The sequence below is a fragment of the Python bivittatus genome, unplaced genomic scaffold (genome assembly GCF_059951505.1).
Source record: "Python bivittatus isolate LINGU-HERP-01145 unplaced genomic scaffold, Pbiv_v1 ctg000590_np1212, whole genome shotgun sequence".
In the NCBI taxonomy this organism is placed as follows: Eukaryota; Metazoa; Chordata; class Lepidosauria; order Squamata; family Pythonidae; genus Python; species Python bivittatus.
This window is the reverse complement of record NW_028277086.1, coordinates 13784103-13928281: the sequence shown is the minus strand read 5'-3', so window position 1 is coordinate 13928281 and position 144179 is coordinate 13784103. Positions and strand designations below refer to the sequence as shown.

Below are 144179 nucleotides of genomic sequence, written 5' to 3'. Positions count from 1 at the left end.
TATACCATGTAGGCTCCTGAAAAAAGGTGCGATAGAACACAAATGGATTAATAAAATGAAAACATTCAGACACTGAAATATACTAATCCAGGGTTTTTAAACTATGGGTCAAAAATTCAGGAAGAGTCTGGTAGCATCTTCCCTGACTAATAAATTTTATTAACAGGCATCAGCTTTCATGAGATGCAGCTCACTTCATCAGATGCTCACAAAAGCTGATGCCTGTTAATAAAACTTGTTAGTCACAAAAGGTGCTATCAGATTCCTCCTGATTTTTTGCCACCCCAGATTAACACAGCTTTCTCCTGCAACAAACTATGGGTTGGGATCTCCTGGGAGGTCACAAGCAACTTAGCAAGGAAGTCACAATTCTTTTTCAACTGAGTCAGCCTTGCACAGGCAAAGTGGCGGTGCTATCAAAACTATACGTTAAAAAACAATTGTCAATGCTGGGGAGAATTTCTGTGATAAAATGAATGTTTTGCCAAAGATTATGTTTCTGTTTCAAACAATACCTATTCTGACAACTGATGGATCATTTAAACAATGACAGAAAGGTATAACTAAGTTTGTATGGCAAGAGAAAAAAACAAGAGTTAAATATAAAATACTTCAAGATGCAAAGGAATGAGGAGGATTGGGACTTTGAAATTGTATTTTGTAGCCTGCAGCTTAGTCTGGATGAAAGAGTGGGTTCTGCTGAGAAACAAGAGAATTTTAGAATTAGAAGAACACAGTCTGAGGTTCGGATGGCATGGTTTTCTAACGGTATAATAAAGTTAAGGTTAATGAAGATTTTAAGAACCATTATATTTAGAAGTGCTATATTGAGAATATGGAACAGATATAAACCCAGACTGTGCCCGAAAATGCCTTTATGGGTCTCAGCACAAGAAGCATTTTACAGGAAGGAAACAGCAGGTAAAGAGAAATGGTTAACCTATGTATAACCTTTGTATAATGCATAATGATACAAAGAATTTTAAAGATCAACGTTCAATGAAGCCAGAACTTTTCTTCTGAGATTAATGGACATCCAATTAGAAAAGAGCCATGGAAGATTATTTTTATATATGATTACTGCTGTGAGACTATTATATGTGCAAAAATGGAAAGGCTCTGAAATACCCACAATGGAGGAATGGTTGGTGAAGATGACAGAACTAGCAGAGATGGCAAAATTGACTTGTTTGGTTAGAGAAAGATCGGCAACTACATTTATCAGTAACTGGAAACCTTTATGGGCTTTTTGCTGAAAAAAGAGAAAAATGAATATGTGATTTATGGGTTTGAACATTAGGGTAGCTTATGGAAAGCAGGAAATTATGACGTTACTTTAGAGAGAAAGGACAAAATATAAATGTATCCGTAACCACTATCAAGAAGACCGGAAGCCGGTTCTTTATCATTTTTCTTTTCTTTTCTTTTCCTTTTCTATTTCTTTTTCTATTTCCTTTTTTCACTATTAACTATTTTTCTTTATTATCTTTATTTTCTTTTATGGTTTATACGTTGTTAAAAATGTCTTCAATAAAATTTATTTGAAAAACCCTGTATGTTAAGAAACTTCCTTTTTAAACAAATATATTTATAGAGACGCCACTTAAAAAGCTTAAAAAGAGAAAATTCGGACACATTCTAAAAACACATTGCTCCTGTCCATTTTTTTTTGCAATGCCAATTTCTTACCTAGAAGAATATTCAAGAAAGGTGACCTTTAAGTAAAGTGTACAATCCACCCTGAGACCCCCAGCACTTGCCATCTCATTCAGTTACCCTTCACATGAAATCCTACAGACTCATCTTCTGGGCAGGCTTCCTTCTCAAACCATGAATATGGTCCCAGTTTGGCTTCTGCTGGAAGGTTTTATAGCACAGAGACCTTCTTATTTCGTGGAGGCAACACAAGACAGAAGCCAGAGGTTTTTTCTCAACATCTTCCTGCTACCACAAAAGCCATGCGAGCAGCAGAATGGGAATTGCCAACTGATGTTGATAACTATAAGAACGGAAGCAAAGGTGGCATTCAATCTGGATTGAGCTGCAAGAAAACGGGATGGATTACCTTGTGTATAAACTGATATAATTTTGGGAGTGCCTAGTGATACCATCTGGAAATAAAGAGTTGAATTTTTATTATGAAAAGTCTTGTACAGGCAATACGTCAGTATCATTTGCAGTCTCAGGTACACGCTAGAAGAGGCCAACAATTAAGGTCTTGCCCATCACAACCTCAACAAGTTTAGCCAGTTATATTTACTTAGAATTATAGTTGATTGCCCTGCCATTTATCTGACTTTTTAAATCCCCCTTTAGGAAATAATTAAAGTAGAAAAAAACAAATTAGCCAAGTACATTCAAGCTTCGCGTGTGGCTCAAAACAACTATCATTTATTTATGTTTCAATGTGTTGTGCAAACTCAGGAAATTGGATTGCACCATGGTGTGTTGTTTAAAGACAGCAGAACTTATGCTACACAATTGTAAGCAATCAGCTGCCCTCCACTTCCAAACAGGTGTATTCATACAACATCCCAAATCAGGTTATGTAAAGACCTAACAGTTAGTTGCATTCATACAACATGCTCAACTTGGTTAGTTTTAACCTTGTAGCTGTTTTGGTAAATTCAATGTGTTCTATAATCCAGAAAATGAGTTAATTTAGGAACTAGCTTAACTAGGTCACATGAACACAGCCAGTTTTTCGCTTTTGGCTCCAGGAGTTGAAGTCCAAAACATCTGGAGCTCTCTCTCACTTAAAAATAGGGCTTAAAGTAACATCTCCCTCAAGTTGAGCTTGTCTGCTGCTGATTCCAGAGCCAGTTTTCCATGGTACGAAATGCAAATGGTCTGTTACTGCCTTCATTTGGTAAAGTTTAATTGAGAACTTTGGGATCACCTGGTGGTCTCCCAGCTAAGTACTACTCAGATCCAATAATGCCCAGCTTTTTGATACCAACCAAGTTTGCGGGGGGGGGGGGAGGGTGTTCTCTACCTGGGCAGAAATAGGGCAGAGTTTGCCAGCCGTTAACCCCAAAAGCATTCCCTCCCTATCCTCCTTTAGCAAGTGAAGTCGTGGAAACAGAGTTAAATTTCTGCCAGGATTACGTCTATTCCGTCAACACTCTGAACTGGCCGAGTGCACGTTGTGCGAACCCAGCCGGGGGAGGACCCCAGTTCCGGGGCTGTACATGCCCAGTTTCACATCGCCCCCAGTCCCGAATAAACCAAATGAGCTTTGCACAACGCGCGAAGTCACAAAGAAGTCTTCCCGAGGTTAAACTCAAGCGCGCTGAGCTCGCTCTGCCCACGTAGCCGCCGGCCGCTGCAGAACCCCGGATCACGTCAGCCGCCTCCTGCTCAGGTAAACACGGGCGAGCGCGTCGTGCGAACAGGCCGGGTCCCTTTCCGGCGGCTGCTGGCAATTAACCTGGGATAACCTCCTCCTGGCTGGGGAGGGGCGGGCAGGCAGGAATTTGGCGGCGGAGCCTCGACTAAGCGCTCCCCCGTCACGTGCGGGTCACCTTACCCAGCGCCGGGCAGCATTTTGTGCTCCCAATCGCCCTGCCGTTGTTGTCGTCGTCGTTGGGCAACAGCGGCGGCCGTGAGAAAGGCTGCAGGGGAGGCGGCTGGCAGTCCGGAACTCGAAGGCGCAGGAAGGTGGGCGCGCAGGCCGCCCCGCGAGCTGGGAAGGGGCGGGCGGCGGGCGGCGCCCGACCAGCGCACCCGCCTCTCCCCCTTCCCGCCCTGCCGCCACCTGCAGCTTCGGCTTCCTCCGCCTGGCGTAACTCTCGCCTTACCTGGCGAGGCCACGTCAGGGGCTCGGGCTCCGCTCCCGCCGCGGCCAGACGCTCGGCTCCCTCCGCACCATGATCTCTGCCCGGGGCGGAGGCTCCATGCCTCCGCCGCCCAACGCCACTGCCTACTACCCCCCGCCTCGCGTGAATCTGCCCTGCGGCGTGGAGATCCTTCGCACTTACTCGGGGGCCTTCATCTGCCTGGAGATCGTGAGTGCCGGGGGCGGGAGGAGGGAGCGGGGGGAACCGCGGGCGGCAACAGGTGGCGGAGTTTCTTCCCGGCCAGGCAGCTCCCGCGCCTCGGCCGCCTCTTTAGCGGGATGTGGGAGGGGAGGGTCCTCTCTTCCCAAGGCTCGCGTCTAGGACAGCCCTCGCTTGTTTGCCTTTTTTGGCCGAGTCCCCCTAAAAACAATCAAAGCAATCAGCTGGTTGAAGGACCGGATCTGGTAGGTAGCTGGGCAGATCGGGCAGAGTTGACTTCCGTGCTGGCAGAAAAGCTGAGTAGACACAGGTCGGTCTGCGAGCCCGATGCTGGGAGGCAAATACACCTGTTGGATTCTGCGGCTTGCATACAGCTGTCAGGTTCAGGAGAAGGAAGGAGCCCCTGTCCCTTAGTCCCAACTTCTGGCCACATCTTTCCCAAGCACTAGGTTCCTCAGTTCCTGTTTAAGGTGCATATTTTTCACCAAGGCCTTTACAATACTCCGTTTTTCCCCCTGTTATTTTTCTGGCAGCAATTGCATTTCCCGAAGTAAAGTAGGTTGTAAGTGTAGACCTTATTACAACCAGGATTGCATAACAGGTTAGGCTAAGCTAAAATAGGGTGGTTCTGGTCTAGCATGTTGTAGGTACCCAAATTTTCCTCAGCATGTGGTGTGAACATTAAGCCCTAACACAGTTCATTGATTTGATCATGGCATGTTATGTGAACACAGGAATTGAACACAGTTTTAGAGTTTAGATTAATGTGCGAATCCCCTTCATTGGCTTCTCCTTTGTTATTTGTTTGTCCATTAGAGCCTCAGCTTCCCCTTTGGTTCCTCCTTATCCAAAGCCTTAGTTAAAAGCTTCCCACCCTTTCATTTAATTATGCATTTCCTTTGCCTCTCAATTTGAAGAGATTGGGTAATTTAGTCTAGTTGTATATAACTAGCTTTCTAGACTCTCAAGCAGAGTTCCCTGCCTGCCTCTGTCCCTGAGGAACTTTAGCTCCAGAAGCCGAGATGAGACAACGTACACACAGAGCATCTTCTCTTCAGTTCAGTTTTATGACTCTTCCCTTAGCAGCTAGTTTGTACTTCTTATTCAGCTTTTTCTACAGCACCACACCCTTTCTTTTCAAGATCAGCTGGTTTTGTTTCCAAACCAGGCACAAAAAGTGTTGTGGTGATGACAGCCGATCATGTGCCACTAAAGCCAAAAGTCAGTTCAGGGGGAGAGTTGTCATCATTTCTCTCCAATAAGGTTCCTAAAATTCCTGTGACACCGGTACGATGTGCAGAAATCTCAGAATACGTGATTTCCTCATCAGGGAGAGGACTGTGTTTAAAGAAAGATCACTTGCTGGATTTCAAGCTCCTGGGCTGCCAGTGAACCAGAAGATCCTTGCTGGGAACCAAGCTGGCAATATTTTCCTGTATTCTAATCTCTGTATTTCTCCTACACCTTTCTCAAGCACGCCTATGTTGCTGAAACTGCTCTGTTATTACTCCTCCAACCGCTTCCTGCCTGCCTGCCTGCTCGCTCCTATCTGAATGGCATTCTTCCTGCTGCTCTTTGCAGAGACAGGATCGGGGTGCACTAAGGATAAGCTTGGCAAAAGATAACAGAGAAATCCCAAGAGTCATCTGAATACCTCATAGCAGCCCAATTGGCAAAGAGAAAAGTCCCATCGTCACCCCACCTGTGGGACTGGCCACAGCCTCTGCTGACTTTGTCTTCACTGGCAGGTGACCTTAAGGCTGTGTTGTCCAAACTTGGCCACTTTAAGATGACTGGACTTCAACTCCCAGAATTCCCCAGCCAGCCATGCTGGAGGGAATTCTGGAGTTGAAGTCCACTCATCTTAATGTGGCCAAGTTTGGACAACACTGCCTTAAGGGAACGTGCAACCTTAAGGGAATGTCATAATGCCTAGCTCCCCTCTTATATGATGCCATGATTTGTTTAACCATGATTTAGTACAGGAATGATCAACATGGTCTTCACACAGCCCCCTGCATCTGGAGATGGTGTCGCATAGGTTCAACAGCAGAGTGGCCAAATTACTCCTCCTCTCCTAAAAAAAAAAAAAAAAAATTGTCATAAAAGTGAAAAAGATGTCTTCAGGCTGTTTTAAAAGTAGCTTGCCTCCTGCTCTTCAAGGCCTCCAGAGAAACCCTACAACAGTTGGTCCCAACCCTTCCCATGACATCGCAGCATGAATGGGTTGCTTTCTGCAGCCATCTGGAAGTTGCAGAGACTCCCAACCAGAGTCTTTTGCCAACGTGTTGAACAAGAGGCTCTCCAGTCACAGACGATAGGTGGGGAGGACAAAGCACCAAAGTTTTTTATTTGGTGGTCTGGAAAACAGACATCCTGTTTCTCTCAGTTGCTTTTTCCTGGAACCAAGTTAGTGGAGGAAAGTGAGAATGATTTATGCTGCTAGGTAACCGTGTGCAAGCCTGTCCTCTCACAGGTCTTCCTCAAACATTTTCCTACCTGTCATTGCTTACATAAGATAGAACTGCGGCTCTTGAAACATCTTCATTAGCTCCTCCACCCTGGAGGCACAACCGAACTGCTGGGAGTGATTCCTTCCTTGGTGCCCCTTTCCACATTGTCTCATCACCCTGCACGATCACAGTGTTAAATATTATTAAACTTTTTTTTTTTTTTAAAACAAGGAGCTCTGATAAACTCCCCAAGAGGATTCTGCAAGCCTCCTCTAGCACAACCCTGCTACTGATCCCACGGAGTTGGGCCCCTTGGCCTTCCCTCCAGATGTTATTTTATAGAATAAACCACAACTAGCTGGCTTTGTACAACATCCTGAGCGAAAACCGAACAAGACACATTTGGATTTGCACAGTTTGCTCAGCAGCTGGGTTCACGCAACCCTCTAAGCTATTATTACTACTACTACTATTACCACTATTATTATTATTTTATTAAATTTAGACGCCACCCTAGCTGCAAGGGACTGTGGACATCTTACCCTTTGAAAAGTAAAGACAATAAAATAAAGAGAGGAAATCATGTCATATGGAAAAAAAAAAAAACACCATAACAGACCAAAAAATAACTAACAGAGGCTCAACATTCACCCTTCCCTAAAATCAGTGAAACCAGTTAGGTTTTCAGGGACCTTCAGAATATCCATCAGGGTGGGAGCCCCATGGATCTCTGGGGGAATACTGTTCCGGAGGGCAGGCACCGTGACCGAGAAGGCCTACTTCCTAGATGCTGATAAATGAAGGAATGTGGAGTGCATCCACTATGCCAGATCTTACAGAAACTATCGGAGTTAGGCAATCCTTCAAATAAGCAGGTCTAATGCCATAAGGAGCTTTATATGTGATATGCCAGCATTTTGAATTGCATCCTGGAAGCCAGTTAGTGACCAGTGCAGCTCACAGAGCAGTGGTGACAAATGCGCATATCATATCCTGCCCATCGTTGCCTGCATTGCTGCATTCTGGACCAGCTGTAACTTCCAAATGGTCTTCAAGGACAGCCCTGTTGAGAGGGTATTGCAATACAGGTAGTCCTTGACTTATGACCATTTGTTCAGTGACAGTTCAAAGGTATGAATATGCTGAAAAAAGTGACTTACGACTGGTACCTGAAGTTACGCTGTTGCAGCACCCCTGCATCACATGATCAAAATTCAGGCACTTGGCAGTCTATCCACACAGGGATGGATGAAACGGCCACAGGGGCGCTTCAACTCCCCCCACCCACCTATCTCTCTTCCATCTATGCACTTTGCCCCCCTGCTGCCCTGTGTTCTGCTGCCCCAGCTAACCTTCACTGTCTTCTTGCTCTCGCTGCTGACGAGGGATGCCTGGCCTTTGGTTTTGGTTTTGATTTGGTTTTGAAGCACGAAGCAAAAGCCAAAAGCCCAGCCCAGCCCCTGTCAGTGAGGGTGATGGAGTGCAGGGTGGTGAGGGCGACTATGGCTGGGACTGGGCTGGGGCAGCTGCGTCTTCCTGGGGTGTGGCAAGCAGCCCCAGAGCCACACAGATCTGGGGCTGGTTGCCGCCCCCAAGGAAGGTTGCAGGACACCCAAAAGAGCAGAGTTGTGGGGGAGCTGGAGCTGAACCTTACTGAGGCTGAGGGCTGGAAAAGCTCGGAATGGCTTGGATTGGGGTGGGCACTCGCTTAATGATCCATGATGCTCAATTAATGACGGCAGTGGGGAGTGCTGGGATTGCAGTCTCTAAGTGGTGCGGTCACGTGATGTCTTGCTTTACAACTGCATTGCTTAGCGGCAGAAATTCTGGTCCCAAGTGTGGTCGTAAGTCGAGGACTACTTGTTTGTTTGTTTGTGAGTTAAACTAGGGTCTATATTCTAATGATATGCTAAAGTTGATTAGTTTTGATTTGTTGGATTTTTAATGGCTTGGTTGGAAAAACCCATCCCATTTAATTAGCTTATCATTCAGAGTATTGTGCAAACCCAGAAAATGAATTAGCTCAGTAACCAAGTTAAGGATATTATGCAAACCCAAGTCTCTTAACTAAATGGATAGTATATATTGCTGCTATCATTTGTGTCTGTTTGCTATTAAAATATGCTATTTTATTGCAGGACAGATTCATTTAGTTGATTATTGGGGAAGGGGGATTAATGTGAAGAGAGGGATAACAAGAACCCATTTAAAACAATTTTTTTTTTTTTATTCTTCCAACCTAATAGAATGTGGAAATAAATTATGTAAATAGGCTTGGGACTTTCTTTGTCCACCTGTCAACAAAATAACTCTCTAAAATAGAACAGAATGGGGCTGAAGTTGATATGGTCGGAAAAGCCTTCAAAAGAAAAAAAGAGTCTGAAAATGAACTGGAACAGGCTAAAGGCTATAGGGAAAAAAAATCAGAAAATGTTTCCCCAGTGGCAGAAGTAATTTGCCAGTTTTATTTTTATTTATTTTTTTAAAATTTATTTCTACAGTTTATAGGCTGCCTGGCTGCCCATGACTCTGGACAGCTTACATTAATTTAAAAAAAAAAGTACAGAGGCACCAAAAAAAAATCATGAACAGCCCTAGAAGCAACCTAAAGCCAAAGGAAGTACATCCAACAGAGCTTGGGAGAATAACCAGGTCTTCGCTAGCTTCTGGAGCGTCATCAGGGTAGGAAACATCTGGATCTCCGGGAGGGATGTCATTCCAGAGGGCAGGCAGCGCCACAGAGAAGGCAGTAGCTAGTAATGTTGATGACTTCTCCATTCTAAGCCTCCCTCCCGCCTCCTTCCTGGTCACATGACACAGAGCAGCATATATATATATATATATATATATATATATAATCTGATCCATGCTTCCCAGCACACACATACATGCCCATACAGTAGTAACACTATAGGAGAACAGGAACACACACACGCAGAGGCGTAACACGTTGCTTTGTTATGTAGAATATAATAACTACCCATGGCCACTTCTCGTAAAGGGATTTGAAATAATTATAAGAAATAATGTTCCTTATCTTTTGATGGTGGTTTTGTTTCCTTTTGTTTTTTAACCAAGCAAAACCAATGATGGTTACTGCAGTGTGTGATCCCAGTCACTGGTTTAGGAGTAAATCACCTATTTATACAATATCGATATAATTTGTATCTTGCTTTGGATGCTACAGTGTTTTAATTTCTTAGACACAAAGACAGTGAATTGGCATGAAGAAGTGAAATTAAGTGGCTTCTGTGTATTCCTCTCTGTTTACCTGCAAGATTACCCAGTGACATCTTCTGGTGTAAAAGTAAGGCTACAGAAGCAATGCAGCTGGGAATTACTCTTTTGAATACAATGGGGCTTAGGAAATAAGGATGAAATGTTGCTGGCTATACCCAGAAATTTTTCAGAATCAGTGCATTAAGAGCAATGCAACACTCCTCCCAGGAATCAAAAGTAAATTTCCTTCTTATTCGGCTTGCAGGGCAGTAAATATGAGTAAATTATAGTTAGAGGGGGGGAAATGCATGTAATATATGATCATGTAAGTCAGGAGATGATCCAGATGCTGGAGAGGACTTCTTAAATTCCAGATTGGATGGCCAGAAGCAAACCACAAAGGCTCCTATCTCTTTAACCATTCTCTGAAAGAGTTAAATTCAGCCAATGGGACATTTATCACCACTTCAAAACTTTTAAAGAGGCAGGACTTCTGCCCTGGTTTGTTAATGGCATAGATCTTTCTTTAATAGAGGGCTGGGCAAAAGAGGGTTGAAAGCCCCTTTCCCTCTGTTGGAGCTCTGTAGAGGATGGACTCAGAATGAAAATTCGCGGACACTTTCATTGTATCTCTAATGGCCTATTTTTTTTTCCTCCCCAAGCAGTGAGCTGAAGGGAGGGAATAGATAGCTCTTATTAGAGATCTGGTTTTCTCTCTCTGGGTGAGAGTAGCACAAAGAGTCAGGGTTGCCAATGCCTACCTTAATGTACGATTTCATGAGGGTTACCATATCTGGGCTGCAAAAATCCAAATAACCACTAAATGGCAGCAAAGGGTTAGTTTTCGGTACCTCTTTGCTGCTTTAGATAATCAAAAAATATAACAGTTCCCTGTTAGGACCTCCTTCTTGATGTCCAACCAAAATTGACTTCTTGGAATTCAAAACCATTGTTTCTTGTCCTGTTTTCTGGAACAACCCTGAACATTTCTGCCCTGTTTTCTATCTGGCAGTTCTTCAAATATTTGAAGATACCATGTCTCCCTGAAGTCTTGTCTCCTGCAGGCTAAACATACCCAACACCTCCAATTGTCCCTCTTTAAGTTTTTCCTTGTAGTCTCTTATCATCTTAATGCTTGTTTGTTATCAATACACTGTACTCCTAAATACAGGCTTGGATTACTTCTGCTTTTTTTGCACCTGCATCACAAGCCTTGCAGGGCTTGACATACACTCATTTTCATTTTTTCACTTTGTTTTTTCTTCCATGTCCACTTTTTCTCAAAATCCACTAACAGAAAATGGCCTGTCCTACATTCAAAAACTCTCATCTCCCTTGTATCCTTCATTAACTTTTTTCGTTTTTCATCAAAACAATCAGATCAATCATGCCTTTAGATTTATATTCATTCCTTTGTCCTATGTACATATGAATATATTAAACCATATATTTGAAATGACCTTTTTCTAAACAGATATTTGCCATTCTCTATACTCATTCATTCTTATATTCTCCAAATGATCCAATCATCTTCTGTATTCTCTTGTCTCGTTCCCACACACCCATTCATGTCACCTAACAAAATACTTTTCCCCCTGAATTCAGTTCATTCAGAAGGCCGCCCAGAGAACTCATTTCTGGTTCTTCCATTATCATCCTTCACTGGAGCATAAAATGCAACTGTCACCAACTTGTGGATTCCTACTTTCATACAAACCTACAACAAAGTGTCCCTTTTTGTGAGATGGGTGGTATCTAAATTTGAAAAATAAATAAATAAATATGTTACATATACTCGGATATATACTTGAGTTCTTTCATTCATAATTAAAGTTACATCTTCACTTCCCTGCATGTATTCATCAAATCCACTCCACAGAATTAGACCACTTCTATATCCTTCCCTTCTATCTTAGTTTTACAGACACACATCCATCTTCCTTTCCTTTCGTCTCCTCTCATCTCATCTCCTCTCCTCTTCTGATCCATGATCTTTAGTATTTACTCTCCTTGCCCTGCAAGTGACAGTCTTCCATATGCTGTGGTCATCACCAGTTGAGTCCATAGATCATGAATTCTGCCATCCATCACAGCTTTGGGCAATTAAGGCTTTTACGTAATGCTTTTTATTAAGATAGGGAAGGTGTAGACAAGGTTCCTAGTCCTCGGGATTATTATCATTATCATCCAAAGAGTGAGAAAATTGTTAAAGGCAAAATTGAACACTGGAAGCACCTTCAAAGCCATCAATATCTGGGCCGTGCCTGTTATACGAGACACTGCTGGAGTTATTAACTGGACACAAGCTGAACTGGACAGTTTGGACCAAAAAACAAGAAAACTCTTGACTATTCACTATGCATTACGTCCCCGTAGTGATATTGACAGATTATACTGCCCTGCAGAAATGGAGACAGAAGTTTACTTCAAGTCAAAGAAACTGTCAAAGAAACAAAGCATGCATTGGCTGATTATGTAAAAGACAGCCAAGAACAAGCACTGATGCAAGTTAAAAATTGGAACTTACTGAATGTACAGGAAACAAGGCATGAATATCGAAATAATGTAATAAAAACATGAACAGAATGCTGGCAAGGAAAAGCATTACGTGGTCAATTTCTACTAAAGATTGAGGGGAAGGTGGATAAAGATAAAACCTGGCAATGGCTTACAACATTAAAAAAAGAAACAAAAGGCTTGATTTTGGCCGCTCAAGAGCAAGCTATTTCAAACTAATGCAGTCAAGGCCAGAATTGAAAAATCATCAAATGATTCAAAGTGCAGATTGTGCAAAGAAGCAGAAGAAACAGTAGGTCATATACTCAGCTCATGCAAGATTGCACAAACTGATTATAAACAACAACATAACACAGTCACCAAAATGATTCACTGGAACATCTGTAAAAATTATCATGTGCCAGTAATGAAAAATTGGTCGGAAAACATAGTTGAAAAAGCAGCTGAAAATGAGCAGGTTAAAATATTGTGGGATTTCCAAATACAAACTGATTAAGTCTTGGTGCATAACACACCAAATTTAACTGGGGTTGAAAAGAAGAAAGTGTGGATAATTGATGTGGCAATACCAGGGGATAGTAGAACAGAAGTCAAAGAATTGGAGAAGATCATAAAGTATCAAGATCTGAAAATTGAAGTTGGAAGGTTATGGCATGTAATCAAAAGAGTGTTGACTGGCAGGGCCCAGAAGTAGAGCCTTCTCTGCCGTTGCCCCTGCCCTATGGAATACTTCCCCCAGAGGTGAGATGGGCCCCTATTCTCCCGACCTTCTGGAAAGGAGTGAAGACCTGGCTCTGCCAACTCCTGTTGGGGGAGAAGTGGGGCAAGCAACCCTGGGGGTGGCTGGCACCTTGAAGATGCTCCCGTAACCTTTATTTACCATCACTATCTCAGAATACATTATTTATGTATGAACATGGGTTTTTTTATTGTATTTTAATTAATATTTACTGTATTCTTGTTTTACTGTAAGCCACCCAGAGTCGCTCTTGAGAGATGGGCGGTGACTAAATTTGAAATATAAAAATAAATAAATAAAGCATCAGCGGTGGTCCCAGTGGTTATCGGCACACTGGTGCTATTTCAAAAAACCTTGGACGGCACTTAGAAAATCTGCGCGTTGACAGAATTTCCCTCTGTAAATTTTAAAAGGCCACACTGCTTGGATCTGCACATATAGTATACTACACCGATGCATTATGACATCCTAGGTTCTTGGGAAGAACTTGATGCAAATGAAGAACAACACCAGCTAAACCACTGGCAACATGTGATTTCATGCTGATGTGTTATTTATTTATTTATTTATTTATTTATTTATTTAAATTATATGCAGCCCTCTTGCTTTGGCACTGAGAAGGTCTGCTTACTGGTCATTGAAGACATCTTTACAATCTCAAGGCCAAATAGATCCTGCAGGAAAGTAGTGCTTTCTGCTGAAAAGTGTTGTAAATCCTCTATGTAAATGTTCTGTTTGTCATAGAAGAGGAGCCTGTGGGAGGTCAGTGACCTGCTGGGCTCCAGTTTGTCCACTGCAGAACTGCTCTCTCCTATCTACCATGGGTCTCAGTGCCTCGGCGCAACCATTTCTCCTTTAGCTGCTGGAAAGAGCAGTGTTTCCCCTGCAGCCAAAATTGTTGTCTCCTCCTCCTCCTCCTCTACTCAGAATACTGACTGTTCGGTATTCCTACAGGTAATATCTGGTGCCTCCATCCATGATGATCCCTGCCTTTCCCTCTGTGCTTGCTAGAAAATGCTGTTGCTGCCCTCTCCTCATATTCATAGGGGTGGCAACAGTGCTCTCCAGCAGTGAGGAAGGGTAGAGATCACCATAGAGAGATGCAAAAAGATGTCTGTGCTTGGGGGGAGAGAGAGCCAGTAGTGAAGAAGAGTTCCCTCATCTGTTCCTGGCTGCCCGCACAGCAGCAGAAACCATTGACCCAGTCCTTGTATGAGACCAGCAACTTTGCTACCCTTGTATTCCTTTTGAGTACAGGAAGAAGGCCCATCACCAGAAGACTGGGGAAGAGACTTAGTCACATGTGTGCCAGCATTTACAGTAGGAAAGTACTGGTCAGTTTAGGCCCATTTTGGCCAGGATGCCACAAGTGCAACAACAGCCCTATTTTACACAAAGCGTGCTCACTGTGTTCTATGCAAGCTCCACTTTCTAATCTAGATACAACCTTGCCTATGTCCCACCAAGTGAGATATATGTAGTGTCCTAACTCACATGTATAGTGGGACTGCATTTGAAAGGGGGTCTTAAGAGACACAATCTCTTCCGCTACACCCACCTCCACATTAGAGTGGTTTCTTTGGGGCTTCCACATTCAGCCACTCCACTGTCCCTTCTGTTCTGCTCCCTCAACTACATTTCCTCCATGTAATCCCAATGAATCAGGGATCACCAAAGTCCTCTTCAGATTATAAAAAGAGAAAATAATAAAATACAGGACAGCAGACATGCAGGTTCAGATACTTCCACGGCCTTCACATTCCATCAAACAAGCTTAAAGCTTTCCATGGGAATGCCATCCTGCACAATCAGGTCTCCCATATCTGTAGGAGATTGTGAGCATGTTCCACCAAATACACTTACAGCCTCCTTGTAGACTTTCATTATCCAGAAAGGGAGGTGAGAGCTGTTGTGGTTGGCAGCAGAGCTGGGGGGGGGGGGGGGGTTGTGTGTTTTAAATGCCTGCACCAGATTTTAGTGAATGGCTCCATAGTGTTGGGATGTTATCCATGTGATTTGGCAGCATTGCCTTAGCACAGGCAACACACCCTAACAAAGCTGTACTGCCATAGCTGAGAGACGCGAAGGACACATCCCAGTGGCTGAATCAACCGAAACTAAGTTCTCTTGCTTGTAGTGATTGGCACTGCAGCAGGAACTGGAATCATTGCTTATGTTGTCTTGGCAACTGGAATATGAATCATTACATGGACACAGAGGCATAGCTGTAAAAAATAACAGCAACGACTCTTCCATTTTGATGTAGCCCTCCAAAGTATTTCTATGTTTCTCTATTATATGTACTAACAGAGATGAGATGGATTACTTTCAGTCATTGCCTTTAGACCTCTGGTCCATTATGTACAGATGTCAGAGACTGAAGCTGAGTTCATCTGCATATGACATCTGTGCTGTAACATGATTTCTACTTCCATAAAATCTTTTTGTTTTCCCGTCAAAAAGACAGTCCTTCTACCTAGACAAACGTAATTAGGAAGAAATTCCATTGAATACAATGAGACTTGGAATATGTGGCTAATTTAAACATGGTTATTTGGCAAAAATAATTATTTAAGGTAGCATAGCAGTGGTTGGAGATAAATGTATGCTTCAAGTTGAAGGGATTTGTATTGTTGGATGACACGCAAGTTCTATGGAGAAGAAGCAACAGCAACAGTGGTTCCGTTTTGTATTTTCATTTTTAACCCATTTTTATTTTCATGGCCCAGCTAGGTGGGAACCCCTAGCCAAACTTTACTGATCTTCAAAAAACAATCTGGGATCAAACCAAGTTAGTATCTGGATGGGAGACCATCAGGAAGTCTTTGAGATGTAGGCTGCATTGGAGATTTGAAAAATCATCCCAAAAGTTGTTAATGGCAAACCACCTCTGTATTGTTGCCAAGACGACTACCTGAACATGTCCATGAGGTTACTAGAAGATGAGTTTGATTATATGTTATTTCATTGCCTTCCCTCAGTCTTGTGCTTATAACTTCATGTATACTTGCTTTCTCATCAACTGCTTCCCACAGCTCTGATTTGGTATCAGTTGTGATAAAATGTATGCATGTATGCTTAAAAATAAATCCCACTGGATATAATGGGATTTACTTCCCAGAAAAGGGGTATATGATACAGTCTTAAACTTCCAAAAGACCAAATCGTCCTGAATATTGATTCCAAATTTTGACCTAACTACTGCTTACGTGATGTTGACAGGTATGTTGACAGTTCTCCCTCATGCTGGAAGTGACCTTATGTGGAATTTAGGACAAATACACAACATACTCATATGCTTTTTGGGGTATTTTGTTGAAACAGACCAGTTTTATTGTGTTTTCATATTTTGGGGTAGTGCATTGCCAAAGCAGACACTAGGCCTTTAAAGAAGCACAAGTAGATTGATCCATACTGTTCTGTGACTGCCATGACAATAGAATGAAATGTGTTTAATGACCTGGAAGAATTATTAGCTGCTTCTCAAATAGCTGAATAATATAAGAAATTGAAATACATTCCTGTGCAAGTCTAAAATAGTCCCATTATGACCAGTGGAATCTTATTCCCAGATAAATGGGTATCACATTGCAGCAGGGGAAGACATTCTCCCATGGGGATAAAATCATACTTAAAGTATATCCGATTAATTTCTCCATGACAGGGTAAAGAAGGACCAGTATAAAATTGACCTTTTTACCTAGGAGCAATGCCATTTTATTTTTAATTTCTTTTTTTCTGCCAGGCCATGTGGTGCTTTTAACACCTTGGTTAAAAAAAAAGAAAAAGAAATTCAATTGAGCATTCCTTTCCTGCCAAGTGACAGGAAAGGATTTACTACTGAATTACTCGCAGTCATTCTGCAATTAAAGATATGCAAACTCTGGAACCCACAAGATTATGTGCATATAATTACTTGCTGAGTAGTATTTGGTTTGGGGTTTTTTTTGGGGGGGGAGGGTTGCATGTATTTACCAAAAGACACATAGGTAGTCCTTGTTTAGTGACTGGCTCAGACAGTGACCATTCGCAGTTATGACAGTGATTAAAAAGTAACTTTGCAACCAGTCCTTGCGTTTATAACCTTTCCAGGTATATAAAGCAAAGGAAAGCTGAAGCAAGCACATTGGCAGTTTCATGTAGCAACCACTTCACTTAATGACTGAATTGCTGGTCCCAATTGTGGTCACTAAATGAGGACTACCTGTATTCACCAGAGCCCTGCTCAGTATGAGCATTTTTGTTATATTAAAAGAACTGACCAGCAACAACCCAATGAATTAGAGCCACTTTATTTCTATCACAACACTCTACAATCGAGTACCCTCCAGATGTGTTGAACTTCAACTCCCATAATTCCTAGCCAATATGGTCATTGGCCCCGCTGGCTACAGAGTGAGCTGAACACTCTGAAAAGATAACAGATTGCTGAAGGCATTCTGGCAAATGATAGCATTCTTAATGTCCAGATTTTGGGGGGGGGGGTGTAAATAGTGCAAGTCCTATTCAGGTATTCAAAAATCTGGAGCACTCCTGTTAAGACTGCAGGAGAGAAGCCAATGCTTTGATATGAGATACAACTTTGTCTCATTGGGAGTTGGGCAGCATATAAATTTGATGATGATGATGATTAACCTTCATAATGGCTTAGTTGGAAAACATTGATATAAATGTTCCCTCAGAAGTTTCTCACATGGAGATATCAGATGGGGCTTACAGGAAGTGCTCCAATTTATGATCATAGACCAAAGAAAGGAAGTAAAATACAGTAAAGCGTTAAATAAAAGGGATTCATACAAGAAAAAGAACAAATAAATATAAGCTGTAAGGCCAGATTCACACCCAGGTCTTCCAGTGCTGATTGCAGTTGAACAGAATTCAGCTTTTTATGAAGTTATCACTGAACTGATCCAATAAGTAACCCCAAATTTAACATCATCTGAACAGTGCTAGCAGGGGATACCACATGATGAATGCCCTGGATTTAAGAATGTGCACGTAGAACTCTTAAGAGCCTATGTTTCAGCCTTAAATTTTAAAAGTGCTTCATTATGAATGGATTGAGAGGAAGAGGAAAAGCAAGAAAGTCATGGCTGGACAACGTTGATGAGTCCCTGAAAAACAGAGAGATGAGGAATTTAAAGAATGAAAGATAAATGTATGAAGAGGTATGTGCATGTGATGAAAGCAAGGATGCGCTGCACGTATGGAGAGAATGAACGGTGTCAGTGTAGATGATGTTAATTCCTTTTTTTCCCTCTCTTGTCTTTATTTTTTAGCTTAGCATTTTTCCCGTATACTCTGCCTAACTTTGCCTGTCACAGAAAGGAATCGTGTGTATGTATGCTTCCTTACTTTTCCTTATATGTTGTATTTTACAGCTTTTTGGAGCATTTGTATGGATACTGGTTGCTGCTACAAAAGTTCCTTTGCCGCTGCTGCAGGGCTGGGTGATGTTTGTATCTGTGACGGCCTGTTTCACCTCCATCTCCTTCCTTTCGGTCTTTCTCTTCAGTTATCGAGAGAGAATTGCCATCGATTGGAACCGTCTGGTAAGCATTTAAAAGGCTGCAAGTTAAAAGCTGGGAAACGAATGTGCCAGTCCAGTGGCATTTCCAGGACTGGATTGGCACATTTCACAAAACTGCAGGGGGGTTGGTTTGGTTTTGGCATGCTGTGTTGTTTAACATATCCACTGTGTTCTGCAAACCATGGTTTATGGCTTAATGTGATGTTCGAATTCAACAGTTGCAGATTAGTAACCCAAACCATAATTAAATCTAACTATGGCTTGGGGCAATGTGTGGAGTCAATCAGTGTTTAAAAACGTGTCACAACTTCAACCTGATCCTCATATGTCAATCTTCTCCAACTGGGTATGCTGCAAGTATATTAGACCTAAGGAGTCTCAGGCATTCATCATGGAATGCTCCTTCCCCACAACTAGCTGGTCCAAGTATCCTGGGAGTTATGCAGTCTTGAAAAGTATTATGACCAGGATGCGTAAAATACTCCAGAAGAGTTGAAACATATAGTATATTTTGAGATAGAGCCATTTGTGGAACATTCCGAATGGTCCATTCTGAGAGTTTGCAACCAGACATCCCATGGTAGAACATTTGGCATACTCCTAGTTAAAATGACAATTCTCTGTCATAAATTGCAGTCCCAGGTCTCCTGGAGGATGCTGTCAGCCATTCAAGGTAGACCAGACTAGGAAACCAAAGTTATGAATGCTAATACTATTTTCATTATAAGGTTACAGTAACAGAATCTTGCAAGTCTGAATATACTTTCCCCCTTCCTCCCTTTATCTTCATGAGAACTAGGGAGAGTCATGTCTGAGACGTGTTCTCAAATTACATTTCTGCCTTGGATTCAGAATTCTTTTATCTGACCATTATCTTAGCTCTTCCTCCTATTCCCCAAAGTTCTTCCTTCTTCTCATTACAGATGCCAAGTTAGAGAAGATTCATATTTAGTCTTAGGCCGAACAATCAACGTACATGCTGAAACAGTGCTTTTGAAAATACTGTGTTAGTCTTGGATCTAGTACAGTGAATCAATGGGATTAACAGAGCAGATCCTCCTACTCTTAATAAAAGACAGCTGTTTTTTGTTTTTTAAAAAAAAACGTAGCTAGAAATGGTTTGTCACTGCCCAGTGTGTTGCTGTTAAGTATTGCAAATGAAAAAATCTACATGGCTGATGTAATAAGAATGGCTTACTAACGCATGTTCTGCACATACGTTTTACCTGTAGTGAAAGTTTTCTTGAATTACTGTTTTTGTGGGTATTGGGGAGACCACAGAAAGGACTGAAGGAAGCTGAGGCTACTTTTAAAAATGGCAGTTATAAGGAACTACTCAGGAAATTGCTGAGTATACAGGCCCAAATCCAAAAGAATTAACCATGCTATAAATCCAGAGGATGAGCAATTCCATTAATGTCATTGTGGCTTATTGATGTGTAATTGTTAACGTTGGTGCAAGCATTTGAACTTGTAAAGACGGAATTCGGGATGATTTACTTCTGTGTTCTTTTAATGCCATTGTTGTAGCTTCGGTTTTGTTTGTTTATTCTTGTTTGGGTTGAGTGGAAGCATTGCAAGAGCACCTTTGCTCTGGAAAGCTGTAAGCTCACAAGATAATTTAACCTTAATTCTGCCTTTGTTTGCACAGCAAACAAGGAAAGACCAATGCTCAGTATTAAAGTGAACAATGAAATTTAAAATGCCCCTGGTAAGGTCTGCTGTGTCATGAGCCTTTCAACGCTGGTTTGCCGAATTTTTGTTTTAAAAAATCCACATGAAAATCCATATGTATTGGCAGGTATATCGCTCCTGACATAATTTTCCCCCTATTTTGCAACTGTACCAAATGTTGGTATCAGTTTTCTTCTGTTGTCATGCATTCTTGTACATAATGGTATCCAAAGGATACCCTGATCCGTAGATTCCACTAATAGATGTTCAAGTTTGAGGAAAGAACTGCATTGGAAAAGGTAAAGATGTGGAAATTCTTAAGGCTAGCTTGGCTTTGGTTCCCATCTGTGGATCAGGAAATGCAAATTAGATAGACTTGTATTAAACTGAACAAATGTTTCTTCCTCTTCCTGGGCTTCATACAAAACATCCCTGTCTGCTGTAGGGTTTGTTGTGTTCAGAGATGAGACAGGAACTGTTTTGAGGGATACAACTGAAGTCAACATTCTGTTCACAATCATCCTCAGGCATTTACAGAACAACCAGTGAACCTCTACAGGACGCTCACCACTAGTTTTACTCATGATCTCTGGTATAAGCACATTTTGATCACCTTCTGGAAAAATCAATAGGTTGTGGGCCATCTAAACTCTCCATTTTTTCCTACTCTTTGCTTTCGGTTTTTTAAACCAGTTAGCAGTCAATGAAAAGACAGATCTTCTTCTTCTATGACGATAGGTTTACCCAAGATAAGAGAAAGTTCCTTATCAAGGGCTTTTTGAAACTCTAAGTCAGTGTTGTCCAAACTTGGCCACTTTAAGATGAGTGGACTTCAACTCTCAGAATTCCCCAGCCAGCTGGCTGGCTGGGGAATTCTGGGAGTTGAAGTCCACTCATCTTAAAGTGGCCAAGTTTGGACAACACTGTTCTAAGTATACAGGTCTGGGAAGTTTTATAGGCCTGGATAGGGATGTTCTGCAGCAGAATGTGTTCATATAATACATATAAGGAAGCCAGTTCACTGCAAAGGGGTTGCCATGCATTTGGGAGTATGTATGTATATGTAATATTTATGTGCATGTTCATGGATCAATGAAGGTCAAAGGAGATTGTGCTTCACGGTAGCCCAAGCACTGTGCATTAGGCCTTTCATAAGGTATTGAAGACCTAAATGTTCCCTCAGGCATTTGCGCTGGGAGATTAAATGAGCCATGATGGTAGATTTGTTGTTTTGGTCTTCACTGATTGAAAATAGAATGTTTTTAGACCCAATGGTATGTTTTATTGTTTTTGTTGTTTTGGATTATTATTTTCTGTATTATTTCTTGGCTTTGGGATTTCAATCCTCTGTGCACTGCCTAGAGTCTCTCTTGTGAGATGGGAAGCTCTATAAATTGTTTAAATAAATAAAATACATTTTTATTGATGTATTTTTATTGATTGATTGATTGATTGATTGATTTTTATTGATAGGGGCCTATCCTGTCATTCAAAATAGGGAGAACTGATCACTTAAATAAAGTGCTAGTTTGGTGTAGTAGTTAAAGGCACAGGTCTAGAAACCAGGAGGCCATGAGATCTACTCCTGCTTTAGACACAAAGCCAGCTGGGTGACTTTGGGCCAGTCACTCTCTCTTAGCCTTAGAAAGAAGAAGGAAATAGCAACCCACTTCTGAAAAGGTTGCCAGAAAACTACAGTGGGTTGTCCAGGCAGTCTCCAGGAGTCAAGACTGGACATGCACACAAACCCCAGTTAAATAGGGATGTGGGCAGCAGCTGTTCTTCTGTGGGAGATGTTAGATGGGAAGAAGTTAGATGGGTAGACTTAAGGACCTCTTGTTATTAAGAACATGGCATCTGCTCTAAGCTTGCCTCAACAGTGTGTCATGTTTCCTTGATTCAGCCTTTGGGAACCACAGGCAGAAGGGAGAACAGCAGGGTCACTCTGAGAGTGATAATATTACATCATGCATTCCTTTTAATAGAAAGCATGTCTCAGCAGGTCACTACTAATGCCCATCTTTGGCCCCTAAAGCTAAGCATGGTCATGCCTGGTTAGTAGTTGCATGGCAGGACCTCAGAAATGACAGAGCTATAGACCAGAAGATCAGAACAACATCCTGGAAGAAATCAATACCATCTGAACTGTCTATATTAAATATTCAATACCATCTGAACTGTCTATATTAAACATTGTGAGATGAATGGGGTTTCAAAATAAGGAAAAGCATTGGATACAGGAATAGTACTATGGATACGGAAGGATGTTTTAATTTTTATCCTAAGAAAGTCTTCTACAACCATCAACCCTGTGGATATGTTGGACTACAATTTCCATCATCCCTAGCTATCACAGCAATGTCTCTGGCTGAGAAAGGAATGTGTGTCCGAGGGAGGAGCGCCATGTTGGGGGTATAAAATGTCATACAAGCTCTAGTGTAGTATGATACCATCAGTCATGTGTGCTGATTTTTCTTTTATGCTTTTTCTTTTGTTTTGTTTTCTAATGTATTGTACATGGATTAAAATACAGAGGAATTAGGAAGAAATAAGTTCACATGAGTTTCTTTTTCAGACTCCTATGTAACCCTGTCCATCTTTGTAGTACTAGCCTCGAGGCAAAAAATTCTGCAAATTAATTCTGACTTTTATACATATAAGAGTGTTATGTGGAATATAATCCATTTTGCACAGCAAGTCATTTGATCCCTGCAAATGTTCAGTCTTCTCAATTTTTACTTTTACATTTTTGCTCCTCCAGGATTTCCTTTACCACGCAGCTGTCTTTGTCTTCTACTTTGGGACCTTCTTACTGCAAACTGCCACAACATCTTTGCACAGTCACCCCCTTAAGGTCACCTCCAATCTTGCCTCCAACATCACCACCTCTGGAGCGCTTCTAAATGACCATGAATATAATTTGAGCATAGCAGCTGCGGTAAGTATCATTTGGGGATGCTCTGGGGGTCAGCCAGGTTCGTAACAAATCTGACCATGTCTATGCTGAGAGCCTTTTCTCTTCCCGTTTCCTTTGTCTGTCTTCCTGGCATGGACTGACACGGAACTGGAACCTGTTGGTCCAGTCATCAGGTGGCTTTGACAGTAGAGTTAGATGGGAGGGCAGGTCCTTAGAGAGCAGCAAAACAGATTAATTGGCTCCCCAAAATCAGAAGTGCAGCCCTCCGAGCCCCTAAATTATTAACACATTCACTGTCTCTGATTTTATTTAAATTATATTTCCATTTAAATAAAATGAAGACCTGTCTTGACTTACTTTTGGGAATGTAACCCTGGGCATAAGACTTAGTGACCAAGAGTAGCCTTTGTCCTGTCAAATTTGTAAACCCCTGGCTGTGAAGGAGTCAAGATACTACAGAATATCTAGATCAGGGTTTCTCAACCTTGGCAACCTTAAGACATATGTAACCCAGAATTCCCCAGCCAGCAAAGAGTTCTAGTTGGGAGGAATCTGACTTGATTCAGCACCATTGCAGCTCATGATGCTAAATATCCTGATAGAACCAGTTCTTTCTTCTCCTCTGTGTCCAGATGTTATCTGCTCCTCAGCCTTGGAGTAAGCCCAACTTGGGTTCTGCTTAGACCATCCTCTCCCTCTTCAATATTGCTATTGCCTCAGCCCCTTGAACTTTGGCAACAAACCAGTAAGCTCAGACCACGTCAGGTGGACTGTCCACCTTTACCCAGGTGTCAATTCTGATTCACAGCATCTCTCCTGAGTTCCTCACTGCTTGCTGCCAGGAATCAGGAAAGATCAGAGAGATGGAATTTGAGGATGTCAATAAAATTAGACACCAGAGAATGCAGGGACCTTGTATGGAAGCCAGATTTGTCATCACCAATTCAGGTTCTCTCTCCAGAATGTTAAGTTGGTAGCTCCTCAATGGAAACAGATTGTCAAGAGACAATATATTGGTAAGCAGGTCTTGTAGTGTAGTGTCATAGGGTGATGAGCTTCTGTTCCTAGTTCCAGCCAGGCTAGCTTTTTTTCCACCCTCATTTAGGATTTCCAGAGATCTAGAGGTACCTCCTTTGATCCCCACTGGGCTCTAGGCTCCAACTGACTTTTTACATTTAAAAAAGCTTCTTTAAAAAAAATGGAACCTTGGCATGCTGCAAAGCTAAATTGCAGAATATCTTGGAGCCCAAACTGGATCTAAAGCCTTTCTTGGAAATTAGGAACGATGGGCAGATACAGCTTGGTGCTTAATTTGCAGGTGTTCCTGCTTGCCCAGAAAAAAGGATGAAGGTGAGCAGGGCTTGTAAGGAGCATCTTGTGGGAAGAGGAACTAGGAGAGGTGGGTGCCTTTCTCAGAAATTGGCACTTTGAAAGAGCTGTGTAATCCCCATAGGTTGAAGCTCAAGGAAGAAAATCTTCACTCATGCAGCAGTTCCACCCACAGAGTTCAGGCCTGGTATAGATCTAGATACGGTATATGCCTGCTTCTCCAATATCTGCCTGTTAAGTTTTTTTCTTAATATGGTACAGATGAAGACACAAAGACTGCATTTGTTTTCCCACAAAAACTGTTTTATTGTATAAAAATTAAACTATTCCTTACTTCTAAACTGAGTGCTAATTCTTTGCTTGTTTCTATTTTCTTATCTATCTTATTCTATTGTCTTCCTATTACTAGAAGTTTACAACTATTTCTATTTTATTTAATGTATGCATTTCTATCTCTGTGTCTATTCCTATGTTTGTAGCACTGTTTCTTAGCTCTTTAAAGCTTTCCTTTTCCCCCAGGACTTCAGCTCTTGTAGCCAGTCTCTCTCTGTTTGCATGTGAAAACCCTTTTCAGTCCTCTATAGACTTGCAAATGGGCTTTTCTCTCTCTCCCCCCCCACACACACATCCCAGGACTCACAGTGCCCTGTTTCTGGAGCTGGTTTCTGGAGCTCTGCACCTGGGCTGCATGCAGTGGCCTTGCTTGGGTTTGCAGACTCTGGCTCTTTCCCTCCCCTGACTTTGCAGAATTGCAGTTTTCTTTCACTGCCTGAAAGACTGCTGAAGTTGCTTGCATTTGGGTTGGAAGTTTCTCTTTCCCCCATCTCTGCTGCCTTTCTGGTTTAACTCCCTACCTGACACACCCACACCCATGCTTGCTTTCGGTTCCCTTGTATGAGACAAACTCTCCAATGAAGGAGAGGGTGGGGCTGTTTTAACCCTCCTTTCCAGGCAGCACCAAAATGCTGGATCCCGGGAGGGGAAAAAATGCCTGCTCACTCTGGTGGTGAGTTCACTCTTGCACGCTGCCCATTACCCTACCCAATCTTTGTGGAGCTCAGTAGGTGATAGCAGCACTACCAGACAGGAGGAAAGCACATCAGTAAGGCTAGGTGGTGGCTAGAAGTATTTCTTACCAGTTTGTTTCTGAGCCAGGATCAAAGAGACAACAGGCAATTGCATGAACTTAAGGTCCTTCACCCTTGAGCAAAAGGGTGTTCTTCACCCAAGAGCAAAAGCAGTGACAGCAAGCTGTTAGGTGGGCAGCCGCGCTTGACCTCCTCCTCTTGGCACAATATATACATTTCATTCAGCTCCTCCTTTAGAATACCACCCCTTATTCATTCACCCATTTCCAACCTCGAAATCATTCCATATTAGGAACTAACTTACTTCCTTCCTTCCTTCCTTCCTTCCTTCCTTCCTTCCTTCCTTCCTTCCTTCCTTCCTTCCTTCCTTGGGCCCTTGACTATTAACTAAACACCTTTTCCTTAGGAAAAACTGTCTTTGGAATGTACACCTTATCTTGCCTCTATGGGGACAGCTTTTTATCTATCAATATTAGAAAGGCCTCCAAGCTTACAGACTTAAAGAAGGAAACAGGACACAGAAATCCTTGATGAAAGTCCTAATGTTTCAATACTAAATATAAGTGTGTGTGTGTGTGTGTGTGTGTAAATACGAAATATGAAATGTATGTGAATGTAATTATATAAAATCTTCTATCATGGTGATCCCTCTGGCTGCCATGGAGTAGCCATCCTCCTCCCCGCTGCCATTTTGCAGAAGTGCCCACAACCTGTTCTCCACATTCTCTTCATCGGCACCCAAAGGCTGGGGAGTTCTGCTCTAACCATTGCATTGCAGCCTCCCTCTCTTAAGTATCCATGGTCTTCTGGGTTCCAAAGTAAACAAGTAGGTCTTTAGTGTTGGTTTTTTGCCCACCATGTGTATACTTGGAAGTAAAACTTTGTGACAAAAGATCACACCTCTCCTGTGCGCGCATGCTCTCTCCCCATGAAGTAAGCCAAATACAGACATTAACCTTAGGAAACATTGAAGGCTTCAAGAAGTGACGAACATGCACAATAGTAATTAGGGAACAAGCATTAAAAGCCAGCGCAACAGCCCATCTTGGATACAGATCTCATGTTTATTTCTCGTTCCATGCCTCCTTTTCTGTTGCAGATTTTTTCCTTTGTAACAACAGTGTGTTACGGATGCAGCACCACCCTTGCTTTAAGAAGATGGAAACTATAGCATCGGAAAGAGGCCGACAGCTCCGCTACATCCTAGCTGATGTTGGTACCTGTTCAAAGATCAAACAGAGTACAACTTCTCCATCAAAAGGATGTTTTGGAATACATCTGTAGTTTTTTTTTAAAACACTGAGAGATACACACCCAACCATGCCATAATTGTATACTCTCAGGGGTGGTGGTGGGGAAATCTGTGTTTATGTTGAGATTGTATCGAAGCTGCTATCTCAGTTCAGCAGCACCATTCACATGTCACAAAAGTGGGAGTAGTGTTTAGAACCAAGGTCTTGAAAACAGAAGGGATTATTATCAGTTTTGGGTGCCAGAAGATTCCTAGCTTGACAAGAAGTAGAAATAGCAATAGTGGCCTTTGCGTATACATTCATTCTTCAGTGAAAATAAGATACACATTTCTGTAAAAAAAACAAACACTCGTTTTCAGATGAAATCTTTTATTTTCTTCCCCACACAGTGCTTCAGAAATAACCCTCTGTCAACAGCAGGGTGGGTGACCAGGGCCCCAAGATACCAACCATCTTGTCAGGATTTTCTCATGTCCTACATTTTTCTCCTTCCTTTTTTCCCCAGGTTCTGTCCCCGTTGTAATATTTTAAATATGTCGGCTGTGCATGAGAAATAATATGCTGACAGTCTCAGCGCAGCTTAAGTTTTTACGTTGGTTTTCAGTTGCTGAGTTGATCTTCCCAAGAACATTGTGCTCTATAACTTACAGCCCCACTCATCCCACAGTATTATCATGCTGCCATTAGCAGACAATTGAATGTCGGTGCTCTGATGCTTATAGGAGAAATAAAAGGTCTTAGCAAACGTGTAATAAATCACATACACACAATCAAGAAAAATGTCTATAGGCATAATTAATAATGCAGTGCTTTTGGCTAAAACTTGCTTTATAGTCCACCATGCCCAACTCTCAGTAATTTCAGCAGGATTGACGTGAGTTGCCAAATTTCAGGATTTAATCATCCGTTCTTAGAGACAGAAGATAGTCTAGTTCTCAGAGTCATTCACTAGCTTCAGCTTGCAACTTTTGAGTCTTCAGCTAGGCAGTTGTATAATAGTATTATTTTAAAGTGCAAGGAATATATTCACTCCGCATTCTTAAATTTTAAAAAATGTGCATGATTTTTTTTAAGTTTCCTAATTCAGAAAAAAAAAATAGAATGTTTTTCCTGGATTTTTCATTTTTCTTTACAATTTTGGCTTTACCCCTTCCCCCTGAAAATATGTCTCTCATCTCTGCCTATCGTATTTTTATCTTTCAAGAATTGCAGCCTGGTGAATTGATGTTGGGGGTTTACCAGAGTTCTGGTAATCCAAAATGGGTTTCCTATCTGGGTTGTTAAGCCTTAGTAGCTTCGGGCGATGGATTAAGGCTTCTGTTCGTTTTATGCTGATGCTCATAGATAAGCTGGGCCATGTTGATCCTAAACTACCAACAAAAATGGAACTTTTCAGAAATACTGTATCTCCATCTTGAAAGAGTAATTTATAGCAGGAGAAAATATTTCATGTGTTTATGTTCTATCTAACCAGAATCTAGTTGTACCATTGTTAGGAAAAGATGTTTTCAGAAAATATTGTTGTGGCTTATACAAAAAAAAAAAAAATCTGGGAGCATGTCCATTAGCGAAATGACAAACTAATGTCATAATTCGTTTTCTCTTGGTGCAGTAAATCTGAGAAATGTTCAGGTAATGTGTTTAAAGTTTATGTGCTTATTCAAGGGAAACATGTCTTATTCAGAAGCTAGTTTTTACCTAAAAATTTGCTAGTGTGTTAAGTTCAGAAAATAGATGGATTGCCCATCCTATATGTAGTTCATTGATACAGGTTTTGCTTGTACAAATATTAAGAATCTGAAGTCCCTTTTTCTATCTGGCAAGTAAGAGAAAGCCTGCCTGCCTCCCTCCCTCCCTCCCTCCCCCAAACTTTTACTCTAAACTCACATTTTCTAATTTATCTTATAGACTCTTTTATTTATCATATTTAGATATAGAAGCCAAAGGCTTCTTGTTTTTATCTTAGCAAACCGACTAATATTACAGAATGCCTCTAATGCATTTGTGTTCCACTTAAGAAAATGTTTATGCTGAATTGTTCTGGAGATTTCTTGGCTTCCTCTGAACCTCAGTGCTTTTGCTATTTTATATCTGAGGTTATATGTTCTGTTTCATTTTTCAGAATGCAGGTTCTGGGGAACGATCATATAATTAGGTTATTGTTTGATACCTCCAATATAATGCGTTATTTTGTGGTGTGTTACTGTAAGTTGCTATCAGGGGCAGAAACCAAACTTGAGCTAGGAAAGAGCACTTAATAGCAGATCAGATCTTTTAATAGGATGCATATTGCTTGCAGTCTGGTTATGGAAGATCGATCCAAACTCAAGTCAGAAAGTGGCTTTATGTGCTGTTTTTCCTATTGCAAATATGAGTGATATTAAAGGGACCAAAATACATTTGGCAGTTGAAACTATTGTGTAATTCATGTCCAATGTCAAAAGAAGGCTTTGTCAGCAAAGCAAAATAAAACCTGTTTAGTTAAAAACAGGTTAGAACTGCTAGATGGGCAGTTTTGCCAGATAACACTTCAGCAGGCCTTAATACAGATGTTGTTACTACAACAAAGGTGGTATACTATAGTTCAAAATCTCTTAAACCTCAGCTCAGTTGTTTTACATTCCCTTTATGCTTTTACTGGAATCTGTCCCCAAACTGACCAAGCACCCTAGCAGGACATGCATCCTAGGTCCCATCAGATGGTGGTGTTTAGTTGTGGGACAGGCAGAGATAATTGGAGACAAGCAAATCCACAAATGACCAGACCCTCTGCCATGAAGAGCTTTATAGGTGACAACCAGCACCTTGAATTGCATCCAAAAACCTATTGGGAGACCGTGGTTCACAAGGAGTAGCGATACATGGGTGTATCAAGCTGTGCCCATAACTCTCCATGCTAACCCATTCTACACCAGCTGCAGCTTCCAATTAACATTTTAGGTGTGGACAATTTATCATATCAAAACTGGAAAGGCAGAAAAAGATTGGACATTTATATCATTAAAAGAACAGCAAAAAAGTTGACCAGATTGCCTGAAAATTCATTTCCTAGCTCCAATTTTTAATAGGAAAGTAGATGGAACCATGTACAGCCCATGATGCTCTGATGGGACCGGCTGGGATACAGAATACGAGGATTGTGAGAACCACCACCATCCATAAATATTGCTGTGAAGCCCAGAACCTGCTTCTCCACCATCAAACAAAAGATGGAGCTCTAACATTATCTGACAGTTTATTATCCTTATTCCATGTAATAGAAAGAGGGGGAGGGGAGGAACAGCTAGCATGTGGCCATCTTTGGCTGGTCTCAGAAGTTAAACAGAGTCAGTCCTGTTTAGCGTTTGGATAGGAATTCCAGGGCTTTGGCTAGACTGGAAAGTCATTTTTAAAAAGCCACCCTTCCCAGAAGACAGCAGTAGCATACCATTTCCATATTACTGCCAAGAAAACAGCATGGATTCAATAACCACTAGTCAGGATAGACTTGAAGTTATCTTATCTTTACTTTTTATAGAGCACCGGGGCCAAGGAGGTGAACTTTCATAGAGCTGTGCAACACTTTGAATTCAATCTCCCAAAGAGGCTTCTGTGGGCATGGAAGTACACAGGCAGACAAACATTTGTTTTTGAAGACTGAATTCAAAGCAGTGCACAGCCCTAAAAGCTCTAAAGAGTGTAAAGATTCACACTTGAGGAAGAGATAACCAAGGCCAAGCATGGCTAAAGCATAAGTTCTCTTTCCTCATTCAGTTCCTTAAGAATGACTCACCAATGAAAACACAAGACTTGAAAGCATTGGTCTTTCTACTCCCATACAGTTGCTCTCTGGCAGCTGAAGGAACGAAGTGGAACACAGTTGGCTGAAGACTATTCTGCCTTTCAGGAAAGCCTTTGACAGCCAGAAATAAACACCATTGTACTTCATGTCCCTTACCTCCAAATGTTGTCACTCTTCGCTGTTCTTCCTGAATCCCGTAGCTTTTCCCATCTGTAACAGGAGGCAGGAGGCAAGTTGAGTATGCCATAAAACCAGTCCTGGTCCACACTAAATTTCACTTACTGCCTCAAATGTGTGGCTTAGGGAGCGAGGCAGAATCTTCCTGAGGAGCTCACAAGCAGATGAATGATTGATTTAATCAATATATATGGCTTCCATCTCACAAATGTGACTCTGGGCTGCTAACAACACATTAAAACAATATTAGCAGAATAAAAAACCAGCAGTGGTCACCAAGAATGAACCCAATGGGGCAACAGACAGAAATCTCTCAATGGGCCATCTGACTGCCTGACCCACAGGCCCTTGAGCACATCCAGGTCCTCAGCACTTGCAGAAGGCCAGTAAAGCTGGGGCCCATTTGATTTCAGGGAGTATGATGCTCCAAAGGGTAGGTGCTGTGACAAGAAAAGACACACTGCTGAGGTCCCGTAAGATGACATTTTTTATTTGAAGGAACCCGGAGCATGCTCCTCCTGTTGGACCTACTTCCCTGAGTCCTATTTATGCTTGCAAACCAGAGGTTCCCAGCTTAGGTTAAAATTGCATAAATTAGGGCTATTCAATATATAGCAGATGATTGCTATATGGTAAGAGTTAGAGATTTCTGTACCTTTCCTGTTACTAAGTGGCCATCTGAATTTTTACAACCCACATTTGGTTGTGCTACATGAAATGCTAATCTTGCTGAAGTTTAGCAGGTCTGGAACTGCCTGGACGAAAAAAAATCGCATTCAATTCTGAGTTCAAAGAAATAATACTGGATTATAAATAAAACTCCAAGCCTTATCAGATTTCCAGGTTACTCTTCATATATCATCTCTTGTGGACGGAGTCTTATCATCTCTGTCCTTAAAACATCTGGAGCCAGATACATGCTTATGTTATCCTTTTATGGAACCAATCATAAAGTTTGGCTTGATGTCATGTGGAACATGGGTTATCTTGGTGCAACATTTTGACTCGGGTGCTGCCAAGTTATAAAACATCCCACCCAGTAATAGATCCAACTGCTGTTTTCAGACTAGTGGGGGGTGAACCCAAAATGCTCTTGATGATATCAGTGCTTCAGGTAGGTTCTGATCTTGATCCAGCTTCTCAGACCCTGGCTTTGAATGCTGATGAATAAATAGCGTGTTCTTATGAGCTGAACTTAGTTGCGATTACAACCATAGATAGCTGGCAGCAGATGGAAGAAAGGTGGAGTGTTTTGAAGAAACCATCCAGGGAAGTCATATAGCAAGAATTAAAATATTTCCTATTGCTAGGATCTGAAAAAATATTGACTGTTCCAAAGACTCAAATGTTTTAGGGCGACCCTTGTGGTTTTCTCCACAGCATCTCTCCAACTATTTCTTTTGATGTGTTGCCTGTAGCATCATCAAGTTTTGCAAAAGTGGGGGCGGGCGGGCGGGGGAAACACACAGAACCCTAACCAGCTAGTCTCTTAGACAGCTAAAAATAAATGGAATGAGAGCACGGATCAAAAGGATGCATTTATGATACATAGAGTATTGTGATCCACTGGTGAGTGGTGTTAGGATTTAGGGGAAACTACCCCAACATATGCCACTATGAAAATTGGAAGACCCCAGATATGCTGCTGTAGTTCTGTATGAGCAGAGCTGTTCCACCAGTGAAGATTCTCTCCCTGGAATTGAACTCCACTTCTGGTCGTGACATTGACGTGGACATGTAGCTTTCTGGGCAGCCATAAGGAAGTGATTTGTCACTGCTGTTTTCTGGGATTTTTTCCCAGTCTAGCCTAAAGTCCTGAGATGTCCTAGTAGTCTTCCATATACGAACTAATTCCCCATCCTTAGTCCAGCCCTGCTTAACCTTTTCATTTATTGCATTTATTTGGTAAATTTATATAGCTGCCCATCTCACATTTGTGATTCTGAGTGGCGTACAAAATTCACAAAACAATACAACAGAATAACCAAAAGATAACCACAAGAATCATTAAAAAAAAAACAATTAAAACCATAAACCCCCCCCCCCAATAATCTGTGGGAAGTACACTCATTTTCCCTATTAATACAGCCATTTTACAGGCTCCATACCCATGTTCCCAAATGCCCAGGCAAAGCCATGTCTTCAGGCCCTTCAGAAGGCCAGCAAGGTTGGGACCAATCTGACCTCAGAATGATGTTCCAAAGGGCAGGTGCTGCGACAGAAAAGGCTGTCCTCCTGGGTCCTGTCAGATGACATACTTTGTGGATGGGACCTGCAACATGACCTTCCTGCCGGATCTGATGGCGTGGGTAGACGTGATTGGGAAGAAGCGGTCCCTCAAATAACCTGGCCCTATGCCATGTAGGACTTCATAGGTCACTAGCAGCACCTTGAATTGAACCCAGAAGCTAACTGGTAACCAATGTAGCTCGCAGAGCAGAGGTATAATGTGCACTGATCTAGGTGTGCACATAACTGCCATGCTGCTGCATTTTGCACCAGCTGAAGCATCTGGATGCTCTTCAAGGACAGTCTCATGTAGAGCATGTTACAGTAATCTATGTGGGAGCTGACCAGATGTAAGTGACTGAGTGTAGGGCCTCCTGGTTCAGGAATGGGTGCACAACCCAAAGTTGCACAAAGGCCCTCCTAGCCATGACTGCCACCTGTTCATCAAGCAAGAGTCATGAGTCCAGAAGGACTCTCAGATTGCACACCAGGTCTGCGCACCAGGTCTAGGGCAGTGCCACCCCATCCATCTTTTTTGGATCAGCCAGGGCAGTTAGTGCTGCCACCCGCTACAGACTAAGGACTGTTAAATAACTCCTTATGATTACAGGGACATATCTATGTAGTTTTCTTTCATAACAATATCAAAATTGTTTGCCATTGCCATATTCCAGGATTTTTTTTTCAAGTTTCTAGTCTAACCAACTACCTAGGCTGGTAGTTCACGCTGCTCGCCTATCAGTGTATTAACTCCTACCCCATGATCCTGCTTCACTTTTCAGCTGCTGCCTTCTGCTGAGTCTAGTGAAAATTAGTTCAGCTCAGATGTGGTACATTCATGGGCAGGGATGGGCAGATGCTCATATACTGTATCTATATCCTTTCAACCCATACCACAGTGATGGCATACAAGTCAGGCTTCTCTAGTAGTACCCTGAATTGGAAGTGGTTAATCCCAAGAACAAGTCTCTCAGAGCTCTGATTAGTAAGATTGATTAGGAAATAGCTTCAAGTTTAAATACAAAAATTCCAGCCAGTATTCTACTTTCAAATGAGACATCTATATATAGACAAATATATAGGACTTTTGCCCTAGGTATCTCACCACAGGACTACTGCAATGCACTGTACACGGGGCTGCCCTTGAAGACCACCCAGAAGCTACAGCTGGCCCAAAATGCAGCAGTGTAGGTTGTAATGGGCATACCTTGGTACGCCCGTGTGTTTTCACTGCTCCACAAGCTACATTGGTGGCCATTTGACTTCTGGGTGCAATTCAAGGTGCTGGTTGTCACCTATAAAGCCCATCATATAAAGCTTATATCTTGTTTATCCAAGAAATCATGGTTAATGTCAGCTCTATTAGGTAGATCAGACCAAGGAACAGACATCATGCTGACCTAAAGCTACTTTTATTAGAACAGCTATAAGGATCAGCTTCTGCAGACTCACAGTATGTATGAAATATTCTTTGAATCGATAGGGAGGGGTCACCAGTAGAGGCCCACAGGAGTGATCATGCTTTATATACAGTATAATCCATGTTTGGATTGGAACGTCTTTTCTTAGTTCAATAGTTATTGAACTAAGTTTCTAGTTATTGTGTGGCTCTGCAGAACATCAAAATATTTTCATTGAAGAGCCTGAGGCATATTCCTTTGTTGACTTTGCATCCCCAACATTTAGGAACTTAGTAGGCACAACTGCAAATCAGTTCTACTGGAATAGCCAGAGAAGAGAAGGGAAGGGGAAGAGATAGGATTGGATAGGAGATATAGAGATGAATTATTCCATGCGTAGCCAATGTTTTGGCATCTTACCAGGGCCCTGCCTCATCCATCATACATGGGATTGTCTCTTTCAGTCCTCCACCCTAGCCCAGCTGCAACAGCCCTGGCCTATGCTGACTGTTGCCACAGCCATTGTGAGAACCAAGTCTAAAGGGGAACATTAAAACCAGCATCATTGCTGTAAGGACCGGAAAAAGAAGACAGCTGTGGAAGAGGAACAAGAAAAAAAAGGGGGGGGCAGCCATGCTGGGAAGCGTGCTTGGAGCAGAAGCAGCCTGAAATCTTCAGTGGAGGCAGAATAATTGTTGCTCTACGCAGCCCAGTTAGTGGGGGATCAGCAACTCCCTTTTACTCTCCTGGGCTGAGAGGGTCTTGGGACAGGAAGTAGAAAGCAGCTGGGAAGGGAAGACTGGAAGTTTCAAGCAGCCATATTGGGAGTGGCGAGCGAACGAGAGGCCACGCAGCTTGACTTCCATGCAGGCTTTGCAGGGTTGCCCACAAGAAATAGGACAACTTGAATATGTTGGTAGAAGAAGCAGCTGCTTCATCACTCCTGAAGCAAATGGTCCCTAGAGTGATTTGCCACCCTACTGGCTGTCCTACGAGGGTTTTCAGAGCAAACACGGGGCTGGGGGTGGTTTACACAGGCAGTTGCTACAGCCATATCACAGTGTGTTGGATGTCTCTTTTTGCAGAAAAAGATATCCAATTCTTTTTTCTCCACCCGTTTTCTTCACTCTGATCAAAGAGAAAAGTTTTGAAATTATTTCAAAGAGAAGAATTTCACAGAAATGTGCATAGTTTGAATCCAGGGTTCTTACAGCTGTTTAGTGATGCCCTGGAGGTTTCTGCTATTGACAGTATTATGTGGAAGTCCTGCCCTTGAGAAATTGATTAGGACATGTCTCTTCCCCTCCCTCCCTCCCTTCTTCCCTTCAATACTTTTAAATCTTTGTTGTACAACCTTCTTTGATTGTGCAATTTCTGTTGCATTATCACTTTTACTATTTATTATACTTTGGTTGTTATATTTCACCATTAAAAATTACTAAAAATAAAATTATACCGGGGGGGGAGGGACTGGGCTTAATTTTTAAAAAGCAGCCACGCTCCAAAGACTCAAACAGACCACAAATGGCAACTGCATGAGCTGGCAAGGATAGCTATGATAGCTAGCCAACAGGTGGTCTTATGGTTGTACTGTACCTACCTTTATGGTTTGCCTCCTTGAATTTCCCCCTTTTATGGCAGGGGTGGGCAATTTAATTACTTAAGCCTTCAAGAGTCACGCTGATGATGCAGTCGTGCCTCTGAGTAGACAAGGCTAAATGTTTGGCCTTTTTTTATTTTCAGCAGATTAAAAACAAAACATTGCAATGTTAAGCACAGCAGGATATTAGCAATTTATTTTAGCTATTTTGGAAGCACACACGAACATACCCCCACCCTTGCATAGATATAAATCATGCTTCCTAAAATTGCCATTTTGTTGTGATTTTGGTAATGTAACTGGGAAGGGGCTTAGGGTTGCAAAAGGTGTCTGGAGGCCGCTCAAATCCTGAAAAGGAGATGACTTCTGAACTTCAGTAACCATGTAGACAGAAGAAATGGCAGGCAGGGTACACCTGATACCCTACTGAAACCTGCCTTTTAGTTTCCTGAGGTCTTCTTCCCCTCCAAAAGGGTCTTCAGTCTTGATCCCTCATTCTCAGGCATTTTCAAATTTCTTTAGAATGGCTGTATTGATTGGGGATTTGAAGAGCTAAATTCTGACACATCCTGAAGACGCCAGATTGGGGAAGGCTGAATTAGCACACACATTGCTTATTTCAAACAACATGGTTCACAATTGCTAGCATTTTACAACTACTGCACTCAGTGGGGACAGAAAGTCTATTCTGTTCACCATCCTATCTGTCTCCAGCAACCAGGGTGTTGTCATCATTGTCCAGGCAAAACCCTTGGCTCTTTATTGGAGTTTCTGATTTATGATTGACTGAGAATACAGCCAAGTTGTATCAACAATCAGCCGAGGAGTGTGCTTTTCTTTTCATTTTTGAAATCAAAAGACTGTTTTCCTTTGCATGAGCTATTTATCATGGCAGCTGGTGCTAAGTCCTATCCTTATGAAATGATAGCAGTGGCACTCTTCTGCTCCCATCAAAGATATTGGAACTAATGGAATCTCTGCACCCTTAAGTCCAGCCCTGTGTTATATGGCAGGAATTTATAGACTTAAATCTTCTTTGTTTCACACAGTTCTCGTTTGGAACAAGGTTGTTCAGTGTTCCTGCCTCATGGTCTATACTCATTCTAGAAATGGCTAATAGCAGGCTTCACAAATCTTGTTGAATCAGTTTGATACAATGCATCAGACTGGATTGAATGATCTCATTCAATCCAGTTATGCAGAAGCAGAAGCCTTTTTGTTTGAACCGAATCAGACTTTGGAATCAATCCAATATGAACATTTAAACTGACAGAGCAACCTGATCTGGACTTTTGAATTGATCTGAAAATTCAGAAAGGTTTGGGCTCAGTTTTGCATGGAGGTAAGCAACCTTTTACCCTATTGGTGGTACTGGACATACCCAGGTCCACATAATGCCTATCTTTGCACACATGCATAATGTTGCCACCTGCTAGGGCAGGAAGAATAACCGCGTTTGCATCCTAGCATGAGAAGGCTTAAGGAATGTAGAGGGAGTGGGTTAAACCAACTCAGTTCACTGTTTGCCTACTGTAGCTTTTGCCAATGGAGACCCAGTGTTTTGGGCTGAATCAAGATCCTGGGGGAGGGATTAAATCCTCTTTTCCCATCAAACGGAAGAGATCACTGTTTCTTAGCACTAATCAGCCATGGTAAACAGCAATCTTAATTGGGATTACTTATGGAATTAGGAGTTTTAACTTCTCTAACTAACAATCTTCATGAAAAAGCCATGATATGCTTGCCTCTTGCCCAGGAAAACCACCTCCTGCTTGGCTTTTTCCCCAACACATTCAGGGCAGCCAGAGCAACCCACTGATTCCCTGGGGTTTATTTGCAAATATACTTACAAAGGATTGCACTGTTAGACCTAACCTCCACACCTACCAATATGGAATTAATTAATCCCCTATATTATCCGCTAGCTCCCAATTAAGAGACAATAAATGCCATAGCTTTTTCATTTTTAATTAGGGTTTAGTTCTGCTGGAAAGAAGTCATAGGAGAAAGGCAGTGTTTTTCTGATACTGGAAAAATTGTTTTTCACTTCTGTTTTTGCTCTACAAATTTATTTATTTATTCGGTTTCTACAGCTGCCCAATTCAAAATTACTCTGGGCATCTTACAAGACATTTAAAACCAGATAAAACATTAAACCTCAAATCCTCAAAACAAAAAGATCTGCAACTGTCTTCATGGCTGTGAACCCTGCAGAACAGAGGAAAGGAGGAAAAGTCATTGCCCCATTCTAAACTGCTATAGGTCCTTCAACAAGAACAACAACAACAAAATGTTTATCTCCACATTATTAAAGGACAGCAAAATAAATTAGTTGTGCGTCCTCATCTGCCTCCTTACTTCATGGTGAGTTTGGGTAACTACAAAAAAATCCCCAAAATTGCAATTGGGATGAGAAGTTGAAAAGCTGTCAGACCCTCAAGCTGTTTTTCCCCTTAAAAGACCTTCTACAGCCCAGGGACTGGAGGCAACAAACAGTGAGAGTTTCCACAAATGGGGTAATGGCCCATCCATTTTGAACTGCACCATCTCAAAAAATAAACCAGCTTTAAGTACACAGTCACTGAACTGGAAAAGAAAGCCAGCTCAGCCACTGAACAGGGACAACCTTGTGTGATCACAGAAGAATGAAATCAGTCCCATCATGGCACAGACACCAAATTTTTAGATACATGTGTAAGGTTAATATATGGGCCCATGGTATTACATGAGGGGAATCTGTGCTGTGGGACTAGTTCATGAAGTATCTTTTGTTCACTCTAGCTTTACTTCAGTCTTTCAACATATTTTATGGATCTCTTTCACCATAGATTCAGTCCTATATCCAAATTCTAACAAGTTCCATTCTTAAATGTCAATACTGGGGCCAAATTTTCACCAAAGGGAGAGTAAAGAAGGTTTGTGGGAACCTGTTCTTATGCCACATCAGATGCACTTAATTTTCTTGAAATATCTCCTGCTTAAGGTGTTAAACAGGTGGCACTACCATTTTAGGCCTGAAAATGCTGGTCATTTCCTTTCAATCTTTCATCATCTGATACAACATGCCACATGCATATTTTGTGGGGAGAAATAGTTACTGAACACTTCTGTATTTTTTTTTTAAGCCAAACTCCTGTTATTTATATTTTATATATCCCAAATTTAATACATATTTATTTCCATGGGAACAGGCCAGTAACAAAACACAAAGGCTACAATCCTGCATCTAGTCAAAAATGCTAAATAAAATAAACAGGCCCATAGACTCCCTATTAGCAATTTATTTCCAAGCACATTCAGTCCTTGTGACTCAAGGTTGCTACCAAGTATTTCATCCACTAAAGCTCAACACGTTGAGCTGTGGAATTCAGTGCATTTTTTCCATTGACTTTGATCCATTTAGCCATTCCTATGCCAAATTTGTCACACTCAACCATAAATTCAATAAAACCACCAAGTTCTATCCTGGGCTTAGACTCATAGAATTCGAGAATTGGAAGGGGCCATTGAATCAGGAACCAGTCTAAAGCATCAGAAACAGATGGAAGTCTAACCTCTACTGTTGATCCAGGGTAAGGAAACTTGCCACCTCTCTGCATCATTGGTCCCCCTGTCAAATTTACCCTTGTTATGTCATAATAAGACATCACTATGACACTTGGAACAGCTAAAGTTGAAATGGACATGGGGGACGTAAGTAGACTACTTTCTCTCTGCTCTGTTCCAAGAAGAGACTAGAACCTACAGTATTTTTAATAGCTTATCTTTCTCCCATTATGATTCTAGTTCTATGAACAGTGTTTGTAGCTCCATGATGTTGTATTATTTCGTATGGTTATTATTTATGGATTTGGCCTTGTATGTTATGGATCTAAGCATATTTTTATAATTGCTAGATTTTAATGCTAATATTGTCTTCTCAAATGCCCACAGCTGATTTTATCTGGAACAGAGCAGTTCTAAATATGACAAATATATAAACTATGGCACATTGTATAAGCAGATATAGAAACTGCAACTGTACAAAACTGGTCCCGGGAGAGTTGCTTAGGCAGGGTAATAGATGTGGTGCTCCTGCACGAATCCTCAGAGCTAATAAAAATCTCAGTTACGGACTGGGAATGAAATGAAGACAACATCATGAGGACTTGCCAGAAAAGAGCAGTTACCAGGGCATCTTTGTGTCATAATTAGAGGCACATGAGAGACAGCCCTGATATTAATAAGGAAGGTGATTTACACAGGAACTCTATTATGTCACTTATTGTGCTATGAAAGCACTCTCTGAATTTATACATTGCAGTAAGCCATGATTTGCTCACCCTGTTGAATTAGCCACAGTAAGTTGGGTTCATGCATTATGCCAAGAACAAAAAAGCCATAATATGGATTGGCATTAGGTGAACCTGGTCTGTTTGTCCATCCAAGCTAGCATTCTCTACCATGGCAATCATCCTGCAAAATCCCAATCAGAGACATTTTCAATGTTTTGGTTCCTATCTACTGGGCAATGATCTTGGAACTTTCTCTATGAAGTTGTACAATTACAAAAATGTTGGTTTGTCCTTAATGGTGTTCTGGTCAATCTTTTCCTCTGCGTGTAAGAGAGTGAGAGACAGAGGAAGCAAGAAAAAAAAAAAAACAGAGAATGGCTCAGAGTTTTTCTTATGAGAAATTCTGTACCTATGTGATCATTTTTACTGTTAAGCTAGTGATTTAAATAACTAAGAAGGGTGGGGAAGAGATAATAAGAGACTTTAATTCAGTATGACATTATGTGCTTATCCCTTTGGTATGTGGAAGGAATATTTATTTAAAGGGGCAACCCCTAAATACAAGAGCAGAATACAACATCTGGGCCCAACGTGGCTGTACATACCAGGAACAAAACATCTCCTGGCATGTATTTAAGGGGAAAAGAGAACATTTTTGATAAGCAATATATTATTTGCCTTGTCAGTCACCTTTGATCTTTCTGTGGAAGCCAACATGGAAGAAACTGCTTCTGTGAAGAAGGATTGGGTACATGTAGCACAAACAGTAAACCAATGGCTGTATTCGAGGGGACATTTTGTGTTTTGATTCCAGTCCATGAGCAGGATTATGTAACCATAGCCCAGCCGTCCTCATCCTGGGGACCTCCAGATGTGTGGTCTTCCATTTCCAGAAACTGCTCCCATAGTTCCCCTTCCTACACAACTCAAAGTGTGAATACTGCCTTTGAAGACTCTAAATGGCTTCTGCATTCAGTATCTGGTCAATCAATTCGTTAGAATCCTTTAAAAGTATCTTGCAGCAGAAGCTTGGAAGTGACTGGTTGAAGTTCTGAGTTGCTTACGATCTTACCCATGAGCTGGCTGCTCATAGTTACAATGGAAAAATCTAACCTTCCTCTCCAGAAAAAAAATAACAGCAACAATATGGCAATCACTCTCTATATTCAAGGTCCCCAATCTCTTGGAGCAAAGATAGGTGAATTTTCAAAGGATTGCTTTTTCCTGGACTGTGAGACACATTTCCAATGTTCCCATCTTCCATACAGGGCATTTTTATTTCCTAAGGATGCCTTCAGGCCCTTTAGGAGCCCAGAGATATTTTTAAAAATTAAGAGGATGCTGGGAGCTGGTGCTTTGTTTTGTAAGATGTCTACTTCCCATTTTTTAAAAAAGAGTTACAGAATTTAAAGAGTTGTTTTAAAAGTATTATGCATGCCTTTTCCAGTACAAACCCTAACTCTTACTTGCATTGATCTATTATTTTTAGGATTTCTATCCCAAGCATACTTCCTTGGTAGTAAACCCCACTGAAATAACTAACATTTATATCTAAGGGGGAATTTCCAGATGAGATTTGTGTGGTGCGATTGTTCCACTCAACCACTGAATGTGATGGACAGTCAGGCAAAAAATTCTTTGATTTTTTAAAAACTCCTTTTTCTTTTCCTACCAGTTCTCCTTCACTTGGAAGAAAAATAATTTGCTTTAGCAATTCCTATCAAAGAAAATGTGAATGTTGGTGAAATTCTTAGGGATGAGGTAGCAAGTCCTCGTACTTATATAACAGTGAGGCAGCCAAAGGGTGCCCATGAATTTTCTTGGGTTTCTGTTCTGCAGTAGTCTCCAGCCCTCTGCCATCTTACTTTAATAATAATAATAATAATAATAATAATAATAATAATAATAATAATAATAATAATTTATTAAACTTATATGCTGCTCAACTCCCAATGACTCTGGGTGGCTCACAACAATCAAACAAAGAAATTACAATAAAATCAACAAAAGATAAAAGATGGCAAGCTCAACAGAGCAGATGGAATGAAGCGAGGGGTTTCACTCTCCCTCACCAAAGGCCTGGATGAAGAGCTAGGTCTTTGCCACTCTTCTAAACAACAGCAGTGTGGGGGCCATCCATTAAATTCTATTAAATCCATCCATTAGATTCCATTAAATCCTAATGAAAGACCTCATGAAGGAAACTTGTGAGAATGGAATGGAATAACAGAAAACAATGTCAACAGCAGTTCAGGCCACCACCTCCAAACATTAAGGAAGCTCAAAAACACCACGAAAAGAAAGTTGAAAGAAATTCTCAAGCCAAATTAGCAAGAATGAAATTACCTCTTTTCAGTAAAACAGGTTCCTGAAATACACAAAGCTTGGGGATGGATTTTTGCAAGGAGGGACTATGAGCACTTCACACTGGGTACATTGTGCTCAAAGAAAACAAATGTTTGGGAGTTTAAATGGAGATGCAACTGAAAGGATATCAAAGGGAAAATAAATAAAAGGAAAACAAGCACATTCACATACCAATCCTTACCCTGCTTGAAGTTACAGAATTGTTTGAAGTTATACAGTCACTTCAGCAGCAAGTGACTGGAGAAAGAGAGAGAAAATTCAATGCACATTGACTGCATGCGCTACATTGTCTTGCACATCACTCTGATACTGCCAGATTGAAATAAGATGCTGCTGATTCTCCAGAACAGAAGAAATAAAATAGCATTTCATTGCTGCTTAGATAATGGAACAATCTGTCCCTCTCTAGAGATGTCAGTGCTGTTACTCTGGGAGCTTTCTTCACATTCCAAAGTGGGTGACTGAAGTGTGCGTTACTATGAGGAAGGCTTTTCGATTTAGCAATGGGTGCAACTGTTGCACAAGGTGAACCTCCACAAACATCCTCTTAGAGTAGGAGCTGCAAGTCTAGGAGGACCTCCCACATTGTGCACCAACTCTTTCTGGGGGCATGCAACCTCATTCAGAGATAAAAGATGGGAAATTTCCAGTTTGGGAGGGTCTCAGAACCTACAGTCACTTAATCGTAGCAGGGCTGAGTTGGAGCTGGTTCTTCCCGATCCATAACAACAGTTGTTGTTCAGTCATTAAGTCATGTCCGACTCTTCATGACCCCATGAACCATATCGTGCCAGGCCTTCCTGTCCTTCGCTGCCTCCAAAGCAGCTTCCAAATCCACTCCCAGAGATGGCAGATTGAAATCCCCCAGACCAGCCATGGACTTAAGCAGCATTCCCTCATCTTCAATCATTTAAAAGAAAAATCCAACGCCCTTCTCTCTCTTTTAGGAAGGAACATACAGTATTTCTAAAAGAAAGCCACACAAATAAGATGATCATTCCTCCCTATTCACCTGTCTTTCTGTTAAGAATGTGCCTTGCACAAAACAAACCCACCACATTCTCCTAATTCATAGGATATTGTTTACAGCATAAAATGTAAAATGGCATCCACAGTTACACTCCAAATTAAGCATGTGAGGTTCAACTGAAATATGCAGCAAGCTATTTTTAATGAGATCTGTTGGTCTTGGCATAACAATGCATTCCCGAAATAGTCCTTTGTTCCTATCAACGCCAAGGCAATTCCACTGCCTGCTTGCTTTCTTTTCAATCTCTTCTTTTCCTTCATACTTCTGCCCAAATGTGGTTGTTCACATAGCCTTGATCTACAATCAACAAGTGTTAGGTAAAAACCAAGCAGAAGAGTGCCAGGATGACTTCTTGCAAATCATCACGATTTTTATTAAAAGTTGGGGGATGCAGGGCCAGCTCCAATTCCACATTCAACTGAACCAAATTTTGGCTAGTGGAAACCACATTCTTTCTAAATGATAAGCATTCCTCTTTTTCCTTACCAACAATTCGTAACTGTCCCATCTCTAGAAAACTCCCAGAATTCTTGACCGATTTGAGAAACCTGCACTTGAACTTTTGGGGACAATACAAAGGAAAACGTATACTTAACTGAAGTGTGTGGAGGAATCTAGAGAGGAAAGGATGGTGAGATGACCACTGGCAAGGACTTCCAACAACAAAAATCTCTCCAAACTTCAGAACAAGGGTGGGCAATCCCTGCTTCACAGGCCACATACAAGCCCCTCCGATCCTATTTGTGACTCCAAAGCACACCAAGGTCACATCCCAACATTCAGTAGCAAAATGGTTCATTTTCAACAGTGAAATCCAGCCCGATGGGCTTGCTGATCTCCTGCAAGACAGAATATACCCAAGCCTCCTTCCAAATTCCTGAAAATGAGCCAAAATCACACAGTGGAAAATTGAGCAGCACGATGACCAAATTTTGACAGTGTGATTTCTGGTCCCAAATCACAAAATACCTTTGGAATGGGTGCACTAAACCTCAAGAAGCAAAACGCTCATTTCCATCCTGCCTTAGACCACTCCCTCCAGTTAAAAAGAGGAAAAAAATATTCAGAATTTAAGGTCTAAATGGAATTTTAAACTGATCTTGCAAAGCATTTTTTAAAGATTAAATATGGCATTTTGGAATAAAAATCAACCTTCCTTCGTGTCTGTGTCTCTCTCCCTCTCTCTCTTTCTCAAAATTCATTACATTCAATAAAAAGGTTTGAAAAGTGCTGAAATATTTATTTTGGGCACAAAGCAAAACATTTCAGAGTTCAAGAAATTTCCTAAACCAAGATACAGACATTTTGCTCTGTAATCCTTTGGCACAGCTTGATTCATCTCCACAAGTTCACAAGCTATGGATGGAAACAGGATAAGGAAGCAACTATTCACTTCTGGATCTAAGTTAGCTTCAAGTTAGTTTCAGAACTTACCAAGAATCTCATCCACTACTTTGGGGTTTCTATTTTTTTTTCCCAACAGTAAGAATCTTTTAAGAAGAGCAGGAAATGAAAAGCATTTTGCAAGTCCTCAGCAGTTGGTGCCTGGTACCTTTTTATTATGAGAAGAAAGCAGGTATTGAAGGATATTTGTTCTTCTGATGTTTGCAATCATCATGAAATCTTGCAAGATCGTTTTAGCTGTGGGGGATGAAAGGGGGGAAATGAATTGGCAATTGAAATTCTGTTGGAATGCCTACGCAATTTTGTTTAAAGATTATAGCAGCATCCACTTTATCTCCAATGTTCTCAAGTTAGAAACCAAAATGAGGGAGGGAGGGAAGCATGTTTCATGCTAAATCACAAACTGTAATCATACAATAAGCCATTTTATGATAAATAGATCCATGGTTTACTGAATAAATCCAGCTGTCTTGGTTTGCAGGCCAGTCACCAAGCAGCCACATTTTACTCCAGCATGTTGTACAAACCCAGATACAAACAGGTTCACATTTTGCACAATACCATTGCTTTCTTAACCATAATTAGTTGAATAAGTCATAATTGGCCAGACTCACACATGCCTCTAAGCCATAAATCATGGCTTACAAGCCAGAGCAGCTAGGTTCACCCTTCATGCTAAGTCATAATATGGCTTCTTTGATTTTAGCTTAGCATGCCATGTCAACCCAGCCATAATATGATGCATCTGACTGAAGCTTAGCACAAGCATTCTCAAACTTCATGGTGTCAGAAACTCCTAAAATAGTGTATGAATTTGTGTGATACCCTTCTCCCATTAATAAAATTAATAATATCATTGGAGTTAGCGATGAGCAAGTAATGAATATATCACTTCCTTTTATTAATCATTTTTAAAATCTATATCAAATAAAATGGTTACAAAACCTGCCAACTTCATAAGGAAATCCTGTTCATTGGAAATAAGCAACAATCAAATTTAAAGCCGTATTTTTGATGGAAAGGGTAAGTTAGTTCAGTTTTATATAATTCTTGAAATATGAGTTTTACTTTTTAAGACAGCCATTTTTATTTCTCATTCCAAATTTATTTTGGATCAATATGTGCTTTTTATAGGAAGAACTGTAGAAAATCCTGACCCCACGGCTGGCTTGTCTAGGCAGAGGACTACATTCTGACAGTGATCCAGCTTTGCACGTAGAAGCCATCAATACTCACTACAGGCTTTGCATGGAAAAGCCAGATGCCATCAGCCTGATGTATACACAGCCAAAACCCTGTCAAACCTCACTCCCACTCTGCCTGGACAAGCTGCCTGCTAGCTCATCCAGGCAGAACAGGAATGAGTTCTAACAGCGGTCCAGCTTTGAATGCAGAAGACACTAGGCTTCTTTCAGACCATGCTTGGAACTTCTTCTCCACTGTGTTTGGACAAGCCAATAGCCAGTTTGTCCAGTCAGAGCAGGTGTGAGTTAAGATAGCATCCAGCTATGTGCCCAAACCCCAGAAGTTGCACCACCCTCCTCAAATTTTCTCCCACTTAGTTTGAGATCTCCTGGCTTGGCATGAAGCGTGAACCCAACCATCACACATCCACATTGCTCCCTCTTTCTTTTCCTACAGGCCTGGTATTTGAGCTGCTGAATATTGAGGAATTGCTTCCAGCCTTTCGCTTCCCTCCACAGGATCCATTCCATCCTGTATCCTATGCAGATCATGAGAGGCGCTCCTTGTGGAGAGTTAAGCTCCTTGTTCTGGATGTTATAACAGGAAACTGAATATCTTTCTTTCTGCTTATCCAGTCTACTGGGTAGATGCTCAGCCATGTGCCCTCACCTATAGCCCCAATGAGGCATTCCAGAATTATCACCCTGTGGCTAATTTCATCCTAATTCCAAAGCACGTCTGCAAGAGATCCATTTTGCTTATTATATTTGTTTATTTACCAGGCTTATAGGCTGCTCCAATCTATCAGCTGAGGGGTAACCTCTGTTAAAAGCAATCTCTCCAGCTAAGTGGCTGCACTTAGCCAATCTTGATTTGTTTGACTGAAGCAGAATCAATCAATCAATCAATCAATCAATCAATCAATCAATCTCAGCCAATCTTAAAAAGCTATTCAGGATCAGACCTGGTTTTAACCTTGGATGGGATTAGGTGCTGCTGCCAATTAGCAGCTCCCTTTGACCACTGCTGAAAATTGATGGCACAATTTCTCCTCATTTTGAGGCAGGAAACATATTAATATGACAGTGCAAATCCTCCATTGGTTTAACAGTTGGCTTAAGAGCATCCTTAAAGCTGTTTAAAACCAAGGAAATAGTAAAGGTAGTCCTCACTTAACGACCACTCGTTCAGTGACCGTTTGAAGTTACACTGGCACTGAACAAGCGGGACTTATGACCAATCCTTGAAGTTCCCGCCATCACCAGGAGATGGTGTGTTCTAGTCCTCTTTTGGGCATGGCATGAAAGTCAGCTGGGAGACTTTGGGCTGCTCACTCTTTTTTACCCCACCCCATCCCACAGGGTGATGGTTGTGTGGAAAATGGTAGGTGTGAGCATGATGTACATGACCTTAAGTTGCACAAATCAAGGTGGGATGTACATCTAATAGTCAGTGAACCCAGGGGGCCTCTGTGCTATCTTCCAAGAGGTCAAGTCGATTTAGCATCAGCTTCATATCTTAGGTACAGTTACCATGTTTGTGCTACAAAAATCCATATAACTATTGGAAGGCAGAGAAAAGTTGACTTCTGTATCCCCAAGATTCTATCTCATGATCAGCTGGATTTTTGCAGCCCAGCTATGGTCCCACATTTTATGCCAGTTTCTGCACTGGAATAAATGTATCAGTCCTTCCATAAATCCTGAAGTTTCACATGATGTTGAGCCATCCTTTCAGAAACCGTGGTTGGTTGACAGAATGTACTAAGCGAAAGCTAAACAAACTTAGTTTGGCTTAGAGTTATATATCAGTCCAGGCTTACATTAAACATACATTAGCTGTGTAAAGCCTCAAAGAGTTTGCATGGGGACCCTAGATTGCTACAGGTCTCAGATGCCTAACCTGAAGCCTACACCTGTGAAGTTTTAAGTACAACCTCCAGAACTAAATCCTTTTTTTTATTTATTTAAATCAACTAAACTTTACACTAGATATACCCGCTTTTATAATCAGGCCCACACTTTTCAGAATAGTCCCAGTTTGGATGCTAAGGGCAAAGACAAGTGTCTATCTTTCCTGTATCCCTTCTCCCATTTCTTGAGCAAAGAGAATGATTGGAGTGTGATTTTTTTGTATTTATAACCTTCTTTTCTTTTCTTTCTCCACAACATGCTTAGCTAGTCCTAGTGAAATCATGAATATGTTGGCTTAATGTTAACCCTGCGTAGTGTTTACAGTTTAACGTGTTGAGCTCTTGGTATAACTTATGATTTAATGCCTTGTGCTGGCCCAGATCATGATTTAATTCAGGCACCAGGTTAAATATGTCGTGTGAATACAGCCATTCTACGTCTTCTGGCATAGAAAAAAGATTAAGCAACCCGAATTAAAAAAGGAGGGGAATAACGGCGACTGAACACCGCTCTGTCGTGAATTAATCCAACACCCCGAGCCATCAGTTAGCCAGCCAGAGATGAGCAAAGCCGCGCGTCTGCCGGTTTGTAATTTGCGGGCATCAGGTCACCATCTCCCTCCCTGCAGCTATGAGGAGAAGAGGGCGCTCCCACCCAGCCTCCCCCAGGACGACTCCCCAAAGGACCACCTTTCACCGCGGCCACCTGTTCCGCCCGGCGCCGAACACGACACCGCGGGCTGCGATTGGCTCCGGCCCACCCGCTGCCCATCCAACTGGCGGAGGCGGATCGCGGAGGCGCCGGGTATAAACGGGCTCCCGAGGGCGCGCGCGGCGAGGCGAGGCGCACCCAGCGCGATGGGGAAGGCGCCGGGCGAGGCTGTCCGGGAGCGCTTGCCCAGGATGTGGGTTGGCTGTCGCCCCGGGTCCCAGGCGCTGAGTGCCTTCCTCCTCCTCTTCTTCCTCCTCCTGTGGACGATGACTGAGGTTTGCCTTTGCGCGTCGGAGCGGCGCGGCTGGGAAAAGGGGGCTCGGCTGACGCCGCCTCTCGCTTTTGCTCTTTCCAGGCACGCAGCGAAGAGCGCCGGTGCCGCCTGCCCTGCGAGTGCCCCGCGGACCCGCCTGCCTGCGCGCCTGGCGTGCCGCCCGTGTTGGACGGCTGCTCCTGCTGCCTGACCTGCGCCCGGCAGCGCGGGGAGAGCTGCTCCGAAGCGACGCCCTGCGACGAGAGCGCCGGCCTGTACTGCGACCGCGGGGCAGGAACGGAGGCCGGCCTCGGCGTCTGTATGGGTAACTGGCTCCAGGGGGCTCTCCTCCTGCAGGCGGGGTCGGCCTCTTGGACTGTCCTGCCGCTCCCAGCCCGAGAGCCGCTGTCCGGCTGGAGAGGAGCGAAGGGACCTTCCGGGTGGGGAACGAGCGCGTCACCTTCCTAGGCTGTCTTAGCTGCGCCTCTCCAGGGGACTTGGGAAGGACGGCGCCCGGTCTGGGAGAAGAGAAGGCTGGGATCCACAAGATTCCCCAAGGCAGCGATCTGGAGAACACCTGCTTATGCTACCCAGCCGTGTTAAATTTCAGCTCCTGAAAATCAGAAGTGGCCTGTTCTTCCTCTATAGCGGTGTTTCTCAACCATGGCGACTTGAAGATGTCTGGACTTCAACTCCCAGAATTCCCCAACCAGCCATGCTGGCTGGGGAATTCTGGGAGTTGAAGTCCAGACATCTTCAAGTCGCCAAGGTTGAGAAACACTGCTGCTTGAAAGATCTCTAACAAGGATAAACTATTGGCAACCCCTGGCCTGCACATGGCCCTTGAAATCATCAGCTGTGTCCCCCCCCCCCTTGTAATCTTTAATGTGGCAGAAGAGAAAAACTAATATATGTTAACTGTGGAGTCCTTGGGGTTCTTGCAAATGTTTCATTATCTGGATAGGTAACATGTTACCTAGCCGGGAAATGAAATGTTTGTAAGAAAAGAACCAAGCTCAGAGAACCCCAAGGACTCCACAGCTCAACCCTGAGCTAGACATATTCATCTCTATTGATATGTTAATATCATAAATTTGAATTAAACCACATTTTGGTTTGGCTATAAATGGGAGCTAATTCAGTAGTTGAATTTAGCCATTATTTTATCCTGGCTCTATCTATGTGTTGGTGGGTAGTTAGTTGTGCTGTCTCTTGCCTAATAAAGGTTAGGCATTTTTGCTGTCTTAAAGCAAAAACAAAAACCTGAAGAAACTTGGCTGGACGGAGAAGCTGAGTAGGGTAAGGCCTGGTTACTTTTTGGATGGGAGACTGTCACGAATTCTGGGGCAAATTGAGAAATCCAAATAACGAAGAAGGCAGTGACCACCCACGTCCACAGTGGTACCAAGAAAGCTATATGGATGTGCATGAAGTCACCAGGAGTTTTAAGATCAGCTTAAAGGTGTCTTGATTTTTTTGCCAGATTTAATCAGTATAGTCCTTAAAGATTCTTATACCTAACCCAATAGTTGGGCTAGCCCAAAAGCTATCTTTGATTTGACATCATTTATATTTTCCCTGAATTAAAATTAAATGTAGTTAGCATGATGGAAACTCCTGGCTTTATGAATATGGTCATATCACTGAGAGAGAGAATCACACTGATTCAAAGGTATCAATACAGTACTAGATAGCCTGGAATACCTTTCAAATTTCTTTTTCTGAAGATAGATACATGATAGTGGCACTCGTGTGCTATTTTAGGATTTTTTTTGCAGGTGAGCAGGAAGAATTTTTTCATACTATTTTTCTTCCCTTGTCTTGAAGTAGATATGAGCTGAGTATCCCAACAGGCTAGGTTCACACACAGCTTTTTTTTTTTCTGCTTCAGACCTTGAAGGAGACAACTGTGTCTTTGATGGAATTATTTATCGAAGTGGTGAGACATTCCAGCCCAACTGTAAATACCACTGTACCTGCAGGGATGGACAGATCAGCTGCGTGCCCCTCTGCAATGTTGATTTGTTGCTTCCTGGCCCTGAATGCCCCTTCCCCAGGAAGATTGAAGTTCCCAAGGAATGCTGTGAGCAATGGTCATGTGACCCTAAAGAAGATGACACTGGAGGCTTTACAATGGCAGGTGTGTAAAGGCTCTATAGTAAGATCTTTGCTTCTGTGGGTATCTACTGGGCTAGTGTGACTCTTCAAGACCAATTATCACTCACCAACATTAGTCGTGGAAGAGGTGAATTCTTGAGAATTTAGTGATGCCAGAGATCCACTGGCACACCAGAAATGTGTTTTTTTGGGGGGGGGTACATACAAAGGTTGAACCAGCATAGTGTACTGGTTCAAACATTGGCCATAGAAAACTCATGTTCATGCCAGCCACTGATCGCATCATCTAATGATTTAGGGCCAGTAACTCTCTCTTAGTTCAACCATGCATGGTGGTTGTGGGAATAAAATTTTGGGGAGATTCCAGGTAAGCCATCCAGAGCTCTCAAAAGGAAGGTCAGCTGATGTAATGGTGTGTGGGAATGACCTTGGGCATTGGGGGAAGAGCCGCAGCCAGGGCAACAGTCAGATAAGAGGCAACCTAGCTCACAGAAGGGATGGGGGCATGGCAAATGTCTCAGAAGGGACCCTTCCTAGTTTCTTGAATTGTAAAAGCAAGGGGGGAGGAGATGTACTTTCAGACTTGCAAGATTTTTTTTTAACCTTACAGTAACATGAGAGCTATACTGGGTGTGCTTCTTGTCTGAGCTACCTGGCAAGGCTGACAGCTATAAATAGAAAAATTTTAAATGTAGTAATTAACCATAAATGACCTCTAACTTTCCTATTTTCATTTGCACATGTGCTGTAAATCTGAGAATATGACAGGAAAGTGTATTGTAATCAACCAGATGTAAGCGGAACTCCTTGTTCTTGAGAAAGAGACTGGGCTCACAGTGCAGAATGGCTGCAAGTTACATATAGTAGCGATTTTATTTGCATGTCCTGCTTGAGATAAGCCTTCTCCGAACAGGCAGCCAGCATCAGGGGAAGAGAGTTTCAACCTTAACCTGCCACTCTGTTAGATTTCTTCAGATAGAAAGCTTTTACGGTAGATCATAAGAACATACATTTCTGTCTCGGTACATTTGATTTTGCTTCATGTAGTCAGTGTTTCTCAACCTTGGCAGCTTGAAGATGTATGGACTTCAGCTCCCAGAATTCCCCAGCCAGCATGGCTGGCTGGGGGAATTCTGGAAGCTGAAGTCCACACACCTTCAAGCTAACAAGGTTGAGAAATACTGCATGTAATGTTACAGTTCTCATTCTTCTTTCCACAGAACAAATTATGAGTGGGAGACCTTAATTCCTTGCAGGAAGTTGATCAAAAAGAGTAGAATGGGTGTTGAGGCCCTAGGACCTCTTCAAAAATTGCTTCTAATTCTAATTTTTAAGGTGATAAAAAAGACATTCCTTATTAATCACATTACTTGCATTTAATATCCATCCCATTCTGCAGCTTTTCTTCTGGTGTCTCCCATTTCTTTGTCCTGGCCCTAAGTTCTTTTTAGAGTACCCTTCTTAGCACATTAGTCAAAGACCAAGTGAGGCCTTCAGCCTTAAAATGGTCATGCCTATCTGAACTATGTTGGAAAGGACACTATGCTTGTATGAGAGCATTAGGAAATCTTGTTTATGTTGGCTTCCTTCTCAGTGTTGCCAAACAACTCTAAATCAAACATTCCCAGCTCTTCAGATGGCCCTAAGGCTAAATATAATGCTTAAAAGCTATGTAGAGTTAGCTGTCCAAGTGTGTCCAAGGTTCACTTTTAGTTTCGTGCTACCAGACTCTGCCACTCGAAAAACTTCGATCAAGTTTAAATCTTATAGTGTAAGCATCCGTGTGAAATCAGCGTGATTGTGTTAAAAACTTCTAGTATCTTGGGAAGCCTTAACTTTTTGAGGCAAAAACTTTCTTTGCCAAAAAAGAAAAATGTCCAGTAATAAGAAATTAGCATTAGGTCCAGTTTGGTGTAGTGGTTAAGGCACCAGGCTAAAAACCATGTGAGTGCTATTCCCGCCTTAGGCATGAAGCCAGCTGGGGGGTATCTCTACACAGTGAATATCCTGTGTGGTGTTTTCAATTACATTGACCACTAGGAGGCACTGTGTGACCAGATTCATTCCTATGGAACTCTTCAGATGTGGGTAGCCTGAAGAATAATAGTCTGAAGAGTCCCAGGAAGGATGAAACTGGTCATGTGGGGCCTCCTGGATAGCTCTTAAACTTAAAATGGTGTATATACTCATGTATACATATGCTCATGTATAGTGCTAAGGTTTGTGAGTTCAATTCCTGGTAGAGGGTTTGAACCCCATCAATAACATTGGCTACCTGCCTCTGAAGAGTCCCAATAAGGACAAAACTGGTCACATCCTAGTGGTCAGTGTAACTTGCATCAGTTGGTGCCTCATTTCCACTTTTACTGTAAAATATTTGCAGTAGAGTTATAGAGAAATTGAAATCTGAAAAAAGTAAAATCATACAAGTTATCTTCTTCCAAGGGACTGACAAAACAGGGTAAGATACGGTTGTTACGAATGTCCATATAGATACTACAGTAAAATAAGACATGTTGGATTGCCTTCCCCATGTGCAAACATGTTTCTCATATGGGATCTTAGAATATCTTCCCTGAAATAATGCCACGGGTAAAATACCTAGCCTGGAAAAAAAGCATTTCTTAACTTGGGGAATGTAAGTATGGAGAAATAGCAATCAGACATTATAGTGGATAAACCATTTTAAAAATGACCTCAAAGTAATTTTTTTATTTAGCATGCATTCATAACTAAGTAAGGAAGCATTGCATATAACTACATCTGCTGAAGTTTGCATGTTGGCACTTGCAGGCTGCATAGTTGCCATGCTTAGAAAAAGAAATTGTGTGTGTGGGTGTGTAAGTAGAGTGCATATATATGTAAGAAATAGTGGTATGTTCTACTGTTTCAATTTTCCCCAGCCTGGTGATTTCTGGATGTATTGAAACCACACCTCCACTATTCCCAGCCAGTTGGCCCTGGAAACTCTGGGTCCAAGCCTTCTAGAGTAGCCTTTCCCAACCTTTTCACCCTGGAGGAACCCTTGAAATAAGCTTCAGGTCTCGGGGACCCCCTGCATAAAAATAGCAAAAAATATAAAAGCTTCACAATACAGTTCGCTTCTAACCTGCACAATCCACGTTTTACAATGTTTACAACAACAGCAGAGCAGCAGGCTCGCAGCTGAGTCATTGTGCATGAAAATTTCCACCGCTGTGAGCACTAGCGTTGCACAGCATGCAAAGTTAAAAAAAAAAAAAAATCCAATCACAATCTCTCACAGAATCCCGAGCAACCTCTTGCACAACCCTAGGATTCCATAGAACCCCACTGAGAAAGACTGATCTAAAGGTGGCTGGGTATCTTTTGACAACTCAAGTCGAACAGACAAAAGACATTTATTGCACATGAAGACCGGTGCCTTGAATTTACTTCAACCAAGTTTCTCATTCTTAAGGTTGTGAGGAGAAACTGGAAGACCAACATAGTGAATCTGTGGAACCTGGAGGAACCCGCCTTGGGCCATATTTCAAAAAGTGGGTGGAGCCAGGGCCCATCAATTGGTTGAAATGTAATTTAAGGTTATGTTCAGTGTGGTTGCTCCCCAAAAATTCCTCTTTCTGTGTCATTAAGCATTGCGCTTTCGTGGTAGATTTTGAAGGGACTCCGAGAACAATGCTCAAGCTTTGGAGGCCCAGTTATAGCCCCCAAATCTAAAGTTATTTCTTTTCCCAGCTAAGAAAACAGTGACCAGAGAACAGTCTAGCTGTTGTATTCTACCACATAAGGTCTTCCCTAAGATCTTTGGCAACAGACAAAGACATTTTTATCCTCCCAGAACGTTGAATAACAATACTGCTATGAATTTTAACTTTCTGCTGCTGCTGCTACTTTGTTACATTGCTGCTTGTTTTGTCCCGTATGTTTTATATAATGTTTTAATGTGTATTTTTATTATTTTAAATTTTTTTAATTGCTGGCTTTTATTATAAATTGCTATGAGATTATGTAAATAGCAAAGGTTATATATAAATTAAGCTTAGCCTATTAGAGAAATGCAGCCCCTAAATCCACAGTGTCTGTATCTGACTGCAGATCTGCTTTGGGTGTAGATCCAAAGCCTCAGTCTAGATCAGTGTTTCTCAACCTTGACAACTTGAAGATGTGTGGACTTCAACTCCCAGAATTCCCCAGCCAGTGTTGCTGGCTGGGGAATTCTGGGAGTTGAAGTCAACACATCTTCAAGTTGTCAAGATTGAGAAACACTTCTGGGTGATCCTTCTTATACATATCTTTTTGAAAACCATTTTTAAAATTACAGTTTACTCAAATGAAAATATCTGTAGAATTCCCCTTGGTCATAAGATACCAAGAGAGCATATGAAACAAATATTAAATCAATGTAGTACACAAAAAAGACAATAAAAAACCTTGAGAAAAAAAATAGCTGTCCACTCTTACCTCAATAAACATTCAGAAGAAGAATAACATACCAGCTGGAAACTAGATCAAGAAAACAGCAAGCTTAACCTTTCTATTTCCATTATTAGGTTCTTCTCTGCAGCAAATTCTTATTTTATAATCTTTACCCATCTAATGTATTTTGATGGTGAATTATGTAATAAGTTCTCAAATGGAGGTCATAAGCTATGGACAGGGCCATGTGGAAGAAGATGTCATTTCAGATAGCTTAGAGCTTTATAAACAACAGTAACTTAAATTGGGCCCAGAAATAGACTGGAACTAATGCAGGACCAGTATAATATATTTCCTGGTGTGTCCCTCATGGCTGAATTTGTTTGCAGTTTTTTGCACCAGTTGCAGTTTGTAAAGTCTTTTGTAGCCTACAGGACATGACTGAACCACGCATTTATGGCCAAATGCATCCTTTCCAATTCTGAGCTAGTATCTTAATATTTTACTGTTTGAGGACCTCTGGGCAACAGGGCTGTTCAGTGCTATAAATCTTGTCTTCAGCATTCAGACAGGAAGCTACCTTGGGGATTGAAGCATCTGACTCAAGTTCTAACTGCATCGAGCAGACAACAGAATGGAGTGCGTGTTCTACCAGTTGTGGAATGGGTGCCTCCACCAGAGTCACTAACAAGAACCCAATGTGCGAGATGGTGAAAGAGATCAGGCTATGTGAAGTGCGGCCCTGTGAAAAGAGTCAACTACCTGATAAGGTATGTGTAATGGATGGCGTGAGCAAGGAGGATACTGGAATGGAGGATCAAAGTTATCAGGAAGGAGGGGGGACATTCCAGAGCAAGCGCTTTCTCAGTCCACAGCAGGAACGTGAGAAGACAAAGAAGATGAGGACAGCCCCTCCCTAGAGTCTCACAGGGTATATCCACTAGTTGCTTTAGCATAGGTTTAGTCTGGCGAGATTCTGTCTATTAGGAGCGAGCTAATAAAGGAACTATATTGGACTGGACTGTCTCGTCGTTGTTCTTGGGCTGGCCCTGACAGTATGGCTTACATTCAAGTGATTGTACTAACCTGTACTAATTTTAGAGAATAGCACATAGAACCTTGGCTTGGAGGTGAAGGTTGAGCTGATTGTCCATTAAGTCCTTCATTTAAATTATTTCTTTACACCTGTTTGTGAGTGTCCTGGATATCTTGGGTTGGACCACAGTGGGAAATATGTTGGACTAGATGGATGTCAGCCTGATCCAGCAGGTCTTTTTTAATACATTTATCTCCAGAAATGGTTTCTAAAATGAGTTGCCTTGTGAGGAAATAGATTTTGGTAGGCTTCCATCACACATAGAATACAAGTGCACCCAGAGCAAGAAGGGCCTGGCGTGGGGCTACTGCAGAAGCAGGCAGCTAGCCAGTGTCTCAGAAGATGGTATATGATCTCTCAAGCCATTTGTTAATTCTATAATTCTACTCACAAAACTGATTCCATAGAGAGGACGAAGGACGTTCCTTTAGCCAGAACAGCCAGACTGGCAAACTTCGTATGGGTTGGGATGCAGCTCCTGGAATTCCATGATTATCGTGTTGACTAGGAATTGGGAAAATTGCAGTCCCAGCAAAGCCAGACGGGACAAGCTGAGCAGAGTTCCCTTAGTGGGAGCCCAGTACAACAGTGGCCTGATGAGAATCTACGCTTGTGACACATCTCTTCGGGAGCCATCTTATATAGCTTCTTTATGTGGGTGCTACCATCAGTAGTAACAGCTGGGTCCAAATAATAGCTTAGGGTACTACTGGATGCCAAAATAAGGCCATCTAGGTAATGCCTTAAATGGGAGACCTTTTCAGCTCTTAACACTCTGAAGTAGCAGTAGATGTACTAATGGAAGCACACGCCATGCAATAATACGGCCATGTTTCAACTATCCCATTTGGAGAATTGAATCCAGCTCTACCCAGAGCTTCCATATTTCTTTAGCAAATAATGGGTTGGTGTAGGTTAATAATTGGGATCTGCCTCCAAGGATATTTCCAAGAGTTTGAGCTGTGTCAAGCTGCCTGCTTCAGACTTCCCATTATACTATAAGGCTGTTCTGGGAACCTTTTCTCTAAGAGGAAAGAAATTTGGGGGTGGGGGGCGCTTCTAATGCACATTTATCACCTTTTATGGCAGATGAGATTTTTCCCCCAGAGAAAGGAATGTAGTACCCGAAGGTAAACATTCACAGGTTCAAAGAAAGCTGCCTGTTCTTGCAGCCACTCTTGTAGTCGTGGTTGCCATTAAGAGCATCGCTGCTTTGCACATTTCCATGTAACATGCAGGAAAAGTTAATTAGCTTTTCATCCTGCCTCCAACATCCAGTCCTGCCACTTTTGCAATTTAACCCAAGTGTTTCTCCTGGCTTCCTAGACTTGTGACCTACCCATTTTGAGGTACAAAGCATATGAAAATTGCTATGGCTGTGCGAAGCCTCAATTTGGAGATTCAGTTGAAAGTTGACTTTGCAAACTCCAAATGGATTTGCAATTCAGAAAGGTGTTTGGGTAAATCCAAAAGTCTTTTCTGTGAAACATGCCTGACGTGCCAGTCTAACTCCCTACACCAAGTGGCTAGCCTTGTGATCAAGGGTCTGAGACCATGCTATGCTGATATCACTGAAAAGGAGTCCGAGATAAACACGTTCTGCTGATATCATGTCCAAAAAAGTGAAGCATAAGAAATGAGGCTCATCTTAACCCACCAACTGTTGATTTACAGCTTGTAGGCACCTATTATGTAAAAAGGGAAACCATGTATATAAGAAAAGGGGTGTCTTCCAGTAATTCCACACCACCTTCTGCAATTTCACTATCACCATGCGACTTTGAAATTGCCAGACTCGCCTAAGGGGAAAATTTTCCGTGCACCGTTTTCCTGCACAGATCGCTTGTTTTGCATCCTTGCCCACACACTCTGGCTTTCATCCCAAGCAAAAAAGCATTACAAGTGGCCTCCCGCCATTGAAATGACATCCATTTCATCCTAATGCATCATAGTTGTGTGGCGTTAACTTGGATTTGGGTGTCCACCTAATTAACGTTCTGCCCTTTCTCTTAGAAGGGGAAGAAATGTCTCCGAACTATAAAGGCTCGCACAGCTGTCCATCTGGAGTACAAGAATTGCACCAGCATCCAGATGTATAAACCCCGTTACTGTGGCATCTGCAACGATGGACGGTGCTGCACTCCACACACAACGAGAACAATCCAGGTGGAATTCCGTTGTCCTGAAGGCAACCCTATCGAGCATCCTGTGATGTCCATCGCTACGTGTGTGTGTCACAGCAACTGTCCTCAGAATAGCAACACTTTTGTTCGAAAGCTCAGTTGAATGAGCCACTCAAAAATCAGACTAGTCTTGTAATATTTTAACAACATTTATCTTCTTTTTTGGGAGGGAGGCAAAATCACATGCTCTGCTTCCCCATACAATCTGTCCATCATTTGATTTCTAGATAACCCAGTTCGGTTCCTGTGGAATTTTTTGAATTCATGCTTGCCTCAAACAATGTTGCCTCATTAAAATACTGTCACTTGGGGGTATGTAGCTTTTATTTCTTAGCAGCTTCTCTTTTCTTGGCTACATGTACTAGCATGCCACAGGTCGTATTTCTGCATTGTTCTCCCTGGACCAGCTGTTTAAACTTGATGAGCAAGATGCTTGTATTCTAGTGTGCTTTATTGTCTTGACATTCACTACAGCCAGGAGTTGGGCACATCAGAGTTGAAATCCTGACGACCAGCAAGGAATGTGGTTTTTGTGTCAGCAACAAAACCAGTTCACACTAAGGACAAAATCCTTTGCTCATTTTTCTCCCACAAAATAAAACACGCTTCCCTAGTTTTTGTCCTGCTTTTGCACATCTCTTCCCGAACCTTGTGTTTTCTTCTTTGTCTTGTCTTGAGCAGATGCTAAGTCTTGATTTTGGCAAAAGGTCCCAGAACAGACCTCCCCAACCCGGTGCCCACAAATGTGTGGACTTTCACTCCCAGAATGCTCAGCAAATCCACAAATATGGCAGCGTCCATGTGGGAAAAAATTTCTCAGCAACTGGGAATGTTTTCCAACCCCTGGTAGACTTTAAGACCAGGGTGGGTAATGCTATACATTTGTTTCGTAGCTCCACAGAACGCACCAATATTTTTTATTTAAATACTGCACAGAACTCTATTTACGGATGTTTCTACACACCCAAAAAAGGATCTCTAAAATTTTAGAGTCACTACAAAGACAACATACTGAACTTGCGTTGTGCAATCGTGAAGGTAAGATTGTAAACATGGAAACCACCGGGAGGTCATTGGAAGTTTGAGTTTTATAGACCCTGTCCAAGATCATTTCTCTTGCCTTGGAATGCCAACACTCAATTTTCTACAATCCAACTTAATATTCAGTTTGTGTACCAGTCTACCACAGACCAGCTGGCTTTTTTGCTAAGGGAGAAAGCAAACACTGTAAATAACTCAAGAAGGTCTGTGCTTTATAGAAATGGCAAATGTAAATAGAAAGCCTACATTGTATAATCTTTATTTTATTTTTGTGAATGTTGATATTACAAAATAAAACTTCTCAACATGGGATATAAAGCAACTGGCACTGGAAAGTTCCACACTTCATTTTGGAGCTAGAAAACAGGTTAAAAGCCATATTTCAACCTTCCCTTCTATTGGAGCCATATTTTAGCTTGGGTTATATGTTGCAAATAAAGTCAGGAATGAATCCTATAATTACTCTATTAAATCCAGCATCTTCTACCTAACTCTAATGGCAAACTGGTCTACAAACTTTTCTGGTAGTAAGTGTGGTTATGCAACCTTGCAAAAGATAAGTGGAATTTTAAAAAGTCCCAAATCCTGGGAGTTATATGTGAGAAGGCAGCCAAATTCCACAATTTCATCTTCAGATGAAAAATAGATTTATTTATTTATTTATTTACACACACAAGTGCACACTGCTTTTTTCATTTTGGAGGTCAGTGAGTGCCATCTAGTGGTGGCATGGCTGCTATGTTGCCAATCCTTGATCTAACCCAGTGTTTTTCAACCTCGGTGACTTAAAGACATGTGGACATCAATTCCCACAAATCCCCAGCCAGTATATGCTGGCTGGGGAATTCTGGGAGTTGAAGTCCACATGTCTTAAAGTCACCAAGGTTGAGAAACATTGATCTAACCTATCAAGAAAAGGTATTTCCCAGCTGCTGCCGTTTGACAGACTTTAATTAGAGATAATAGAAATTGGACCAAAGATCTTCAACAAAGAAGTGCCTGCTGTATATTCCTTGGCCTTTGAGTGACATCCTTGAATCATACACCAAATAGATGAAGCCAAGATAAAGAAGCAAGCAGGGCAAGTACAGAAACTGTATCCAAGTTGAATCAATTTAACATGATTACTTTCCATGCATTGAATAATTTTCCTTTTAATCACAAAAGAAAAGGTCAATTTTTGAAGAGCCTTTGGGGTGGTATTTTGAACTTTGGCATCTTTCCCAATAGCTCTTGAGTAGCTTATGATCCATTCTTCCAATCTATGCTAGCATTTATAGCAGGGAAGTCTCCTTTATCTCAGCAGATGGCAGCACCTGACAGACCTTGTCCAGACTTGAAAAGTAGGGTCAGGCCTGCTTAGTGCTTGGGTGGGAGACCTCCATGGACTATCTGAGCTGGATGCCAGACTGGAAAATAAGAAAAAAATCAGGAAGAAGATGATTGCAGGTGATCTCTGTACTGTTGGAAGTCTCTGAAGTGAGTTCTACTTGGGTTGACCTCATGGACATGTCTAGATTTCTCAGCAACAATACAGAAGCTTCTGGATGGTTTTTGTTATTCAGTTTTCCAATCTAGCCTTCAGTCCTAATATTCCTGAATGATTTCCCATCCAAGTGCCAACCAGGTATGAACCTGCCTAGTTTTCAGATCTAGACAAGGTTGGCCGGATGCTTCAAGCTGCTGAGGGTGGAGGATTATAGGATGCTTAACAGCCAATCCGACAGGAGGGCTATGTTCCAGATACCATTAGCTAAGAAATGTCAGCTGATGGGGCCCAGAAGGAGAGCCTTTTCTGCAATGGTGCCCTCCCTTTGGAAGATCATCCCCCCTCCCCGAGATTAGATTGGCCCTATCCCTGTTGGCCTTGCATAAGGCTTTGAAAACTTGGTTTTGTGCCCGGGCCTGGGGCCCTGGGCAGAACATAAAGCCTGTCTCCTGGTTATGTGGATAATTGGTTGTATAATGCCTGGCTGGTACGTGTTTTATTTTTATTTTTTATATTGTGTATTTTATGTATTTTATTGTAAGCCACCTAAAATCACATAAAAGCAAGATGGACAGCTATATAAACCGAATAAATAAAAGCTTAGCAGCAATCTGCAGTAGGGCTACTTCCTAGTAAAAATCACAGGCTTTTCCTCTTTTAAAATCAGGTGGCATGGACCAAAGATTTATCTTTTGTAACATTTAGGCCAGTGTTGTCCAAACTTGGCCACTTTAAGATGAGTGGACTTCAACTCCCAGAATTCCCCAGCCAGCATGGCTGGCTAGGGAATTCTGGGAGTTGAAGTCCACTCATCTTAAAGTGGCCAAGTTTGGACAACACTGATTTAGGCAGATCAGATTGTGACAGGGGGACCCTCCACTTGACAAAATACAACCTATCAAATATACAGCAGATGGTTCAAAACAGAAAATACTATAGCATTCCAAAGTGCAGCAGGTTAGATCCAGATTAAGTTAAGTGTCATCCACCCTACTAATGATTAACTGGCTGAAGCTCCATTATTTTAGCCAAATGGATGAACCAGCCACAGAAGAGGGTTGGAAAATCCATCCCTAGGCCGTGGTCATGCCCTTGTAGGCAGCAAACCTAATACGAGCCTCAAGTTGAGAGAAAAAAAAAATTGATCCCACCCAGGTTGCTCCAACTGAATGTAACCCCTGCAGACATTTTGAGTTTTACTCCAGCCAGCATGACCAATGGCAAAAGTGGAAGTGACAACTCATAATATTTGGAGGCATCAGTGAATGTGCTCACCACAATCTATGTAAGTTCCCATGGTTTCAGTCATGGTCTGCACTGACCAGGAGAAAGAAAGTTTAGTCCAAAGGGACCCTTATTTTGGGCAATGAGTTGAGTAGCTTTGTAGCATCTCCCTCCTTTCAGTCTTGATTCCCTCTTAATTGAAAGCTTGGCACTTAGAATCCTGCACATGATCTACTGTGTAAGATTCTGTGTCTGAGATTCTGAACATGGTGCCTCTGGGCACCAGAGCATCGGTTGATCATTTCCTTGATGTCCACAGCTTCCTGTTCCACTGAATTTTATTGTTTATGGTTTTTAAATAGGGGAGCTGTCTTAACTTCAAAGCAAAATGCCAGTCTGTAGAGTTATTTCTATGTCCAAGAATACCTTCATCCTCTTTCTTCAGCTGAAGTCTGGCTATTCATTGCTCCATCTTTGACTTTTTCTAAAAGCTTGAACTTGCTTGCAAATATATGCTAGGTTGTTCTTTAGGAGGAACACAAACATGTCACAAGCAATGCAGGTCACTTCTGCAGAGTTCTGTCTATTCAGCTTTACTTTTGTTTCTTAAGGTACCATTACTAAGGCCTTTGTTTATTTTTCTTTTCTCAATCTTAGGTTAGTTAAGTGTGTGTATGTATACACACACACACACACTTACAGGGAAAATTCTTACCAAACTATCCTGGCAAATTCCTGTTTGTGTTTGCTGTTTTTCTTACTCAGCAATCCTGATCCTGGCTGCCTTATGTTGCTCCTACAGACTCTGCTTGCTCAGGAAGAAGTAGGCACTCAACCATGGTTGGCAATCAGCAGCTTCTCAAAGAGATTATGTTTTCACATATGAGGACACAGCCTCATGGAAGACATTCATTGTCCTCTCCCACTTTTTTCTTCCCTTGATTAATTCATTCCACCCTCCTGTTACTCTCTTTGTTCGCTTGCTCAGTGAACCTGGGACCTTCTACATAGCAAACTGAGTGTTTGGCAGATAAGCTATGGCCTTTTCCCTGAGATTTTCCTGTGCCAAAACTGAGAACTGCAGTTGCATGTTAGTTGCAGAGTGCTGTTCTACTTTAATGCAAGATTAACCAATATTTTATTAGCAAAGGACTGTGCCTGGACTTGTTTTTCTGTCCACGGACTACAAAGAATGGGTGGATCTGTGATGCAAAAGTAGCTAAGGCTGGATCATTCCCAACAGCTGTGATGGCGCTAGGTGACTGAAGGGAATCTAAGTGAACACTTTTGTCTAGAAGCAGTGACAGACTATGCTGCTCAGATTCAGTGAGTGGAAAGACTGCACATAGAAGGTGGCAGAATGCTCTCTTCTCCAAATCATTTTCAAAGCATAGTGAGCCCTGTAATAAAGCTCAGCTTCTCCCCTATTAAACATTACAATTTGATAGCGACTTTTGCAAATCCCTGGGCACTGCACCCAGGACATATGGTTATAGGATTTCAGGTTGTGAACGTCTGCCCTGTGTAAGAGGAAAAACAAAACTGTCTAGGGATTAAATGGCAGATGTCCCATATATGCTGTGACTTGGCTAAGAGCATAAATATGGAACCTGGTATCCGAAGATTCACGCAGCAGATATTGGAAGGAACTACCCATCTGACTGCTTCAAGAAGATTAATGCATTGCTCCAGAACTGTCCTCACTATCTCTTTCGTCCAAGTGGAAACAGCAATAAAGTTCTGCAGAAGTCTTCCAGCAGCTCTTTCATCTTAAATCCCATGGTAGGAATCCTTTCCTCTCCTCCTGCCGCCTTCAGCCTCTTCTGAGCGACGGATTAATACATTCAACCTACCACCTGTGAACAGTTAGGCCATGAGAAGAAAACCATTGTCCAGCCAGCAGAGCCAAACTGCAGCAACATACCATTATTTTTCCAGATGGCCCATGTACAAAAGACACATAATTGATGTCTGTTCCGTGAAGGGAAAGTCTGAGACTTATTTCTGAAGATCAAAAGCCGTTTTCAGACCTATGCAGGCTGCTTCTGGAAAATCCATCAGCATTATTTTTAGAGCCGGCTTAGACATGGTAGTGGGTGAGCAAGCGACTGGAGGCTCTGCCAAGAACATGGAGAGACAGACAGGCTTTGAAAACTGGAATCTGTGCTAGTCTTCAAAGGCAAAGTGGAGCATAGCTGCTGCTGGCACCCTTGGGCACTTCAAGTGCTGTTTGCGAGCATGAACTCCCTGACCACTTGAACAGTGGCCAGCCAAGACATCTCCTTTAATAAGGCTTAGACAGTCCACTGGACCTCCTCAGGAATTGAGAATATTTGCACTAGCAACCTATAAAATAATGGAAGAAGCCGATAATATAACCGTAGACTTCCCTAATGAACCCAAAGAGGGGACGGGCCATGATGACTGTCGGATCAGAAGTCATATGCTCTCAAAAACCAGTTGCTGGGACTATTATAACTTCTAGGAGAAAAATTTGTAATTCTGTAACTCTAAACTTCATAAGCTAAGGTGTTGGGTTAGACTAGAAGAAATAAAATTAAGGCCTGGCAAAGTTAAGAGATTTCAGTGCACTCAGGAGAGCAAGTTGAATAAATAAGTACATTTATTCATGCATTTGGGACATGTATACTAGACTACTGTAAAGCACTACAGATGCCAGACTGTCCTTGAACATGGTCTGAATACTACAACTGGCACAGCATATGGGTGCTTGAAAGGGTAGGGCAGTGTTGTCCAAACTTGGCCACTTTAAGATGAGTGGACTTCAACTCCCAGAATTCCCCAGCCAGCCATGCTGGCTGGGGAATTCTGGGAGTTGAAGTCCACTCATCTTAAAGTGGCCAGGTTTGGACAACACTGGGGTAGGGGGTGTAGTGGGTTTTGTATTTGGGGTTTTTATTCTTGTAAGCCGCCCAGAGTAAGTGTGAGTTGGGCGGCCATATAAATTGCTGAAATAAATGAATAAATTGGGGAGGAGGAGCAGCAGAGTCAGAATAGGCTGATATTATCTGCACTAATTGCTTTGGCTAGCAATACTTTTCTGAGTCCAGTTTAACATGCTGTTTCTCTCTGTGCCATTTTTTCACATTATGTGTCTGCTGCCCTGGATCTCCAGCTCAAATGTTCCAGAGCTACCCATCTTGGTGTGTTTGATGTATATGCAAATGTTGTAGGGAGCCATGGAGATGACCTTGAAAAAGCCATCCAAGACTTGCAAGATTCTGTCACTATAGCCAATCTCAATAAAATATAGTTCTAGTTTTCCTGCAGAGTCAGTTTCCTGATGCCTACTTCATAGGGCTGACATATATTGGCCAAAATCCACCAGCCTTTTTAAAGTATAGTTATGTGCTTAAAAGCCTTAACATGTGAGATGGTCATGGCTGTAACATGTGGGAGGGGAAGAGAAATGGGGGGGGGACGGGGAGGGAGAATTAAACTTACTGAGCAAAGTCATGGGAACGAAAATTTGACTCCCTTCGTCTCTTTAAATACATGAGTGAGCATAAGTCATTTTCTACCACAGGTATATAATCTTGCAGAATTGCAGTCCCAAGACTTCTTTTAAAAGGATGGGTAAAAATATATAGCACCTGAACTAATGGAAGTGAGAGACTGCCAGCCACCATTAAGGTAGCTAGGTTGCTACCAAAGAGGGCTGTTTCCTCTGTAACCATAACTGGGTAAGCTACTGTTCAATGTACTGATTGTGTCACGTGAACAGAGTCTAGGGCAGTGTTTCTCAACCTTGGCAACTTTAAACTGTAAGGACTTCAACTCCCAGAATTCCCCAGCCAGCATGCTGTAGGGACTTCAACTCCCAGAATTCCCTAGCCAGCATGCTGGCTGGGGAATTCTGGGAGTTGAAGTCCCTACAGCTTAAAGTTGCCAAGGTTGAGAAACACTGATCTAGGGCTATCAGTTCTGAGCTGCAAATAAGCCAGTTGACCACTAGGCGACAGCAAAGAATTGGGGTTTTAAATTGACCTGCTTAAGCGTGTTGGGCAAGATGCACCAACATTTGCGCACTGTTCACACATAAAACTAAGCCAGAAAGCCTAACTTCAAAGCCACAATTTTACATCACCCAAAACCAGAACCAAAACCCATCATAGTTTAATGTGCCGGGTGAACAAGGCTTAAGTTTCCTGTAAGCTCTCTCCTCCTATGCAATCCTGCAACATGGACCTGTGATTCCTTTGAAGCGGCCCTTTGTACATTTTGTTGGACCAAAGATGGCAGCATGGCAGAAGGGGAAAAAAATGAGGCAGTCCTCACGAATGTTTTCCCCCATACTTGGCTTTTTGGTGCCATCTAGCAGTAATTCAGACTTTTGCAGCCCTCATCTGGCAGCCCTCATCTGGCAGCCCTCATGTGGATCAGACTGCCTGCTTGGAAGAAGTTGCGTTTGAGTGACAGCAACATTCCAAAGGATTGAGGCCTTGTAGCTCCACCCCTTTCACCCCCAGGCTCCACCCACTTCCCTTCTTAACAAAATCAGAAGTCGGCAGAAAGAGCACTTCTTCATATAATCAGCCTCCTGAGTTTAAAAATCAGTATAATTTTAGGGTCATGCAGTAAATTATACCATGCTTGCGTACAGAGGAAGGATCGACCTGGAAACAAGGTAAAAAAAAGTTTGCCGTTGTTCAAAATATTGTGAGCGAAAGGAACACCAAATAAAAAAACCCTAAATGTGTGGTTTTATTATATTTAAGTTTCTATTCTCTATGAAGCTTAAATATGTCTATCACATAGTTAACAATCATTGTCATTTTACATGTATGATACACAGTACAGGACTAAAAAAAACACGGGACAAGAGAATGCGGGAAAAATTACATTTCCTCAGCCTAAGTAAGTGATTCTGCTGTACCATTTTAAGAAGCTTTGGACCAAGAAACCCTTTAAGAAGCTGCACACCAAGAGCTCGTAAAAAAGAAAAAAAAGACCAAAAACATATGCCTTACATTAAAGATTCAAAACACAATGGACACCAATTTAATATATTTAAGATTTGTTGCAAGATTAAAAATACACTAATAATTTTAATGTCCTGTTTCAAATTAATAAATATAATATAAAAATATACAGCACTTCATGAGAGGATGGGTGGGCTGAATTTTAAAAGAAAGTTAAATTTCACTTTCAAACGTATGCAGGTATGTTTTTAAAGAAAGGATTTCTGGGTAGCTTCGACTGGTCTTCCGGAAGAAGTCTAAGCCGGTAAGCTGTTCGATATCACGTACTCTAGCTGTGTGCATTTTCAGAAGTTCTTCGACCCACCGTGATTCATCTTCAGAAGAGTTCTGGAAAGGAAAAAGCAACTTTAAAAAAAAAAAATTCTTAACATACACAATTAACAAGACAACCGTTAAACTAAAAAAAAAAAAAAAGTTTAAAAAATTAGAAAAGCGACCCCAAATGATCTAAAAATGCAAACTAACAAAAAAAGAGAAAAAGAAAAAAAATCTACCTTATATTTTATACTTATCAATAGTCACTGGTTTACTAATAAATACACTACTAAAATATAATCAGTCTAAAATATTGTAAAATCACAAAATCTCTGCTATAGTAAGGAAAAATTCACTTAGCTCAGAAGGTGCTGTCTCTTTTGAAGGAAGTATTACACCTTCCACAATTATTTACATGTAGATTACACTTCCAAAATAATTGTGGAAGGTGCAATCTTCACGTAAATAATTGTGATCAAAGCGAACTTTGATGAAAATAGTGAATCTGTTGTGAAATGCTGGCAGGAAAATCAGTTTGGAGTGCTTTGATTCTCTGATGTATTTACAAGGATTTTAAATGCTTCTTCGGAAGCCTCCCCCAAAATGCAGTAGGTGGCAACTGAGAGAGAAGACCTTTTCTATGATGATGTCCAATGGTAGACAGCACAGATGTTCCCATAGATGTTAGTTTGGTGTCTACATTGTTATCTTTTTCAGTACAAAGGACCCTTTTGGGATTTTTTGGCTTATCTTTCTTGAGCAGGCAGGGAAAGAAAAAATCAAATAATTCCTGAGAACACCAAACTGAGGCAAGGTTGACTCATATGCTTTAGTTATTTTTTCAAAAAATGAACTCAGTACTTGGACCTTCAGCAATGGGAAGAACTATAGCTCAGGGTCAAAATGTGTTGAAAGCACTGAAAATACCAGATATAGTCCCCAGTATATCTATTCATAGATAAACAACCTGGAATCTCCAGATGTTTGGGACCAATTTTCATCAGCCCCAGAAAGCATACTCAATAGCAGTTGTTACACAAAGTATTTGGAGAGAACCAACCTCTTTTCTGCTCTAAACCCAATGATCTCAAATTCATAAGATTAATAAAGATTTTATCTTAAGAGATAGGAGCTTCTTCTTCTTCTCCTCCCCAACCCTTTAGTACTATCAAACTACTCAAATCAAACTCTTCCTTTGTTCTCTTTAAGACCATTCTTTACTCCTCCGTGTTCTACCTTAACATGTGGCTTTAATTTGGCAATAAAAACGTGCAGGAAATTCACTACTTTGCTTTCATTTCATATTATTTCATTATCATATTCATATGGAAATATTTACTATACTGAAAAGGATACCTATCAACTGAAAGTTTCAAAGTTCCTTCATTTAAAAACAAAACATCAATGCAGTGCCAGGCAGACCAGTTCCATAGGGCCCAAATCCAAATCCAAATCCAACCTCACAACTTCCTTGCTTGTTCAAAATGAGATTACTAAATCCTCACATGGGGCGATTTTAGAAGACTGTAAGTAGTCAGCTGGTAGTGATTTGTCATCTGAATACTCTTAAAGTTCAAAGCAGTTCTAGACTGAAGGAAATGCATTGAGCTCTGCTGCTGTAGCATTAATTCTGTCTGCAAATCATTTCTGATGTACTTTCAATCCAATCCTCATTTCCCCCACTATGTCTTTTCCATCTGCAAACTGAAGATGCATTCAGTATGGTTCATCTATACATTTGTTAGTCTGGAGCTCTCAGTGCCTTCAACCAATCAGAGCTCAGTCTAAGCTAGCTAATAGTTAAGGGGAGAGAAGGAAAGCCAATTAGCATTCGCTCTACTTCAGACTTGCAAATTTATTTATTTATTTAAAATTTGTCACCGCCCATCTCACTACAGAGTGAAGTTGAAGCTTCTGGATACTCTTTAAGGGCAGCCCCATGTAAAGTGCATTACAACAGTCCAATCTGAAGGTGACTAGGGCATGAGTGACTGCGAGGAGAGCCTCCTGATCCAGGAAAGAGCGAAACTGGCACGCAACATGAAGGTGTGCAAAGGCCCTCCTAGCCATGACTGCCACCTGCTCTTTGAGCAGGAGTTGTGAGTCTAGGAGGACCCCCAGATTGCGCACAGGGTCTGTCTGGGGCAGTGCCACCCCATCCAGCACCAAAGATGGCATAGTCCTTGAACCAGTAAGCCCCAAAACCCAAAGCCACTCAGTCTTGCCAGGGTTCAGCTGAAGCCTGTTGTCCCCCATCCAGACCCTCACAGCCTCCAGGCACTGGAATAAAACATTCACAGCATTGGTTAATTCGCCAGGGGCAGAGATGTATAGATTAGATTAGATACTGGACAAAAATTGTCCAGTATAGTGGGGTCTAGCGATGGCTTCTTAAGAAGAGAGCAAACCAAGGCCTCTTAAAGAGGTAAAGGAACAACTCCCTCACTCAAAGAAGAATTAACCACCATTAGAACCCACTTGCATGACACCCCCCCGGACTGCTTTCACAAGCCAGGAGGGGCATGGATCTGGTGGCTGAGCTTACAGTCCTAAGGACCCTATCCACTTCCTCAGGTCCAACAGGTTCAAACCATTCCCAGATAACTGGGCAAGACATCTCCTCTGGATCTTCAACAAAGCCAGATGACCCAGGCATCTGGACCTTCAACAAAGCCAGTGTCCAACTGCAAGCAAGCAACTGCAAGCATGTCCGAGAGATTTTGTCTGACAGATGCTGAGCAAATTCCTCCACACATACCTGCAAAAGGTTTCTTGGGCCCCCTTTACCCAAGAGGGCTTGTATCACCCAAAACAGGGCTGCAGGGTGGCAATCTGCAGATGCAATAAGGGCAGAGAAGTAGCACTGCTTTGCTGCCCTTACCACCACAAGGTAGGCCTTAATAGCAGCTCTAACCCATGTTTGGTCAGGTTCATCCTTGGTTGAGCTCCAACGATGCTCTAGACCTCTCTGGTTTCATCTCAATTTCTCCATAAACCACAGGGAGGGATGGGATCCCCAAGAGGGGAGAGGGGCACGGTCATGATCCGATCCAATGCCTCAGTTGTGCCCTTCTTCCAGGCAGCAACCAAGGCTTCCGATGGACCTTGCAGCAGACCAACAAGAACAACCCCAGCTCCCTCTAAAACCCATCAGTCACTGGGGGCAGACCAATCTAATGGGTCCAGCCTCCCTGCAGTGGATAGTGGCACTAGAGAATCCCATGGAAATCAGGGTGTGATCTGACCATGACAAGGGAGACACCAAGAGCTCCCCCAGTTTCAGACCACATAGCCACTGCTCCAACAGGAACACCAGTTCCAGAGTGTGACCACTATCCTGTGGGATAGGCCCATGGCCATCATGGTGGCCATAAACTCCCGAGCCACCTCCAACCCCACTCCTACAGAAGGCAGATTAAAGTCCCCCAGAACCATATGGGACAGTTGATGTTAGCCAACTACAAAGTTACTACAACATGAGTATCCTTATCTATAATATCTATATCTTAATCAGTGCAATCACTGAATATTTAGGTAGTGATCCAAGGTAGACATATTTTTTTTTATTATGATTTTAAAGAAAAGAACCTATTTCAACTCCACATAGCCGAAACCTGAATCCAACTTTACTACTTCCTTACTTGTTCAAACTGAGATTATTATATCCCCACATGGATGCAATGATCATTATAGGAGACTCTAAATAGGCACCAGGTGATGATCTGTCATTTGAACCTTCTTAAATTTCAAAACAGTCCTAATTCTAGTGGCACATCATTATTTCCATAGATACCCCATGAATAGCAATTTAAAGACATATGCATTTGTGAAATGTTGAAAAGCAAGATAATTCTACCCCTACATTACAGCAGTCACTTCAAACATGTCTCTGTTTCTATTGCCCTAGACAGCAATGTCATGGATCCTTAACTGCAATAAGATCTCTGGGACAACCAACATAATTACATGCAAAATGAGTGTGTGTGTGTGTGTGTGTAACTGGAAAGTAGACCTGGAGATGCTGCAATTTTAAGTACAGGGAGAACAGAAAGAACTTTGTTAGCCAAATCACAGCATTCCTCTCTCTAAAGTCTCTGAGTCAAGATTGACTCCTGATGATTACATGGATATGCCCATGCTCTTCCTTAACAAATACAGTGGTACCTTGGGTTACGAACGCCTCTGTTAACGAACTTTTCGGGTTACGACCAGCTCCGGCCACAAAAATTTACCTCGGTTTGCGAACTCCGCCTCGGGTTACGAACCGGATCCGTGGCCATTTTCCCTCCCGTGACATGGTCCGCGGCCATTTTTCCGCCCCTGACACGTGGTCCGCGGCCATTTTTCCGCCCCTGACACGTGGTCCGTGGCCATTTTTCCATCCCTGACACGTGGTCCGTGGCCATTTTCCGCCCCGACATGTGGTCCGTGGCCATTTTCCGCCCCTGACACGTGGTCATAGGGAGGGGGACTCTCCCTCCAAGCAATAGCCGCCTCCCTGTCCTCCACGCCAGAACAGATTAATGGTAATTACATTGAACCTTATGGGGAAATTTGCTTCGGATTGCGACCAATTCGGGGTGCGACCAGAGTCACGGAACGAATTAAGTTCGTAAACCGAGGTTCCACTGTATATGGAAGGGGTCTAACATTGCCATCTGTTTTCATTTGTTATACTTCCCAGAGTAGTTTACAGCCCACAAATATATGTAAATAAACAATGTATTACAGAGATGACACCTGCCTCCAGTGATCTCCCCCTGAACCTGAACTAAACACTGATGAGATGCCAATATAATGAAAGACGAGATGTTCATACCACACGCACACAAATACTCTCCTAGGCCACCTTGTAACTAATAAATACAAAAAAAAAAAAAAACAACCCCACACTGCATTCATAAGAATTTCTCTAAAATTCTCTTATTTGAAGGACATTTCAAAAGCCAATTCTCTTCCATCAAACTGAGTAAGAAGTGCAACAGGATAAAACACAAGAGAAATTTTCAGCATGGCGCTATCCTTTATGGCTGGCTATGCAACCTTTGCTTACAACACCTTGGTCCTCTCACAGACTCTGCCAAAGTCAGGAAGTTCCAGGAAGTTTCTCTTACTGAGTGTTTTGCTCAAATCTGATTATTTCCCAATGTCAGGTTTACGATCTTCAGATCCCAATGAAGAAAAATCTTGTGCAACCCAGGTTAGGTTCAAAAAAGATTTCATTTATTGGAACAGTACATGTAACACTAAGCAAAGCATTGCTGAAACTAAAGCCTGTTTCTTTCTCTCTTTGCTTTTACCCCAAATTCTCACCCCCCCTTCTCCTAGCCGCCAGTTCTCTTTCCCAAAAGCTAATATTTTGATTGCTGAAGATTCTGACACCCATTCCCAACTGTTGGCTCTAGTCCTGCCTTCTGGCACAGCAGAGAACAAATCTGGCCTTGGGCAGGGTGGTAGCCTGTCAAAAAAGTCAGGATAGCACCAACCAACCCTTTTTAATATGTTCTCTCATGTGGCCACCATCTTGACTTTGTTTTACCCTGCCTTCCTGATTTTTTGAACCATGTTATATAGTTCTAGAATTAAAACAGGTTCCATCACCTTTGGGATCTATTTTAATTCTGCAACTATATAACATGGTTCAAAAAACTTTCTGAAAACATTGCTTCAGACTGGTTTTGTGACATCCCGCTGCCCTAGCAAAAAAGTCAACAGGAATCAGTTGAAACTTACATTGCAGCTTTCATCATTGTCAGGTCTGTGGGGGAAAATGTACGACAAAACAGAGAGAGGCCCATCACACTTGTCAGCAGGCTGAGTGAAGTCTAAACAACTTGTGATGATACTGTAGTAGTGAGTTGGAACTGGGATTGAACTTCCTTCCACATACCTAGAAGGTAGGATAGATTTAATATTTTTACAAACATGTTTTAAGGGAGATAAAGCAGCATGGGTTCTGAGAAATGATCTACCACTGATTTATTGGCTTTAAAACAATTATTTAAACAGTATTTCTTGCTGCCCAAAAGGACAAAGAAACCCATACCTAACTGATCATAATGAGGGGGAGAAAAATAGCCCCACCACTGCATGAATTATACTTCAGTCTCTACAATGTTTTTTTTTTAAACTCTGACAAGGGAAAAAAGGTAAAATATTATCAGCCAACTATAGTAAGAAAACGCTAACTTATCCTTTTTATGGCTGCAGGTAAATCAAGCAGACTGATTTTATGTAACTTACCCCACCCCACCAAAAGACTTGGCTTGTGGATTTAAGTGAATTTAGCCAAATAAAGTTGCTGGATAAGTCACTGGGTTTAGGAATGGATACAAGAAAATTGCAGTCTCCTAGCCAAACCTTCTTGAGCATGGATTACACTCATGGAAAGGGGTTGCCAGTCAGTGCTAACAATATTGGGCCAATTAGATGAGCGGTCTGGATTCTGTTAAAGCTTGTTTCCAATGCCAATAATTCCAGATAGAAAGGACTGGATTTCAGAGATGCCTGATTTAGTCATTTTTGAGAAAATTATATATTCTGTTAATCAGAAAATGTCACATTATCTCTCCCTTTGGAAGAAAAATCTTGGATAGGCTGGGTGAATTTTGAAAGTTTAAGTTTTCCTCTTTAAGCTTACAAAATTAGATGAACTTGGGATATAGTTGTAATTTCAGACTCTTTGCTTTCTTCTCTCTTTCTGTTTGCTGGCTGTATTTTTTTTCCCCCTTTCTCTTTGGTGATATTTCATTTTTATTTTCTGTATGTTTGTTTAACAAAACTCATAATTTTTTAAAAAGCTAGTTTCCAATGTTCTAAGTATAATGCATTTATGAACATTTTCATGGAGTTTACTTGATAGAAAGAATTGAAGAATGAAATCAATAATAAAAATAATTGCAATGGAAAAAACTCTGCTTGTTTCTTAGATCCCATGTGAGGTGATTCTTGAAAGTCCTAAATTGCTGTGAGATCTTTTCATGGGAATTGATATGTACATGGTTCAAAGAAGTAATTAAGCATCAACCAAAAGACTTGGCACAGAATGGCTCCTTCTTAGATAAACATGCCTAGGATTGCAACTTAGAGTAGAAGATCCTTACAGTTTGATTTTGTCCGGGGTATCGTGCAAGCCATCAAAGTCATAGTCAAAGATCGGTCCGCTAATCACATTGACTCCATTCCGTTCAATGGCATATCTCTTCACCAAAACCCGCTGAAAATAATTCCAGACCTCTGTATACGTATAAAAAAATGCAGGCAAAATTATCCTAAAAACCACCAGAGAAAGCATTCCATCATAACAGAAACATTATTCTCTGAGTAAAGTCCTTACATTGCTGCTCAGAGCTGTTTTGCAGAAGGATATAGAAATACTAGTAATAAACGTAGCAAACACTTTTACTTTTATCAGACTTACAGAACTCCCCCCCCCCCAACTCCATAACAATGCTGGGCAGTTTATAACAATAAACACACTCTGGAACAAAAACCAAAAAGAAAAAGCAATGCACATCTGGAAGAACGATAAAACATTTGTCCTAATACACATAGTCCACAAAAGGCCTGCCGCTCACCTAGCAAGGCCTGGTGGAAAAACCATGCTTTAAAGACCATTTCAGTGAGCAAAGGGTGGGGACCACAGGGATCTCGGGGGCAGGGGGATGCTGTTCCATAGGGCAGGCTCTGTGACAGAGAAGGTCCACTTCCTGAATCCCATCAGATGACACTGTTTAATCAATGGGACCCAGAGCATGCCAGTCATGTCTGATCATACATTATAGGGAGAAGCTACAGTCCCTCAGATAGCTGGAATTAAAATGAGGACTCAATCTTCTATTAAAGTTGGAATGAAGGACAAAGGAAAAGTGTCCCATTGCAGTATATTTTGAATACTATAAGAGATGGACAATACAGTTTGCATTGTCCCCTCTATTTAGGTCAGTGTGTCAGTGACCACTTGTTTTCCTTTTATAACAGTCCACTTTCCCCCACTTCAGAAATTACAAATTAAATGAGTGAGAAAAGCAATTTGCAAAAGTAACATGGTCATCTGAACCATGCTAGACTTCTGCCCACATGTTTCAGAGAATCGCATTCTCTGGAATCTTTGGGCCTATCTTTGGGTCCGATGTGATTTATAAAGCCCACAAATGACACGAAGTACAGCGCACCCGTGCCATGAAAGAAGGAAAATCAGGAGTCTGGCAGCATCTTTTCAGTCTAACAAATTTAATTAAAGAGTATAAGCTTTCATCCTATACCATCTACATTAAAAAAAAAAAAAAGCATAAACTGTAGATTTGGGGAAATATGCAAATTTGCAGCGCACGCCCCATTAGCATAAATGCTGACTGGGTATGTGAGCACAAGCAGTTCTAGTAACAGCAATTCATTTCTAATACCACGATGACCATGACGCTCCTAGATGATATCCGCAGAATACCAAAGGAGCCAGGTAACATTAAAATGGTCAAAATCTTGCAAGAATTGGTCCATCTATTTATTTCTTTGGGCACCCAGCATCTCAAACATAAAGATATTGATCTCTGTATTGGCAAAAGGATCAAGTATTGAAGACATATGGTTGGTTTCAGCACAAATGCTGGATGAACCTCGCTATACCAACATTATTATGATACATCCAGTACAAAAAGTGTAAAAGAAGACTACCCTTCCTGAGCTGTTTATAATACACAGGCTAAATCTCCTATGCTGGCAGCTGATGTCTACAATGGGTATTCTTGACAGACAGTAAATCAGCCATGGAAGGAGACAAACAATGCCTTTGAAAATAACCTGAGCCTTATGCACCATATTCTGATATACATTAAATGGAATATCACGAAATGTATAAAGATCTGCCTCTCCATGAGCATTCTTTAGATAGGTGGTTTGGGTATTTTGATAGATAAAGTAATGATAATTACTCTGCTACTAGGATTATCTAAACTGAATTTTAGTAAGATTATAAAACAGAAAAATGAATATTTTAACTGATCCATGTCAGTTCCACATCATATTAGCTATGAATGCTAAAATAGGCCTAACATTAAATAAAGACAGGGGTTTCCTCCCTTCTGTCCCCAACAAACAGAAGGGGCATGAACAAAGAACAACCCAGTGCCCTTCAGTGGCTGGTACAGCTGTGCAGGCTGGACAAATATCACATTGTTCGTCTCCTACAAAACAAGATGAGCTCTACCAATACTGTTTTCCCCATGGCATTACCTATACCCACAGTGATGCCAACGGCACCTCTTTGTGATTGTACTTTCAGTCATTTAAGTTAGGCGGATCATGCCTTTCACCCTCAGCTATATTTCAAGGAATTTCAGAGTTACTAGTGCAAGGAGAATTAAAGAAATTCGATCTGTTACCAAATACTGGATACAAGCGGTATTCCTCCAGCTTGAATGAGGCACCAACTGTGACCATTTCTGGAGCTCCCTAATCTTCCAGAGTGACTCCATGCCCTTATTACCTCTTGGTTTAGATTACTGGAAAATGTTCTACATGGGGCTATCCTTGGAGATTCTTCAGGAGCTCTAGGTGGTCCCAAATATGGCAACTCGGATTTAACTAACTCTAAAAGATCAGCGCATCAACGCCGTTGTTATTCTAGCTATACCGTTTACCACTTTGCCTATGAGTGCAATTCAAGATGCTGATTATGACCTTTAAAACCCTAAAGAGCTTGAAACCAAAATATCTAGAAGATCGTACACTTCTTCAGGAATCTGACCAAGCTTGAAAGAATAGCTAAAAATCCTTCCGTCCAAATTTCTCCCCTTTAAGCCATAGTAATATCCACATGGAAGCAGCCTTCTGGGTGGCTACTCCCATTCCGTGAATTCATTACTGCTTGAAAATCATCTATTTCAATTCTCATCAAGGTATAAAGCAAATACTTGGCTTTTCCAAAGCAAATTTTATAACTATTTCTATTTAACATTTGTTCATTTTGTACATTTGAACATTTTATATAACGTTTGTACACCATTCTACCTCAAAGACTCAGAGAGGCAAAAATCATGTACTTACTTTTGAAAGCAGGATACATGGGAATGACATTTGTTATCAGGAAAGCATCATATTTTGCTTCTGCTGAGGAACTGAGTTCTGAAAATAAAAAAATAAGATGTTTTATGGCATGCCAGAATTAATTATACCAGTAAACTTCAGGGTTCATGCAAAGACTAGCTCTAGGGGGTAACCAAGAACTAGCGGAGATCCTATTCTTAGAAGAGGTTTCCAGCATGTGAAGAAACCATCAGGGCCAAAGCCACTTCCTGCCTCCCCGCCCCCAAAGCAAACATGGAATTAGCAGCATGCCTCTTCAAGTCTCAAAAACAGTGCAACCAAAAGTAACACATTCTCTGCATTCAACATCTATTTTGCATTGACAGCTTAATTTTTATCATTGTATCTATGCCAACCCTAGGAAATATAAAAATCTACGGGTGTCCCATATCAACTTACGGGGAGGAAAAAGGAATCCGTAAGACATTTGTCTGTCCACTCTGTATGCGGTACAACTCTGACTATTGCTTGGAGAAATGCGTAGATCAGGTCTTACACAACTGATCAACTGCTCTGGGACACCAGGCACCTCTGCCTGCATCAAAAGAAGAAGATAGGCATGTGATATTGAAAAAAATGTATTTTGTATACAGGTAGTCCTCACTTACTGACCACAACTGGGACTGGCAACTGTTGCTAAGCACCATGGTCACTAAGCAAAAAATCACGTGACTGCACCAGACTTATAACGTCACTTCCACTTCCATCATTGAGACATCATGTGACCACGACTTGCAATTTTACTTCTGCTTTCTCCATTAATTCTGCCAGTTGTGAAGCTCACAAATGGTGATCACATGACTGCAGGATGCTGCGACGGTTGTAAATGTGAGGATTGGTCACAAAGCTGTTTTTTTCCCAACCATTGCAACTTTGAGTGGTCGCTAAACAAGGCAGTCAGTAAGTAAAGACTAGCTGTATTGTTGTAAATACATATATCTTGCCTTTTCTCCAGGAGTTCAAGGCAGCATTCCTAGCATTCCCCCCTCCAATTTTTCTCAACAAAAATCCCCTTGTTGAGCAGAGAGTGATTGGTTCCAAGTCATCTAGTGAGCTTTTGGGGCTCAAGGTGGAGCTGGACCTGGTTCTCTCCAGCCCTAGTCCATCATCTTAACCATTACTGGCTTGCTCAACTTCTCCCTCCTTCCCCAAATATATACAGTTGCAAACTATATACATCCAAAGATTACTGTGCTGAACAGAGGTTGGATAAGCTGAAGATGCTACCAACTCCTACTTTCCCCAGCCCTGCTACCCAAACAGAGAAACAGGCAAACTTATTGACCTGTTTTGAAATAGTGTAAGATGTCCAGAGAGGCATCTGGAATGTCTCACTGTAGCCACTTTCAAAGTCATGATGATGCAAGATACTGTATTTTGTACGATAAAGAACAGCTGGGCGGCCATAAAGGAGGTGCTTCTCTGTAAATTAAAGACAACAGTGGGGGAACAATGAAGTTTCAGTGTACGATTTTATCAAAGCCATTTTACAAAACTCTACAATAAAAACAGGCCCATGTGTTCTTTCCTTGCACACAGCCATATTGTACCACAAGGAAGATTTAATGCAGTAGCTTGGAGAGTGGATACAGAATGTAAGAATAAACTGGAAAGTCATTAGTCTCCATCTGTCTGATGACATGCTTTCACTAAATTACCTTAGTCTGGGCCTTTTTGATAATATTCAACAGCAAATGCAGATTCACTACTAGTATTGGGGGCAGCCAAAATCTATACAACCACTAGATGGCAACAGAGATGCAAAGAGTCTCTTAGGTTCCACCTAGTGGTTGACTAGTCTTCTGCAGTTCAGATCTGGTACCATAGTATATAAAACTCAACCAAGAATTATAGCCAATCCTATTGTTTTTCATGACAGAGTCTACAATAACTTGTGCCCAAATCTATACAATGCTATAAATGTTAAGGAAATGACAGAGACAGTGATGTTGACCATGAGGGACAAAAGGCATATCTAACATTTATATAGAGGCAATATTTTTATAAGGGTAACTGAAAGTTTAAGCAATTATGCAAATGTTGGAGTTTCCAAGAACTCTTTTATCAGGGAATATCATCAAGCATAGTGTTGCTCTGTTCAACTTTTTACTGTTAACTGCCATGAATACATGTAGATAGCAGTGGTATATAGGTATATAAATAAAATAGAATCAGTCAATCAAAAATGCAAAAAAAGGGGAGAGGGGAGTAATTGGTGTTTGAGCTACATATGAAGCACGTTACAGTCTGCAGACATGTGAAATGGGTCCCATCACACCCAGAACTGCTGTCATATTCCACCAAAACTTGCTGGGAGGAGGAACCCCGCCCATTTTCTATTTCCACATTTTTGAACTCAGAAAATCCAAACCTGCTTTTTCTTCATAATGGGATACAGGTTCCTTGGTAAATGGAAAATAAAAGAAAGATCAACTAGGCAGTCTTTAGATTAACAAAGCTAGAGATAATTTAAGATATTGTACTAGGTAAAAAGAAGCCAAATCAAGTAAGATTACCTGGTGACGGGAGGCATCCATTCTCAGATAATACATTCTCAGGGTCGTTGGTATAAAATCCTTCTCCTCCTGGGTAGGTTCTCGCTGTTGAATAATATCTTAAATTATAACATCTTAATTTAGGCCCAGCTTTAATATAAAGACTGCATAGTGGATCTCTCATTGAATTTGCACCAAGTTGATTTTGTGTGAATTCAACAAGAGATGGGGAGACAGGGTGGAAAAGAGCTCACAGATGTCTAGGTAAGTATAGTTAGAATGGCTAGTTTAAAAGAGGAGTTAGTTCATTATTCAATTAACGTGCAAAAGCAATTCACAGATTTAAATGTATTTGCATATGTCGTTAAAAACCAACAAATTGCTTTTGCAGTTGCATTGATCAAAGCTGAACTACCAGATCTTGAAACCTCACCATACCGATGGAATGCAGAGATTAAAAAATCAGATTTATATTATGATTTAGAATGCATAATTTTAGAGAGAGGCCCACACACCAGTAATATGATTGTCAATAATCAGTCTTTTACTGAACATCTATTGGATCCTTACCTTCTGTTCCTCTGCTATAAGGACGGCGATTCAGTTCATCCAACCTATTCTATTTAAAACAACAAACACAGACAAGAAAAGATTATCTTATTTCCATTTCTGATTATTTCCAACAAAGCCATAATAGAGTTATGGGTAACTTTTCCTAACTGAAAGACACATTCTACCAGTTGATGCAAAACTTTTGCAATCAGCCAGATCAAAATGGATTCCCAGGATCACTTAGTCCCTCTACTCAGAGGGAGGTTTAGGCTATTTCACACAACCTCTCCAAGGCAGTTTAGGCTGAATGGGTTTGGGCAAAGTTCACCAGCATTCAGCTGATTTACCAACATGCTCAAATAGCTTATGCCAGAATTGGCAGGTGGAACTCTACAACCTGCTGACACCATAGGATGGGTGCTGACACTAGACTGGCTCCCTCACTTACCTCTGGGATGCAAACATCTATTTATTTTCACTGTAGCTATTGCACAACACAGTCAGATTCTGTTCATTCATTCAGCCCATGCACCCCGAGGTAGAGATCATCTTTATTTTTGGCCATATAAATAATCCGTGATAATTTGCTCTTAAGAAACATTCATTCAGAGGCCAGTTTTGGATTTGGTATTGTTTTTAAATGATGCTTTACTTTTACTATCAACAAGGAAAGATGAGCTATTGCCAGCTTTGTGAGGTAGTCCAGACCAGAAGCACACCCAGGAGTATTAGCTCTATCTTTATTGTAAGGTTACATGAACAGAATCTTGCATGTCTGAAAGCTTGTCTCTCCCCCCTCACCTTTACAGTCCAAAAAACTAGGGAGGGTCCCTTCTGAGATGTTTGCCATGCCCCCATTCCTGCTGCGGGCTCAGCTGCCTCTTATCTGACTGTTGTCTAGTCTGCAGCTCTTCCTCCTGCCTCCCAAGGTCATTCCCACAGACCATTACAGCAGTGCTGTTTCATAAAGCATATTTTGTGCACTATCATCAAAATGAAGAGCTGGAATAAACCCACTTTCTAAGTTGTAAGGGCGGGGATGGAAGTGACAGGCTGGAAGTGTCCCCCTCCTTGTTTGTGATTCAGAAGCTATCAAAGACAGAGTTGTTTTGGAGGGCCCTCTCCTGATTTTATCATGCCAACTTTACTTTTATTGTTTGTATTGTTATGTTTGGTGTTGTTTTTATTGTCTTTATGGAAGTTTGTATCATGGAATTCACTTTTATATTTTATGTAAACTTTTCTAGAGTGTTTTGATTGCAACGGGATAGAAATATATATATATAAATGAATGAATGAATGAATGAATGAATGAATGAATGAATGAATGAATGAATGGCTGCTGTAAAATGGCACATAAAGGAGAAGTGAGTTCCCTGCCTTCGTTGATGTTGGCTATGGGATGATGGCAGAATCCCTGTAGTTACTCCACAGACTTTGATTGTTGACTGTCTGGAAGACTAGATATGAAGAAGATCACCCTGAAGTATTAGGAGATTCTCCATAATGAATTTGCTACGTCTGACTAGTAGCTGGTGAAAAGGGAGAAGAAATCAATGCAAATCCACTTTGCCAAAGGAATCAATAGGGAGATGTCCAACATTTGAAGTTCTAAAGCAAAGCTGTGCTTCATCTGGCCCCAAATGGACTAAAACAAACATCCTTCTATTCAACTTGGGCTCCCAAGTAAAGTCTTCTTCCTCTCCCTCAGTTTTTTCAGCAATTGTGTTGGTTCTTGGAGAAGTAGCCTGTGCTAAGTGTACCTAGTCAGCAAGCACAAATGTAATTCGATGGCGCTAACCTCAGCTGTCCTTTTTGCATTGCTGTTTCTCATATTTATTTATATTTCTAATTTATATAGCCGCCCATGTCATACATATGACTCTGGGTGGCTTACAAACTTATCCCATCAATTACACATGATATTTCCAGTCTAGAAGGTTTTCTCCTTTCTTTAGTGTAGATATATTCGAGAAAGCCCTGTTGGGGCAAGTTTGATGTAGGGATGCAGTTTTAGAAGACAGTCCAATTCAAATAATTTCTCACTGGAAGGGGATTCAAACCTGGGATGGGGCAGCTGCTGAGCTTGCAGGCCAGAGTGACTCGCAATCTAGCCAAGCTCTTTTTAGGTTAATGTAGTATGCAAACCCACCTTCTGCGCTTTGCTTATCATTTTATGTGTAATGTGAATCCTGACACCCAGGTTAATCAAATAATCTAGTCTGTCGCCAGAAATCCATCCTCTTATATTCTCCTGAGTCAGTCCATCACAATAGCCTTGAAAATACTATGCAAATTGTAACTTGGGTAACATTCAGCTGCAAAGAGAGTGATTGGATTGGTAAAACGGCATGCAAAACAACAATGTATTTGGATTTTACAACAATATTTGCTGTTACTGCTATAGAATCATTTTACCATGAGAGTCTAGATACTAGAAATTTAATACATAAATAGATTAGAGTGTATGCCAAGGAGTTCCAGGTGATGGTGTGGCTCTAGATAGATATAATTCACCTCTTTCTAGCAGATTGAGAAGCAATCACCTTCTGGGCTTCCAGGTACCGATGAATGTCATGAGTTTACCTTATCATCACAACTGCATCCCAGATCATAGTCAGATGAAGGTGTCGTAGCTACTGGATAGAGTGGCCTCGCTACTTCCTCAGGCATGATAGGTCTATACGTACTGCTCCGCAGGAGGTGATTTAGGCTTCCATGTGACCCATTATTAGGAGCAGGCTTCAAGCCAAGGAGATCTGGAGCAGGATTAAAAATAGCAAAGAAATGTGGTTGTAAATCAAGTAAGGTTTGAGCCAAATCCTGCAGACTAATTTGCTGCTGTATTTCCAAAATTCTAAACTGGAATTACAATGGCAACATGACAGAGACAGGCACAATTTCTCTTCCAAATGCATTGATGAGATGCACGGTTATATCATATGTAGGCGCATGCCCACTGATTTCCTTTAGATGGTGGCTAAGAAACATTTCTCGAATTCTTTTGTAGGTGGAAGGCAGAAAAATGCCCTTGATGATATACAACTAAACCAGGCTTAGATTACTGGATTCAACTTTGCGCTTATTCATATTACTCAATAATTAGGATAATTAGTAAACCTTCATGCACTTTGTTTCTTTTCAGCTTAGGGCATTGTAAGAACCCAACCATCGTGGTTTATTTAAAAAATTAATACCTTACTGCAATGTGTGAAACTTTTTTTTTTTTTTTTAGCAACCCATGTGTAATAGAATGTGAGAATGACCTTAGAAGATGGGGATGGGGGGAGAGATACTGCCTATGGAACGATCAGATAAAAGGTGTAGGAGCCCACAATTGAGTAATGGGCAGAGAAAGAAACTTAGAAAGGACTTGCCCTAACTGATCAGGTGGTAAAAAGGGACAGCGGAGATGTGTAGTTTCAGACTTGCAAGATTCTGTTAACACAGCCTTACAATAAAATAGAATTAATTCATCTGACCATGTTTCCTGTCTAGTCTATTTGGGAGACACCATGTTTGAAGAAGTCAGAATTTAGTGCTATATGTAAACTCAGCCTGTGGGAATTGACAGACCCAACCAATCCTCACATTTACAACCTTTGCAGGTCAGTAAAGCAAAGGAAAGCTGAAGTTAAGATCATCAGCACAGTCGTGGTTTCACTTAGTGACCACTTTGCTTAACGATGGAGTTACTGGTCCCAATTATGGCTGCTAAACAAGGACTACCTGTATAGAGAATAAATTTAGGGTTTGGTCCTTCTGTTAGATAGCTTGCAAGCTGACTGAATCCTAAGAAGTTAGCCAGAATGAAAGCTGAGAAAAGAAACAGCATATTTGTTTTCAAATACAATTTTTTTAAAAAAAGGAATACTTACCACACATAAGGTTGTACAGTTCAATATTCTCAAATGGAGGTACTTTTGTCTTGTATTTAAATGAAGGGCCATAGCCTAGAAAAACTGTCTAAGAGAGAAATAGAGTAATAGTAATGCCATCAGCTCCTATGTGAGCTTTTCTGTTGCTGAAATAATCATCTAACGTTCATGAATGCAGTAAGGACCCACCAGGGATTAGCCTTTTAAACAGCCTCCCAAATTCATTTGCTTGATGCTTTTTTGGCTCTCCTTTTGCTAAATTCGCTCTCTGTTCCCAATTTTGGGTCAAGATAGCAAACAAAATTTATTTTAATTCTCTTGAAACATGAGTTGTGGTCTTGCTTTTGATCTTAGGGGATCATCTTTTTGTTTTGTTTTGAGGCTTTATTTCTGTTTTATATTTTATTCTAATTTCATTCCAAAAATTTCGGTATAACCCACCTGGAATGTCCAAAGATGAATAAAATAAGCTGCAATGGATCTTTAAATATTTTCTCACTATAGCATTGCAGCAGAAGAATTAGAATTACGTGCCTTCTAATTAAAATATACATTTATAAGTTACTGTAAGTTACGTATGCCAACAATACTACTTACTGACCACCATCTGCTACTCCAAGTAGTTTATTGCCCCTACCTGCATACTGTTGATCTTGTTGTCATAGCCATGATCTCCATGAAAATAGCATTTTCCACTAATTTTCTTAAACAGATCTGCAGGCCTCCTAAACACATTAAGAAGATTCTTTAACACACCAGCAGTTAATTTTTATAAACATTAGCATTCAGCTTCCAATGGACTGCAGAAAATATAGCGGATCTACAAATCTGTTTGGATAGAAACAGCCAACTTTTGTTTTCTTTTCCAAATGGTGGCTGAGAATAGCAGCATTCTCAGCAAGCCACAATGACAAAAAAAAATAACAACACACACAGTAATGCCATTGTACAAATCTTGCCTCTGTGTAGCTGCATCCCAAGAGCTGACAGATACGTAAGTTATGTGATTTATGCCACTGCAGCATGATGCATGTTCCTTCGCTTGTCCCCTGTGGACACCCATTGTCCAGGAGCTGAAAACCTATTTTGCAACATAGTCCAATCCCTTCTTGATGGCATATATGCGCTATCATCAACCTCCATCATAAAATTAGTGTCATTTGATAAGCATATGATAGGAGCATTATATATAAAATGCATTAGAGAAACAACTCTATGTTTCTCTCAAGAATCTCTCATAGAAATTCTAAAAACAGTTTTCAATTTTTTCTTGAAAATCAGAGCACCTTTTTTTTTACTACATCTTGACTAAAATCTAGTGGGCTTTCAATGGCTGGAAAATACTGTTCTGCAGCTAAATCTGGCCTCCAGGCTGGTTATTGGCTATTATCTGCTGGCTACGAAATGCTTCTGTAAAATAAAGGCACTTTGAGAAAATAATAAGTCTTGTCATCTAAATTATATTATAATGCTATAACATTACATGACTCAGAATATTAAAGAGACACTATGAAATAAAGAACCTATGTTGCTCTTACTACATTTTTGAGCCAAAACTAACCAAAATACAACAAAAATTATTTCTGTAGCCATACAGATTGGGTGCAGAACACAACTGATTTCTTAACTGTGGCCCAAAATAACATTGAACTAATCAGTTAAGAGAGTTTTGAAGATATCGTATTTGGTTAAATGGGAGATCTACAGCAAGTCAAAAGGACAAAAAAATCCTTATTTACTTGGCCACATGCCATCTTCTTTCCACCAACAAATGAATATCCTCAATTCTTCGGTTATTTGCATAATGTAAACGCTTGGGAAGATGTTGCTTCAAGTAAGGTTTGAAATGCTGGTCTGGCTTCTTGCACTGAAACAAAGCAAGAGTGTTCAGAAAATGGCTGTTAACTGGAAAAATCATTGTTTAGAGAGGATAAACAATCCCCATTTTATAGACATTAAAAGTCCAATTGTAAGATGTGGAGAAAATCTATTTATGTGGTCACTAAGAGTTGACATTAACTTGATGGCACATAATCAGTCAATCAAGACCAAATGGTCCATTGATTCATCTTGTATCCTAGCATCAGATTCTCCTCTGTCTGAAAGCAGCTCCAAAATAATTTTTATCCATCATTAGACTTAGGTTCCCTTTCTCCGATGGCAATGTTGGGAACTGAACTATTAATGGTTTGCAGATATTCTGCAGTGGTACAGCCTAGTGCTGCAAAACATGGTAAGAACCACTACAACCATCATACAACTTTTCCAGAGCTTGGGCTCTGAGTGTCTTTAAAGAATCCATGTTTGTTATTGTTTTAAAAAAACAGAATAGAAGTATTTCAGTGATGAGTGAACAAGTTCAAGCTTCAATTTTCCAAAAAGATATACTTCAAATCCAAGCCAGAGCTCATTTTAAATGTTAATACAACACTAATTACATTACCAGTATTGTGCAACTTAAAACATCAGGTTTTCAACACAATCCTGATAAAATTTTTCTTTTATCAGGTGGATGCAACATCAAATTGCAGGCAATGCAGACAAACGATAAAACCCATTTATCCATGGAATCCACACTTATGAAGATTCTTCTGCGAATACTCTGAATCTCCACTTAAAGCCACACCTGAGTTCATAAGCCCAACTATACATATAATAACTATTTTTTAAAAAGTGTGCTCTAAGAAGGAGTGGAGTACTAAGGAGATACTTACTGTGAGATTGGCCACAATGGCTTTTGGGTCAACTGTTACATGGATGGTGAGATTTCAAACAGAAAGAGAGAAAAAAGAAAAGTCAAAACTGAGCCATTAGCTGAGTTTTCAGCACAAGAATATTCATATGTAATTAGTTGCATTAAACTAAACGACAGGTTTGGTTAGAGAAAGATACTTTTTTTTCCTCACAGAAGAATCACTGTAGGCCTCAAGGAAGAACATGATGGGAAAAAAGTGAAGCTCAGATCTCAAGATGAAAAATTGCTAGGACAAGCTTGGCACACTATAGAACCTGCACAAGTTTTTTTTTTTTTTGGCAAACATTTGCAGAAATGCACCATCTAATTTCTGTTTGCTCATGGTTCTTGGGGTTTAGTTCATTGTGAAGCAAAATCTTTTCAAATATCTGGCTCTATTGGGACTTATCAGTCAGGTAAAAGAGCAATTGTCTTTCTAAATAGCAACTGTATCTCTCTAAAGGTGGAAGGACCTTTATAAATATGTTCCCTCCACCTCATCTATTGGAAACTGAGCCTCCAAAAGGGCACAGAAGAAAATGGACATGCTCCAAGGTATAGGGTCAATGTAGAAAAGTCAACTTACATTTAACATTGCTATTAGCTTTGGCACGAATACGCCCTAGAGTTCCAGGGATCAACGTTATGTCTTCTATGTTAGACAAATAGTTGCTCAAATATTCAGTTCTTTCACAAGCAGCATCTTCCATTCCTATAGAATAAGCACCACTGCATTATTAAAAGAAGTATGTGTAGATATTTGCTATCCAGATGTTGAGAGATGGGAGTAATTTTATGTCTTTTTCAGCTTTAAAACACATATTGTCCATGCATTTTTTGCCTACAACAAAAACAATCAAAAGTACTGTGAGTCAGCTCTCCCAAGATACTTCCTTTCATGTTAGAAGAGTTTGATCCTTAAAATTTTACAAAGCTATAATAATAAAATATTTTTTAAAAATTAATAAGAAATCAGAGGACAAATTCTTTAAAAAGGAATCAGGGGATGTACATATCAGTCTAAGTTTATTGTTTAACCCAGAAATAACTTCCTCAGATTTAAATGATGCTGAAAAACGACCACCATTTCAGCAATTAAAATATATTAATGTACTGGATTAAGTTTTAAAGATTAAAATATTCCCACAAATATCCTATAAGTAGCAGTAAGAGGAGAATTCTAATCCCTGAAGTTATGAACAGCCAAGAAGTCTTATCAAGTTTGCCATTGTGCTGCTCAAAAATGCAAATTAAAGAATAAAATATGAGATCATCAAACATGTCTATAATCAGATTAAACTATTTCTGATTTTTAAAAAAGCACAAAGTTGCACTATGAGTCAGCTATTAAGAACCCGTGTTCAGAAATCTGTTCACAATCAATTTGTTCCCAAAACTTTGTATCTTTGGCTGAACCTATACTGTGTGCTGGTACGTGATGATTTCTCCCTCTAAATGAAGTTTCAGTTTAAATACAGCTCATCTTAACAGATTAATAAAATGCCATCCAGTAGAAACTGAGTCTTTCCTACATCAAAGCCAAGCAAAACTTTTTTAATTACCATGATCCCCCACGAAGATAATGTTGGCACATCGGTGTAAGTTCAGCTGCTTCAATCCATCCATTAGTTGCCCAAGGATCTTGTCAATATCTCTTAATGGAGTTAACATCTATATATACACACATATATTTGCACAAAGAAGGAGAATTAATCTTCTTTTTTAGCTTTCACTACAGGTTACACTATCAGCCCCCTGAGTTTTGATCTGTTGGTATGTTTACATTAACTGATATATTTATATCATATTAATTGTACTATACTATATTACATGGTATTATTTTCTCTAGCACTACTTCACACCAAAACCAGTCTAGTCCAGAATTCTGGTTCTTGCATGGCCAACCAGAAGTTTTTTGGGGAAAAAAGACTTGCTGACAATAACTTCATGCACATTAATCCTTAGCAACTGTTTTCAGAGACATGCTTATCCCTCGGGGTAATTGATGTCTAGAGGTGATTGATAGTTTTTATCTTTCATGTATTTATTTTCTTTCATTATATTCTTCGCCCATGCTTATCAAAACAGCATGATCAATACTAATCATATCTGATATACAGAACACATGAAGATTTTCCTTAAAACCTACAATGTACTGGTGGACTCCGACACATCGTATCAAAAATCATTGATCTTAAAGAGTTAAGTAAACACAAGGAAATTTTAACAAGCTTGTGAGCTATACTAAAAGGTGTACCCATAATCTTCTGATGCTGGTATTAAAGAATATCACACTTATGCTGTATCATTTAACATTTTAAAAGTTGCGATAAGCTAGGGTTCTTTACTCCTTTTTTTAATTCCTAAAAACATAAATCCAACTCAAGATCTCTGGAAGCCATATTCTAAAATAAAAAAATCAAGCATAGAGCCAAGATAATTTTAAAACAGAGCAATGGGTCACTTCAATCAATAAAGGTCTTGCAATAATATTTTTCCAACCTTGATTCCTAACAGCACACTTATTTTAAGAGACTAGAAGAGGCATATGGGAATCCATGCAGCCTGCAGGTTTCATGGACCTCATTCAGTAAATGAGTTTTAAAGCAAAGTTGAGCAGCCATTTAAGAAAGAGAGCTGCTGGGCATGATTTATATATAAAGCATGATAGAGAAACAGCTTCTTTCCATCCTCCCTTCCCTTTCAATGTACGAACTCTAATGCTGGAGTTCATACAGGGCATATTCCTGAATCTCAGCTGAGTGATTTGGGTAGCTTTCATTTGTTTGTTTTATAAGAATATTTGCTCTTGAAGAATAATAATATGGTATTGCCAAGATGAAAAGGACAGCTTATCCCAAACATTTACATCCTATATCCAAATTCATCAGGAAAGTCTGAAAAGACATTTCATACTGTGAAACACTCAAACATCAAATTGAGTCCATTTCTATGAGTCCACAGCTGGAGAACCATGGCCAGGCTTTCGGGCTTTCAATCTAACTTTCAGCCACATCCATGACCTACACTGATTCTATATTTAGAATGAAGCCACCTTATCAACTTGTCCTTACAATCATGTTCTCATCCAACTTGATCACTGAGAGTAACAATTCAAATAGATAGCAGCCTCAGATAATCTTCCTTTGAACTTACTGATATTCATTGCCTCAAAACATTCATAAAGCTCCAAGCATCATCCAATATTTCAAAATATTTGGTACCATACAGTTATTGATAATTAAATTAAAAAGGACTATAGACCAATTCTTATGAAAGATGTTTCATTTGTTGTCTCCTGCTAAAGGAAACCAATGGTTTCATGTCATGTTTTGAAAGGAAGTAACCTGGCAAAATTTCTCCAACACATTGCAGTTATTACAAGTAGAACATTCTAGAGGAGCAAATCATCAGTTCCAAGGAATTCATTTTGGCTGAAAAATGCAGCTGTAAGGGTGACAATAAGTTTGATTCTACGGGCGAATCCAACATTTTCTACCTTTAGAAAACTTTAAACGGATTTTTAAATCAGAATCTGTGACGTTAAAAAAAATAGTTAAGGATTTTAAGAATAAGCCAAGATATGGAGAATGCTATTCCAAAGAAGAGGGGGAAGAAAAAGAAGGAAGAGAAAAACATCAAATTAACCCAGTTGCTTTGTGGCAGTCTGTTGTTGTTGCCTTTCAAGATGGCTGCACTGAAAGTTCCATTTGGAAAAAGATAATTCCCAAGTTTGGAGGACAAAAAAAAAAAAAAAAATCAAGTCGTTTAAGAGTCTCAGAGGTTGATATGTACCAGTTTTGAAAACTTACTTTGTTCCGACGGGATTCCGCAGATGAGTGTTCCATTCTAGGTACCTTTCGTCTTCTCTTTGAAGGAGCAACACGTCTTTTCTGTCTCCTCTTAGGACTGATTTTTCTTTTAGGTCTTTTAGATGGAGTAAGAGGGGAGCCAAAACTACTCTCCTGTACTGGCGGAGAGAGATGCTTGGACTCAGAAAAAGCTCATCTCAACTAAGCTAACACCAGATAGTTAAAAACTACCTGTGTCTAGGACACCATGCACTAAAACTTGGTTAAAACCATTTATAGTGGTTCTGTGGTCAATTCAAGGTCAAGATTGAAAAGAAGAAGTTAATTATTTGTAAATAACAGCCCTGGGGCCTGCAGGAAAAAACACTCTGAAGAGGATGTCTGAATTATGTAATTATTTATGGGGCGCGATACTCTTTTTATGTTTATCAAGGGAAATAAAGTATCAGTAGTAGTGGCCATTGCTATCACTAGATATTTAAGACATATTTATGTCTTAAATTGTTATACTAACTAATTAATACTTCACTATTCAAACAAAGATAAGGATTTTCCCAAGTCAATAGGTGCCCATGAAAGCAGGCTTCTTCAGAAGAAAGAGTATAACATACGATATATATATATATATTTAATTTCAAATAAATTAAAATTGTTCATATTGTATTTCTATACTGTTAAATTTCCAGTCACTATCAACTCCATGCAGATGAAGGCATGCCCAATTTTTAAAAGAGGCTCAGAAGGCATGGCATTATTAACTGGCAAATCTGGAAGGCATTAGTATTGACCTGTCATTCATTCTGATCTTTAAAAGGGGGGGGGGGACACTGAGCAACACATCCTGCATTTGCTTTCTGTAGGATACCATTAGATTATTTAGCTACATGCTTTAAAAAATATGGGGGGTGGGGAACTGTGAATGAACCATGTATTAAGAGGAGGGGAAATCACCTGAAAAGAAGAGCTGCAGACCCAAGCAATGCACAGATGTTGGATGCTATTTGAACTGATCTTAAAAAGAAGCAACTTTGCATGCAACTCCAATTGACAGCTGCAATGAGAGTTCTTGGCATCTTTTAGGATCAGGTTCCCGGAAGAGAGAAAGATAACACATACAGGAAGATAGTACAGCTTATTCATTAAAAAAATGGAGAAAGAAAGAAGCGAAGAGAAGGGAAGTTGAGAACTGGCAGTGATTTACAATGCCATTTGCTTCTATCTGCATAGCCATTCTCCATCTTTGCTGTTCCAATCGCAGAGCCACGTTCTTGGAAGAAAAAACATTACCATCTGCCATGCTGTTTCTTTGCTCCCAGACAAGCAGCTGGAAGGGCAATGCTAATCCAGTTCCATTTGTCTCTCTTCAGAAAGCAGCTTCAGAGTTTTCTTTTTAAAAAATAGGAGGGGGGAAAAAAAGAAGAGAAGAGGAAGAGTTCAAGCTTCGTGCAGCCTTGATGAAAGCAGCAGCAGGCGGGAGAAGGATTCTGAAGAGTTTACTCACTCTTTCCAAGAGAAGCGCAGCCAGAGTTTTAACTATGCCATCAAGTGGTTCTAATAACAAGAATCCCCATTCCAGGGTAGCATGTTAGAAGAGCAGCAGAGCAGTCCTTAAGCGTACGGATGTTGTCCAATTCATAGATCATGGTAGACAGCATTTGTACATACATTCACAAAAGGGATAGCTTCTCTTTCTTAAGAAATTAAAGCTAGGAAGAAAGCCAAATCTGTATTAATCAGCCAAATCTTAGCCTCACTCCCCGCGTTGAAAGAATGAGATCAATACAAGCTGAAGATGATGATACCTAAGGTCCTTCAACTTCTAGAACTGAAAGAACTAATCAGCCAAGGTTTACTTGTACTTGAAACAGAATGTCTCAAAACAGTACATTAAATACCAAGGTATAATGGGTGAACATGCAATGTTGGATTGTTGTGAGACAGAAGATTTTTCAAGGGACAGGGCTAAAAACACAAAAACAAAAAACAACTGTGAGACCAGATAACCATGATTGGATATCTTAAATCATTTTCTCTCACTGTTAGCTCTGGTTTGGATGAGTTATTTTCAAAAAAAGAAAAAGAAAGACCAACCCAAGATCTTGTGCATTAGCAATCAAGCATATCAAATTATTTGGGCTCCAGCCTCTACAAAACCTATTGTGACTTTACCTCCCCACACACAGATTGGTACTTAATCCAGATGACTGGCTGATCTTGCAAGGTCAACAAAGGTGACGGATCAGAAATGGGTCTAGGTGTTCCTTACATCATCAACCTCCACTTATTTCAGTTTAGCAGTTGCGCATCCATAGGGAAACTGCCTAGAGTCCCTCTGGATTAAGGGAGGGATAAACTGCACAAATAAATAAATTTACTGACTGGAGTAGTCTATCATGGAGAAAGTGCTCTCCTTGTGACTCAATGCAGTACACTGAATGGAATACTAAATATAAACAGGAGAGACCAAACTTCAAATCTTGGCCTCAATAGATGGTCACAACCCAAAATCCTTACTAGGAAGATCAGAAGGGAAAAGAAACTCTTGTATTCAATATTCTGACTTACTTGGCCAACCTGGAGCCTGGCCCAGACCACTGGACTGCATCACTTCCAATCAGCCTGGGCAAGGCTGAGCTGAGAAGTCAGTATCATCCTGTATTAAGATCAATGCTTCTCTTGCAGCCAAGTTAGTTTTACATTCCTCTTGTTCTCTTGGAATGACTTTGTAAATTATCTTCCAAAGCAAGGGTGGGGACCTGTGGATCTCTACATATTACTGGACTCCAAACCTCAGCAACCAATGCTAGTATGATCTATTGGCAAGAATGATGGGATTTCTTGTCTGGCAATATTTGGAGGACAATAAAATCTCCTGATCAACTTTATTGATCTTTAAGTCACCCTGATCTTTCCAGGGGAAGACTGTTTTGTTGTTGTTATTGCTCTTGTTCTTGCTTTCCAAAGACATTTTTTAAAAAAGGATCAGAAAGTAAATGCATTCTGCAGATGATAATCTTTCAGGTGAAGATTACCACCTGCAAAATAGAAGTTAAATTTATTTAGTATTAAATTTATGGTTTATGATTCCTGCCTTGCATACTATGAAAGGTAAACATTAAGAACATAAAGAAAACAAAATACAAACAAAAACTCATTACAAGCACTACCCTGAAACAAATATATATATATATACACACACACACACACACACACATATACATACATACACACACACTGTAGTAAATATCCCAGCAATAATTACACACAACCTCCTTCCCCCACAATTCTGGACAGCCAGTATTTCTTTATCTTAGCAACTGCATCACCATGAAGTTTAATTTGTGCTGGTCTTTATTGTCTTTTGTGTGTTTTCCTTTACCCATTTCCTATCCACACCTCAATAGCGATGCAGTCAGAAAATCATCTTAACTATGACATTAACTGGGAATTCACAACGTACTTAATTATACAGTATAGTGGAACCTCGGGTTACGAACTTAATCCATTCCGTGACTCTGGTCGCACCCCGAATTGGTCGCAACCCAAAGGAAATTTCAGGGAGGCGGCTATTGCTTGGAGGGAGAGTCCCCCTCCCTACGGCCACGTGTCAGGGGCGGAAAAATGGCCGCGGACCACGTGTCAGGGGCGGAAAAATGGCCGCGGACCATGTGTCAGGGGCAGAAACTGGCCGCGGACCACGTCAGGGGCGGAAAAATGGCTGCGGACCACGTGTCAGGGGCGGAAAAATGGCCGCGGACCAGTGTCAGGGGCGGAAAAATGGCCGCGGACCATGTGTCAGGGGCGGAAACTGGCCGCGGACCACGTGTCAGGGGCGGAAACTGGCCGCGGACCACATGTCAGGGGTGGAAAAATGGCCACGGACCACGTGTCAGGAGCGGAAACTGGCCGCGGACCACATGTCAGGGGCGGAAAAATGGCCGCGGACCGTGTCACAGGAGGGAAAATGGCCGCGTATCCTGTTCGTACCCCGAGGCGGAGTTCGCAAACCGAGGTAAATTTTTGCGGCCAGAGCTGGTCGTAACCCGAAAAGTTCATTAACAGAGGCGTTCGTAACCCAAGGTACCACTGTAATACCATTCCTAAAGTAATAGAAAATATAAAAATACATTGAAAATTGTCAAATCTTCTATAACTACAGCTTCAACTTAACATAGATGCCATTTTAGCTTTGATTTCACACCAGGAGAGATTTTAGCAGTCATTTCCATCACAACATGTCTATATACATATTTGTCCTTTCACTTTTGCTGGGGTTCAACTAATCCTAATATTTCTTTTATACATACAGTATTATTCCAACAGTGGTTGTGGAAGTGGACGTGTGATGTGTGTGGACTGAGATCAGTTATGATGAACCCAAATGGGTGAGAAAATAAATATTTTAAGACATTGGGAGTGGGGGTCTTCTACAATTTGCTTCCCAGCTCTACTGATTAAGCATCATCTGAATATCTAAGATTAATCCTAAATGTTTAACGTATAGCCAGCTCAAAACAACAGAGTGGGTGGGATATGGGTAAGGAAAGAGAAAAGAATTGCTTTTGATTGTCAAAATGCCAATATTATTAAGGAAACCTTGAGGGTTTTTTCCTCTAATTTCTCCCTTCTAACTGCTTCCTGAGATATTTACAGCTCCTTATAAGCTGGAAAGGTGAAGAGAAACAATAAATAAATACTTCCTGTGCTTTCTTAAAAAGAATCCTGCCCAGATGTAAATCAGAACATCTGTGTAATTTCCACAGAAGAACTGACTTCTCTAAAGGTTAATGAAGAACCTTGAGGCCAAATCTATTGTGATAAATGAGATCAAGATGTCTCTTCTCCATTTCATCTCGAGGGAAACAGCAGCTTGAGTTGAGGGCTGAATATTTCAACATGGGGAGGAGAAATCTGCTCCTTCCTCTCTGAACCCCAAACAAATAGGGTTCCCCTGACTGCTTTGTCAGGTGATACAGGTGAAACCTGTGAGACTCATGCTCTATTCCACATCGCCTCTGACTCTCATTTGACCTCCGGTCACTTTGACACCATCTGCAGGTTTGGGACTAATTGAAGCAGGGTTTGACAGATTGCAGCTGAACTTCACTGCCAAAGAAAATACTTGCAAAAGCCAAAACTTGATTTCACAGATCTGCAGCTAGGGAAGAGAATCTGTTGTCCCCACTTCCAAGTCTGAAGCTTGAAGAGGGTGGAGATGACCTCCACAGCAAAAGGACCCTTCTGCAAGAGTGAGGGTGATCTCTATAGCCAACTCCAGCTCTAAATTTAGCAATATTATTTTGGTGTTGGACTTCCAAAATACACTGAGAGCTGCAGGGCCAAGTGTTGCAACAGCCAGCTGGGGACTCCCAAGAGCCAAAGGTAAAAGAGATGAGTCCCAGCAAGTCCTTCAAGGGCTGTCAATAACCATATTGGCTGGGAAAGAGTAGAAGCTGACATCCAACACATCTGCAGAGTACAAGTCTGAGGAAGGGTGTTGTAGGGTAAGTATTCCACAATCTTGGAATAAAATCAGGAAACTTGGATTTAAATAGTTATAATTACATTAAGAAGAGCTTTGAATCAAGTTGCTGAAGAAATCAATCCTCTCCTTGTCCTCAGATATAGACTTCTTAAAAGCCATTTCTTTATTCAAGAGTGAAACTGTGGATAAACTTTTGCCACACACTGATTAATTCTAATAGGCCCATCAGCAGATGCATAAAATTGTTTTCTATGGTGGCAGTGATCCACCAGTTTAGCAGTCTCAGCCCTGGAGCAGCAACCCAACACTGACCTATTCTTTCCATGTTCTCCCAACTCTGTTGGAGCTGTTTGTTTAAGCAGTTCTTATGTAGCTGGGAGAATATTCCCTTAGAGTCTATGATCAAAGGTTAACTGTGTAGGTCTTCCCTGTGGAACAGCATTTTACTAGGATTTGAGGTAACAGAATAATTAACCACTGTGCTTGGAACTTGGAAAACTTTTTCTCAAACTTCACATTGGCCCTGGATTCACAGAGTGGAAAAGGAAGCAGGAGGAACGTATTAGAGTGCTGGAAGGTTATAGACAACTCCCTGCCCCAATGCCATTGCCAGAGTTCCAACGTGAATTAGGTCTCTGCATTGGGTATTTACATTTATTCTCAAGGCCAAAGCATGGGATCAACAAAATGTGTAATTTGGACCTCAGTCTCACAAGTGGTTTGACAAGCAAGGTAAAGTTGTTGCTCAAACACATTCACACAGCCCTGGGTTTGGCTGCATGCTTCTATGGATTGTAACTGGAGGGGGCTTCCAGAGAGAAGTCAATCCTCTCTCCACCCCTTTATATTTTAAAGCATATCTGATTATTCTCCATATTTATATTCAAGTGGCCAACATCACTTACTAATGATGATAAGAAACAGTTAAATAAGCCTCCTTACTTAGCATACCATGCACAAAGCAAAAATCACTTTAGTTTAAAGTCAGGAGGGAATGTTCATAAATAATTTGCGTGAAAGTACTGAATTATTATAAAACATGAAAAAATAAATGCTTGTTTCACACCACAATGCTCTTTTTAATCTAGTCAACCAAGAGTAGGCCTGCAAGTCTTCGGTGATAATCCTAGCCCTGTCAACACACACACACACACACACACACACACACATATCACCAGTCCCTGGAACTTTAAGCAGATGGATAATGTCACTACCATTTTGGTCCTCTCTTGTAAATGTAGTCTCTATATTTTCAAGAAGGCCCTCTTTCCTTTGGAGGCTTATAGAGGTGAAGAATTAACTAGCTTCTTTAAACAATTTGACTCAGGACTGGCAATACAGTGACAATGACAAAACCTGAAGCACCAGGATTTTTGCATTCCACTTATGGGCAAAGATGAACTATACTAACCTCAGAACTAAATGGACCATATCGGTGGCCAGCAATATCTGGTTGGTCAGAGTAGAATGCATAAGCATAGGGCCTGAAAAGAAAAGCAGACATCACAACTTTTGTTTAGCATACAGATTCTCAAACTTTCCAGTACTGCAAACCTCTAAAATTATAAACTCATTCACGTGGCCCTGTGAATAAAACTAATGATTTCATTGGGTTTAGGGTTGGTCAAGAAATAAAAATCAATATATCCAGTAAAAGATTGCTAGAACTTTGCAACTCTATAACAGAAAGCCTACTGATTGGAAATAAGCAATAAAACAATCACATTTCAAACCATGAGGATAAGCTTGCTCAATTTTGCATAACTCCTGAAAATCTGGGGTTGTTTTTGAGAGTCGCTCTTAATTGGATCAATATTCACTCTCTGTAGCAGTAGCTTTAGAAAATCCTGATTCTGCTATCAGTCTGCGCAGGCAGAGTTCCGACAACTTTCAGCATACAAACTGTGAGGTTTGTGCATGCAAAGCTGGAGCCCAGTCAACACTTGCTCCAGGTTTTGCTTGGAGAAGCCTGCTGTCAACTTGTTTAGGCAGAGCAGGAGCAGGTTCTGACAGTGATCTCTCTCCAGGTAGCACTCTGGACTTTCCCCTTCACTTTGCTGGGATAAGGCAAAGCTGGATTGTCCTGGCAGAATGGGAGCAAGTTCAGATAGGGCTCTGACCTTGTATGCACTCTTGTTTATGAAAAAAACCAGAGAAACAGAAGGCTGTCATCTCATATATTTTCCAGTGATGAAACAATGTATTGTTCTATTTTGTAACTTCATTATAATATTAGAAAGTATGCCAAAAGAGGCACAGTCTCTTGGAAAAACATTCTATAATTTCCCCTACGAGAGGGGAAAATACTACAACTGTTTCTTCTTGGATCCTCCCTCATGGCAAAATACGATGCCACATATTCTCAATTACCCAATTAAAAAATCTTGCTATCTGCCCAACTCTTGGATTATTACTTGAAATAGGAGTAACAGAAAACCCACATATCAACAGCTTTAACCCATGTAAATTTTCCCCGGTACAGCATTCACCTCATTAGCTCATCAAGCAAACAAATATGGCTGATCAAAATTTGATGGCCACCAAGGATATCAGTAATGCAGTCATTATATTCACTGCTACAAAAGTAAGGGAGGGGACAGAGAAATTGCCAACCTTTCATTGTCTGGCATAGTTAGCCACTGCAGTATGGTTAATATTCTGCGCTCGTAAGGGATCACACTAAAACAAAACAGAGGAAAAAAGCATGAAACCTCAGTTAGATCATTAATTGTTTATGGTCTTACAGAGTTCGTCATAAGAGTAGATGTTCCATTTTTTACCTCTATGTGGTGGCTCACCCTGAGGCCACATTTACGTCAGCAATCTCTGCCTTTTTCAAACCAACTTAACTGAATTGCTTCCTCAACACCAGATCCCAGGAATCATGGCTACTAAATGTCCTCAAAATGCTCAATTCAAAAAGATTCCTTTCTTTTCTTCACAAAACTAAATGTGGCAGAATGTCCATAGTCTTTGCTAGATGACAAGCTTTCTTCTCTGCTGTCTGAAGCTTGATTGGGCTATTAAATTGTGCATGGTGTTGAAAAAGTGAATAGGATTTTTTTTTTAATCAAGAGAGACTAGAAACATTAAAACTGATGTCATCTAGCGAAGCCGAATGGTGGGAAAATCATGAAAGATAAATGAAAGTATTTCTTCAAGAACATGTAGCTCAACAAGTGAACTTTGCTTCCCTATGATGTTTTAGCAGTTGTCAGCTCAATAGCTTTAATTTAAAGGGGAAATAGCACACATTCACAGTGGATAAAACTATCAGTGGCTACTTGGAATTATGGCTAGATACTACCTTCAGCATGAGTCTGAATACTGGCAGCTGAGTAACATGCATAAGAGGACGCTGTTTTATTCATGTCTTCCTTTAATTCATGTATTCCCATCGGCTTCTTGACCACTAATGCTGGATTACATTCATTGATCCAGCAGAGTTTGTTAGATAGGTACAGCAACAAAGTACTTGTAAGTGAAGGCTGGATACCTTTACAGCTGGAAGACACTCATAACATTTGGAGGAGGGTAGCAACAGCTTTACTAACATGCAGAAAAACAAGCTAGCTTGGTACTTTGCTCAATCCAACCACCACTGCAGATCACTGATTTCCCATCCCTGCTTCAAGTGATTCCTGTAGGAATGTTCAATTAAGCACTGCAGAAAAGCACTATATAAGTAACTAGGTATTAAGAAGTAACATAAGGAGAACACTATAAGTATAATTTAATCCACTCTAAAGAAGCAAGAGAAGAAGAGTGGAAAAAATATGCTGTCGGATTTAAAAGCCATTAACAGGCAGGCCAAGGAATAAATTTTATCTTTATTTGAAAAGTTAAGCCTTATTCATTTAAGAACATTTGGTTTCAAATATCTGCATCTAGGATTGTAGCTTTGTTACTAAATCTGTCTGGTATATGAATTTTCACTTTCTAAAAATCAATAAAAATCAATACTTACTTAGACCAAAAGAATGTTCCCGCTTTCACTCCTTGCTTAGCAGCAGTAATCCATATCTAATGAGGAAAATATAATCAGATTACAACAGCTCAAAATGTCTGTGTTATAAGGACAAACTTTCTTACAACATAAATGTTTTAAAAACCAATTAAAACGTTGGTTTCTCGTACTGCATCTAAGAATTTAAGCATTTGGATCCAAGAACTTGTAGCATTTATCAAATTCTTAGAAGGGTTTATAAGAAGCAGTTCAGATAAGAAATAGAACATAAAGCCAAAGAATAAAGCTAGATAAAATATATAAAAAGAAGCTCACAGCAGCCTCAAGTTATTTTCAGTCTGACAGAATCAGAGTATCATTATTGACAATACTTGGTTGAATAGAACACAGTATGGAAATGGCTACAGGAATGGCCTGAATAAGAATGGCAATCCATAATGATGCTACTCTCAAAGCAGTATTTAACATCTGGTAGAGATGTACATCAATCATGATCTGAAGTGGGTTCTTTTGGTTGGTAGCAATCTTTCGATCTTTCCAAGTGAACTCTTTTCCTCTGAGCGTACATGTGCACATACAGTGGAGAAATGCCTTTTATGGATGAACAGACATGCGTATCACTTGACAAATGGAAATCTTCAAAGCAGCCATGTTGCCTCTTCAAAAGGACATGGCTCCTTCATGTTCAAACAGCCAGTTCAAAGGACATTCTGAAGTGACCCTCCAATAATAGGCTTCTTAATAATAGTAATAATAGTTACCCTACTAAATAGTGTAAAAAAGTTTATTTAAGACTACCCTCAAAAGGAAGAGAGAAAAATTCAATAAACAAGATAAAAAATCCTGTGCAATAAATATGCAGCTTCCCCACTTTGTCAACTCAGAATTGGCAACTCTAGCTGAAGACAATCCTGGAGTTTCCACACACATGCCCTTTGTGTGTATTTTAATGAATGCTTTTAATGAATGAAGAAACAGTCAAGGACAGCTTTTGAAGTGGTTTCATAAGCCTGGAGAAGGACCCGGCTGTTTTAATAATTCAAAAGATTTACATAGCCTAGGGTGTACATGTACCTGCTAGAAGCCACGCTTCAAAAAGGGACAGGGACAAGACCAAAAAAATAAAAGTGAAAATTAGCATTAATTGAATTAACTACTGACTAAAATGAATTCCGTGTAAAATAGTGAAAGCAACTAGTGCCACTACAAGAACTCAAAAGCCACAGCTATGAGAGTTAACCATAATGGACCAAAGTCAAACAAAACTGATACATACCGGTTGGCCTCCCCACCATCGGTGATTGAATTTCTCTCTTCCTCGAAGGCTAAAAGTAGCGTCAAATACAGGGTCGTACATTGAATTTCCAATTATTCCATGAGATTCAGGATAGAGCCCCTTTGTGCAAAAGTGAGTTAGTTAATATTACATACATACATACGTACATACATACAATTATATACCCATCTGAACACTTAGAATATATAACATCTATTTTATCTTTTTGATGGCCTCATTTTGCTTCTAAACTTGCTACTGAAGCTTCCCCTTATAGTCAATGATTATTCTGCCAGACTTCACCAAGATGATACCTTCCAGATCTGGGACTTCAGTTCCATAATCAGCAGCCAGCATGACTAGGATGGAGCTGAAGGTATCCTGTATCTAGGGAGACACCAGTACAGGACAATGCTTATTTAAGCCATGAGTCCAGAAATATTTTCATCAAGCTGGAATGATTAGAGATTGTCTTTTCTTAACTCTTTATAGAGTACATAGTCCTGATTATTTCTCCACCCCAGGAATATAAAGGGCCATCCTTAAATTAATGAGCTTTTTTCCCCAGTTCAAAAGAGGAAAGACAGTAAGATATTCAAGAGTTTTAATCTCCCAGCCATGCTAATATTAGAGAAGGATTTTTAAAAATAGTTGTATGTACGCATGAAGAACAAGAAAACTTACAGTTGCCAGAGTGTACAAGTTTGGGAAGGTTTTGGTCGGATAGACAGGTCTCATATAGGGGGCATGGGTTCCACAGGATCCTGAAAACACCATGGTTCAGTTCACACAACATGCTAAACCTTAAAACTGGGTTAACATACACATTGTAACAAACAATATAACAAGCTAAACTTATTATGGCTCAATATAATGGTTTGATTCATGTGGCCATGAGAAGAGAATGGATGGGTTCCCACAAATTATTCAGCTCAGTTTCTCTAATCTAGCAATTTGTGTGGACTCTGCCAATATGCCGTATGGGTAAGAGGATAGCTAATTTCTTTTAGCATCATATAATCCAACATTCAAACAAGGGGAGATGTGTATGCTGCTATAGTTAAAACATTCCTGAAGATGACCACATTTCTACAAATGCAACTGGTAAAATTTTAACCCGCTGAGTATAATTGCAACGTAGTCTTTTTTTAAATGCCTCTTTCTATTAAGTATAAAATTTTAAACATATCCAGGAACACCGAACACATTCTCAGCGCCATACATTTGGACACACTGTAAAGCTGGGTCTATCACATCTGTTTTGAACAGAGGAAGACTTTTATGACATTCCTCATCAAGATGTTAATGGCACACATTCAGCTGTTGACAAATTCAATTTTATGCGTGCCCCGCTTGCTTTGAACCCCACAAGACTCCAAGTGTGACATTTTTTTCACAAAAACTAAACAAGAGCATGCAAACATTTGAGTTACAGATAGATTGTCTATACATATGTATGTGTGTTCCTTTCACTAGAGAAATGGTTCCGAGAAAATATGGAATTTTATCTATTTACAGTGGTACCTCGGGTTACAAATTTAATCCGTTCCGTGACTCTGGTCGCAATCCGATTTGTTCGCAACCCAAAGCAAATGTTCCCATAAGGTTCAATGTAATTACCGTTAATCCATTCCGGCGTCCACGGACCACGCGTCAAGGGCGGAAAAACAGCCACGGACCACGCAGCAGGGCGGAAAAACGGCCGCAGACCATGCGGCAGGGCGGAAAAACGGCCGCGGACAACGTGGCACGGGCAGAAAATGGCCGCGGACCATGTGGTACGGGCGGAAAATGGCCGTGGACCACGTGGCACGGGCGGAAAATGGCCGCGGACCACGTGGCACGGCGGAAAATGGCCGCGGACCATGTGTCATGGCGGAAAATGGCCGCAGATCCGGTTCGTACCCCGAGGCAGTGTTCGCAAACCGAGGTAAATTTTTGCGGCTGGAGCTGGTCGCAACCCGAAAAGTTTGTAAGCAGAGGCATTCGTAACCCGAGGTACCACTGTATTTACTTCTCAATAAACACCTCTCAAAAAAGGCTGTTACAGATTTTCATCCTATGCTAAGCCTGTGTGTATGCAAAATAGAGCATTTCTACAATTAAATGTTCAAGTCCTCCAAAGACTCCTCTTTCAAGGTAACCAGATCCTGGGAAAAGCACTGAATTGGGATAACGGCAAAGAACAGAACAACGCAAGTTCATTCTGCAGAAACACTTGTAAAATGCCAAGTTTTCGTCAAGCTGATCTCGATTCTTAGTGAGCTACTTGGACATGTCCATGTAGTTTCCTTGGTAACAGTGCAGAAAGGGCTTGCCATTGCCTTCTTGCAGAATGTTTTTTTTTCTTCTCAGCATCTTCTTCTTTTCTTCTCTACTGTACAGCCCTGGATTATTATTTTTTTTTTTTCTGTCTCCATCCAAGTACTAATCAGGCCCTACCCTGCTTATTGTCTGAGCTCAGGAGAAACTGGCACACCCCATCCAGCAAAAGTCACGGCCAGTCAAGGGCTTAACCATTTTGGGGTACACTACTCAAACATGCCCACTTACTTAGCTTCTCAATATTGCGCATCACTTTGTCACCTTTCTTCATGTACGATGCACGGAAGCCATCCACAGAGAAAATGATCAGCGGAGGGTGAAGGAAACTGAAAAACAAAGATACCTTAGTAAGCCAGTGGTGCTGGCTACAGCGAGAAGAAGCGAAAGAGAACCACTGCAGTCCAATCTAGCTGAATAAACACTCGGAAAGCACATATTTCATAGTTTAGAGCAGATTTTTCTAATCTCACCCTGGATGTGTTGTACTGTATAACCTCCAGCTATTGCTTTCTGTGGCTATTTTTGTTGTTGATATTGTTTGAATCTACCTATTATTTTTGTTTAATGTCGTATGCTGCCCAGACAGTGGGGTAGGTTATAGGTACTGTAAAATAAAGAAAATAAATGAAACACTCAGGCAGGCTAACTTGAAAATTACAGTTCTGATCTTAGACTAGATTAGAGCTTATTGGAACCAGATTAGAAAAGGCTGTTTTTGAACAATGATCATGAAAATATAATGCATAAACTTATTGAAATTATATATGTGTGTGTGTGTGTGTACACATACATGCACACACATACACACACACACATACACACTTGATAAACATCTTTTCAAAGGTCAATACTTTTTCAAAGAGATGTTGTAAAGCACTGACTATAACATTTTCATTTGAACCTGCATTTATCCTGATGCTTCATTATTTAATCCAGGGAACTACTATTACATCTGCAGTACCATAAATCACAAACATGAATGTTTTATGCTGCATTAAAAAAAAAGAGTTCAAAATATTTTGTAAAAAATGCATCCAAGAACGTGGCAACAATTATAATCAGTAACCATATAATTGTTTCCATTTCTTGATCCTTCTGTCTAAATAATTCCCAGTTAGTTCTGCCTTAATGTGTATTCTTTTTAATAATGTGGAGGGCAGAATAAGGATTTAAAGTGGAACAACAGCAATCTTAATGTATGGCATTTTAATGATTCTGCTTTCAAATTGTGTTGAAGAATATGATCCAAACAGAGGCAATATTTTCTTAAGGTGCATACAGAAGAAAATTTCCATTGCGCAATTGTGTTGGACTGTTCACAGAATTTATGGGGAGTCCAAAGATGCTCTTCATTTGTATCATACCTGGGCTTGCTATCCATTTCCTTCCTTCCATCTTATTTTCTTACAGACACATATGTGGGTGCACAACTTAAGGAGGGAAAGACACAGCAGCTCTGCCTTTTGAGAATAGCAATAGGAGCTATCCATCTGAAAACATCTTAGCTTTATTTCATTTTTACATCCCATCCATCTACTGAACCATTTTAGGCACCCACCAATCCTACAAGAGCCCTTTCAACCTTGTTTGGAGAATTTAGAATCAAACCATTACAATGATCAGTGAGCTGCAAATAAAACAACACCTTTAACTAGATCAGGGTTGCAAAATGTTATATTTGGTCCTGGACACGTGTGTTCTCTGGTCTTTTGGTCAGCACGTCTCACTCCTTTCCTAGACGGTAACTTTACAGTCCTACGTACATGCTTACATAGAAATAAACCTCACTGAACACAGTGGGATGTGCTTCCAAGAAAACACATATATGAATACATTTCAATAACTACCCCATTCGAGTAGGATCTTCTCCTGATGAACAAAAAGTCTGGCTTTTCCTCTATTAGTCCCTCCTTTCCCTGCAAAAGAAATCTAATTCAAAGGGTTGGGAAATTATCTGGAGCAGCCTCAGGATACAGAGAGGGAGGGAAATTGTGCAAACAGAAGTTTGTAAGTACGTAGTTCAGTGTAACCCTATGCATGGGTGAAGGAACCTAAGCCTTCAAAATATTGCTGGAGACCAGCTCCCATCATCTCTTGTCATCACAGCCCATGGTCAGAGATGACAGAGGTTGGAGTCCATCAACATCTGGTGGATCAAGCTTCCCTATCTCTGCCCTATAATTCAAGATAAAAAAGTATGCTTTAGCCATTTTATATTTAGATACACTACAGAAATGTTAAAGCTACAATTTAAATGAACACTTAAGGGAAATAACTGTACCCCAATGTTCTTCTGGTTTCCTGTCCTCCCCTGCATAAGTACTATTGCTGAGATTTTTTCTTTTCCCATTAAAACTCCAGGGTTGTTTATCAAATTGTGATGACATTTATTTATTTATTTATGCATGCATACATGCAATTTTTGCTGGAAGATGGGCTTGAACAGCATCTCCTCTTTCCTTTCTGCAATTATATTATTTCGTTGGATGTCAATTTTTGGAAGGACTTGAATACATTTAGCTTCACCTTAAAATGCTGATTTTGGGATAGATCAAGCAATTCCAGTACTAAAGAAATCACACAACTAGTCTAGTTTGGCAACCAGGAAAAGCCAAAGCCGGTTTCTTATTTCAAGTAAGTAAACAAAAAGGAGAACTTACCCTGCTGGGCATTCTGGAGTTCGAATATCTTCACAATCATCCATGACCCAGTGAGTGTCTCCTAAAGGAAAACAACACATACAAAGTGGAATTGGGTTAGGCTTTAACCACATTACATCCTATGCATTATGATTGCCTAGATTTATTCTCAAGTAAACTGACATTGGATTGCAACAGCAGTACTCCTCTGTTCTCCCTATATTGATTCAGGTGCCAATGTGGCATCTGGGGGTGACCATGTGCCTACCAGCAAATTCTCTGATGCCTACCAAGCTCCCTCCCTCCCTGATTTTTAATGTTTCTTTTCATCTTTAAAAAAAGAATTGGAAACAAGCATGCCAAAAAGCAAAGCGCCAGCTTCAAACATAGCTGGCATTTCTAGCAATGCCTCTGGATTCCAAAAAGATGGAAGCTGCAGTCCAATGGTTATTTTGCTTTCTGGTAGAAGGGTGTCTTCTGACTGGCCATAGCTGCCATGACCGCTGTCTTTTGAGAGTGCCCATAATAATGATCTCAACATTCCAAATGTACCCATTGGCCCAAAAGGATTGGAGACCACTGTGTGCAGATATATCTAGAGGGAAGACACATTGTATTTGCTAAGGTAAGAGTGCTCTATTGGCTTGTGAGTTACTCAGATCCCATTAATTGCAATTTAGCGTATCTGCAAGTCAGGTGACCCTGATCTATTCAACAAATCATGATTTAATAAAATCTGGATTTAGTGAGATATATGAGCTGAGCTTTTGTCTGATATATGCTCACTCTGATTTTACTTTTGATGCCTAGCTTCAACATCAAGTAATGTAGCTGGGATGTTTAAAAATTAGATAACTTGTTAACAAGGTCTCCAGGTATATGTGTATCACACACTACACACTATTAATGCCACTCTGAAGCAAATTCTGGGAGCCGAATAGCTGTCCTCATGTCCACCCCATCCTTGCCTTTCATGTCACAGCTTCCAATGTCTTGCCTGAAGAGAACTGTGTTGCAAGATGCAAACTTGGACTTGATGACGTCAATTACGGAAAATAAAATCCTCAGCTCTCTCCACTTAATAGCAAGCACAAATGCAAAACAAACTCCCAAAGTTAATATTACCAGTGGAAACAACTTTTGAAGGGGTAGCTATGTTTGTTGGTTGCAGCAAGGACAGAGAAAGCCTTGTAGCGATTACAGACTGACAGATTTGTTATGACATAAGCTGTTATGGACTAGCTTTTATGGAGCCACAGCCTTCTTTGTTTTTAGCAACAGAAGTCCACCTTTGTATGATAGGGGACACAGAACAGAAACTGGAATTAGTTGGGTTAGGAAAAAGGCACCTTTCTGGACTCAAGTAAGAGAGGGAAATAGATGCATTCACAACACTTCTTAAAAGAGATGAAGTTCAAAAGATATTCAGTAGTAGAACATTAACAGTTTCAAAATAAAACAGCTTGGTTTACAGAACAAGCAACTAAAATGGTCAGACTATGTTTAAAGTGTAATGTTTGAAAGTCCTTTCATGTGGTCCTTGAATAGAAGAAATAAGTGAAGAGAAATTAAAAATTCTCCTCTGAAATAAGGATGTATGTAAAATAATGTATTATTTTAATGAAGAGCCAGTTTGGTCAATTGGTTAAGGTGCTGGACTAGGAGAAGGGGGAACTAAGTTCTAGTCCTGACTTAGACATGGAAACCAGTTGGGTGACTCTGAGTCAGTCATTTTCTCTCAGTCCTAGGAAAAAAGCAATGGCAAGCCATTTCTGAAAGTTTTGCCATCAAAATTTCATGGAGACACTCTCTCACTCTTTTTCTTTTTAGTTAGGGTTACGTTTTGGAGTTCTTCCTAGACCCCATCCATTTTCTATCAAAGGCCCTTGGCCAAAAATAAATAACTTACCAAGACTGAGGAAGTTAATCCATAAGTAATAGTAGAAGAGCTGTGTTAGCCTATGGTGGCAAAAAATCTGATGTTACACATTCCCTAAGAAGTAGAAACGTTTCTCAGATTCCACTGTGCTTAGATTGCACTGCACTAAGCGAGACTTCTTATGGTTATCACAGGGTTGGATCTGATCTGTTTCCCTTTGCACAACTGTAGTGATCACCACACATGCAGAATGAGTACCTACAACACTTCAAAGCTTCTTGAAGTATAGAAAGAATAGAATGGGAAGCAGTACCTTTGCAAACAACTTGGTAGTTACTACAGCAGTCCCCTCTTGATAAGCAGTCTTCTGAACAGTGGCAAGCATGATCTTCATTCCTTGTCTCTCCACAACGCTCTTTGGTACATTCCCAACCACCAGCTGGTGTCATCACAAGAACACAATTGTTAAAAAATAAAGCAGAATATTTTGAGGCAAGAGAATTACATTATAGTCACTCAGTATTGCCTGATACTTTCACTGAAGCATGTTGTAAACATTCTAAAAGGGCAGCACAGACCAGAAGAAAAGGGCAGATTTACAAAGCTTACAGGGTTTCTTGTAATATCTGCCTAATTATCATAGCATTAAAACATACCACCCTTTGCTCAGAACTATAGATAAATAATTATTTGCTGAAACAGTTTTAATATTGGTCTCATATTTTCCAAGACTCTAAAACTGCTGTTCAGTTACCAGATTGGTTCCCAACATTTGAGAAAATCCCAATGACCTTATTCAAACATTGCAGCTAGCCATAATGTGATTTAGTGCCTATGATTTATGGTTGAGCATGCTTGTGTAAACCCAGCCAACATCTCAATTCCTTATCTATGAAAAGTAATATTAAAAAGAAAGTGAGTAATACTTCCGCCTTTATTCTCCTTCATAAGAAAAGTCTGAGAACTTTGGTCCACAAGCAAGGTATTTAAACATATAGCAGAATTTGACAGATGCTTAAATATTCATGCATTCTGGCCCTGTTCACGTGCAAGGTAGTCACAAGAATGAAAACTGGTGGGCTCCATTTCAGATTAAGTAGTTTAGCACATTGTCCAAACCTCTGATTGCTGTCAGTCTTCCAAGTCAACATCATAAACTATTTAAGCTACATCTCTTTTAAGGAAAGGATGGAAGAGTATCACAAACATGTCTACGCTTGTAGAGATGACTTGACTTTTCATACAGATTTTCTCCTGTATGAAAAATGATGAGTGGAGCACTGGGCAAATGCAGGAAGATTATAAATGGATGAGGCCATCACCAGGCCTTCCACAAAATGTGTGTTAATGAGCCATGATGATTCCCCAATAAATATCTTCTCTGGAATGCTTTAGCACCAGTGTTTCATGATCATCAAATAATGTCTAGCCAGAATGACTACAGAGCACTGTTTTCACTTTCCCCAACTGCTCGTTGAAAAGGGCCAATGGTCATGCAAAAAAGGCTAAAACATTGCTTGGTAGAAGGGCCATGATAACTCTTTATTAGCATAGTTCTTTCTATGGAGCAGGGACTCAGTTGTATCCTACCTGTCTTTAAACATAGTTCATCAAAGTCAGCACAACAGCTGCTATAGTAGCTCTTGCACAGGTTGTCACAGCGGCAGCCTGGAGGCTCTGCTTCTTGGAGTTCAAAGCATCGGTTTTTGCAGGAGCCAGAAGTACTGATCCAGGGGGAATCTGATAAGACTGAGTGGAGGAGCAAGAAAGAGAGAGAGAAATACAACACTGTAAGTTAAGCCATTACTGGTTGATCAAAAGTTGTTCAAAGGAGGTTAACAGCCCAGCTGCTTCATCCAAGAAAAAAAAAAGAGGTGTATGGTAAAGAAAGCTAAGAGATAGATGAGGAAAAATTCATTAAATAAAGAGTTGATATATCCCTCCAATCACTTTTCTTATCCTGGATTAACCTACAATAAATCAAAGCTGCATATATTCTGTGCCAAAAGAACATTCCACATATTGCATGAAAAACCCACATTTTGACCAAAGTTATCCAAATTAGAGACTGTGGATCCTGGATATAAAATGAGTAGACTGTCAGAGAACTGAACTGAGCATTCTTTGGCCCAAAGAGGAGAAAAGTCAGGACAGAACGTTACAGAAAGTAGCTGCCTTAAAGGGAAGACTCCTCAGATCAAGCTAACTGAGCTATTAAAGATGATCCTAGAACGTGGGTCCTCAGTAGAGTCAAAGGGGCAAATCTGTGTTTGCATGAAGAGACACGCCTGCTCCCAAGCTGTTATTCCATTCTACTGTGACTAGACTCAAGGCTCCTTCCCAAGGATGTAGTTAAGATTTCCTAGGAAAACTGAGCACTGGCTGCCCCCTTTTAAGGATTATGTTTTTTCTTTACATATAAGGCTCAGCTTATAAGAGTCTGTCTCATTTTGTTCCAAAGGATTCGGCAAAGCAATTAAATTGGCTGCTATCCAAAAAGCAATCACTTGAAGGACAAAACACGTCCTTTTTGAAAGAGAACATCCATAGCGTTGCTTAATCTAGTAATTCTCTTCTCTTCTCCCTCCCTGTGGCAGTTTAAAAGCCTTTTTGTTTCAGGCATCCTCCTTCATGGTTCCTGCAAAAATATTAACAATTTCTTCTCTCCTTCCCTGTTGGCCTTCATCATAGGCTATTTTTTGATATAAAATAGTTGTGATAGCCTTTTTGATTTCTTCAGTTATCAGAACAATTCAGGTATCAGAGCAAACATCTGAGGCCAAAGTGTGAAGAGCTGAAATCTTTCCTGGGAATGATGGAATAAAGATTCAAGTACATTTGGTTGCTTGTAATAAAGATATTATGATGATATGGCTTGTTTTGTTTCATTTTTCCATCTGTTCTGGCTTAATCTAAGAGTTTCATGAGGATGGTGCAAGGGCTATGTTTTATAAGCATAAAGGCACAGTTTACAGACTTGGGCATTTTTAACAGCTAATCTGTTTTCCAAAGGCCATTTAACAATTCTAAAACTATTAGTTTAGTCAAAGGAAGCAATCCACTGTTTGGGGGAATATGTTAGGCTTAACACCTCATTAAAGTCTAAAACACATTCAAAAATAATTCTAAAAATTAGAAGCCACTGAACTCCTTCAATTCTCATTGGCTTTTAGTCTCTCTTGTACCATCCTATCAAAGTGCAGGATAACATTTTGTAAGATGATGACATTATGTGCTTTTTCATGGCCTCTCTCAGAGTTTCATTTACTCATTTTATTTGGCCTAGCTCACTTACAAAGCTTGCGCAACTGAGGTATTTCTGCTTGGAACTAATCCAGCCTGCAATTACAGTTATGGACATCATGACAACTGTTGGGGCACAAGCAGTTTGGACAAGTCCATATGTAATTGTTTGAAATTAAAATGCATTTAAGCAACACTATGTGTACGAGAGAGAGGAAAGAAAGAAAAGAAAGGACTGTTGTGTAAAGAAGAGCTTTCCATTTTTTAACATAAAACACAGTATTCTGTTTGCTCTGGTCTTGTATGGAATCTTATGCTTTTGTTCATGTTCAGGTTGAAAAACCAACTTCATGAAAAATAGCTTTATCCTTTAGCGTCCCAGTTGCCGTAGGGTAAATTTACCATATGACAGGAAAATTTATTGTATGATGGAAAGAATGCAATTTTCTTTTTGTTTCCTTTGGGGATTGCTTTTTAAGATTTATGCAAACAATGTTTATACAGATGCCAAATGCTGGGTCACCAGCTATGCATTACAGCTGAGCAGGGCTCAGCATAGGGAACATTTTTTCCCACCTGTTTAATTTTCCAAAAAATAAATAAAACAGGTTTGCAAGGGATCCCCTAGGACAATCTGTGACAGGATTATAACCTGAGGGCTGCCTTTTATGCCAATGGTTGTAATTCTGCTGGTACTTCCCAAGTTGTTGAGATGGTTAGCCTGTCCTGCATGGATCCATGAACTCCAGGTAGCCTATGAAATCAAAGCATCTACCTGCTGGTGGTACAATGTGAGAGTGGATTAGGGCTATGACCTTGAGGAAAATCATATGAATTTTGTTTACTATACAAGATTCAAACAATAACTGGTATTCTTGATAGGGACTTGTTTTCATATTCCAGATAGCTAGAGCAGGCAACAGCATTTCCATTAAAAATGGGATATTCTTTTTAATTAACTCATTTATAATAGAAATGTTCTTAGCCACTCCAGCTCTCTGGACCATAAACGTAAGCCTAGATATTCACTTTGTGGCATGCCAACCTTTACTTTCAGAATACAACATTGTGTCCTAAATGGAAATTCTATCAAGAGGCAGAAATTTCCAACCGCAGTTCCTTCCAATTTCATCTATGGGGGTAGAAGTGATTTAATTAAAAAATAATAACAACACTTTTAATGGCAGTGCTATGGAAGGAAAGAGAGTTCCCAGTTAGTGGCAGGGCACATACATGTTGAAGGTCCTGGTTTCAATCCATGGTTTTCCCAGTTTTAAAAATAAGCTGGAGGGAAAAAAACCCTGCTTGAGAATATATGAACCAGTAGAATGGTTTAATAAACTGTATAACAACAGATTTGTTCTCAAATCACCCACCTAAGATGGTTGTATTGTATCTGTTTGCTTTGCTTGAATAGGAAGCAAAATGTATGCTACACAAACATTTATAATGGGAATAGTGCTGACTAGTCATGTCCTGCAAGAGGACAGAGGGAAATCAAGGACAAAACTGTGCTGTGGTTTTTCAGAAGTATAGATCAGCAGTTTCCATCTAGTGTTTTACAAAAATGCATCAAGGTCACAACGCATGACATTGCAAAGCAAGGCTTCGGTATCAATGATGACAATGCAATGGGGCAGTGAGTGGAACAACTCCAAGCAGCTAAGGGTTTTCCTTCCCAAGTGTAAGAGAAACTACCCTGTTAATGTAAGCCTTAAGACTATGTTTTAAAGTGATAACAATAGAAGCTATTCATTTCGTGGACAGGAGAAACAGGTTGAAAGAAGTCAAGATAAATGCTAGATAGGCAAATTAAAGCCAGAACTCTGTGCAAGCTTGAGACACAGGGTTTACACTGAGCCAAGAGGTGGGCTGCTCTGGGTCCTAAACAAAATGGTCCAATGCAGCCGTAATTTATCTAAAGCAGCATCTCCTGAAAGAGGGTTTTAATTCAGAAGTCAACATGGAAGAGACTTTCAGGTCAGTTAATTCCTTAATGAGCTGGACTGTTTTAATAAATCCAGCCATATGTTTGGAATTTGCAAATATTGTTTCCAGCACCTGCAGGGACATTGCAAGCTATCTCCAGCAACAGATGGAGAAAACATTTTCTATGTTACCTTAGAAAGCAGCTGGATCAGACAGCAGAATGTGTTCAAAAGTGATGCAAAGTACTTGCACACGCAAGCCAACTCTACCGTGGTGTAAAAAGACCTCTGTCTCAAACATCAAGTTTGCCTTCTCCGAGAGAGACTGTTCCATCTGCAACTACCATTACTAATAATAGGAATCATGTGTGCTTATCAAAGCCTAAGACAGGCTCCTTTGATCTGAGCATTTGTTACTAGTTAAATCTAACTTATCCAGCATAATAGCACTCCCTTCTTTTCGCAGACAATTGTCCAGCTCTCCCATTTATGATATTGAACGCAAAGCTTTCTGATCTCACATTCTGTACATCCTGTTTCCATTACTTTGATACATTAGAAACAACTTTGGCAAGGACAGTGTGCACGCGCATGCACACACACACTCACAGATTGTGATCACTATAATAGAACCAGCAACTTGGCTGCAGTTTCACTTCTCCAATGTAAACAGGCTTTGTTCACTATAAACAAAGGGATACTATGGCATAAGTGGGGAATATTTGCAGGTTGCTCACATCTATCCCTAAGGAACGTCAACAGCTGACACTTGGACACTCAAGCTGTTTTTACTACATTACCCAGAGCGCCTTCAGAAGTTGTCCCAAAGGAGGCTAAGTTTGGTTATTACATTTCAAAAAAAGGATTTTGATGCTCTGATTCTTAGGAATACCCACCAGAATAGCTACAACAGCTTTGGAACTTAGACTAGTTCTGTAGATGAATGCTTTGTTTCTGAGATATTAATTCAATTACCCCAATTGGTGCCCCTCATGAAGCACTGAGCGATCACTCCCCCCCCCCTCAGCTAGCACAGCATTAGCCATGCTGTCTTGAAAAAAAACAGAGCTGGAAGCCAACACATCTGGAGGGCTCCAACTTGGAGAAGGCTGTACCAAAGCCAACTCCTCCGCCTCCTTTTGTGTCAGAGGAAAAACTACAGTATGAGTCAGGAATATCAACGAATCTGAAAACCGCTGATCAGTACGAATAGAAATGTGCCACAAGATTCTTTCTTAGACCAAGGAGACAAGTTGCCAAGGGTGTTTTAGCCAAGCTCACACAAACATCTTTCAAGGTTTGGGCCAAATAAGAAGGAGGAAATGGAGGGTTCTAGAGACATCAGGGCAGCATTACTGAAGCAGCATGATAAATGAAACGAGCCTTTGGCTTGCCCAAATGACAATTTTATATATTTCCAAGAGTAGCACCACGATTGCACTGTTTGATGCCAACTTATGAAATTCAGAGGGACGTGGCTTCTGAGAACAGACATTCATTTGCTTCTTGTGGCCAATCACCAGTGATAAATGGTGAATAAATAAATGATAAATTTATTTATAAATAGTAAATGATAACCCCATTGTGATTTTAAAAGCCATTTAAAGTAACTCACTGTCCCACCACCATGAACGGAAGGTCATTCCATAGACAAATTACAAGTTGTATAGAATAGCCCTTCCCTTCCCCTATTTTTTAAACAGAACTGAGATGTCAAATAGACATTTTGACAAGGATCGTATGGGAGAATGGGGAAGTCTTGGCTAGACTGTATTGTATTTCCTTCCCCCTGAAATTAAAGGAACCCAACTTTAAAGAAAAAAATGTAACATAAGAGAACATCTGCTGCCCACAACTTCCAACATGAAACACCTGCTTTTCTCAATCCTTCTACTCTCCCTCCTCTCTTTTCGCATTTGCTCGTTTCTGGCCATCTAATTTTCAGAGCCAACAGGACTATCTAACAGATAATAAGAAATCTCTGTCAGTAAACTAATACAATCAAACAAGAATTGTCCATATCAGTCAGGGATGGGGGAACTGCCTCCATCTGAATATTATCCCTGTCAGCTTTTTTTATGTTCTAAGAGTCATGTTGTGCACACACACATCACATTAGCCCCAGAACAAAAATTGAACATGTCTGTCTCAATCTCTCTCACAGAGAAAGAAGTAAATAGGTTACCTATAAGCACGCTCTGAAGGTCAACCAACACAAGCTTTTTCACATAACCTTTGATATATTGGGGGGCAGTTGGAAAGAAAAAGACAACAGAAAGCTACATGTTACGATCCACTAGTCCCCCACCCCCAAGTTGCTGCAAAAATGGACCCTTTAATCCACATTATACCTGAGTCTGGACCCTCCTCCCCAAATTCACCAGATCTTCTGAAACGATGAGTTGTAAATCCAGCACAGACGTTCATGCCCAAAACCAAACTCAGCAAGGAGGTTACCTGAAAAGAAAACAGAGCCAGAGAGAGAGAAAGAAGTTAACACAACGAAGCCAGCCTTGAGCTCTTCTCCTGCCTTCTTTTTTTAAGGACATTGTGGCGATGTTGGAGCCCAAGACGGCCGCTGTTCTGGCAGCGCTGCCTCTGGGTCACCCCGTCTCCTTGCCGAAACAGGAAGGGCCACTCCGAGAGGGAATAAATTAATCCGCACCAGCCGCGATTTCTAGGACCGGACGAACAGTCCTTGCCACGCACCGGGGGCTCCCGAACCCCTCCTCCTGAGAGAGCGGCGCTCTCGCCCGCCATCCCGGGCCGCTCCTACCTGATAGAGCTGGAACCCGTTTTCCTTAGCCATCCTCTCCAGATGCCTCGCCAAGCCTCCGCCGGGAGCTCCCTTTGGCAGGAAACTGAGCGCGACGCTCTGTTTGCACAGGCTATTAGCTACAACTAATCCCACCTGGTGAGGTTGACCGCCTCCCCGTGGTTTGTCCAGGGGGAGGTTTCATCACGTGCCGCTCGCAAATCGCAGCTCGCAGGGCCCGAAGCCGCAGGCACTGCCCGCCCGCCTCCCGCCGACGCGCACGCACCCGTTGCTGTGGTGCCCCGCGGGCCGCGCCGCGATGTTCTTGCCCCGCGGTGGCCAGCAGGGCCATCTTCGCTGGGGTCCTGCGGGCGAGCGCGAGAGGGGCTGCGAGAGGAAGCCGAGGCTGTGCGCGCGCACTGCCATCGCTGCCTAAAAACGGCGGCGGGGGGCGATTTCCTCGGGCGCCGAGGAGAGGCGAGAGCGAGCGACGTGAGGGGCGAGAGCCGCGCTTCGGCCCCGAGCAGACCCGCTGAAAGCCACGCTCCCCTCTTCCCCCCAGCCTTCCTTCCAGAGGCGAGGGCAGAGATTTGTATTATCTCTACGAGGCGGCGGCATTCTTTCGAATCAAGAGGGAGCCCAAGGAACAGCGACTTTTGACACATTAGGGCTTGCAAACAGACCCAGAGGGGGACTCTGGGACTTTCCAAAGGTCCCTGAACTACAGCTCCCGATGTCCCTCCTCAGTGAGCTGGTAGCGGTGGGTGCTGCTGGGAGTTGCAGTTCCCCATCCTCCAGTGGGCGGCAGGTCCCCAGCTTTGAAATGTAACCTCTGTAAGTTACACAGCTGAAGGGACAAGGTGGGTTGTTCATGCTGAGAAGTGGAGCTATGCCGTGATTGAGACTCCAGGAGAAGAGTGGAGGTCTGCAATGCTGACCTGGATTGAGCTCCCTAAGCTGAGAAAAGGGTTTCTCAACCTTAGCAACTTTAAGATAGGTGGACTTCAACTCCTAGAATTCCCCAGCCAGCATGGGGCTGGCTGGGGAATTCTGGGAGTTGAAGTCCACCTATCTTAAAGTTGCTAAGGTTGAGAAACACTGGCTTAGAATGTGCAATGGGGATTGCTTTACATTTGACTAAGAGAGAAAAAGGCCAAAACTGAAAGAATCTATATTGGGTCCAGAGGTAACCATGCTTCAAGCGGACTCCTTGAAATCAATAGGCCTTAAGTCTGCAATAGCTGACTGAAGGGTCCATCAATTCAGGAAGGTCTGTTTTGAACTAAGTGTGCACAATCTAAGGTGAAAACTAGCCCTCAGCATTTATGGTCAAGGTGCACATTTCGGCTCCAAGCTCCATTTGCTATTCAGAGATGTCATTTTTAGAAGCCTTAGGCTGTTGGCTCCTCCTGAACTCTACATCAGGGACAACACCAATACTAACAAAACGTTTGGTCACTGTTTGCCTCAATCTGATTTACAAGGCCACATGGGTTAAAAGTGAGGGATTTTAGTTTTGGATAGTTTTTTCCCCTCCAGATACTCTAAGAAGGCAGTCTTTATTATGGGGCTGTCCTTGAAGGCTCCTTGGTCGCTATAGTTGGTCCAGAATGCAGTATCTCAAATAGTTATGGGCGTGCCTCATTGTTCCTGGATAGCATCTCTACCTTGGGGACTGTATGGGGACTTTCAGGCTCAATTTAAGGTATTGGTTGTCACCTTTAAAGCCTTACATGGCTCAGGACTTAGAGATCTTGGTTTCTGCCATTTAATAGGGTCTGGAAGGAAGGTCTCCCTTTGAGTCCCCACTCTGAAAGAGTGTTATCACCCAAAAGGCTATGAAAACAGGCCTTTTTCAGTATCTATTAGGCCCCAGGTTGGCTAAAGTGATATGTAGAAGCAAAATTTCTAGCCCTCAATCAATCACGATCACAATCTTTTAAAAAAGAGACAGAGACCACCATTGATAAACTCTCATATTTACAGAGCAGATTATCATAGTGGATATAGTTATGGTACAAACTGAGAGTTAAAATTTATTTGCTCAGGCAAATTATTTACTAAGGTAGGGGACGCTTTTTTTCAGTCTGATGAAAACACTTTTCACTGAATTGTTTACCAACAGCCACCATTTGCCAAAACCTATTTTAAAAGGTAACACCTTTTCTTAGATCTTTCAGTAATAATCCTAGGTATTATTTTTGGATTTCAGCATAGTTTGCTCATGTATCTTCAATTCACTGCAACTTCTCCAGCTTCAGGACAAAAGCTTCATAAGACATCTTAATTCCAAGGGAACGTTAATCATTATTGCAGAGGCTCAGAATCAGAATTCTATCATATATGTATGTATATATATTCTGAATATATATATATATCAGAATTATATCATTTAACCAGCTCCTGTTACTCAGTTGGCTGACTCTTATTAAGTGATAAACCTCCTTCACACACGTTGCTAAGCCATTATCTGGTAACCATGGTTAACCTGATAAACCACTGTTAACGATTGGCCTAATCTGTCAAGCCATTATCCATGGTCTACGATTCACAGTGACTTGCCCCACATTAAGCCAAAACTATACAACCATGTTATATCTCAGTGCAATATTTATTTATTTATGTATTTATTAAACCAATTTATAAAATGCCCATCTCACCACAGGCGACTGGGTGGCGTACAACAAAGCTAAAAACAGTCAATAAATACATTAAAAATATAAAAAGCAAAATAAAACAGAGAATAAAAGGATGTTAAAAATAAGGGAGCCACCTCACTAAATCCTCCATCCCCTGGGGTCCCCAGGCCTGCTGGCATAACCAAGTCTTAAGGGACCACCAGAAGCTGAACAATGATGAGGCCAACCTCACCTCAGGGAGGAGAAGAATATATGAACGCAATCAGAAAGAAGGGACATTAGAAGTCATCTAGTCCAATCACGAATTCACAATTTTCTCCAAAAATCCTCAGTACATTTCTTCAACCCAGCTGAGTGCAGCCTGCATGAGGCGCCCACGTCCAAATGGCATTATTAGAAGCTGCCCTTTTTCAACAACGTTTTTGTAGGCATCTGATCTTTATATACACACACATGTACCCTATCATGATGCTGTGCCTCTCTCCTGCGGTTTACGTGGCAAAGCAATTCCATCTGAGCAGAAGCCTTGGTTTTTCAGTGAAATTATATGTTACATTTTCCAAAGAGATGCTCAGTTTATTCTAAACCAGAATCATATTTGCTTGCACCGGATTACATAGCCTGAAGCACATAGAAGTTGAGCAGCAAAACATTTGTGGAACTGCACAATGGCAAGGCATAAAATATTTTCACAAATTGCAGTGAAGCGTTTCTATTTTCTACTGGTGGGTTTACATTTACTACCAGTCTGCAGAGCAAAAGAGAATCATATTGAAAATCAGTTTGGTGCTCCGGCTAATTTCATGTAGAACTGTTTATTCCACACTACGTGGAAATGTAAAACAGTAATTTAAGTTCAGGGGAAAAACCTATATTGGTGTTAAAGAACTGCCTGAGCTGTTTAATATCCAGGATAGGAATTATGTGGCCATATAAATTTGACGGATAAGTAAATAAAAATAAATTGAGATGGTAGATAAATTGCATGAAAGCAGAAATAAGTTAGCAGTCCATATGAGATCTCCATGCTGATAAATGAGAATTAACAAATTACTTCCTTTAAAGGGTATTAGACAGAAAGAAACTAAAGCTAAAAAAGGTCAATAAATAGATTAAAAATATAAAAAGCAAAATAAAACAGAGAATAAAAGGATGTTAAAAATAAGGGAGCGATCTCACTAAATCCTCCGTCCCCTGGACAGAAACTTTCTGTCTAATAGTAAGGCTGGCTTCAAAAAAGATTTCCAACATCCTTCAAGTCTGCTCCAAGTCAGTGTTTCTCAGTCTTGGGAACTTTAAGAGGTGTGGACTTCAACTCCCAGACCCTGGCTAGGGAATTCTGGCTGGAGAATTCTGGAAGTCCACACCTCTTAAAGTTCCCAAGGTTGAGAAACACCACTCCAAGTAATCATTCCAACCACCCCAAGAAGTAGGGCAACGTTGTCTGTACTACAGAAGTGGTGGCAGGAATGGGAGAGAAAGAAATCATTAGCCTGAGTCTGTTGGAAGAGTTTGCAACCAAGGAGAGGTTTGAAACAGGGCCTTCCAGATTTACAGCTCAAAGCCTTAGCTATTCCCCAGTCTCTTTTGATACCCAAAAGCAACCCAATGTCTGCTTGGCAAGTTGATCATACGAAGCTGCACCTTGGCAGAAAACGCTGTTTACTCTCAGATGTCCCATTACAGGCGCTCTCATGTTAAACAAGGGCTTATTTCAGGATGAGGCACAGCTCCTGATGCTTTATAGGGCCAAGGGGAGAAGTGAAGGATGTTGCCATCAAGAGTTGAGCTTGACTTGTGGTCATCTTTACCTTTGAGCAAATTGCAAGAACCATACTCATTTGAAGCCAGTAGCATATTTATTCTGGGATTCAAAATCCACACTGAGGACCCCATGGGGAGGCTGCGAGTTTCTAACGGCCTCACATGGACAGGACAAGACAAGCACTAATGAAAAAGAACTGGCCATCAGTGACTATGATAGCCTGCAGGCCAATTTTTTTCTTGCCTCAGCTGGAAAGAAGCCACCTTGACATAGGGAGCTGTGAAAAAAACCTCCCTGCAAACGTCAGAAACTGCTTTTCAACATTCAACATTAGATAAAGCCATGGTTTGCTTAACCACTTTTTGTATAAGGTGCAGCTGGCTGGGTTCACACATTACACGAAACATAGATTATAAATTAGAATGGCTGGGTCACACAGCACACTAGGCCAGGCCAGATGAATTGTATTAGCATTCTTGCCCTAAGAAGGGTGATGGCCTAAACTGGCTGTGGCTGTGGCTGGGCAGGAAAGGGAGTTATGAAACTGAGGGGTGGGTAGGGAAACCCAGGACTAATGGTCATAACCAGACAAGACCAGTTCTGCAGTTAGACTGGTGAACTATTGTGACCTTATGACGAAAGGACCTTAAAACCACACCTATGTTATTATAATTATATTATAATTGCACCCCCACTTGTATATTATGGGATAGGCAAGGCGTTATACACGTGTGATTTGTATCAAATTTTGGCCAATCCTATTCTTTCTCCCTGTCTGAATATTGTATAAAAGGGCTAACATGACAAGCACTGAGTGTGCTCCCTGTGTAGTGACACCTGGATGCATCCTCCTTTTCTGCTGCAGTAATAAACGAGTTGGGTTGGATTTGTCTTGTCCTGCGTGTTATTTGGAGACCCTCACGCTGGATCCTCGTACCGACCCAACACTGGTTTTCCAGCCAACAGGGGAAGTGGGGGATGAAAAATCATGTATCTGAAATCAGCCTCTGGAGGGGGCAGAGGCCCACAGGATTGCAAAGAGGGGTTTATAGCTTTAGTTGGAGATACAATGACTGCATTTCAAATTCAAATACAAGGATCAATTAATTCAATTCCTGGTAGAAGGTCTGAACCGTTGAATAAAATCTGGCTATGTATGTCTGATGATTCCTCATATGGATGAAACTGGGCATGTAGGGCCTCCTGGTAGTTAAAGTAATGGAAAACCCCACAGAGGATACATATTGTGTAAAAATAGAGAAATGTATGGAAATCCTGTAAAACTTTGGATATACTATCAAGTAACATCTGTATGTCTCTTTGAGAGCTTAAGGGAAGATAGACTGTATAAACTATTCTCATAGATAAATGAGCTACATCTCTTATGAACCTGATGTGAAGGAGGCCAATTAATTTATCATGCAGTCAACCTACCTCATTCACAAAATAAGGGGACGCCCAAACTTTAACTCCCTGGGTTCTGATTGCTTCCTCCGTTTGTGATTTCCCACACAGAAATGTGTGGAGAAGAAAAAACGACAGCTGCACAGTGATTTAATAACCAGTACTAGGGCAACCTTTCCCCATTTGGTGCCCTCCAGATATACTGGATTTCAGCCAGGTCATGCCAGATAAGAATTCTGAGAACTGAAGTCCATCAGAGTTGATGGGCATCAGGTTCAATAGTGTGCAGTAGTTTTTTAGTTGGAAATCCTCTTCTATTTAAAAAAAAATCTATGCATGCTTAGTACAATTCAAAGTACAATTCCTAGCCCTGCTGATTTTACATTTTGACACTCATTAAGCAATTCAGTCCCATAGTAAAATGTTAACCTCTGGTAGCAAAATCTCCCTCAACTCCTAGTGCCTGCAAGGATACATCCATATAATTTTCTTGGAAGTGGGTTTGTCATTCTCTTCTTTTGAGATTTTATTTTAAACTTCTTAATCAACCTTTGGGGTTACCCTGTTGGTGTCCCATCTAAGTACTAACCAGGCTGAAACCTGCCAAGCCCAGACAAGCTCAGTTACCTTCTGTGACTTTTATGGCTATACAAATCCTTCTGTAGAGGTGCTTCATATTAATCAGGAGTAGAAACAAAGTACCTCTCTTCAAATCCATCACCTTAGTCCAAACTCACATGGTTACTTCATAAGCTGCTCCTGGTTGTCACTACATACACGTGCAAGCAAAACCAGTTCGCTTCCCGTGCTGCATTGCTGTTGAAGGAGATGCCATTCTTTCCCATGCTAACTTAGCATTGAAGTTGCTTCTGATTTCTGCTTATGCTGGTCTGACTGTAATCTGGTTTACATTTTTTAGATATGTTTCTGTGTCTGTGTATGTGTGTGAGATAGGTAGGTGGGTGGATGGATGGATGGATGGATGGATGGATGGATGGATGGATGGATGGATGGATGATTGATAGACAGACAGACAGACAGACAGACAGACAGACAAACATAGAACCTAAAGTCAGGCCCCATAGGCAATTTATTATATATATTATATTGGCTGCCATTTTCTTCTAAACACTTCCTTACTCGTTTGACACATGACCTTTGAACATTCTTAAGCACAATAACCTTTTTTTCTGAAAAAAAAATTAATAAAGTATAGTATGATTGGCCTATGGGGCCTGACTTTTGGCATACTCAGTATATACCCACCCCAATGTTAGGTTATATTTATATTTACAAAGTTGAAACACTAATATGCACATACATGCAGGCACAGCAATAACAAAAACGCTTTTTAAAAAAGCAGCTGTCTTTATTCATAACAGGTTTTGACCCATGTCTAGACTTAATGTTATGGTAATATAGTTCCTTAAGCTTTTGCCTCTGGATTCAGATCTTGCTGGCTCAAATCTCACCAGGAGCTTTTTCAAAAATTATTGTTTTTCTTTATGAGATTTCTCCTCACTCACTTTATCTATTTATGTTATTATGAAGGACAGTTCCATTATTTCACTGATTTATCTTTTACTCTCAGCTTCAAAACAGCTCAAATAACATAACGTCTCTTTGGGGGTGGGGTGAAAACCAGAATTGGTTTTTCTACCACTAGTTTCTACTAGCAGAGGTTATTAAAAGTGAGCAAACTGAAGCATTGACATATTTAATATTCTTACCTTTTATTTTATTTTACATCCTAAAATTGGAGTGGAAGAAAGAGCAGCTGGAATCAGTTCAACCTGGTGATAATTAGTCTTCTGGCCCAAACAGTTTACTTATCTACTAAGTATCCAGGGTAGGAATGGGGATGTAACATCAATGAAGAAACAAAGAAGATTATTGTATTGTCTCATGTCATTTTATCCAAGCATCCACTTCAACTGAGATGTTTTTACTCTGAGGCAGAGTAAAAATTACCTCTCAAATTTATCTATGCCATTTCTCAGAGTCACAACTGAGGACAGTGGGAAAGATAAGTCTATGTATTCCTTGGGACGAAGTAGAAATCTCCAACTTGCGCTTGGCATGCGTGAAATGACATGAGACAATGCAATGATGAAATTTTAGTTCAATAAATACTACCTGCAATTACAGCATTAGCTCATATTACTTGATAAAACAAGCAATAAGTAGAGAACCCCCCCCATAAAACCCTGATCAACATTTTCTTCAACAATTAAAGTATTCTTTCAACATAATGAATAAGGGATACACAGTTGCACTCACAGTTTTCTATCCAACTTATGGATGGTGAAGTTCAATGGGCCGTTTTGGTCCAAATTCTTCATGGAATGACTGAAGTCCTCCAAAAGGTCTGGAGGTTCTAGCTTAGATGGAGGAGCAGAGGAAACATTTTCAGTGCAAGCGTTCACTGGTAGTTCTGTGCCACCAGGGAGCATTCAAAGTCACATTAGGTCAATATAAGAATGCAAGCAGCTTCCAGGACTTTGGACTGAATCCAGCAATGCATATGGGCTGGAATATATATTCTTAGGAGCAGAGTTGTTTGTCCTAGCAAAGTGATTGAGGCTTTAGAAGACCGGCAAAATCTGGCCATCTGTGGCCACTTTTGTAGTCACCTACAAGTTTTGTAGACACCTAATCCTGCACTTAGTGGCCATCTGGGTTCATACAGGCCAGATCTGGTGGACCTGTTCTGAAGGAGATTGAAACAGCTTAATTTGATTTGGAGGAATTCTGCAAATAAGCTCAGGAGTAAGTTATGAAACAGTCATGCCATAGTGATTTCAAGTCATTTTCTCTAGTTGTTGAAGGTGATTCAGAAATTGCTGTAGCTCCTGACACACGTGTCATTACTAACTGTATGTAGAGAATGACTCACCATACCAGGAATGGTGATTGTATATTCTAGTAGGCCTTTTTCTGCAGTCTAAAGCAGGAAGGGACAGTTGGGAGATTAGTATTTACTGCAAATCACTCAGAGATCTTTCAGAAGACCAACAACAGTTTCTAACCTCCAGCAATTTAAAAACAGCTTTTAAAAAAAATATTCCACCCATCTTGCAAGCTAAGCATCAAAGTAAGTAATACGGGTAGTCCCCAGTTTAAGAACTAGTTCCATTCCCAAGGTCTGTCCTTAAGTTGAATTTGTATGTAAGCCAGAACAGTATTATTGTATAATGCTGTATAAGTAATATTGTGTAATGAACTCAAACCATTGTTTATTTAACTCGAACCATTGTGTATTTAACTCAAATTTTGCTATAATAGGCTCTGTTCTTAAATATGGGTTGTCTGTAACCAGACTTTCTTAACCTGGGGACTATGTGTAGTGGAAGTCGGTTATGGTTTTAAAGAAATACTTTTGAAGTTAATAGTAATCCTCTTCTATAAAGAGAAATCTTCCTCTTCCTTCCACCCATCTGGTCCCAGTTCATAGATAGTCTGAGTTAAGAGAAGATTGAGAAGAGATATGATAACATTCTTCAAATCTTTGAAGGTGTGTCACATAAAAGAGGGTAAACTTTTATTCTTGGCTACCCCCGAAGGCAGAATTATATCTGATGGGCTTAAATTCCAAGATTTTTGATATGATTGAAGAAACTAAAGTCCATCCATCAAAACAGAAACTGATAATGAACCTAAGTGGTTGTCTAAATCTGGATTTCTCAAAACCAGAGGAGGATTGGACTACATGGCTCACAGATACTTTTTCATCTCTATAATTTTGTGACTTGAAAACCAAAATTTGACATAAGCCCACCCTAAAGGTGTCTGCAATGAATGAGAACAGCCACTAGGTGACGCTTCAAGATGGAAACCAACTGAACTTTCAGATTGAACATCACTGGAGTTGGGGGTAGGGTGGGAAAGACAGCTTTATTCTGAACAACAGGATACATTACTTTTTTTATGCCATGTTTATGAGATTTAGATAATAATAGTTGTGTTACAAAATACAAAAAACTATATACTAACTTTCCTTGAGTCTTCTGGCTAAAGGTTTAGATCAGTGTTTCTCAACCTTGTCCATTTTAAGCTGTGGGGACTTCAACTCCCAGAATTCCCCAGCCAGCAAGCTGAGAAGAGACATGATAACATTCTTCAAATCTTTGAAGGTGTGTCACATAAAAGAGGGTAAACTTTTATTCTTGGCTACCCCCGAAGGCAGAATTATATCTGATGGGCTTAAATTCCAAGATTTTTGATATGATTGAAGAAACTAAAGTCCACCCATCAGAACAGAAACCGATAATGAACCTAAGTGGTTGTCTAAATCTGGATTTCCCAAAACCTTAAAAATCAAAAAACAGCTTAAAGTTGATGATAAGGTTGAGAAACACCGGTTTAGATGGTTGGCCAAAAATAATGATGTGAAATGTTCCTATAACTTTATAAGATGTGCTGTTGCAATGCAAGACCAAAGATGCTGCTAGTTTTACAGGTGGCACATTTTTTAAAAAAAAATGCCTTTTACATTCCTATATCTGCATGTTACTTCTCTATTGGTTCAAACATACATGATGCCAAATAGCCCATTCTCAATATCTATTTCAAATGTTCAAATGTAGTGCTAATCAGCCTTAGGAAGATTTGTTGCTTGTTTGTTTGTTCTTAAAGAGGGAGAAAATACAATATCCTGGGGGGGAAATGGTGTTGATTGGCACCTTGAGGAATAAAGGTTACACATTTTGTTGCAGACCCTATTTGTTGTGATCAATAATTTCAATTAGACTGTCCCCTTGGGATTCTGTCTAACCTCTTCCTTTGCAACAGTGAATTCTGTTTTCTAGTTAAGCAAAATACTTACTATAAAAAGGACTAAAATAGAAATATAAAAATCATGCACATGAAATAGCCAATTAATAACAGATTATATTTCATTACTAATTGAGCCACACTGCATATTCCACTAAAGACCGAACAGTAGATTTGTCACACCGTCTACAGAAATCAGCAGCTATACTCAGTGAAAAATAAAATAGCCAAAGGAGACATGCAAGTCACTTCTTCTTCCGAGGCTTTTAACTGGATATCTGAAGCACACCCAAGTTGGCATCTGCCTGGAGAAGACATTTTCATCAAACCTTTCCCTGTAGTCCTTCTGATAAGAACATGGGCACAGAACCACTACTATTGACCCATATTTACCTTAGAACGACTAGAGCTGCCCCTACAAGGACATCTAAGGATGACCTTTGAAACAAGTGTTGAAGATCAGGTAAATTCAGGTTGGAGAATGCAGACATTCAAGTAGATTGGCATTCAGATACACATTTGGAAGCCTATCAGATTTATACCAGTGGGGCTAATTCCAATGACTGATAAGCATTCAGATCTCTGCACAAACTAATCAGGGCATATAGACATAAGGCAAAAGTGACAAGATCAGCAAGATCTAGATCTCTGTAACTCCAGGGAATTATCTCTAGATTATGATCCCTGAAAAAATTCATGCCATGTGAAAATATATTCAGGGATAGGTCATCTAATGCTCTCCAGATGTTTAAGACTGCAGTTCACTTGACCAGCTCCAGCACCATGGCCGATGATTAGGAATTTAGGTCATTATTGTTGAAACATCTGGATGATACTGTTCATTTAGGGAAGAAGCAGCCTGGTAGCTATGAGACAGAGCATGTGGTCAGTAGACCATCTGCTCGCTATAGCCCTGCATGATTCATTATTCTGCCCATTCGGTACCTCCTGTGGATGAATTCTGAATGACAGAAGTGCTCTACTGGTACACTGCAGAAAAAAATATGTAGAGCCTTCTGGCCCTTCAGAGATGTTTTATGACACAAGCATCCTACTTTATCAGATGCCTAAGTAATTGTGCCAGTTTTGCCTTGGGCAATATAGAATTATCTCAGACACGGAGGCAAGATATCATAGATTATCCAAATAGGATAATAATAATAAGCATATCCAGACTGGTGACTCAGGCAGAAGTATGTTGTTCTAAGAGCCAAACCATCAGAAGGACAGGTTCCCAAAAATGACCTTTTCAATGGTGATTGCACATCTTTGGAATGTTTTCTCTCAGGGGGTGCTGATGGCCCAAGCCTTGATATTCTCTAGGGTGGTTTGCAAAAGGCATTTAGTTCCCTTCAGTTTACTGATAGGCATGCTGGCTTGATGTCTTAGGTGCTACATTTTGTGGTTTGTTTTGTTTTAGTCATTGTTAATTATACTATATTTATTAATTGCTCTAGCTTACCCTGTGAGGACGTTTCTCTATGCTGCAAGGGCTGACCCCAACTCAAGGCAAGTGAAAGCTTGCGTCTCTCACCGCAGCTATATAAAGACAAAAGCTGACTGCTAAAGTTCTGATGCAGCAGATCTTTCAAGTACTGGTTCTAACCCTGGGCTTGCCTATTTATTTATTTAATTTATATGCCACCCATCTCCCCCAAAGGGCAACTCTGGACAGCTCACAATTAAAATCCAAAACAGTAAAAACAATAAAAATATAAATATCCATATAACAATTCTATATAAGAAAGACGATGTACAATTCAAGATGATGGGTGGGAGCAATATTGATCATCCCACCAGCCAATTCCAACAATGCGAGTCCCCATCAGGCCCCCAGGCCATCTGGCACAGCCATGATTTCACACTTTTCCGGAAGGCCAGGAGAGTGGGCCAGACTGCACCTCAGGTGGTAAGTTGTTCCACAGGGCAGGGGCCACAGCAGAACAGGCCCTCTTCCTAGATCCCGCCGGCCAAAATTCCTTGACTGGAGGGGGTCTGCAACATCCCCCCTCTGCCAGACTGAGTGGGGTAGGTGGATATAACAGGGGTGAGATGGCTCCTTAGATAACCTGGTTCTGTGCCATGAAGGCCTTTAAAGGTGATAACCAACACTTGGAAATAAAGTGCTGTCCAGCTTTGCCTCATTAGAAATAAATCCAAGGGCCACTGCAGCCAACAACTCAAGGAACATGAAGCAAAACTAAGATGCTTAATTGTAGTTAAGCTGATTATGAGTCAACAGTGGTTGCAAACAAAGGTAAATGGCAATTCCAGATTGCGTTGGTAGCAGCAGAGTTTCTAAAACAGGGAAAGCACCAGTGCCACCCTACACTTCCCTAGTCAGAGTCCGCCTTGAGTAAGGCATCAGTAGGAGAGACTATTTTTTAACAAGACTCAGACAAACTGGGAGAGGCTTAAAGAAAGGCAACAAAGATGATAAGGAGACTGGAGAAGTTCTATGAGGAGAGAAAGAAGGAGAAGAGAAAGAAGGAGAGTCTTGAGAATAGGGAGCAGCAGGATACAAAGGCACAAAAATGTCAAAGATGCCACAAAAACAAGGCCATGACCTACTCTCCATCATTTCAGACCATGGGACATGAAGTAAAAGTGTTTAAGTTACAGGAAGACAATTCTGGATTGATGTTAAGAAAACTTCCAAATGCTACCTACAACCAAGAGCAACTGGCAATAGAACTAATGATCCAGAAAGGCTGCAGCCTTCCCTTTGCTAGAAGCATTGACTAGGCAGCCATTTTCAGGGATGCCTCAATCTGGATTGTTGCCCAGAACAAGAGATTGGACTCAGGGGGCTGAATCCTGTGATTGTATTTTGAAGCATTTCTGCTCCAAGCCTAAAGACGTGCATGCAATGGATATCACTGCAATTCTATGCGTCTCCATTCAAAAGCCAATCTGTTGAGATCCACAACACACTCCTGAATAAGTGGGTTTAGGAGTAACCTCCTTGGCATATCAACAGCCTTGTTTACGATTTCATTTAGACCCATGAAGTGGGGAAAGTGGGAAAGAGGAAGGCTGGTGTTTGATCAGAGTTAGTTTGTGCCAAATGAATCCCATGGAGGAGCTATAGCCACAGCAAGGGGTAAGGTCATGTCACACACCCATCCTGTGAAGGATACACACCAGACCTTACAATTAATCAAATGGTTGGGGTAAGATTTGGATGTTTTTGCTATTTACACTGACTTAATAATCTGAAGGGCACCTGCATGAGGCTCCCTAGATATAATTATTTCTACCTATGTAGCCAAAGAATCTTTTCAGGTTCGATTTGTTAACTGACCCAGGATTCTCTTTTACAACCCTGCATTGTAATTCTGAATGTAAAACTCTTATTTTCTCTGTAATTTCCACAACATTTGATGAAAGATTACATATGAAGCATGCCTTACTTCAGAGACAAAGCTAGAAGTGGGTCACTACTTGGGAATTTATTCTTTAAGAGCACCACAACTACCAGGAACCTCACTTCATAGTAGAGAGATCTATAATTTTGACCAAATTCAAAATGACAGAGTAAGAAAGCTGAAATTTGAGCTGGTTTGTTTGGGTTTTTTTTGGCCTGCTGGGGTTGGATTTTTTAAAAAATTGTTACATAACAAATGTTTGCAGAGTAGTTGCAGTTGCTTCTCTATTATTTTTCTTTCTCACCTGTTGATCCAGGTGGTGTATAATGTCATGCTTCTTTTTGTGAAATCACAACGCCACTATACAATTTAGTCATTAGGTGCTCTGGACTTAATGGACCTTGAGTAGAGTTCCTCATTTCCTGTGTTAAGATAGAGAGAGCGAAACACACATACAGACAAGCAACTGCAGAGCATGTATTTACAGGCAATCTGAAGGGCAGGAAAAAGCTGTGAAATGAAAAAATTATCTGTTTGGTAAATTGAATGAATGAAAGCAATGAAATGAAAGAACTTGGCTGTTCCTTCTTAAAATGGTACGCTGTATAAAGATGGTCACTGCTCTTCATCTGAAGGAACATCTAATTCAGAGATAAATATTAGAAGAAAAGGCTGAGGACTTGAAATTATCCATCTGCAGTAGCTTCTACTGAATTGAGTAGAAACACGGGTTAAGGACTTCCCCGTTATTTGGAGATTACCATGGAATCCAACAGGAAATGCTGGAAGGAGCAAAACATACATCTTGGTGGTTAGAACAGTACTTTCTGTTTTTTCACGGAGAAAAAAAAGTACAGATACTGTTTCAACTAAAAACAATAGATCACAGTTTTGTTTTTCTGTTTCAAACCAAGTCTTGTATCAGAGAATCTACTACATTGTATTTCAAATCCTAAAGAAGAGCAACAGTGTACAGAGGCATTACTCAGAGGACAAGCCATGTGGTTTTTATCATAGCACATCCCCTAGAGTTTACACACAAGGACACCAGAGATGGTTGAAATTAAGAAATTGTACCATTTCACCATTGCATAATCCTACCAATTAAAAACAAGACGTTTAAGGTTTAGCTCAGCTTTCTTGGGGAAAAGTGAAAATTATTCCTCCAGCATTTGACCCAAACACAGATTTATTTATACTATCATCTATTCTAAGCAGACATTTCTATTAGAGTCCATGCCCCATGGAATCCCCTCAACCACATCAGATGACAATACTCTAACCAGCACAGTAGCTAATCATAGCCCAGCAATAGGAACAGCAAATTTCATCTATCCAAATGTACAGCATGGAGTACCATCATTCTAGCGCAGTGGTTCTAGAGGTCAGTGGTTACTTAGCTATGGTTGGCCCAAGGATACAATGCACAACAGAGAAGCACAACATTAAAATAAGTACATGAATAAATGCTTATGGATCTTATTCTAGCATGCAGGAATTTCAGCTCTATTGCTGATAGACAGAACACAAAGTAGAGGCCACTCTGATTGTCCTGCCGTACTTACATAGACTGATGGGGAAAGCTGTTTCCCAATGAGCACCAGGCAATCCATACCTTCAATGGCAGAAGTTGGCCATGGGGATCATGAATATTCCTACAATGTTATGCCCTTTTTGCTGGCCACCCAACTGCTTACTCTTGCTCGAAAAGACTGCTGGGATTGGAAAAAATCCACTTCCTATAAGGATTCAGGCATGTTAATTTTTAAAAGGAAAAAGCACTCAAGAATAGCTAAGCCATTCACCAAGGTTTTCTCCATCCTAGAGATCAACCAAATCATCTACTGAGGTGCCATAAATATTTCCTGACCATCATCCATATAAAGCCCTAAGTCAATGTATGTCAAAATTCATCTGATGGTGATCTGTCTAGGACAACCAAACTATAGAATGTTCCTCAATTTCTAAAAACTTCACGCCACTCAGTGCAGGAAAGAGATATAAAATATATCCTACTGAAAAAGTGGAGATAGGTGTCACTTGACTTGTGGTTGCCATGGAGCTAGATGTGACATCACCCATTTAACGTTTGCCTGTTTCAAGGTTTATTAACTAGTGGCCTCATGTACAACTGCAAGTGACACCAAAACCAAAACTCAGCTTAATTTTGCAATTCTGGCAATTTAACATTTTTTATGGAGTCTTGGTTCTTGCTCCAGGAAAGGAAAACAAATCACACGAGAATTGGGTCACTCAATTGCAAAACTCCCTGGGTCAAAGAATATAGCTTTCTCTGGAATGGGTAAACACTGTAATACTGTGCTTCAGTACGGTAAAGCTAAGAGAGAATACCTTATTTTAAAAATTAACAGCTGCTTCAGGTTATTGAAATGTCAGCATTATAAAAATTAAGATTAAAAATTTAAATTCTTGACTCCTGACAAGGAGTAGCATATGGAGAAAAAAATGTTAACTTTTGGTTTGATCAAGAATTTAAATTTTAAATCTTAATTTTTTAAAAAAGTTCGATCATCTGGTAAGTTGATTTGTATAAGTAAAAGAAGTAAGTCCATTAGCCGTTTATCTTATCTCAGTAACAACAGCACAAGTCTTTGTTGCATTCTGTTGATCTAATATTTGTTAGTGATGTGCCAGGAGACTCAGCTAAATAGGCAGAGAGACGTATCTGAGCCAAGAACGTGGGGAGTCTAACCAGGTCAAAAGAATCTAGACAACCACTTGGATGCACAGTTTTTCAATCTTCATTAATAGCAAATTTCCACAGATACCAACTAGGACAGTTCAGCTTTCCCTGAAATTGTGTTCTTGTAATGTTTGCTTTACCTTGCCCGTGTAACTTGCAACTGCAGTACTGGCTCCCATCATCTGGATCCCAAAGCAAACATTGTCCCAGTGTAAGTATATGTCTGCCTCGCGAGGTAGCCCAGACCAGAAGTACTAGCTCTCATGTTACTGTAAGGTTTAAAAAAATGTTGCAAGTCTGAAAGTACATCTCCTCCCCCTCACCTTTACACTCCAAGAAACTAGGGAGGGTCCCTTCTGAGACATTTGCCATGCCCCCATTCCTTCTGCAGACTCAGCTGCCATTTGTCTGACCATTGTCTCGTCTGCGGTTCTTCCCCCGTCTCCCGAGGTCATTCCCACAGACCATTACAGTATTGGGGCTCAAACTCATAACCACTACCTTGTGGAGGACTGTGCTGAAATGAGTATACAGTAAGTGCGAGAAGGGGAATCCTTTTGCTGGCCTGCAGATAATATGGAAAGGGGTTTCAAGGAGGTCCTGGAACACCACAACATTCCTTCCAATATGGAAGCATCTGCAACAGGGTTCTTTCTTGTCTCTATAAACCTCTCTGATCTTTATGTTTTACATACGCTGCCTTGTTAACTGTTCCATGACTCATTGATGTGCATTTAGTAATAGTGCAGACAAAGCATTTTCAAGTACTCTCTACTGAGATCAGTTGAGCTTCCAGTAGAGCATTTCTATTCAAAAAAGTGTTATTTATCCAGGCATGTTCTTGACTATTAGCATTCCCAGCAGCTATTCCTAGAAAACCCCAATATCCTACTGTTTTCCTTTTTATTGATGGAAGTTTTAACTCCATTAATAAGTAGGTATCAACATGATCAGTGAGCCAGTTGGGTTTAGTGGTTAAGGCATCAGGCTAGAAACCAGGAGACCATGAGTTCCAGCTCTACCTTAGACACAAAGCCAGCTGGGTGATCTTGGGCCAGTCCCTCTCTCTCAGCCCTGGGAAAGAGGCAACAGCAAACCACTTCTGATATCTTGCCAAGAAAACTGCAGGGACTAGTCCAGACAATTGCCAGGAGTCAACACTGACTCGAAGGCACCAAAAAGAAAAAGGAAAAAGAAAAGAAAAATCAACATGATCAGCAAAGAATCTGTGGCAAATGGGCTGCAAGGAGACGTCCCTGAATCTATCTCAGTAATTCAGTTGCTACTTTTGCTGTACTATAGGACTGGACTGAAAGCCTGCAACCCTATACATCATATATAATGCAAGCATTGTTCTTCAAATTGCCCAAGTGAAAGGCTGCCAGTGCAGAGGTATTCAATCACTTGGGTAGTCCTGAACATGTATCTAGTGTTATTCCAAGGGAGCAATAGACACATATCCAACATCAGGATTGAGAGGGTAGTGGCATGATGGAGAAGTATAAAGGAATGTGGTTGATCTTGGATATAAAGAAGGAATGAATGAGCCATTAAGGAGGACTTGCACAATCCTGAGAAAGAGGGAAACTTGAGAAAGAAACTCAAAATAAATCCACTTTGATTTTGTCTAGTGCAGGAAGGGGCAGAGAGCAATTTGGATAGGCTTTCAAGATTCTCTAATTCTACAATAAATAGCATTCCTTGAATCCCTGACATATCTGCTTGATGACCTGACCTACCTCAAAGGCTGACATCAATTCTGAAACCCTATCCAAGTCTCTCTATGTTGATGCTCCTTTCTTGCAGTGGCTACTGTTCAACAGGTGTCAAGCCCTGAAAAGCTAGCAAGCTCAGGAAACAAACTTAGATTTCTGGAAAGATCTTTATCGCTAGTAGGATAATGTAATGGAATCTTGAAAGCCTGTCAAAGCCATTCTCCCACTCAAGTTATACCTACCATGATTAAAGCAGAGGTGCTCAGGGTCTCTTTCTCACTCCATCCCCTCCCCAAGACTGATGTATCCCTTTTGTAATGGTCCTTTTTCTTCCTCAGCTTTCTCTGGGTCTGTTAGATATTTTGTCACAACAGGGCAGTGATTGAGTGGGATTTCCAAGTAGAATTTCTCAGTAGGAATGGTGACTCCTGCAACAAGTCCCTATCTGAACCTGCGGTTGGCAGCTCCTGGAAGTCACCAGTGAACGCCATTGGATTGGCCCATACATAATCCCAATGGTCATCAGCAGCATGGGAGCTAGTGCCACCAAAACCAGAGTGCAGAAGTCCAGGCCAATGAGTCCATGGAGTAGGCAAAATGGCAGCCCCCTTGGCAGAAGCATTAGGCCATCTGTATTGCCAGAAAGACATTCTGCTAGTCTTGTTTTTCGAGAGATCTTGCTTTTTAAAGACAGATCTAGTGCAGTGTTTCTCAACCTTGGCAACTTTAAGATATGTGGACTTCAACTCCCAGAATTCCCTAGCCAACATGGTTGATCTAGTGTGTTGTCTAGGATTGTTGTACAAAAGCAACAAGCACGTGTTTTGAAAGTGGTCTTTCACTGTTTGTCAAGAGTGGTGAAAATGTGTTAAGCACCAACCAGATACCTGCCTCATGAAGCCAGATATCATGTCAATCCAGCAGCCCAAATCAATTTTGGAGGGAAGTGCCCAGGGACTGGAGGGGAGGGGGTATGAATGTTGCAGCTCAAAATGGCCAAGAGGAGCTCAGAATATCCCAGCCTCTGGCCATGCCCATCACTGCGGCCACTGCTGAAGCACCAGAAATCACAACACTTGTGTTGGGGGGAAATGGAAAACACTACAAACTTTGGATCCGCTAAACCAAAGTTAGGCAGCCTCAGCTATAGGCTGAGATGAGACAAAGGCAGCAAGCATCGTGAAGACAATCCTTGAAGAACCGGATGGTCTCTTCATGCTGCAGTTAGGGGGGCACATGGATGAGCCCAGGGTCTGCCTCTTTTTCCTCCTTATCTAGTCCAAAGCACCTGCTCTTCAGTTTCCAACACGCATATCATGTAAAATGCTGCAGAGCAATAAATGCTGCAAACTTCCCAAAAATGCATTTTTGAAGAATATCCTCCAATTAAGGCCACAGCTGGTTTACAATAGAATTTTTAAAATTACCCTTTGTGGATCTAACTTGTGTTTATTGTGAAATATAATCTGCTTTTGAGGGTAACTAGGAGTTTCCTGGGTATGAATCATAGCATTTCACTGAAATGCTTACATTGCTCCCTTCTGGAACGCAATTGTTCTCCGAAAGAATAATAGAGGAAACATTATTTGAGAGCAGGTTCACATGGTTACAAAGTGGAATTTCCCTTCTTATGCAAAATTCTAGCTGCGTAGGGAAAAAAAATAACAAAAGATGAGGGAAAATACATCAATTTAACATCGTATGTGAAAAGAAACCACCAAGTGACTGGAAAATATAGTCATTAAGATGGATAGTAATTCCAGCTGTAGCCTTCCCCTCTGTTCTACTTTATTCTGCCTTCATTTTTCTTGAATTAAACTTCTGCTGTATAGCTGTGTTAGCAGGTCACACAAAGCTATAAAATTAATTTACCAAAAACAGGCAGGTATACTGGCATATAACCGTTCCCCACTATCCACAATTATTTCATGGAAATGTGTGGTTTGTTGTATTGCCCAGATCTGAAATAGATGCAATAAATCCAAGCTACAAAGTCCAAGCACCAGTGGCACCTACTTCAGGTCCAGAAGAGAATTTAGATCAGTGTTTTTCAACCTTGGCAACTTGAAGATACATGGACTTCAACTCTCAGAATTCCCCAGCCAGCGTTGCTGGCTGGGGAATTCTGAGAGTTGAAGTCCACACATCTTCAAGCTGCCAAGGTTGAGAAACACTGCTTTAGATTAACATCACAAGCTGGAGTTCTTACAGCAAATTTATCAAGGGTAACCTGGCAGCATATACTTGTTAACCGAGCCTTGCAAATTAGTGTGTTCTGTGAACTCAACTTATTAGATCTCCTCATCTTCCAACCTTGTGTTTCCTTTCTCCCACTCAGTCAGGTGCCTAATATATCGCCCTCAGGCAATTCCAATTCATTTTCTGGTACATCCATTTTCCTAAATTTTGGTAGGGACTTATCTAGTTGAAACATCTCTGATCCCTGTTCCTTCCATAGGGTTCTTGTTGGGCCTGGTAGAATTTTTTTTCTATAAAATATTTTAAAGCAGGACATACATTAATCCATAATCACACTTGTAATCCTGCCCAATGCTATTTTTATGTTTACATTAAAGAATGTACATACACAGGATCACATATTGCTGCTTCTTTTAATTTAAAACAAGTGTCTGGTTCTTGAAGATAGACCATGCCTACTTGCTTCATCAGCATAATTTAGACTCAAGAAGAAGGGGAAGATTTGATACCAACATTGACCATTTTAGATGATGATGGTGATGAAGATGATGACTGGGCTATCCAAAACTTAAGATGTGGCCACAGCCATGTAATCAAAGCCCTGCCCATGTTTATGTGCATCAAAAGGACAGGACTTAAATCATATGGTTGTGGCCACTGTCTTGAACCCCTCCCCCCATGTTATTATTGTTTAGTTTCTGATTCCAGCTCTTCCTTCAAGCCATTATCTTATAGTCAGGCATTTCTATAGGAAGGGCTCAAGAAAGTCAAGATGGCAACTCTGATCAAGCAATTGAATCTCTGTCTCTTTTTTACACACAGCACCCTTGCTTTCAAGACTAAACTACAAAACACTCACCTTGATCTGTTCATCAAAGTTAGGGGACAAATCTATATAACTGGGTTTATATTTCCAAAATAACAGCATTAGCTTTATTCGTAATGCATTTTCTTTTATTTGTATATTGTGACATTTATTCTCAGATTAGACCTCTGAATGAATTTACAGTGTAAATGAGAAGGCCTACAGGTTGAACTTTGCTACTTTCTCTTGAACCACAATAGGACTGTAGATATGTTTGCTTCACAATTGATATTTACGTGAATGCTTTGGGATTACAAGGACACAATAAAGTAAATTTTGGACTGGTACTTAAAAATGCAAAAAGAATGTTACAGTTCAAATGTTCTGTTCAGCCTTTTTTTTTAAAAAAAATCAAGATGGTTTATGTAATAGAAAACATCAGTTGATGAATGGACATGTAACTGATAGAGGTAGGAGAGAAGGTAAAGCTTGTTAAAGAAAGTTGTAGGAAAAAAGAGCCAGAAGTCAGAATGGATAGCTGAGGTGAAAGAAAGCTGGTCTGGGAAGATAGTGAAGCTTTAAGCAGGCAGCAAAACCCACCACTAGAAGGTTTCAGGAAGAGATCTGATCAAAGAGAACTTCAGCAGAGAAAGACCTGGAAAGTGCATCACTCTGGAAAACAGAGGCAACAGAAAGAACTGAAAGCATGTGTCAAACTGTGAGAGGTTTACTGGGTTATTTTGTTCAAAGAAAAAGCCATTGAAAGTTTATTAGCTGGGAAAGACTCTTAGGTTCTTGGTGTTCTCTGGCCTTGATTGATTTCTCACAGACTTTTTTTACTCGGCTAGATAACATCATCATGATTGTTTAAGATAAGCAGGAAACAGCACCAAATAAATAATCAGGGAAGAAACAATACTCTGGTCAAGAAACCATCAAGGAAGAAATCACTCTCCAACCAAGACTGGAAAGGCAAGCTACTCTCCCCCACACTGATAAAGTTACCTAACCTGGAATGAAACACGTGCAAGAAAACAATCAAGTTCCATGAACACCAAGAACTCAGCCATTCAATGCGGAACTACACATATTCTCTCGAACTGGGGAAGACTCTACTTAGTAATATGAACCAATAAAAATACCAGTAATACTACTGCAAATAAGAGCAGCATGGGATAGAAATTAAGTATGAATGAGAGCAAAGGTGACTTAGCAGAATGGAAGAAATATGTTGAGGTGAACTGATCATATAGAGAGGATGAATGAGGATTGAATCACAGAAGAAATATTTGAAGGAAGGGCAAAATGACCAAGAGGAAGGGGAAGACTGAGAAAGTTGTGATGGGACGGAGTTGATGCGATCCTCCAAAGGAGAGTGATGAAAAGCGTAAGGAAGAAAAGTCAATGTATGAAGTAGTAAATGGTGGTGGAAGCAATAGCTACTGTCCCCTATTCTTTTCTGTTCTGCATAGCACCGGAAAAAGAAAAGAGTAAGCATGCATGTAAAACCAGAAACATAAGATTTATGTGTACAGTAGTTTAGTTTAACATTCTATTAGAATGATTACATATGGTTCCTTTTTATAAATAATTCTCTTGAAAAGCACAGTTTCTGGGGAAATATTTCTTTGGCAGTATCAATCGAATATCTTTGAGGACGGCTCTATCGTTTTTGAGAAGGGCTGTTTTGGAATGAGAGCAGCTACGTTTTGTTGGTTTAAAATCTATTGAGAATTTTATTCAACATTCTGGTAGAAAGTCCTATAAAGTCAGGGCTTGACTTGCAGAAATTGGCCATATACGTATGCAGTGGTGAGTTACCCACAATACTCTTCCATGCACCATTATGCATTTATACATCCCAGTAATTCTAGCTGTAACTCAAAAACACGCCTTCCAGATGTTTAAGGTAACTCTCATAATCCCTTTTCAGGACCACTCTATCTGGAATGACTGGAGTTGTAGTCCAAAACATATGGAGGTCACCAGGTTGCCTACTTAATTACCAAGGTTTTTGTCTCCTTCTCATCTACCTCCCTGGTCTTAGCCTCCTGACCATGCACACTTCATAAGTTTAAAAAAAACAGCCCCCCCTCCCTATTCTTTCCTTCTTCTGCCTGATGAAGAGTACCAAAGCTTGTCTTCAATTTCATTGACCCTAACGAAAAGATATAGTCAGACCATGGCTGTTTACAGTTTGTTACAGACCAGCATAACAGGCTTTATTTTATATGGAAAACTTACATAAAGTTTTCACAGTGTACTATATATTGTTTGAAGATGAAGCATTCACACGTGTTAAGGCCAAGAGAAGGACCAGTTTTTACACGTCTTCTTTCCTGTATTTTCAACATAGGCTGTTACTTAAATCTTTGGACCAAAAAAAAGAAAAAAAAATAGCTAGTATGCATTCTGGCTTGCATCATGGATGGCATAATCCAAAGCAATTGATATGACAATGCAAAGCAAGGTCATTTAGCAGGCAAATTCGGAGTGTTGTATGTATGCAGTGAACAACACTATTGAACTTCTTACAATATTTTCCAGGATTATCTTTCCTCCTGAGCTGAAGGTGGATTCTGTTTATGGTTTATAACACATTGACCACTACTAATTTTGTCTGAGTGAGGGGAGCATTCAGGAGTGTCTGCAAGGGGGTCAAAAAAGTAAACATAGTCGCCACAACCATGTGATCAAAGCCTTCCCCTTGAATGCATATAAAGGGGAGAGGGTCTCAATTTTGTGGTTGTGGCAACCATCTTCACCTTTTTGACTCCCTCCCTGCACACACCCCTGTACACACCACATCTGTATTCATTGTGAAAATAATGTTTTCTAAAAAAGCCAACAGAATCCATGAAATAGATTAGGTAGGTGGGTTAAGAACAGAGTTAATTGTCAAGTCTTGCATGTAAGCATTTCTGTAGTACAATTTCACGTCCAAAGAATCTCAGATCTTTAAAGCTTTGGGGTGATTTGTTGTTATCTGAGAAAAAGGAGGTAACATTATTCTTTTTTTCCCTTCTGTGTGTGAAGGGGGGGGGTCATTTGTGTTCTTTGTTTTTTTCCTTTTGCAAAAAGAAAAGAGAAGGAAAAGGATTAACTAGTCTATAATAGTAACTTCACAAAGTTTTTACTAGAAAACAATATGATCTGCAAGGTCTCTTATCACTATAATACCCTAATCAACATTTCCCATTTGTAAGCAGCTATAGAGAAGCTTAGATGCTATTTGAAGGTATTATCATGATGGAAAGGAAATCCCAAGTTTCTCTTAGAAAATAAGTTTAACTGCAAGAGGATCCCAGGTCCAGAAAGACTTCAACAGCTGTAGGCCAAGCACATCTCAAACAGTGTTCTCCAGAGCAATTCCCTTTATCTCTTGGTGAGTGCGCCCAAGAAGCCTATATGCAACTAAACAAATCTTATCACAAAGTTGAGGAAGAACTGATATTCTTCCTAAAACTACATAACCATTAAAAAATGAACAAGATCTTTTATAGCATATTGCTGAGAATTCTTAATCCGTTGTTTGGGACTTGTTATCTAGGAAGCATGCTGCATAGGCTGGGCTCATACAACACCATAAGCAGAACTATGGATTGCTTCTTTATAGCATATTATTCATTCAAACTCAGCTTTGGAGGTGCAGTTTCAGAAGCACTCAGGTGGAGTGCCATTCAACCTTGCTGTTTTCCAGTTGAGTTACAACTTAGAAAGGATGAGTGTTAAGCCATCAACAGAGCAGTAAAAACTGATCCCTGCCTTATATTCAGTTGTCTTCAACCCCATTCTGCTATTCTGGCCAGGGATGACAGATGATTAGTTCAATGGAGTTGGACCTCCCAGGTTGCAGGGGGAATGATCTCCAAGCCAAAATTTTAGGCTATTTAGTATTCAGGCATTACTAGCAACCTTCTCTTTCAACATGCATTTCTGTAATACCCCTCCCCCCCAGAGACTGCTCACAATAAACAGACATACCAGAGTAATAGCTCTGAGTCATAATAAAAATGGATTTGTTAACCTTATCAAGTGCAACATAGATAACAGATTTAAGAGGCAGGAGGCAATGAAATGTGTTTTCTTACCAGCTTGCTTTTCTTATCCATGTTTTGGTAGGATCTTCAGTGTCTTTTTTGCTTCCTGTTCTCCTGCAGATGCTTTTTCTCTTTTCACATGAGATACACAATCTTTGTGTTGTTTTGTCCACTGGTTGTTTATTTCTGAGAGGGGTCCAATGCAGCTGAAGTCCTGGTGCCAGCTGTCCTCGGCAGACAATGGCTCAATTGGATGATGTCTTCCAAACAAAGGAGCTGTTCCTGGGACTGATTCACTTCTTTCTCCCCACCACGCCACATCAAACCCACACACCACATATATCCTTTCCCTGAAATATATCATCACTTCCCCCCAGGTCCTGCCAGGCAAGCTTAATTAGTTTAACCCACAGCCATTATGCTCACGGGACCCTCTTCTGTCCCAAAGTAACTAAGCCCCGTCAGCTAGATTCCAATGAAATGACCTTTGGAAGAATTGCTCCAAGCTTTTTTTCCCCCAGATTGCCTAAACTTATCAACAGCCCCAACTGAAAAAGTGCAAATACCACATTACAGCATGCTTTAGCATTACAACGAAGCAAAGCTAATTCTCTAACCTAATTCACAGCTCCATCATGTCTGTATTCCTTCAAAAGTCAGCCTCATTTTTTGGAATGGCATTTTCTGTCAGGCAGGTTTAAGGCTACGCTCTTATTTGATCTGAAGCTGCCTTTTTTCCTGGGCATTGAGACCCCAAGAAAATACAAATCCAGGTGCAACAGGGTGCTTCAGAGGACTTTCCTTGGACTGGGTACACAAGCTTGGAAAGAGGCAGCTTCTTTAAGGAGATGTTGACAAGTGCAGAGGGCATGCCCACATCTGCTCCAAGGCCCTTTTTCAGCTTCTGATATGCAACAATGCAAACAATTCTGAAAAAGGATCCTGGTATGGGAGACACTTGGGAGTTAAGGTTCCTCAGGGCAGTCATTCAGAGAACATCAACAAACAGCTGCTACTTAGCACGGATCATAGGAAGCTTAAAGCAAACTTTTTCATGAAACTGAGGGAAAGGTACCAAAAATTAAACTCAAGAGTTTACACGGTAGAGCACCTTCAGATCTGCAGTGCTGCACATCCCCTTCACAGGAGCCATTTTGTGGCAGAGCATCTACTGAGTCCAAAAGGTTGGGGATTCCTGGCCTAGCACGTTGCATAAAGCCACCTTCAATGGACTGGTGAGCCAGCTGAACCTTATGTCCAGCAGCTCTAAGGCCAGTTGGAGAGTAGGACAGTCCATGTAGCACATATAGCTTAGCCTTGTTCTTCAGACCAAGAAAAGCAGAAGCAGAAGAACAGCTAGGATACAATGGAGAGAAAGGAAATGTGATTGGAAATAATCATACTCTATTGAATTTTAAATGCAAATGAAATCAAACCAAATTCAGTTTTTGTCTTGGTTCTATCCATTACTTTTTGGACTACTACCCCAACACACCACTTGGAGGTCAAAGTGGGGCCCTAAATCATTAGAAAAAGAGAGGCATTTGTTCACAAGGTGGATGCTGAAAGTTAGGAAGTAGAAACATTCACACGTCTGCATGGGCAAAGCCCACAGCAATCAACCTTTCCCACAGAAACTTAGTCATATGAATAATCTTTGGCTCTCTCACTTCTCCATTATTCTTCAACTTCTTTCCAAGTAGTCACTGACCAGTTACAGTGCAGGGGCAATATGAAAAAAAGATAGAAACTGCTCCTGTTAGAATGGTGCAAACCTCAGAGCAGAATCCAGCAACACACCTCAGAATGAGACATGTTAAAATCACCTGCTTCCACTTCAAAGCAATTATGGGCAGGTAGGTCAGGCT

At 40.8% G+C, this 144179-nt stretch overlaps 3 protein-coding genes across 10 annotated transcripts; 2 read left to right on the top strand and 1 right to left on the bottom strand.

Moving 5' to 3' along the window:
• The first annotated feature begins 3483 nt into the window (after positions 1-3483).
• On the top strand, positions 3484-29741 carry MAL2 (mal, T cell differentiation protein 2). Its single transcript, XM_007423342.2, has 4 exons — positions 3484-4007; positions 18308-18478; positions 22892-23068; positions 26564-29741. The coding sequence occupies exons 1-4, from the start codon at positions 3870-3872 to the stop codon at positions 26633-26635; spliced, it is 558 nt and encodes a 185-aa protein (XP_007423404.1). The 5' UTR covers positions 3484-3869; the 3' UTR covers positions 26636-29741.
• Positions 29742-48900: 19159 nt separating this feature from the next.
• CCN3 (cellular communication network factor 3) lies at positions 48901-59450 on the top strand. Of its 2 annotated transcripts, none has more exons than XM_088149027.1 (5): positions 48901-49063; positions 49144-49366; positions 50933-51181; positions 56119-56327; positions 58670-59450. In XM_088149027.1, exons 1-5 carry the CDS (start codon positions 48935-48937, stop codon positions 58937-58939), a joined length of 1080 nt encoding a protein of 359 aa, XP_088005153.1. In that variant the 5' UTR covers positions 48901-48934; the 3' UTR covers positions 58940-59450. The 2 variants fall into 2 exon arrangements, with proteins under 2 accessions (XP_088005153.1, XP_088005152.1); XM_088149026.1 differs by having other exon boundaries at positions 48902-49063; positions 58667-59450.
• Positions 59451-67516: 8066 nt separating this feature from the next.
• ENPP2 (ectonucleotide pyrophosphatase/phosphodiesterase 2) lies at positions 67517-142768 on the bottom strand. Of its 7 annotated transcripts, none has more exons than XM_088149019.1 (27): positions 142363-142768; positions 116496-116601; positions 110564-110722; positions 109287-109412; positions 107116-107176; positions 104684-104781; positions 102815-102894; positions 102131-102250; positions 100855-100910; positions 99501-99566; positions 98299-98371; positions 91403-91555; positions 89153-89261; positions 88177-88302; positions 87571-87602; positions 86596-86723; positions 85494-85581; positions 84857-84944; positions 83565-83737; positions 80997-81045; positions 80448-80531; positions 79217-79353; positions 78331-78466; positions 77893-77970; positions 74952-75084; positions 73582-73738; positions 67517-67920 (listed from the first exon to the last, which is right to left on the bottom strand). In XM_088149019.1, exons 1-27 carry the CDS (start codon positions 142381-142383, stop codon positions 67747-67749), a joined length of 2811 nt encoding a protein of 936 aa, XP_088005145.1. In that variant the 5' UTR covers positions 142384-142768; the 3' UTR covers positions 67517-67746. The 7 variants fall into 7 exon arrangements, with proteins under 7 accessions (XP_088005145.1, XP_088005144.1, XP_088005150.1 ...); XM_088149018.1 differs by lacking the exon at positions 142363-142768 and adding an exon at positions 117186-117314; XM_088149024.1 differs by lacking the exon at positions 142363-142768 and adding an exon at positions 116921-117074.
• Between the last annotated feature and the right edge of the window lie 1411 nt (positions 142769-144179).

Excerpts from the sequence above, each read along its gene's own strand:
- MAL2 (XM_007423342.2), top strand. The coding sequence starts at position 3,870 with ATGATCTCTGCCCGGGGCGGAGGCTCCATGCCTCCGCCGCCCAACGCC. Across the intron at positions 4,008-18,307 it reads CCTTCATCTGCCTGGAGATC|CTTTTTGGAGCATTTGTATG; the intron begins GTGAGTGCCGGG and ends TGTATTTTACAG. Across the intron at positions 18,479-22,891 it reads CCATCGATTGGAACCGTCTG|GATTTCCTTTACCACGCAGC; the intron begins GTAAGCATTTAA and ends TTGCTCCTCCAG.
- CCN3 (XM_088149026.1), top strand. The coding sequence starts at position 48,935 with ATGGGGAAGGCGCCGGGCGAGGCTGTCCGGGAGCGCTTGCCCAGGATG. Across the intron at positions 49,064-49,143 it reads TCCTGTGGACGATGACTGAG|GCACGCAGCGAAGAGCGCCG; the intron begins GTTTGCCTTTGC and ends TGCTCTTTCCAG. Across the intron at positions 56,328-58,666 it reads AGAGTCAACTACCTGATAAG|AAGGGGAAGAAATGTCTCCG; the intron begins GTATGTGTAATG and ends CCTTTCTCTTAG.
- ENPP2 (XM_088149018.1), bottom strand. The coding sequence starts at position 117,251 with ATGGCCCTGCTGGCCACCGCGGGGCAAGAACATCGCGGCGCGGCCCGC. Across the intron at positions 81,046-83,564 it reads GATGCAGTTGTGATGATAAG|AATAGGTTGGATGAACTGAA; the intron begins GTAAACTCATGA and ends TGTTTTAAATAG. Across the intron at positions 79,354-80,447 it reads TGGATGCCTCCCGTCACCAG|AGAAGCACCTCCTTTATGGC; the intron begins GTAATCTTACTT and ends TTTAATTTACAG.